We start from the raw sequence: 111,217 nt of genomic DNA on the forward strand, positions 1-111,217 counted from the left end.
CTCAAATAATTCTCTCCCAGTCCATAAAGGGTTAACTCCCTCAAGCGGTCTCGCGCTCTCGCACTCTCGCACTCTCACACTCGGCTCTCTCTCTCTCGTGCGCTCTCGTCAGCAGTCCACAGTCAACGGTCCACACTCCGTGCTACACGCTCATGTTGATGTGCTGCGCGCTCATGTTGATGTTTCCCCGTCTCTCCACGCCAATCACTGAAACAAGACACAGGTGTTTGTCATTTGCATTTAACCCACTTACGCCGCATCTGTCTCCCGATCCTCTCTCCTGTCACAGACCTCGCTAGACCAAGCCCCCCTTGCCACAGCGGGTTTTTTTCTAAAACCAGCTGATTTATGTTGTTCTGTCGGAGCATAGTGTCGGTTTCAGTGAATATGATTAAAAAAAAATTGGTCGACGGCAGCTTTAATTGCAAACAATAAGTTCAAGTGCAACCAAATCAAAGTACTGTAGCGCACTGACTCTTTATAATTGTTGTGAAATTGCTGTTTTATTTTGCACCGGCAGTTATAGGGTTAATGCGGCGAGGTCAGAAAAGGCAAGTAGAGAGAAACGAGCGAGTCAGTGAGTTAGGCTGGTGCGTTTGTGTACAGTTGTTCTTGCGTTCCGATTAAAAGTTCCATTGTCTGTCGTTCTTCAGACGTTGCAATACTCTCCCAATATTAAAAGTACAAACAGAGACCAAAACAGAGACAAGAGGCACAACTACACAATCCAGAGATAGGTTTGATAATGGGAGACAGACTATTTTATGTAGCCTAATTTTTGCGCATCAGGGAGCTCGCGTTTCACTTTCATTTCCAGATTCGCGATCGCACGTACTCTGTGTTTAGGGAGTGCTCAGTGGAGGTGGTGACGCGATGGACACTGTAATGTAATGTGAATGTAGCGGTGGCATGTTCTATGCTAATTTCACCCTCAGGCTCCGTCATGGTGATATCGCGAGACAGTCATGGTTTCAATCAACGACATTTTAGTCTCGCGAGATCTTGTCACACCAGATCTCATCACACCCCTACAGATGATAGAGCAAAACAAAACACCGGTCATGAATCAGAAGTCTAAACGGGAATTTTTAAAGAGAAATGTGGGAGGAGGTTGAGTTTGTTGGCCAGCCATATTTGTTTGAAACGTGAGAGGTGTGACGGCTGTATACTTTGTATTGTCGCCTTTGCCGTGTCTGGGTGTGTTTTGCTCCTCCTACAGGTGCGCTGCAGAGCTGAAGTAATCAGGTGGATTGGGTGCACCGGTGCACAGGTGTGCCTGTCAATAAGAGCTTCCTGTTTGGCGTCCTCATTGAGCGTTCCATTCTGTCACATCGATCCCTGGCCAGGACCGAGATGTTGATCGGCGTTGCGGCGTATTGCGAGAACTTGAGAGACAGTCTTTGTTATGAAGAATGTGAAAATAAAAAGAGTATTGTAACCGCCGTAAACGTTTTCCTCCTCCTTCATTGTTGCTCCCTTATAAGGGCGTAACAATTGGAGGCTCGTCGAACTAAATTTGTGTTTAGATTCGTGCGAATGATTTTGAAAAAACGTTGTATTTGAAGGAGGGTAAAAGGTAGGATATTTGAATTGAATATATTTGTATATTATCCGCCTATTTGTAAATTGAAAAGTTGGAATGCTCCATTAATTAGTTAGGCTCTATAACATAACTTGTTGGGAGTATTTAAAGAACAAACCTTCCGGGTAGGTTTAGTGCGTGTCTTTGGGCACGTAGTTTCTTATTTTAGTTTGTTATTTTTGGTTGGCTCGGGGCTTAGAGCAGTGGTCTCGGGGGCACATCCGAGGTTTGGGGGGCGACTCGGCAATTGGTCGTCTTCCCAAACTTGCGGGATTTAGTGCGTAAGTACCCGGTCTTGGGCCAACTGAAGACTAGGGTTTATTTAGTTTAAATGGATGGTTTAGTTTCTTTAAATAAACCCTGATTTGTTACTTAAAAAAAAAAAAAAAAATTTTTTTTTTTTTTTGTTTGTGCGAAATATTTGATGAGCGTATGTTTTATAAGCGCGATTATTGGTAATTATGGCGACCGATGTTATTGAGACATTTTCTCAGTCTCCGTCTGAGGAATTGTTAGAGGAAATGACCAAAGAGCAATTGTTAGAGCTAGCTGCGCATTATAAAATCGAGCTAACTTATAATCAGAAAAGGTCAAAAGACGGAATTAAGCTAGTCCTTGAAACTGCGCTGTGTGATCTTAAAATCTTGAGAGGAAAATCTAAATTGCCTGATTCAGCTGCGTTGCCTGCCGTAAGTACGCCTATTCCAACTACTCTTCCGTTGTCTGCTTTAAGCACTCTTTCATTTGAGCAGCAGAAAGAGTTGTTGCTGATACAACGTGATACTGAGTGTGAGAAGCGTCGCTTGGAATGTGAGATGGTCCAAATGGAGCTACAGTTGGAGAAAAGCCGGCAAGAGTTAGAGCAACAGCGTTTAAAGATTGAAAGGCGTCGACTAGAGTTACACGAAGAAGGTAAGCCGGTGGGTGCAGGTTTTGATACTGATTCGACGAAACTGAGTGTGGCTCATAATTTACGTTTGGTACCGCCGTTTAATGAGGCTGAGGTGGAGATTTTTTTTCTTCTGTTTGAGCGAGTCGCAGCAGCGTATAAATGGAGTAATGTTGAACGCGCTATGCTGCTTCAGTGCGTTTTAACAGGTAAAGCCCAACAAGCCTATTCTACGCTATCTGATGCTAACAGCCAGAATTATGAAGCCATTAAGGCGGCGGTGTTAAAGATTAATGAGCGTGTGCCAGAGAGTTATCGGCAAAAGTTCCGTACGTTACAGCGAAAGGTGAATGAAACAAATGTTGAGTTCGTAAGAGAATTGACTGTGCAGTTTGATCGTTGGTGTACAGCGGCAGATAGTACAACAATGGATAGGCTGAGAGAGTTAATTTTATTTGAACAATACAGAAATACACTTCCCGAGATGCTAGCTACTTATGTTGCGGAACGTCAGGTTAAAACTGCTTCAGAAGCTGCACTGCTGGTGGATGACTGGGAACTTATTCATAAGCCCCGTGCTGAAAAATTCAGTGAACGTCAGGTTCATACACGGGGGAATTCTTCCGTTGTTCCTATGGGTCCAGCCAGGTGTTTTGTGAAAAAAACACTGAATGACTATGATAACTGTAACTACTGTCTGGGTAAAGGACATTGGAAGTCAAATTGTCCAGTGCTTAAGTCAAAATTTGTTAGACACGCCCATTCAGCGAAGCCTGCTGTCCTGGCTGCTTCTGTTCCTGTATTACATCAGGCTGGTACTTTGAAAGGAATACCGGTGGTGGCACCCAAGAATGTAGAGAATCACCAGCAGTTATTTGAACCATTCATTTCTAATGGTTTTGTGTCGCTTCCAGGTGGTGTTGAGAAAGTAGCAGTGAAAATTCTCCGGGACACGGGGTCATCCGAGTCGTTTATTTTGGAGTCTGTGTTGCCCTTCTCAACTGAGTCGCACACTGGTAGCTTGCTTTTGATTCGTGGCATTGGGCTTAATACATTATCCGTACCTCTGCATAAAGTTGATTTGACCTGTGAACTAGTGCATGGGGTGGTGGATCTTGGTATACGACCTATTCTACCTGTTGATGGCGTTTCACTGATCCTCGGAAATAACTTAGCCGGCGGACGCGTTTGGGTTAATCAATCGCCCTCTCTGGTTGTGACTGATACACCGTCCTGTATTGATGGTCCGGATGACAGTGCGCAGCAGTATCCGAAAGTGTTCGTCGCGTGTGCAGTGACTCGTTCTGGTGTTCAACCTAGGGCTGAAGAGAAAATCAGTGACGCTGAATCGTGTTTCGTTTTGAGTGATTATCCCATTGTGGTTTCTCGGGAAGAGTTGTCTATTGAACAGCAAAATGATGAAACATTAAAACCACAATTTGAACAGGTTGTTGACAGCACTGAAATTCGTGACAGAGCGCAAGGCTTTTTTATTGAACAGAATGTGTTACTGAGAAAGTGGTCCCCGCATGCTGTTGATGGTATGGGAGAGTCTGTCATTCAGGTTGTGATACCAGTAAAGTTTCGTTTGATAGTTTTGAAAATGGCTCACGATCAGCTCGCCGGTCATGCTGGTGTTCAGAAAACGTATGACAGAATTCTTCGCTACTTTTACTGGCCTCGTATTAAAAAGGACGTTGCCTATTTTTATTAAGACCTGTCATACGTGCCAGCTTACCGGCAAACCGAACCAGTCGTTAAAACCGGCTCCTCTGCGTCCAATTCCGCCTGTATGTCAACCGTTCGAACATCTTATTATTGATTGCGCTGGTCCTCTTCCTCGTTCGAAAGCTGGAAGTGAGTACCTGTTGACAGTCATGTGTCAAGTTACGCGTTATCCAGCTGCGTACCCATTGCGCTCGATAAATACAAAATCTATTGTGAAAGTGCTCACTCAGTTCGTGTCTATTTTTGGGTTACCGAAAATCATTCAAGCGGACCAAGGAAGTAATTTTACTTCGATGTTGTTTGCGGAGGTACTTTTCGAGCTGGGTATTAAACACAATCTGTCAACAGCGTATCACGCCCAGAGCCAAGGGGCACTCGAACGTTTTCACTCTACGTTAAAATCACTATTGAGAGCCTACTGCCTGGAAATGCAGCGGGACTGGGAAGAGGGTCTTCCGTGGTTGATGTTGGCAGCCAGAGAGGTTACGCAGCAGAGCATTGGGTTTAGCCCAAACGAGCTGGTTTTTGCACACAAAGTCCGGGGGTTATTAGCTGTCTTGCGTGATCAATGGGTTGATTCAGAACCACCGAAAAAAATTTCAGAGTACGTGCTGGGTTTTCGTCGTCGGCTTTCATTAGCTGGGGAGTTAGCTGGGAAATGTTTAAATAAAACTCAGGGGAAAATTAAAAAGTTATTTGACCGTTACACTGAAAATCGGAAGTTTAGTGTAGGAGATCAGGTCATTGCGCTTCTGCCTGTAATAGATTCCCCGTTTCAAGCCAAATATACCGGGCCATATGAGATAATACATTGCGGGGCCATGGATAATTACACGATTCTGACGCCAGACCGAAGAAAGAGATCCCAAGTCTGTCATGTAAATCTCCTTAAGCCTTATTATCAGCGAAACCGACCGGTCTCAGTGCCAGTGGCGCTTGTGGTGCTAGTGGACAGCTCCCCTCAGTCAGGTGTTTCACAGGACATGATGAGTATGCCTGTGGACGAAATAGAATCTCCTGATGACTGTGTGTTACTGGGTCGTTTAAAGAATTCTGAAACGTTGAAGAATCTGTCTTCCAATCTTAAACATTTAGACGCGACGCAAAGTCAAGAATTGATTAGTTTGCTTTCTGAGTTCCCGGAGCTGTTTTCGGATGTTCCAACCCAAACGACACAGGTGCGTCCAGTGAGGGAGAAGGTGAGAGCAATAGATGAATATCCTGTTCCGGTCACTAAAAAGGAGTTAATGAGCTTTCTGGGTCTGGTGGGTTTCTACCGCTGTTTCTGTAGGAACTTCTCTACGGTCGTTGCCCCTTTAACGGACCTATTGAAAGCTAAAGCCTTGTTCATTTGGTCTGAGTCTTGTCAGAATGCCTTTGAGGCAGTGAAATCGTTACTAACTACGATACCTGTCCTAATGGCACCTCAGCTGGAGAAAACTTTTAAGATTCAGGTAGATGCCAGTAAAGAGGGAGCAGGGGCAGTGTTAATTCAAGAGGATGATGCAGGTATTGAGCGGCCGGTTTGTTTTTTCTCGCGGAAGTTTAATAGTCATCAAAGGAACTACTCCACAATTGAAAAGGAGGCGCTTGCGTTAATTTTAGCATTACAACATTTCGAAGTGTAGGTGGGAACAGCTCAGCGGTAATAGTTTATAGTGACCATAATCCGCTTACATTTTTACATTCTCTTAAAAATCCAAATCAACGGCTGATGCGTTGGTGCCTGTTTCTTCAGCCCTTTCATTTAGATGTTAGACATTTGAAGGGCTCAGAAAATATAGTGGCCGATGCACTGTCTAGGGCACCATTGTAGAACATTTTGTGTGACGGCTGTATACTTTGTATTGTCGCCTTTGCCGTGTCTGGGTGTGTTTTGCTCCTCCTACAGGTGCGCTGCAGAGCTGAAGTAATCAGGTGGATTGGGTGCACCGGTGCACAGGTGTGCCTGTCAATAAGAGCTTCCTGTTTGGCGTCCTCATTGAGCGTTCCATTCTGTCACATCGATCCCTGGCCAGGACCGAGATGTTGATCGGCATTGCGGCGTATTGCGAGAACTTGAGAGACAGTCTTTGTTATGAAGAATGTGAAAATAAAAAGAGTATTGTAACCGCCGTAAACGTTTTCCTCCTCCTTCATTGTTGCTCCCTTATAATGGCGTAACAGAGGCGTCAAAGCTTGCGATACTCCTACATCCTTCGTCATACATCGTCAAGTGTTACTCTTTTGGTGTAAGTCGTCTTGCGTAGGCTGTCTTCCAGAAGCTAGCCAGAAGGCCTTTATTGAGCCCATGGTAACCTGTATAATGAATGCGCTTTTTTGGCTTAAAAAAAAGCCCCAACCCCCACCCATTCACTGCCATTATAAAGCTTAGAAGATCTTTTTTAATATAACTGTGATTATATTCGTCTGAAAGAAGAAAGTCATTTACACCTCAAGGGTGAGTAAATCATGGGGTAATTTTCATTTTTGGGTGAACTATCCCTTTAACTACATTAATTATTTTGGTCAATTATACAGTCAGAGATCAATCTCACCGGAGATTTTCATATTCTCCATATTCTAATATTTCTATTCTATTGTCTCTCTTCTATTAAAGTGAATTCCATGTGAAGAGATCAAACTCACCGGAGTCCAGCTGTGTGTCCATGAAGAGTGACCAGTCTATGGACACATTAGTAACATTTAAGGAAAAACACACATCAACTGATCCGAGGTACAATATTTTAGTTTGGACAGATAATAATCATGAAAAATCAGTTTAACCATTTCCTTTATTTTGAAAAATAAAACAGCAACAATTCGCTCAAAAAGATCTTCGTCAGTTTTTTTTTTTTTTTAACTTTGCTGTTTTTTTGTGTGCAAATATCTTGTATTGATCCTGCACCTTTTGGAGGGAATTTGGATGTATCTTTTCTTCCTTTTTTTTAGACAGACAGTTATAAATCAACCCTCAAAACCAGAGTATTTGTTTACATCCATGCTTTGGACCACTTATTCCAACTCACTGTAGTCACACTAGCCAAATTAATAAATTACTTTTAAAATAATACAGTGTTTATTTATTTTCACATCTATAATTCATATTGTAATCTATTATTTTAATCTTTCAGTCGTGACTCTCAACTGGTCCAAACCAGATTCAAATCAAATCTGCTGAAGAAGTTTCAGTGTCTGTATGAAGGAACAGCAAAGCAAGGAAACCCAACACTCCTGAATGAGATCTACACAGAGCTCTACATCACAGAGAGTGAAAGTGGAGAGATCAATAATGAGCATGAGGTGAGACAGATTGAGACACAGTCCAGGAGAGCAGGAACAGAGGACACACCGATCAAATGCAATGACATCTTTCGACCTTTACCTGGACAAGACAAACCCATCAGAACTGTGCTGACAAAAGGAGTCGCTGGCATTGGAAAAACAGTCTCTGTGCAGAAGTTCATTGTGGACTGGGCTGAAGGGACAGAGAATCAGAACGTCCACCTCATATTTCCACTTGCTTTCAGAGAGCTCAACTTGATGAAGGACAAAACACTCAGTCTTTCAGATGTTCTTCATGTCTTCTTCCCTGAAGCATCAGGAATGGAAATATCCAGTGAAGAATATAAAGTGTTGTTCATCTTTGATGGTCTGGATGAGTGTTGTCTGTCTCTGAACTTTAAGAGCGAAGTGAAACTGTGTGATATATCTGAATCAGCCTCAGTGGACGAGCTGCTGATGAACCTCATTGAGGGGAATCTGCTTCCCTCTGCTCTCATCTGGATCACCTCCAGACCAGCAGCAGCGGATCTCGTCCCCTCTGAGTGTGTCCATCGAGTGACAGAGGTACGAGGCTTCAGTGACACACAGAAGGAGGAATACTTCAGGAAGAGAATCAATGATCAGAGTCTGGCCAATACAATCATCACACACCTGAAGTCCTCAAGGAGCCTCCACATCATGTGCCACATCCCAGTGTTCTGCTGGATCTCAGCCGCTGTTCTAGAGAAGATGTTGAGTGAAGCAGAGAGAGGAGAGATTCCCAAGACTCTGACTCAAATGTACACACACTTCCTGATCATTCAGACCAACATCAAACATGAGAAGGACTATGAGAAGAGAGTGAAAGATGAAGACATGATTGTCAAACTGGGAAAACTGGCTTTCCAGCAGCTTGTGAAAGGCAACCTGATCTTCTATGAGGAAGACCTGAGAGAGTGTGGCATTGATGTGACAGAAGCATCAGTGTACTCAGGATTGTGCACTCAGATCTTCAGAGAGGAGTTGGGCTTATGTCAGGGGAAAGTCTTCTGCTTTGTTCATCTGAGCATCCAGGAACATCTAGCAGCTCTATATGCACACGTGTACTTTACAAACAACTGTATAAATGCAAATTGGAAGAGATTTAATCCATTGCCTGGCCTGCATCAGGGAGCTGTGGATGAGGCTTTACAGAGTAAGAATGGACATCTGGACCTTTTCCTGCGTTTCCTTCTGGGTCTCTCATTGGAGTCCAATCAGACTCTCTTACGAGACCTACTGACACAGACTGGAAGATGCTCCTACAACAAAGAGGAAACAGTTCAGATCATCAAACAGAAGATCATTGAGAATCGCTCTCCAGAGAGATCCATCAATCTGTTCCACTGTCTGAATGAACTGGGTGATGATTCACTGATGCAGGAGATCCAACGTTATCTGACATCTGGAGAAATAAGAGAAACCAAACTCTCCTCTTCACAGTGGTCAGCTCTGGTTTATGTGTTGCTGACATCAGAGCAGAAGATGGATGATTTTAATCTAAAAGAGTTTATTGGAGCACAAAATACAGCAGATGAAGTTCTTCAGAAGATGCTGCCTGTGGTTAAAGAATTCAGATCAGTTCAGTAAGTCACTCTGACAACAATCACTACACTGATAAAACATGATCACATTTATGATTTTAGCAGGTGCTTTCTAACTAAAGCAACACAAGTGGTGCATTATCTGGTACATGTGAGACACACTTACTAAAGCAGCTGAGGAGGTGTGTGTGTGTGTGTGTGTGTGTGTGTGTGTGTGTGTGTGTGTGTGTGTGTGTGTGTGTGTGTGTGTGTGTGTGTGAGAGAGAGAGAGCTGATGACTGTAGAGGTCCGTGTGTGAGACGTGATGAAGGATTGAATGTGATGTAACGAGTTAGCTCAAAGGGGAAATATGAATAATAGCTCATAACTTTTTATGATTAATTATTAATATTTGGGTCAGTTAATTGTATTAACTTGATGTAGCTAAATTAATATTACAATCAATGAATCAGTTTCTTTGGGTCTCTTTTGATTATTAATTTATTCTAAGAAAAGCGTATCTTTCGTGGCCACCAAAAAATAATTATTTCTTAGCATGTACGGCGCTTAGAGCCTGTAACAAGATCAAGATCGTAAAATGGACTTTGTTGCAAGCAGAGAATCAGAACCAAATACATATTGTGCACAAGTTTTATTAACTAAATCACAAACATAACTAAATTAAACAAACACACATACATACATACATAGGTAAAATGATGAGTGATATGGAACCGGAAGCAGGAAATGGAACTATGGAAAAGATCTATTTAACAATGACATTAACCATCAGTTTATAATTTTCAGAGCACCTCATTAAATTGATACTTTCATGGTCTGTGCAGTGGACACAATTCTTGAAGTTGTTGAAAAGAACCAAAAAGTTTTTGGTTCCGTGAGTGTCAAATGTTAAAGTTGTGATCGTTTTCTTCTCCGTTGGATGAAAAAGATATGATGAACTTGCATGGTTAGTTCGACTCTGTTCTCATGGCTAGAGTGCAGATTGTGGCCTGTCGGCTCTGGGCCGGAGAGGACACGCAGCGCAAATGGTGGCAGTTGCGATGGACTTCTTCTGCATTGAATGAAGACGTTGAACTCCTGAGGTTGTCCTTGATTCTGTTGTGGTGGAGAGAGAGTCCTCTCTCTCCGGATGAGCACATGGCTGGTTGTGAGTCGAGGCCTGCTGCCCTGGGGCCTGCTGAGGCCACGCTGGACAGCACGGCACCCTGAACGTAACGAGAAGGCCAAGAGTTGATCGTTGCCCATTCATTGATGGTAAGGTTGTAGTTTTCTTCTGAGTTGGATTGAAGAAAATACAGTCTGACTTCTTTGGGAGAGTGAAAGCAAAGCAGACGGTGGTCACAGCCTGCTGGGGCCTTTGGGCCCCGGTGTGGGGGGGTCCCCACAGACATCAACCCAGAAGAAGCAGCAGTAGAGAGCCAGAAGAAGAAAGAGGAGGGTCACTGTGAATTTGTCTCTAATAAAGCCTGAGAAAGGCCCCACCTCTCCGGGTTTGCTTGACCAATGAGAAGGGTGGAATTTCCAAGCGGGAAAATTCCTCTGTGGTTGATTTATGAATCTTTATTTTAAGCATGCTCATTTGCATGTGCAGCTGGATTGGTTTCTGATGACGAAACTAAGAAAGATTCTTGTAATACTAATATGTTGAGCAGCTATCGGCATATCATGTACACAATCATTCCGATCTTCAAAGCACCAATTTATAGAGACCAAACATGTTATATATATAATTTGGTTCTATAATAAAATACATAGTATCAAAGAGATAATTGTATCAAAAGATAATAGTATTAAAGGACACAACACAAGACAGTAAATCATTCACAAAATGTTCTGGGATGCATGTTAATTTCATGTTAATCAGTTCATCGATAAATTAATGCAGGAAAGTCTGTTCTAATGTCTGTAGGTCTTGTGGCAGAGGCCCCTGTTCACATTGCTAACAGTCATAAAACCAACTTATCTGATTGTGGTCATGGTAACTAAGACCTTCTTGCCCTGTTTGGGGGGATGGGGCCACAGATCCCAGAGTGAGTTTTAAATATCATTTGTTAAACTATAACAAATACGTGTGTCTGACTTGTCTTAGTCGTTACAGTGACGTGGATCAAAACTGACAGCAAACAGCAACAGTGTCTTTAACAGTGTTTTTTTTTCTATATATTGATGCTATTTGTCATCTAATGATGTTTATGTGGATGTTTTACTGTCTCTAGAAATCACATTTGTAGTTTACACTTTTTATTCTATGTTTACAGCTGGTTTCAGTTCACCATGTATCTTTAATCTCTACAGGTTGAAGTATTGTGGTGTTACAGATGAAGGTTGTGCTGCTCTGGCTTCAGCTCTGAGATCAAACCCCTCACACCTGAGAAAACTGAATCTGTCTGAGAATAAACTAGGAGACAGAGGAGTGAAGCTGCTCTCTGATGGACTGAAGGATCTTCACAGTAAACTGGAGATATTGTGGTAAGATTGTATATAAATATGTCAACATTAGGGGTGTAACGGTACATAAACATGACAGTTTGGTGCATACCTCGGCATTGAAGTCACGGTTTGGTACAGCAGGGGGGGAGTAAAATAAACACAATATTGCTTTCTCTTATTTTTTAATAAATGTGTCACTGTAAACTGGAGAAACTGTGGTAAGATTGTATAAATGTGTCTACATCCTCCTCTATTTTCTTCATATGGTCAATAATGAACAAAATAAACAAAAACGAGACAAAAAAAAAAATGTCTGATAGATAATTTTGTTGTTTAACCCCCTGAGGTCAGCAATCACGCCGGCGTGATCTGCTCGCTTTTTTCCTTATCAGTGCAAAAGAGACTCAAAATACTCTGTTGATTTTGATCTTACATACTCTTGTTATACATCAATCGACCCTGTTAAGTGTGTATTTTTTTGTGTATACTCACAATAAAAACAAACCGTTGTGCTTTTCGCCAAATAAAGAAAAATAAACATGATGCGAGTTCTGCCTACTCTCTGTCAGTGAAGTCCATTCTGAAACGCGTCCGAAAATGAACTGTAACTCAGCGAATACTCCGTCAAACAGGCAAACAGACACACAGGCATGAAGCTTGAATTCTCTTCTTTTAAATGAATTTTAAATGTATTTTCTATAAAAAAACAAATATTCTCAGTTTACGTAATATGTATGAAAAGAGAGAGATGTCAGTCGTTCTCTTTCAGCTCATTATGTTTTAATGTGACCCCATTACACACACACACACACACATATATATATATATATATATATATATATATATATATATATATATATATATTATGTTTTGTCAAAAATAAAGTCATCAGCTAATATGTTATTATAGTGTTTGTTCCAATGTAGGCTATATTCAAACTAATGAAACCTTAACTTTGAAATATGTATGATAAAATGTATACTTCAGTTTTTACAAAGAAAGATTACACTGGAAATATTTTTAAAATTTAAATGGTTAAAATAGCAAAAAACATATATACAAGGATAGAACAAAATCTTAAAAGGTCAATATAAGCCTTCTCTTTAAATTATTTTTATTGTGCTTTATTAGTGACACATTTGGGTAGAGAATATATTACAAAACTTGAAAATACAGTATGAGAACAATTAACTGCACAATTACTAGAAAATGTTACCTTGGGTATTATACAATTTGCAAGCACAATTTGTGAAAAAAACAACAACTGTGTTTCCAACTGTGAACCAATTTTATATTTTATATATCCATCCATCCATCCATCCATCCATCTTCTTCCGCTTATCCGGGGCCGGGTCGTGGGGGCAGCAGTCTAAGCAGAGATGCCCAGACTTCCCTCTCCCTAGACACTTCCTCCAGCTCTTCCAGGGGGACACTGAGGCGTTCCCAGGCCAGCCGGGAGACATAGTCTCTCCAGCGTGTCCTAGGTCTTCCCCGGGGTCTCCTCCCAGTGGGACGCGCCCGGAACACCTTCCCGGGAAGGCGTCCAGGAGGTATCCGGAACAGATGCCCGAGCCACCTCAGCTGACCCTCTCGATGTGGAGGAGCAGCGGCTCTACTCTGAGCTCCTCCCGAGTGACTGAGCTTCTCACCCTATCTCTAAGGGATCGCCCAGCCACCTTGCGGAGAAAGCTCATTTCGGCTGCCTGTATCCAGGATCTTGTCCTTTCGGTCATGACCCACAGCTCATGACCATAGGTGAGAGTAGGAACGTAGATTGACCGGTAAATCGAGAGCTTCACCTTGCGGCTCAGCTCTTTCTTCACCACGACAGACCGGTACATCGACCGCATTACTGCAGAAGCTGCACCGATCCGTCTGTCAATCTCCCGTTCCATCCTTCCCTCACTCGTGAACAAAACCCCAAGATACTTAAACTCCTCCACTTGAGGCAGGAACTCTCCACCAACCTGAAGTGGGCAAGCCACCCTTTTCCGACTGAGGACCATGGCCTCGGATTTGGAGGTGCTGATTCTCATCCCAGCCGCTTCACACTCTGCAAACCGTCCCAGTGCATGCTGAAGGTCCTGGTTTGATGAGGCCAACACGACAACATCATCCGCAAAGAGCAGAGACGAAATCGTGTTGTCACCAAACCTGACACCCTCCGGCCCCTGGCTGCGCCTAGAAATTCTGTCCATAAAAATTATGAACAGAACCGGCGACAAAGGGCAGGCCTGCCGGAGTCCAACATGCACCGGGAACAAGTCTGACTTACTTACCGGCAATGCGAACCAAGCTCCTGCTTCGGTCGTACAGGGACCGGACAGTCCTTAGCAAAGGACCCCGGACCCCATACTCCCGGAGCACCCTCCACAGGCCGCCGCGAGGGACACAGTCGAATGCCTTCTCCAAATCCACAAAGCACATGTGGACTGGTTTGGCAAACTCCCATGAACCCTCCAGCACCCTGTAGAGGGTATAGAGCTGGTCCAGTGTTCCACGGCCTGGACGAAAACCACACGGTTCCTCCTGAATCCGAGGTTCTACTATCGGCCGTATTCTCCTCTCCAGTACCCTGGCATAGACTCTCCCAGGGAGGCTGAGAAGTGTGATCCCCCTGTAGTTGGAACACACCCTCCAGTCCCCCTTCTTAAAAAGAGGGACCACCACCCCGGTCTGCCATCCCAGAGGCACTGTCCCCGACCGCCATGCGATGCTGCAGAGGCGTGTCAGCCAAGACAGCCCCACAACATCCAGAGACTTGAGGTACTCAGGGCAGATCTCATCCACCCCCGGTGCCTTGCCACTGAGGAGTTTCTTGACTACCTCTGTGACTTCAGCTTGGGTGATGGACGAGTCCACCTCTGAGCCCTCAGCCTCTGCTTCCTCAATGGAAGACGTGACGGCGGGATTGAGGAGATCCTCGAAGTATTCCTTCCACCGTCCAACGACATCCCCAGTTGAGGTCAACAGCTCCCCACCTCTACTGTAGACAGCGTTGGTAGGGCACTGCTTCCCTCTCCTGAGGCGCCGGACGGTTTACCAGAATCTCTTCGAGGCCAGCCGATAGTCCTTCTCCATGGCCTCACCGAACTCCTCCCAGGCCCGAGTTTTTGCCTCCACAACCACCTGGGCTGCAGTTCGCTTTGCCTGCCGGTACCCATCAGCTGCCTCAGGAGTCCCACAAGCCAACCAGGCCTGATAGGACTCCTTCTTCAGCTTGACGCCATCCTTTATTTCCGTAGTCCACCACCGGGTTCGGGGATTGACGCCTCGACAGGCACCGGAGACCTTACGGCCACAGCTCCGAGCGGCCGCTTCGACAATGGAGGTGGAGAACATGGTCCACTCGGACTCCATATCTCCAGCCTCCCTCGGGATCTGGTCGAAGCTCCGCCGGAGGTGGGAGTTGAGGAGACTCTGCCAAACGTTCCCAGCAGACCCTTACAGTACGCTTGGGTCTGCCGAGTCTGTCCAGCTTCCTCCCCCGCCATTGGATCCAACTCACCACCAGGTGGTGATCAGTTGACAGCTCCGCCCCTCTCTTTACCCGAGTGTCCAAGACATACGGCCGCAGGTCAGATGAAACGACCACAAAGTCGATCATCGACCTACGACCTAGGGTGTCCTGGTGCCACGTGCATTGATGGACACCCTTATGCTTGAACATGGTGTTCGTTATGGACAAACTGTAACTAGCACAGAAGTCCAATAACTGAACACCGCTCGGGTTCTGATCGTGGGGCCGTTCCTCCCAATCACGCCCCTCCAGGTGTCACTGTCGTTGCCCACATGGGCATTGAAGTCCCCCAGTAGAACGACGGAGTCCCCAGTCGGAGCACTTTCCAGCACCCCTCCCAGAGGGCCCGTAGGCACACATGACAGTGAGAGACCTATCCCTGACCTGTAGGCGCAGGGAAACGACCCTCTCGTTCACCGGGGTAAACTCCAACACATGGCGGCTGAGCTGGGGGGCTATAAGCAAACCCACACCAGCCCGCCGCCTCTCACCATGGGCAACTCCAGAGTGGTGAAGAGTCCATCCTCTCTCAAGGAGTGTGGTTCCAGAGCCCAAGCTGTGCGTAGAGGTGATCCCGACTATCTCTAGTCAGAACCTCTCAACCTCACGCACAATCTCAGGCTCCTTCCCCGCCAGCGAGGTGACATCGGGTTGTCGAGGCCTCCGCCTTCGACTGCCACCCGATCCTCTCAGCACCGGCCCCTTACGGTCCCTCCTTCAGGTGGTGAGCCCACGGGAAGGCGGCCCCACGTCGCTTCTTCGGGCTGAGCCCGGCCGGACCCCGTGGGGAGAGGCCCGGCCACCAGGTGCTCGCATACGAGCCCCAACCCCGGGCCTGGCTCCAGGGTGGGGCCCCGGCTGCGCAATACCTGGCGACGTCACGGTCCTCGATTTAATGTCACTCATAAGGGTTTTTTGAACCACTCTTAGTCTGACTCGTCGCCTAGGACCTGTTTGCCTTGGGAGACCCTACCAGGGGCATATAGCCCCGGACAACATAGCTCTTAGGGTCATTCGGGTACTCAAACCCCTCCACCACGTTAAGGTGGCAGTTCAAGGAGGGGTATTATATATATATATATATATATATAATACCCCTCCTTGAACTGCCACTCAGTGACACACCTGAATGAAAGGCTAATTATGCGGTCGTTGTCTTCTCAGGTGTGAACCACTCAATATTCATGATCATTTACGCCCACTCGCATATTGCCTTTCCAAACAAAAAGTGTCTTACAAAATTTAAATCAATGTATTGTTTTATGTGAATGATTAGGCAGGATGATTTTCACATCATTTTGAAGAAAAAACCCTAGGCAACACAATGCATTATTCAAAAGTCTTGTTGACACATATTTAGTATGTGTTTTGTGGCCTTATTTCAGGCCTTTGTTTTTTCAATAACCATCAGGGACGTCGTTAGGCCTATTTTAGGGGGGGCTGAAGCTACCCCAAAATGTTCCTAAGCCCCCCTAAATGATAATAAGAACAACAATAACAATTCGATTTATCAATAACCGTATCCTCATTCATATTTAGACGCAACAAATGATATATATCCAGCTACAAAAAAATAGCCGAAAAGTCGGAAGTTGGACAGAAGTACAAAGAGTCGAGCTGCCAACTCTCACGCGTTCACCACACTTTTCACACGCTCTCACGCCACACATCCATTTTCTCACGCACAGAAAAATCGCGAAGCAAAGAGGACACGGAGACCGACAGACTACACAGAGCAGGTTACTTTATGATATAAAAGAATCTCAGCTCTCAGATTCTGTCAATTTTATTACGAAATTCAAACAATAAATACCGTTTTGGCATTTGTAAATGTTACGTGACAGATCCCTAGCGCACGTGAACCGATCATCTCTACTAGTAAAAAAAAAAAACACGAACACTGTTGAAAGATACAGTAGTAGGCTACAACTTACCGAAATGTATATTCCTCATACATAATATCGATCAATCAGTGTGTTTTTTTAATCAGCGTGAAGAGGTCAATAACATAGCTGGAGAACAATTAGGCCTATATGTCACATTTACCTTAGGAAAGCCATTTAATGAACATAATATAGGCTATAGCACGTAGTTGGCAAGAAAAAAAAGAGCTATAGAGAGTATTTTGATAAATATGTGTTCTATATTACATATTTATTATAGTTTTACTTATATCATTAAATAAAGTTGTTATAATAATAGAAAAACGCTTTATATTTAATTTGAGTTATTTTTAACCTTAAATAATACTACCAGCTGATAGGGCTCTCTGTATGTTTACAGCATTAGGTGAGTTGTTTTTTTTTCTTGAGAAAAATTAACGAGTACCTAATATTTATCCAAATGAGTCAGTATTAAATCAAATCACAATAATCGAATTGAATTGAATTTACATATAATTTTACACTTATGCTATACTAAAGCCTGAAATGGGCACTTTTTGTGACAGCAACCCTATCATTTTTGTTCAAAGATGTGGCTTAACTTCAGTATTCTTACAATTGCTCTAAAAATTTCTGACTAAGTTCAACAAACATTAAATTACTTATTCATAAACTTATTCATGTAGGTGTGACGGGGTTGAGACTAGGGTAACAGGGTTGAAGATGGTAATGGGGTTGAAGAGACAAATACAGCTAAACATATACATTTGTTTTTTACTCAAAATTCACTGTAATATTTTCTATAAACGCAAGTTACAAATACCCGGGGCTAAGCCCCCCCCTGTCTTCAAATCCTAGTGACGTCCCTGATAACCATGCATAAACAATATTCTCTCAAAAATACAAACATGTACATACATGTTGCTCACATATTATGGTAGCCCTGTTTGTGCTAAATAGAGTGTAATTATACCTTTGCCATTAATATGTTTATAAGCAACTGAAAAAAGCACAAATGTCAGGGCATGTCAAAACATCTCAAGGACCCCAAAAACACCTTAGACCCCAGAGGGTTAACCTTCATCAGATTGTTTCAAAAGTTTTAAGAGTTTTTATTACTAATACTTATATTAATGGATAAACCGTGGCTAGCTGTGCATTCAGGGCGATACAAGCGTGATTTCATGTTAATTGTGATTAATCGTGCAGCCCTAATCTTACATGTGTATTATAATCCATTACAGCAGAAGTGTTCAATCCTGCTCCTGGAGGGCGACATCCTGCTGAGTTTAGCTCCAACTAATACACTTCACTTTTAGACACACACTCGCAAACTTCCCTAAGCTCTTTCCCTTGGGGGAATCCCTGCTGCCATTTTGCATTGTGTTAAACTTTGTGAAGTGGACAAGAAAAGTTTATATGGACAGACCCTTGACCCCTTTTGACAGAGGGAGTGAGTCTTCTGTAAACAACACGATTGCTTTTAATTTACCTCCACCCCAAACAACTAATATTAATTATCTTTAAAATATTTAAAACTGCCCAAGAATACCTATATACATACAGAATGCTACATCAAACAAATTTGACATATACCTGAGTCAATGAGATGGAGGGAAGTTAGTGAGGAAAGGGCATACAAATATGAAATTTAACACAGCCCAACTCCAACACATTTGGCTGGAAGTTTCTAGTCCGCCTGAAGAGCTTGATTAGTTTGTTCAGGTGTGTTTAATTAGGGTTGTAACTAAACTCTTCAGGACAGTGACCCTCCAGGAACAGGTTTGGACACCCCTGCATTACAGTGTACAAAACAAACCTTCTGGCAAAAACACGAACACAACAACATAACAGTATATGACAAACTTTCTTCCCGGTCTGGGAATGAGGGAGGCAGGGTCTGAGAGCGCTGTACAACAGATTTTGTCTCTTTATTAACACGCTTCTTTATAAACATAAACAAAAAGTAAGTATGAAGGCTTTGCAATCACAAAAAGAACCAACAATTTTTTCTTCTGGGCACAGCAGGACACAGCACAGCACACTCCCCAGATGGCTCTCTTCATTCTCTCAAAGCCCTGTTTTTATCCTGTCTCTTCACTTACTGCAAAATGAGAACACCTGTTAGATTACATTAAAGGTGAACTAAGTAACTTTTTTACCTTAACCGAACAGCTTTGGAGTCATTGGAATAGTTATATGACTTTTTTGGGGTTGAATGGTGGTCATCTCGCACCCCCCGAGCGCTTGTGAGCGGAAAAACCACACTTGCAACTTTGGGCCGGCGAACCTCAGCGTCAGGAAGTATCGAGTGATATCAGGTCTCGCGATGTAACGAATTGCTTTACGGCACTGCACACATACACTATCTAAACATTTATATGCTAGCCTTCTGTGTATCATGCATACCTCAGTGGACATGTCTCTGTGCGTTTGCCGGGGTCTTTGAAAACAAATGCACATGACGAGCGGGAGAAGATGGGAGGGGGGAGAGTCGCCAACGAGTTTTGACGACAGTGTTGTCAAATATCTATTCCGAAGCTGTAGGGGGAGATCTATAGAGAAACCCGCAAGCAAAAAGCGAGAAAACAGCGAAGAAATCGGCAAAGCTGCATAGTTCTGCTTTAACAAGAGACGTGTCCCTTAACCATCCACTCTCCCATACTCATTCTCCGTCAGCAGCCTCTAAACCACACCAGCTTTCCACACAGTATATTAATTTCAATAATTTCAAATTTACCATTTATCTCTAAGGTAGTGGAAAAGTGTATTGCAATTCAAATTCATGAACATCTTTGCAATAATAACTTCTATGAACAATTTCAATCTGGCTTTCGTCCCCACCATAGCACTGAGATTGCACTTGTCAGAATAACCAATGATCTACTGTTGGCAGCTGACTCTGGGCTTTTAACCATACTTGTCCTTCTAACCATACCTGAAGTGCTGCCTTTGATACTGTCTCACATAAGATACTTCTTGACAGGTTAGCTTCTGTTGGTATTACTGGCTCTGCTCTGTCTTGGTTTAGGTCATATCTGGAAGCAGTCAGCATATTCAATTAAAAGGTTTTCGATCAAGAACATCTACAATCACCACTGGTGTTCCCCAGGGTTCTGTCTTGGGCCCGCTTCTTTTCATTATTTATATGCTCCCTCTTGGTTATATTTTAAGGAAATATGGTAATAATTTCAACTGTTATGCGGATGACACCCAACTTTACCTGTCTGCCAAACCCACTGGTTCTTTTCCAACACCATCTACATTTGCATTTACATTTATGCATTTGGCAGACGCTTTTATCCAAAGCGACTTACATTGCATTTCAAGGTTCACACGTTTACATTCTTAACAATTCTTGCTTTCCCTGGGAATTGAACCCATGACCTTGGCGTTGCAAGCGCCAATGCTCTACTGTTTGAGCTACAGGAAAGGGTATTGTTTAGCTGAAATTTAAATTAAAAATTGGCTTTCAGCTAACTTCTTGAAGCTAAATGGCAACAAAACTGTGGCTTTGCTTGTTGGCACTAGATCTGTTTTGTCTAAATCTAATTGTCTTTCTTTGTACATTGACAATACTGCAATCTGTCCTTCTTCACAGGTTAAAAGTTTGGGTGTCATCATGGATAGCACACTATCCTTTGAAGCTCAAATTAATAATATCACGCGGATTGCATGCTTCCACTTGCGTAATATTAACCGCCTCCGTCCCTTTCTTTCAAATAATAATACTGCAGTTCTCATTCACGCACTAGTCACTTCACATATAGACTACTGTAATGCTCTTCTCACAGGTGTTCCCTCCAAATTGCTACATAAGCTTCAGTTGGTTCAGAATTCTGCAGCACGTGTTCTATCTAGAACACCGTCTACTGAGCACATTTCTCCAGTTCTTCAGCAAATGCACTGGCTTCCAGTAAAGTATAGAGTTGAAGTCAAGATCTTGCTACTTATTTATAAGGCACTTCATAATCTTGCACCCCAATACCTTACACAACTTCTCCATGTTTACACTCCTTCACATGCTCTCAGATCTTCATCTTCAATTTCTCTTGTGGTACCTCTGATTCGACTAACTTCCATGGGTGCCAGATCTTTTAGTTATTCTGCAGCCCACCTATGGAACTCTCTTCCCCTTGATGTTCGCAATAGCGATTGCTTGTTGACTTAAGAAATATCTTTTTATACAAGCTTTTTTATAACATGTTGTATTGAGTCTTTAACCCCCTGAGGTCGGATGACGCGGGGGCGCGTCAACTCGATGTTTACTAAATGTTTCTATTAATATCTCCGCGATTGTGCAGCACACATAAATGGTTCTGATTTTGCCGTAATCGATAGATTCTCTGCTTCAACGTCCTTATTCTCACGAGATCGTATGTGACTCACACAGAGAGCAAGAGGGAAGACAAGATAACCGTTCACCTTGCGTGATTGGCGGGCTAGCTTGCCTGTCTGCATTTTGTGTGAAACCAACCAATAGATGCAGTTGAAATCCCTAAGTACCCTCCCATCTCCTCACAGTGAGGAAAATACCAAGCTGACATGGAGAGAGTGTTGTGTTTCTATACCGCTGTAACATCTGAGTCCATCTACAACATTCTCCATAACCTATTACAATCAAAGATTGCCCTTACCTGCCGGTTAAAGTTGCTAGAAATGGCTTCAGGGTCCTCGGCGGTGTCCGATCCAGTTCAGTCCGGGATCCGTTTCACTGGGCTTTTGCTTAGTATTAATATCTAAACTATAACAAAGTAAAGATATCTCTAGGGAAAAAATCACTCTGAGACTTATTTTAAAAGTTTTTCGAATCACCAAAAATTGGTTTCGTTTTATTTAAAAAGTTTCAGAACAATACAAAGACAATAAATTAAAAAAAAAAAAGGAAATGATAACAGAAATGCGTATAAGTCTTCACCTCAAAGTGCGGCCCCGAACAACAGGAAACAAAACCTTTTATATGGTTTGATAGGGGCCGTCTTTGGCTTTTAGGGCTGTCCCTTACATTAAAGCAATTCTTAAAATGGTAAAATATCTGGTCTGGAATTTTCCATGACCCTAAAGCTATTATGCAATAAGCATGCATGTATTGGTTATCTCATCTGCACTACCTACGCTAAAAAGCTTAATATACATTTTGACCGTTTCTTGGCCTGCAGGTGTTAAAACCACAACTCGCTTCTCGCCTCATCTCTAACTGTGAGGAGGCCTCTTTCCATCTTCTTAAACCGGGGGTCGGCAACCCGCGGCTCTAGAGCCGCATGCGGCTCTTAAGCGCCGCCCTAGTGGCTCCCTGGAGTTTTTTCAAAAATATGAAAATGGAAAAAAATATTTTTTGTTTTAATATAATTTCTGTAGGAGGAAAAACATGACAAACACTTCGCACGTATGATCACATCGGTGTGATTAGAACGGTCAGTGCATGACGTGATCAACTGCTCAATTCAAATGTGCTCTCGCGCATTGGCTGGTGCTGAGCCAGAGACAGGCGCGCTCAGCTGTCTTTTTAGTTTGCTCAACAACTTTTCAGTGTTTTCAACCACATAATGTTTATTTTAGGTTTCAGACATATAAGTACTAAAAATACATTTAGAGTTTGTAAAATACACACTGATGTTAAAGGAAGAGGCAATAATAATCCTTTCCATTATAATTAGACACGTTTTATTCATATCAGATACACATTGTGTAAGTAACTTTAAAGTTTACTCTATTCTTCTCCCAGTTCACCTGCCACTTACTTTTATGTATTTCGGGAGAAGTGGATGAATTCACGTGTTGTAAATCCAACAGATCTGATTCTCTGAACTGCGTCTGCTGCACAAACTAAGATGGCGGCGCCCATCGCGCATACAGCTCAAATAACGCGATCGTTATAAAGGTGTTTAAACAACAAAACACTTCCACTTGCATATATTTGGCAATCGGAATATCAGATATGTCATGTCATATCTAGCAAATTTGTGAATATTTTGAATAAAAAAGGAAAAATGACATAAAAGCAGATCATCATTCATTCAGCTCTGTTGTTGCTGCGGTGTGTCACGTGACACGCAATGACGCGTCACCATGGAAACCATAAAGTGACACATTCTAAATAACGGTCGCCTTGAAAAACTCACGCTGGGGGGTCAGTCAGAATAATTTAAACTTACGTGTGAAAGGGTTAAAGTTTTTCAACGTTGTAAAAATAATACACGAATAAATAAAACGAAACATAATACATTAAAATTATAATGAAAGTTAAACTTAAAGCACGATCGTACAGCAGAGTAGTCACGTGGTGCGTCATTCTCTCCAGGATGCGCTTGCAGGGAAAATAAACATTTAATCATGAATGCTTATTATGTATTTGTAGCCTACTTATCATTTTGATACTAGTGGGCTAATAAAGCTAATATAGACACTTACAGCGTGTGTTGCCTTCATTATAAGGCTTATATAAGGCTTTTAATTTTTTGCGGCTCCAGACAGATTTGTTTTGGTTTTTTTTGGTCCAATATGGCTCTTTCAACATTTTGGGTTGCCGACCCCTGTCTTAAACCGTGCTAAAAGGTCAAGTAAGCAGGCATAGCCTTAACACCTGTTGTTCCCCTGAACTCACTCAGAGAGATCAAAGGTAACCACAAACACTGTGGTTGCAAAGCAAGCTTGCAACATGCTTCAAGCGTTGCAAGCTTCTTTTGCAAGCAAAGACATTTAAACTATAAAACATTAAAGGGGGGGGTGAAATGCTCATTTTCACTCAATCTCCTGTTAAACTTGAGTACCTATAGAGTAGTATTGCATCCTTCATATCTCCAAAAAGTCTTTAGTTTTATTATATTTATAAAAGAAAGATAGGCTGTACCGAGTCTTTCCGGAAAAAAACGAGCGGCTGGAGGCGGGCCGTGTGGGCGAAGCTAAAGCTGTGTGGTAACGCGCCGAGCTAACAACACACAGAGACAATAGAAGCAGTTTTACTCACCGTCCGGTTCCAACGCACGACCGCGAACCTTTATCATTGTGACTGCTCGATCCTTAAGCATTAGACGATCTGCAAATCCGTCGATCTGGGCTTTGTTTATAAAACAATCATCGTCGAAATGCAGGGAACAAACAGTCTTGCACAACCTCCGTTGATGCTCTGAAAAAACAAACTCCATCCACTGCTCCCTTAACGCTGGGTTCTTTGGGAATCTGTGCAGGGTTGTCTTGCCCTGGCAACCAAAAACCCACTTCTTTGGTGACATTGACTTCCCTAAAGCCGAGCATAGCGCTTTGATGGGCGTACTGCTTTCGCTCTCTTGCTCTGGTCTACGAGTGCGCGCGCGCCCGCGGTTCTTCCGGCAGAAGTGCCCTTAGGACCCGTATAAGGAAATTCCGTTACATCTGACGTCACACATGCCCATGCTCGAAAAAAACTTTCCGAAACTTGTGACAAACCGGAAGGAGCATTTTTGGAACTGAAATACTCCTTCAAACGTACAATTTAATTTTTGAAACTTTGTCCATGTTTAGCATGGGAATCCAACTCTTTAACAGTGTAAAAAACTCAGTATGCATGAAATAGCATTTCACCCCCCCTTTAACACAGGGCAAGTTTGTATCAAGTGATTCAAACTTCTCCTGTAAACAGGATATTTCACAATTTGGACATTTAAACTGATTCTCTAACATAACTCCCCTTACAATACTAAGTAATCTTTTATGCAATTTCTCCATCTGCCTTAAAATCCTCACAACCTGTTGGCTTTGATATGTCAGCTTGTTCTGTGGATGTTGGGTCCTTCTTCTTCCTCTTCTCCGTTTTCTTAGCTTTATGAAGTTCTCTGGCGTGGTCTTTCTGGAGTCGTGCAACTAAAAGATCGTCCATAGATATTTCAATTTTGTCAGTTACTTTTGAGATATGTAAATCATTTAGGAGAGGTTCCAATTTAAGGGATTTATCAGAAGATTTCATATTAGAATCTAGCAACACAACAAGAGAAAGAGTAAAAAAGTCTGCGAAAGAAAAAGTCAGTGAAAAAAACATGACAAAAAACAAACAAAAGTAAGAAGAAGACAAGGAGAGATAATGGCAAAGACATTGATATTGAAAGACGTACTTGCGGCGGTTTTGGAGAGCAGCATGAGGATGAAAGGCGAGTTTCTGAACCTGATGGATTTTCTTCTGATGAAGATGAGGATTATGATCACAGAAGAGATCCAGTTGAAGACGGGAAAGCGTATTTATTTTATAAAAACCTTGTTCGCATGGTGCACTTTGTGCTAGGCTAACTGTGACCATCTTGGCTAAAATAAGCTGTGCTGTGCTGCTTTGTGTATCTGAACTTTGGCTATTTGACTCCGCCTTTAGCAAAGTGTTTACTTTATGTAAAAGTTATTTTCTTGTGTAAACTGGGGTACACTTACAAATAGTAATGTTGTAGGCATGTAGGCTGTAACCCTTCCTTTTACAGTCCCCTAATTACTAGGTATTTACCTGGTAAATATATGGTAAGTTATAGTTGGTTATTGGTAATTACCACAGGTAACAAGTATGTAAATGCAGAGAAACTACAAACTAATTACTAGGTATTTACCAGGTAAATATATGGTAAGTTATAGTTGGTTATTGGTAATTACCACAGGTAACAAGTATGTAAATGCAGAGAAACTACAAACTAATTACTAAGTATTTACCTGGTAAGCATATGGTAAATTATAGTATTTTAGTGTGTAATTACTTAAGGTGATTAGTATGCAATTACAGAGAAACTACCAGGGAAAAAAAAAAAACCACTGTTAATTATCAACTCAACAAAGTACTGTGTACTTGTTACCTGTTTAGGTTGGTAATAACTCAGATTTAATTGTGTACTTCCTCAGAATGTAGGCAGCCAATTTTTAGAAACACCTCCAGTATTACCCATCAATTCAAGTTAGGTTTGTAGTTATCCTAGGGTTATGTTGGTAACAGTCCATGTTTATTTATTACTATCTTGAAATTAAGACGGTAGTTTCCAATAAATTACCTTGTCGTAGTTGTTGTTCATTACACCCATTTATAGAGGGTTTATCAAATCATTTACCTTACACTTACCTGGTAACTACCCCGCAGGAACAGTTTTCCCTAATGTCATGGCACATCTTAAATACTGGGTATGTTCTTGCAGATGTTTTTACAATTTACTCAGTAAGTAAAGTGCAACTATACTGTAAAATGAAGCCTTGTTTATTTCCATGGTATTACCGGAATTGTACCATATAGATCATTCCCTTTTCCATATAGTCACAATTTTTTACCTCGTATGTCCTGCAACGTTACCAAGGAAAACATGACAATTTAAAATGCAACTGTACTGTAAAAGGAAGCCTTGTTTATTTCCATTGTATTACCAGACTCTTACCACATCCTTTGCTACTGCTTAAACATTTTTGAAATCACAAACTTTTACCATGTGTGTTCTGCAACTTAACTAAAACATTCCAGCCTGGTCTCATTGTTAATACGTAGTATTAATACGTAATTTTCAAAGATAGAAAATGTTCGTTTTGTACGTTTTTTGGATAGATGCTGAAACGTATGATATGGACGTATCTGCAACAATTAAACGTAACATTATTACGTTTTTACAACTACAAAACGTTAAATATTTACGAATCTTTCATATCATTAAGATATCTGTATAATTTACCTTTTAGCATTTTATAGATAAATGGAAGATCCCTTAACCATACTCCCAACCTAAACATAACGTTACCCATTTTATACTGAATATAAAAAGGATAAAACGTACAGAGTGTAGGGAAATGGCAATTTTATTAACAATATAGATTTTTTTTAGCAGCTAATCCTACTCCTACCCCTAAATCTACCCATAACAATTTCTTAAAACTACATAGGCTACAATTATGAAGAAAAACAACATACGTGTAGCAGCTAATCACAATAATTTATTATGACCGCCGCTAGCGTAGCTAGCGAAAGCGGTCATATAGGGATTGTCAAAGTTTTTTTTTTTTTTTTTTTTTCGTCACCTTACTGAATTTTTCGTCAACGATACCAGGGACACCGAAGCACCGGGGAACATGAAATTTGGTGGGCATGTAGCCCCACTAGACTTCTAAGGAAAAATTTCGTTTGGTCCCCGGGGGCCACTCCCCCCCCGCGCTGGGCCCCCCCAAACCCCAAAAAATGCAGTTTTTCCTAAATAACTACCTGAACCGTGGCACCGAGGATGAAGAAATTTTTATGGTATGTTGGTCTACTAGACTTTTACGGAAAAATTTCGTTTGGTCCCCGGGGGCCACTTCCCCCCCCGCGCTGGGGCCCCCGTAAATTTTTCGTCAACGATACCAGGGACACCGAAACACCGGGGAACATGAAATTTGGTGGGCATGTAGCCCCACTAGACTTCTACGGAAAAATTTCGTTTGGTCCCCGGGGGCCACTCCCCCCCCGCGCTGGGCCCCCCCAAACCCAAAAAAATGCAGTTTTTCCTAAATAACTACCTGAACCGTGGCACCGAGGATGAAGAAATTTTTATGGTATGTTGGTCTACTAGACTTTTACGGAAAAATTTCGTTTGGTCCCCGGGGGCCACTCCCCCCCCCCCCCCCCCCGCACTGGGGCCCCCGTAAATTTTTCGTCAACGATACCAGGGACACCGAAGCACCGGGGAACATGAAATTTGGTGGGCATGTAGCCCCACTAGACTTCTAAGGAAAAATTTCGTTTGGTCCCTGGGGGCCACTCCCCCCCCCGCGCTGGGCCCCCCCAAACCCCAAAAAATGCAGTTTTTCCTAAATAACTACCTGAACCGTGGCACCGAGGATGAAGACATTTTTATGGTATGTTGGTCTACTAGACTTTTACGGAAAAATTTCATTTGGTCCCCGGGGGCCACTCCCCCAGCTGCTCTGGGGCCCCCGTAAATTTTTCGTCAACGATACCAGGGACACCGAAGCACCGGGGAACATGAAATTTGGTGGGCATGTAGCCCCACTAGACTTCTAAGGAAAAATTTCGTTTGGTCCCCGGGGGCCACTCCCCCCCCGCGCTGGGCCCCCCCAAACCCAAAAAAATGCAGTTTTTCCTAAATAACTACCTGAACCGTGGCACCGAGGATGAAGAAATTTTTATGGTATGTTGGTCTACTAGACTTTTACGGAAAAATTTCGTTTGGTCCCCGGGGGCCACTCCCCCCCCCCGCGCTGGGGCCCCCGTAAATTTTTCGTCAACGATACCAGGGACACCGAAACACCGGGGAACATGAAATTTGGTGGGCATGTAGCCCCACTAGACTTCTACGGAAAAATTTCGTTTGGTCCCCGGGGGCCACTCCCCCCCCGCGCTGGGCCCCCCCAAACCCAAAAAAATGCAGTTTTTCCTAAATAACTACCTGAACCGTGGCACCGAGGATGAAGAAATTTTTATGGTATGTTGCTCTTATGGGCCCACATCAACCTAGCCCATAATCACTCATTTGTGATTTGCGCCCCTCCCATAAAAAATGAAAATGCAATATTATTCTGCTTTAATCGCCCCTATCTTCAGTGGAGATGTTCAGAACTGCACCATATTTCATGTGTATGATTAACTTGACATCCTCTGGGGGTATCCTCTGCTAAGTTTCGTAGAATTTCATCCATGGGGGGGTATAAAATAAATTCATTTATGTGCACATTTAGTGACTGTACACTCATCGGCCTGTAGATGGTGCTGTTGAGCGAAGGGTTGCTGGTTTAGGATGATACTGTCACACACACACATGCAGGAATACAAACAAACGCAAGCATGCACACACACTGACATCCACACGCACAGACACACACCCATACACACACATACAAATCCACATGCACAGACACACACACACAAACACACACGCGCACACATGTACGCACACATACATACACGCACAGACACACACACACACACACACACACAGACACACACATACACAAACACACACACATACACACACACACACACACACACACACACACACAGACAGACATGCACATACTACTACTTTTTTTAGGTATATACATAAACACGCAATACAGCCAAATTACTCCACGTCATTTATTTTTGTGGAAAGCCAGTGCAGGCCTGAGCGGCGGTCATATTTTGTACCGCGATGCGGTACATCTAGTTTATTGCAAAAATGTCAAAATCGGTACCAAAAGTCGTTCACATGACGATGTGTTGCAGTCACAGTCCTCTCTTTCAGTATATAATAGTTTTGAATGAGGTACAGAGCAGAATTTAAGTTATTAATCCATGAAAATGTTAATCCGACTTCGCTCTGTGTGAAGGCGCGCGCGCTTCTCCATTTCAAATGTAGTTTACCGACTGAAATACGGCATGTCGCAATCTGTGACGAACATAGACGAACAGGCGAGAGCCAATGAGCGTTTGATATCACTGCCGTAAAACATGTCGTAACGCTTCTTGAGGGCGCAATTTTTGAATTTGAATTCATCACAAGCGCGGGATTTGACAGTTACGGACTGCGCTGCTGTGATAGCCTGTGAAATGGAGATGAAGATCACTCACTGGATAAAGGGCTGAATTTGGATCTCTTTCTTGCAGACGTATGGATTCTAAAGATTTGCATTATATCAAGTATAATAAAATTGATGTCGTTTGTGAATTTATGTTGGGTTTTGGTGTATTATTGTTCTATTGGAGAAAACACATTTTGTGTCTCACTGTAAATAAACTAAATATTAAAATGGTTAAACGATTAAATAAGGTACTTTTAAGGTTTTAAAGTGTATTCTTGTTTAACTGCATGTAGGCTAATCCTCCGAAACAAGTTTGCAGCAGAAGGCACGAACAGAGCGAAATGTTATTAGTCTATTTCTTGAGTAAACTGCATAAATGCGACTGAAAACGTAATTGATAAGACATTTGAATGCAATAGCCAAAACATTAATGCCACGATTTTAATATGCATAAATAAGAATACGTACAAATATGTACGTCGGTAGAGTTGTTCATGCGTAAATAATTTACGTTTTTGTGCTGTTAATACGTAAACATTTTACATTTTATTGCTATAAATACGTCAGTATTATACGTTTCTGTGTGTATAAAACGTAAGTAAATGTACGTATGGTAGAATTACACTTTACGTAAAAATACACACGTATTCTCATGAGATCACGTTGAACATTCTCAGTAAGTAAAGTGAAACTGTACTGTAAAAGGAAGCCTTTTTATTTCCATGGAATTACTGGGATCTTACCCTATAATCTGTAATAGCTAGCAGGCTCCCAGTTAGATTTAGGATTGATTTTAAAGTATTATTACTGGTATATAAATCATTCAATGGCCTAGGACCTCCATATATTGCAGATATGCTCACTGAATATAAACCCAACAGATCACTCAGATCATTAGGATCATATCAGCTAGAAATACCATGGTGAATCCGTTTTTAGCTATTATGCCAGCCGCAGATGGAACCAGCTTCCAGAAGAGATCAGATGCGCTCCTACATTAGTCACATTCAAATCCAGACTCAAAACACTTCTGTTTAGCTGTGCATTTAATGAATGAGCACTGTGCCGCTGTTCGTCCGACTGTTTGTACTGTACTGTATTTTATTTTATTTTTTTCTAAACTGTTTTAATTATTCTTATTTCTTTTTATTCTTTTAATTTATTCTATGTAAAGTACTTGAATTGCCATTGTGTATGAAATGTGCTATATAAATAAACTTGCCTTGCAACCATCAATAACAGCTTTAAACAGATCAAAACAAACAGTAAATTTGAAATCCGGAAATCAACACCAATAGAGTTAATTTCAACACTTAAAAGTGTATATATGGGAACCACCCACAAAGTGTTAGATCAACACTTTCAAAAGTGTTGCCTCTCGCAACACCGACACAGTGTTACAATATGAACACTAAGAGAGTAAAATATTAACACCAATGCAGAGAACAACAACACCGTTACAGAGCTGGGTGCAGTTAAAATTCTACACTGTTCTGGTGTTGACCTAACACTTTTTAAAAAATGGAAATCACAATCTTCTCAACCTTATAGGAGTCAAATATTACACCATCCTGGTGTTGATAAAACACATTTTTACAAATAAAAACACTAAGAGTTACCAGTTTTTCTTATTAGTGTTCTGCATCTGCCACTTTAAAGAACTGTAAAATAAACTCTTTGAAATAAACATCACTCTATATTACTCTTTCAAACCTTTATTTCAAAACAATCCAGAAAGTTCAATTGTAACCTCAGTCTGGGATCATAGTAGAATTCTGTTCTCATAGTAGAATTCTGTTCATTGTAAAGTTAAAAATAAAGGCTAAATGCAAACAGTTGTTTTAACAAACTAGTTTTTTATTAACTAACAAGCCCCTTTACATCATAGGTTAACTTTTAAAATAAATGATGAAGGCACAATATAGGCAATTCTGTCACCAGAATTATATGAAAGCTGCTTATGCAAATGGTCTGTAATACCTCAAGTCCTGTACATGTCAGTGAGGTTGATTCAGTACCTTCGACTTTGCAACAGTACAGCAGTGCATGAGTCAACAACATTCAGCAGATGATAAACAGTTGCAGAATATGAGTGGATCAGTTGTGTCCAGTTGCTAACAGTAAAGTTCAGTGCATAGTTGTTTCACAGAGAAGGAAAGGCTGTGCAGATCCAACTTTCTCGAAAATTCCTGGAGTGCTGGTTCCCTAGACAACACAAAACCAGACCAATTACAATCAATACAATTTGTGTTTTATAAATACCGCAAGTTTATGGTGGAAAAAGTTCAATATCTTAGACTCAAACAAGAAACTATTTTGGTAAGATTAAGACTTAAATTTACTGATTTCCAAGTAAATTAAAGACTTTATTCATCCAAAAATTTGTATTCTGTCATTAATTATTCACCCTTATGTTGTTCCAAACCAGTAAGAGGTTTGCTCATCTTCGGAACACTTAATGAAGTTATTTTTAATGAAATCTAAGAGATTTCTGTCCCTTGATCGACAGCCTATTTAACTACCACTTCCAAAGCCACGGAAAGGTATAAAGGAAATCACAAGTAATCCATGTGACTCCAGTTGTAACGGTCACCAGCTGAAGTGCCCTTGAGAACCACCAGAGGGCACTCCACACCAGACTATCATGTTTCACTCACAACTACATTTCCCAGAACTCACTGCCCGGACTCATCATCACTGATTGCATTCACCTGTGTCTCATCACCCTGTTAGTCTCAGCCTATTTATACCATGTTCACTCATTCACTCACTGTGAAGTTTTGTATGTTGTTTCACTGCATTTCCGAGCGTTTTCCCTGGTTTCATGTCTCTTGGTTTTTGGATTTCTTGCCTGTTCCCTGGATTACTCTTTTGCCTCTGACCCCTGCCTGTTTTGATTGTTTGTTTATTTATTTGTTTGTTTGTTTGGACTGCCTCTGCCTTCCTGTGTTTGACCCCTGCTTGTGCTGATTATGATTATGGATTACGCTTCAAATAAAGCGGCATTTGGATCTCAACCTTCGGGTCTCGGAGCAGTTTGTGACACCAGTGGTTTGACCTCAATTTTACGACTTTTTTTACAACAATTTGAACTCAACTTTATTTACAAAATATTAATCTTCAATGCACAATCACACAACAACATCTGCTCTCGCATTGACAACATGCACAAGTTGTAATGATCTCATGAACGCATGTTGGAAATTAATATTTTATAAATTAAGTGGTAAATGTTTTTTTGCTGAAAACACAGCACTTGCATAGTTTAAAATGTATGTTAAACCACTGGAGTCGCATGGAGTACTTTAATGATGTACCTTTCTGGGGCTTGAAAGTGGTAGTTGCGTGGACTGTCAATGGAGGGACAGGAACCTCTCAGATTTCATTACAGTTTTTTTCGATTGCTAAACAACAGTGAGCACAACTGGAGCTACATGTGCAAAACTCTAACTCCAGTCTGCACTACCAACAGTCACCTGAGCTAAACAGTTCACATCACTTGCAAAACTCATTCCAAGCAACACAACTCTTAACACACGGCTCAAAACAGGCTCAGTGCAGCCAAACTCTATGCACAACCCTCACTGAGATAACACACACTGTCACTCAGAACACACTGAGAGTAAAAACACTAGCATCAAACACCAATACAGAAAATACAAACCTTTCATCTTTACAGTTTGAACAATTTCAGTGACTTCATACAAAGTAATATTTTCTTCAAAGAAAAGAGCGACATTCTTTCACATGATTTAATTTTTTTAGAACATAATTCTTTAAGGTAAATGAAAATTAGCAGTTTGCGTCAATAGTCTGTAGTAATTTACGGAATTACAGTAATGAGAAAAAAATGGGGTACTTTCCATAAGATCATCTCTCAATGCAAATCAAACTAGCTTTTAGGCTAACTGAAATAAAACCATGCCAATCTCTAGGTATGGTGAAGGCTATGTGATGATGTGGGGCTATTTTAATTCCAAAGGCCAAGGGAATTTTATCAGGATGCATAGTATCCTAAAAAATTTTTTAAAAAAATACTTAAAAATAAAAATCTGCCTGCCTCTATGGGAATTTAACATAGGGGTGAACTAACTTATGCACCATGTATTTTAAGGAAGAACATTTATTTATTTACGATACATTATTCATTCACAAAGAAAATTGGTGTCCTTAAAGGTTGGATTTTTCCTAATTTTTTTAATTAAGGCATTACGTTCAATTTCCAAAATATGATTTTTTATTCCTCTTTTTAGTCAACTTTAGCATGGGTGTATTCACTTATGCATAGCACTGTATATATGTGTGTGTGTGTGTGTGTGTGTGTGTGTGTGTGTGTGTGTGTGTTCACTAACAAGTCTAAAACAAGACACCTGCTTAGCCTTTCAGCTGAAATTGCAATCAGCAGTGTTTGAAAGGCACAAGGCTGAAATCTATTCTGTTTTGAATGTGTGGTTCACAGTTTTGACAGCAGTGTGTTAGTATTTGAACAAAGTGCTGTAAATCCACAGTGTTGTGCAGGTTGTGGTTAAAGTCATGGGATAAGTGTGTAGAGTTTTGAAAACTGTGTTCAAGCAATGAAAAACGAACTAGAGTTTGGTCCACATGAACTGCTGCTGTGCAGACTGTAGTTAGAGTTTTGCACATGTGACTCCAGTTGTGCCCACTGTCGTTTAGCAATCGAAAAAAAACTGTAAAAATATCTTCATTTGTGTTGTGAAGATGAAAGAAAGTCTTACATGTTTGGAACAACATGAGAGTGAGTAATTAATGGCAGAATTTCCATTTGTGGGTGAACTAACCCTTTAAAGGGATAGTTCACTCTGAAATGAAATTTTGGTATGTTTTAGCTTACCTCAAGGGCATCCAAGATGTAGGTGTCTTTGTTTCCGCAGTAGTTTCAATTTTGATATTTTTAGGTCAAACCGTTCTTATCTGTCAGTCATATAATACAGGTCTATGGTCACCACCTCAAATAGCATGCACAGAGTCCAAATTAAACAATTCCCCATTGTAAGTACACATTGATGGCCTAAGACATGAAACGAGCGGTTTGTGTGAGAAAACGAACAAAAAGCGCCAGAAGTGATCTCTTGTGCGTATACGTCACTCATTGTTTACACAGAACAGAGATTGTAGGTAAGACTGCTAATAGAAATGGTACTAATTTGCGCTTATCCGGGATGTTTAAACCGACGTAAAAGAAAACAATTACGTATGCTCGCGCGAACTCATCCTGGAGTGGTAAACAATGAGTGACGTACACACCAGGAAGCGTGCGCGCCCTCAGATCACTTGGACGTGGTTGTGTACAAGAGGTAAAAACTATATAAATACTGTTCGTTTTCTCACACAAACCGCTCGTTTCATGTCTTAGGCCATCAATGTGTACTTACGATGGGGAATTGTTTAATTTGGACTTCTCTGTGTATGCTCTTTGAGGTGGTGACCATAGACCTGCATTATATGACTGACAGACAAGAACAGTTTGACCTAAAAATATCAAAATTGAAACTACTGCGGATACAAAGACACCTACATCTTGGATGCCCTTGAGGTAAGCTAAAACATAACAAAATTTAATTTCAAAGTGAACTATCCCTTTAAGAATAAATTAAGACATGCACCTTAAGAAATCTCACTAAATAGTCAGCTGCCAGAAGAATCTTTGCTCTGTTGTTGTGGCTTTGTGATGTTGGGGGCAGGTGATGGGCAGATTTTTCTTCAGATCAGTTGAGTCTAAAATTAAACAGCAAGAAAACATACCTGTCAAATCATGAAATGGTTTGAAAACACATTTTAAGTAAAAAAAAAAAATAAAAAAAAAAAAGATTTACTTTTGTAAAATAATTTGACTGGACAAATTCACAATGAGTGTTATGAAACACAGGAAATCTCCCAAATAGCAACAAAGCTATGATTATTTTTTTTTATGTTTGTGCCCATGATTCTCTCATACATGTATGTTATCTGTTAAATCTTACCATCACCAGGTTCTAGTCTGTACAGTCTTTAAACACCCAGCCTGCTACCCTTAGCCACTTGGTGCATCATAGAAATGCTCCTAGCAAACACAAATAGCAAAATCAATACATTAAACATGAAAGCATATCCAAACATCAACCAAAAGTAAATCTGATAAATACATTTTGCATACATATTTAATCTGAAAGAATTACTTACCAATTTTAAGAAAATTGGTCCTCCAAATAAGGAAATGAAGTGACAATTTCACGTGCATTGTCGGTCCGCAGTTTGTGGAGTTGTTCTTCTGTTTTTCAGTTAACGTTATATGCTAGGTGTGCTGGCAAACGAGAGTAAAAGATAGTTTGAGGATAAATACATAGGCTACTTTATGATATTTGCACATCACAAATATTATCATAAAACAATATAACATTATAAAACACGTATTGTAAATAAGTTAAAACACTTACTCAGTGTTTTCACTGTTAAAAGCAAACTCCGTGTCTGCACTGCGTCACGAGTTAAGAAGATGGAGGGCCTGAGAAAGGTTTAAGCGTGCACATCACATAAATATTGTTACAAAACAATATAATGCCATTAAATACATGTTGTAAATTAGGTAAAAACAATTACTTTCGGCGTTTTCCCTGTTAACGTTACAAGCAAATCTCCTCGGCGTCAGCTCCGTATTGAGTCAAAGAAGATGTCGCCTTTGAAAAAAGTTTCGGCTCGTTTAAGCGCGCAGAGCATTAAATCAATATGTTATAAAATACATATTGTAAATTAGTTAAAACAGTTACTTTCGTCGTTTCCCTGTTAAAAAGCAACACCATCCTGGGCTGGGTTTCCCGATAATGATGGATATTAGCACTTACGAGGATTTTCTGCGAGCGACTTTACGAACGTTCGTGTTCGTTTCACGTGCGTTTCACAATAATGCACTTAGCACGATCGTTCGCAGCTGTGCTTTAAGTGCTACTTAAGAGTCGCTGTCCGTTTGTCAAGTGCTGAAATGTCACCTTGTACAATGGCTTGTAATTGCAGCATGTAACGATCACCAGCTGGAGCTGCCCTTGTGAGCCACCAGAGGGCAGTCCACATCAGACTATCATATTCACTCACTAACTACATTTCCCATAACTCACTGCCCGGACTCATCATCACTTATCACTGATCACATTCACCTGTACCTCATTCACTGATTGCATTCACCTGTCTCATCATCCTGTTAGTCTGTCTATATATACCTTGTTCATTCATTCACTCACCGCGAAGTCTTGTTAAGTGTTACACTGCCATTCTGAGCGTTTCCCTGGTTGTCTTGTTTCTTGTTTTTGGATATCTTGCCCTGTTTCCTGGATTACTCTCTTGCCTCTGGTCCCTGGATTACTCTCTTGCCTCTGGTCCCTGGATTACTCTCTTGCCTCTGGTCCCTGCCTGTTTTGTTTGTTTGTTTGTTTCTTTGTTTTGGACTGCTTTCCTGTGTATGACCCTAGCCTGTATGTTGGATTACGCCTCTGGATTGCCCCACAAAATAAAGCTGCGTTTGGATCTCCTACTTCGTGTCTCTGAGCAGTACGTGACAGAACAGTCTCTGGATCGGCAGAAGTGACGTGAACAGTCTCTGGATCGGCAGAAGTGACGTGAACAGTCTCTGGATCAGCAGAAGCGCACTCTGAGCTTGACGGGACCAGCGGCGGCGAGGGCTTTGAGCTGGGTAGGACCAGCGGCGAAGAGGACTCTGAGCTGGTTAGGACCAGCGATGAAGGCTTTGAGCTGGACAGAACCAGCGGCGAAGAGGGCTCTGTGCTGGACGGGACCAGCGGTGAAGAGGGCTCTGTGATGGACGGGACCAGCGGTGAAGAGGGCTCTGTGCTGGACGGGACCAGCGGTGAAGAGGGCTCTGTGCTGGACGGGACCAGCGGTGAAGAGGGCTCTGTGCTGGACGGGACCAGCGGTGAAGACTCTAGCTTGGCGGGCATGTCGCTTGCGGTCTTGGCTTCGGCAGATCTGGCGTGAAGTGCAGGCTCGGCTGGACTGGCGTGAAGTGCAGGCTCGGCTGGACTGGCGTGAAGTGCAGGCTCGGCTGGACTGGGGTGCCACGGAAGGAAGCTCTCCAGACATCTGGAGAGTGCCTCTCTCCAATCCAGACCAGAGAGATCGGGGAGCTCCCTCGGGTCGACCTCCTTAGCCCCCAGCCGGTAACATAACTTAATAGCCTCGTCACCCAGAGAGCAAGAGGCAGCGAGAGGAAAAAACCCCCAGGTGTACTGGAACAGATCGAGGCTATCCAGGGCTAAGGCCGCGATCTGTCCAGCGAACTCCCGGCTCATGCTGGGAAGATCAGGTGAGATCCGTACTGCTGTATTACAGGAGGTCATAGCTGCTGGATCTGAAGTGTGGCGAAGTCTTCTGTCACGTACTGCTCAGAGACACGAAGTAGGAGATCCAAACGCAGCTTTATTTTGTGGGGCAATCCAGAGGCGTAATCCAACATACAGGCTAGGGTCATACACAGGAAAGCAGTCCAAAACAAAGAAACAAACAAACAAACAAAACAGGCAGGGACCAGAGGCAAGAGAGTAATCCAGGGACCAGAGGCAAGAGAGTAATCCAGGGACCAGAGGCAAGAGAGTAATCCAGGAAACAGGGCAAGATATCCAAAAACAAGAAACAAGACAACCAGGGAAACGCTCAGAATGGCAGTGTAACACTTAACAAGACTTCGCGGTGAGTGAATGAATGAACAAGGTATATATAGACAGACTAACAGGATGATGAGACAGGTGAATGCAATCAGTGAATGAGGTACAGGTGAATGTGATCAGTGATAAGTGATGATGAGTCCGGGCAGTGAGTTATGGGAAATGTAGTTAGTGAGTGAATATGATAGTCTGATGTGGACTGCCCTCTGGTGGCTCACAAGGGCAGCTCCAGCTGGTGATCGTTACACAGCACACATTTGCAATTTTAAATGTTTAACCTGTTTTCACCTGATGTGCATTTTCCACGAGACCAATAATCTACAAAAGCACAAAGCTACGAGTGGAGACACCAGCAAAATGGCTGAACCAAAAAAAACCCAAAGAAAATACCTTTTTTTTTAAAAAGAGGAGATTAAGGTAATTTTAGAAGAGGTGGAGCTATACAAACATATTATTTTCAGCAGGTTTAAGGGAAGTCATACAAATAAACAAAAAAAAAATCTGGAAGGATTTTGCTAGAAAACTGACTGCAACTATAGGGGCATTAAAAGATCAGGGAAGGAGGTCAGGAAGAAGTGGCAGGACTTTGCCAGCCTTGCTAAAAGGAAAAGGGCTCTGCAGAGGAAAACATTTAATAAAACAGGTGGTGGGACCAATGATGGCCAACCAAGAAATGCCCAATACATGGCTGGTTTTCGTGCATGTCAGCAAGTCATTTACAGAATTTTTTTTTTTTTGTTCATCCCTATTTTTCCCAGTCTTTGAAGCATATTAAAATTACTAGATTAAATTATTTATATTTTTTTGTTGCTTTTTTTCTGACCTTTTCAATTATTTAATTTATACATTAATTTAACAAAAAAACAACAACAACAAAAAAAGAGTAGGCCTAATAAAGTGTACAATAAAGTACAATCAAAACCTTATTATATATTATATTATAATCACATTGCATTTGAATAAAGTTAAAGGTGTAATCTGCCGGTTGTCCTGCAGGTGACCTCATAACTTTGTCTTCTTACGATGCACTTGGGGATTTACGATTACTCCAGAGCACTCGTAGATCTACGATGATTTTTAAGTGCTACTTAAGTTACGATGCTTTTGGGAAACAGACCGTAATATTAAGATCAGTCGTACGATCGTTTTTACGATCTACTTAGGCTTACGATGCTTTTGGGAAACGCAGCCCTGCTCTGCTCCACATCAAGCGTCATGGAAAATGCCCCTCTGAGAGCGGTTTAGCAGTGCACAGCACATATTGTTATACAACAGTATGATGTTATAAAATGCATGTATAAATACAAACTTAATTGATGCGTTTTCCCTCCTCGTATGCCTTGCATCGCGAGTAAAAAAAAATGGCGTCTTTGAAAAAAGTTTCAGCTCGTCTGGTCGCGCCCAAGGCGTAAATGTCCCGGATGTAACTAATTACACTCTCTCTGTGTTATTAATTTAACTCCACATATTTTCACCAGCTAGAGGGTGCGGTTTACACTAGCAGTGTTAATCCCTTGAAATTCAACACCAGAAAATTAACTCTTTACTCTAAAAGTCCTTAACACTAGGATTTCAACACTGGAGATTTTACTGTGAACATGTGAAAAAGAAGCAGAAACAAGCAATATCATATGTAATATGCACATGTAAAATAACACGATCACCAACATTAATCAGCATATAAATCAAACTGCCTAAAGTTCCTGAATGAAATGTTGACCCAGGATGAGCTTCAGGACTGTGAAGGTTTGAGGTGTTGATGGACTCGATCTACTCTATCTGTGTTTTGATCATCGTTCTGAATCCCATCTGGATGTAGTCTAGGGGTGTCAAAATTAATCGTTTCTATGATGCATCGCGATGCAGACGGTTAAAATGTGTGCATCTTTAATGGTAACATAATACACTGATTAATGAGCGCTGCTTTTAAATGAACATTTCTTTAAAACAAAATTTATTTGACAGATTTTCCTTTTCTTAATGGCATAAACAAGCTTTACTCCCTTGAAACTTAAACTGGAATGTCACTGTTTCTGTCACTGTGACTTCCCGAACAGGCGAGCACACGCACACACATGTGCGCACACATCAATTTTGAAGTAAAATTTAAAATTCAGGATGCGGTGCATCGTGATGCATCGTGATATCGAATTGAACTGAATCGATGACATTGTAACCGTAATCGAACCGAACCGTGACACCAATGTCGGTTCACACCCCTAATGTAGTCTTTGACAAAAGCTTGATTTTCTCAAGTGTATGCTCAAAGCGTTGCTTTTTTATGAAACTTGCCCACATTCAAGTGTTGATAAAAAAAATGCATGAAGCTAGAATAAAATATTGTGGGGGAAAGAGTTAATATAGAGCAGTGATTAAACTACCTGTGCATTAAACGGTATGAACACACACTTTCCAACCAATCAGAATCAAGTATTCAGACAGACCATGGCCTAATCCTAACCACTTACTCTGCCATAGATTAAGTGTCTGTTTCTGAAGTTTCTGCTTATCTGAGCTGTAGATCCTGAACTGAGACTGAAGAGTGTCATTGAATCAAACATTAAAACTAATATTACATATTTGTATTTAACATACAAAATTATTACTTAAAGGAAGGTTTTTATTTTTTTTATTTTGGTGCATACATTATCTGAATAGTATCTTTATTTCAGTATTTTCTGTGTATTTAAATGCATGAAATACACAATTGTTTTATTAATCATCCTCAGTATAAGTTTTCAACATCCTTACAAAACAATTGTAATTTTTTTTAAATGTTTGTCATATAAATGAAAACTGCATGATTCTGCCAAGCTACTTTGTCTCACCGCTACTTTCTGTTGGGTTATTGGATATTGTTTAGTGATGTTAGCCGTGACACAGAGGAATGTGTCAAAATAATAAAATGATTTTCAGTGAAGCGTTGTATCGATGTTTGATTCGTTCTTTCAAAATCACGAGAACAATGACGTCTGAAGCTTCGTTTCACACACATCCACGTGACCGCTTCGTAATCTTGTTCAAAAATGTGCGACACAGGGCTTGACCTCATGGTGTGTTAAGGTGTATTGCGTTGCATTGAAATGCTTGTTGTAATGCGAGAGTTTATTGTTGCAGTATCAAATATTCCCATTCCAATGTGTCTGCATTTCATAGAGCAATGTCACTGTCATTTACATACACACTCCCACTGTTTTAAAACACTGCACTGGTCCCAGTTCAAAACACTTCAAGCACTCTCCTCTCCCCAAGCACCAGTACTTCTAAAGAACACTTCTTACAAAGATCATTAAGCACAACCGACAGTTGCTGTACAGTGTTGGAGAAATTATGAAGACTTCATGCTTTAGATTGGAACTGTCAATCATGTCATGGATTAAGTCTCTGTTTCTGATTGTGAAGTTCCTGATTATCTGAGCTGTAGATCCTGAACTGAGAGACTGAAGAGTGTCATTGTTCTCTACAGGTTGAGGGATTGTGGTGTTACAGATGAAGGTTGTGCTGATCTGGCTTCAGCTCTGAGATCAAACCCCTCACACCTGAGAAAACTGGGTCTGTCAATGAATAAACTAGGAGACACAGGAGTGAAGCTGCTCTCTGATGGACTGAAGGATCCTCACTGTAAACTGGAGATATTGTGGTAAGATTGTATAAATATGTCAACATTAGGGGTGTAACGGTACATGAACATGACAGTTCGCTATGTACCTCGGTATTGAAGTCATGGTTTGGAACAGCAGGGAGGAGTAAAATAAACACAATATTGCTTTCTCTTTTTTTAAAATTAAACTGTGTTTACATACTACAATGATGGACCGAACATGATTTTAGATGAATTCGCACCTGTGAAAACTCGAACTGTTTCATTTGTACATTCAGCTCCTTGGTTTACACCTGAACTGCGTGAACTTAAAAATAAAGGCCGTAGGTTAGAGCGGTTGTACGTCAGGTCTGGCCTTACTGTTCATAAAGTAATGTATGCTGAACATATTCAAAATTATAAAAATGCACTGTGCAAGGCTAAATCTGATTACTACTCCAACATAATTGGAGTTAGCAATGGGAACTCCAGGTCACTTTTCTTGGTGGTAAACAATATTCTGCATTCACCTGATTCTTTGCCATCTGATATGTATTCCACTGACTTATGTGATCGCTTTTTGACTTTTATTGCATCTGAGGTTGAAAATGTACATCAGCAATTATTTACTGATACTCTTCACAATGACTCCTGTCAGTCTATCACTCACACACCTCCCCACTCTGTTTTCTCTAACTTTACACTACCAACTACTTCAGAGATAGTGGGTCTGATAGGTAAATCTAAATCTTTGACTTGTCAGTTCGACCCTCTACCAACTCCTTTAGTGAAAGCTTGTTTACCAGTCCTGTCGCCATTGATTACTAAAATTGTTCATGCTTCACTTGTTTCTGGTTCTGTATCTCCATATCTTAAATCTGTTATTATTACTCCCATACTTAAGAAACCAGGGGGTGATCCATTTAATTTTGATAAATTTCATCCAATTTCAAATTTACCATTTATCTCTAAGGTAGTGGAAAAGTGTATTGCAATTCAAATTCATGAACATCTTTCCAATAATTACTTTTAAACAATTGAGCAATGTATGACGTAATGCTTTAGACTGGACCTGTCAATCATGTCATGGATTAAGTCTCTGTTTCTGATTTTGAAGTTCCTGATTATCTGAGCTGTAGATCCTAAACTGAGAGACTAAAGAGTGTCATTGTTCTCTACAGGTTGAGGGATTGTGGTGTTACAGATGAAGGTTGCGCTGATCTGGCTTCAGCTCTGAGATCAAACCCCTCACACCTGAGAGAACTGGGTCTGTCATTGAATAAACTAGGAGACAGAGGAGTGAAGCTACTCTCTGATGGACTGAAGGATCCTCACTGTAAACTGGAGATATTGTGGTAAGATTGTATAAATATGTCAACATTAGGGGTGTAACGGTACATGAACATGACAGTTCGCTATGTACCTCGGTATTGAAGTCATGGTTTGGAACAGCAGGGAGGAGTAAAATAAACACAATATTGCTTTCTCTTTTTTTAAATTAAACTGTGTTTACCAAGCGGCAACATTCTGATCTGAAAAATGAAGCCTACCCGGAAGTGCGAAAAACTGCAATACATCGAAAATCCGCTAGGGGAAGGTCCCAAAAGGGAGCAAATGTCCATAGCCCCCATGTTAAAATGTCCGTTTTCACAGCATAAATTCATGTCTTTACAGGTTGGTCCCATGGACTTTTATTGTATTTTTCGATAGGTTCCGAGTGCCTGACAACGGCGAGGGTAGTGAATTTTTTTCTAACTCGTTAGTTTAGATCGTTTTTAGATATAAAATGTATGACAATAAGGGCGTGGTTAACTTTGATTGACAGCTTGATTGACAGCTGACAAGGCAGCGCCACGGAGAATGACAACATAAGAAGCGCCATTTTTTAATACAGTTGACATATAATACTACTGTTTCTGTATCATGAAATGTAGTTTTAAGAGTTTTTCAGGCGAGAATGTAGTTGTTTAAAGCTCAAATCTGTGGTTTATTTAAAGATTTATGAAAATTTTATCCAGTTGATCCAGCGATGACCGGGCGCTCGGCGCGATGTACCCCGCCTGGAGCAGTCTTTCATCGGCTTGACGTTCTAAGGTTTGCCGCCAATGCCGCGGACTCTGGCGTCTCTGTAGTGGTTAAACATGAGATATAATTCATCTTGTGTATATCTAATGGGCGATTTTTGGTCTCGTGAATCTATATTTTTTTCCCTGGGCAATCGTTTTGGCTGAGGGGAAGTTTCATAACTTTATAAGCTATTTAACTTTACCGATGTATGGTTAAACTCGCGCTGACTTTGTATGTTTGATTGAATTGTTTGCTTTATTTGTATAGCTTCTTATACCTTTTACTTATACTTTTATAATGGCTAACATTGATAAAACTGAAATTTAACAAAAAGAGACTGGGTTGAGTTTTGTCATTTTAATACAACGAAGATGATATGTAATGTTGTTTACTGCAAAATCTGTTGTTTAGTACAAATGCACATATTGCCTGGACCATAAAATGTTTAATATTTTTATATTATATTTAAAATGAAAAGAGGCAGATTTGTGTTATATTTTGTTTTGTTTTTCATAAATAGGCAAACGTTATGTGCAGTTGAATATAATCAATATGCATTGCCTGAACCACATTTGTGTGGCTATAATGTTTAAGATTTCTTTAAATGAAAACGAAAAGAGTTAGTACTGTATGGTGTTTTATAACATATTTCGTTGCCATAGACTGTAAAAAAATAGTTCATTGCCTGAAATATAACCGGAGTAGCAGAGCGAGCTGAGTGACACGCGCTGCGTTAGAAGGTGGGCGGGGTTAGCATTTCCCAAGATTTTCCAAGATGGCGCCGCCCATACCCCCCATAAACGGCTTCAAACCCGTTCTTCAGAAAGTCTATGGGTGACGTCACAGACGCTTTGTCCATATTTTTTACAGTCTATGGTGTTTACATACTACAATGATGGACCGAACATGATTTTAGATGAATTCGCACCTGTGAAAACTCGAACTGTTTCATTTGTACATTCAGCTCCTTGGTTTACACCTGAACTGCGTGAACTTAAAAATAAAGGCCGTAGGTTAGAGCGGTTGTACGTCAGGTCTGGCCTTACTGTTCATAAAGTAATGTATGCTGAACATATTCAAAATTATAAAAATGCACTGTGCAAGGCTAAATCTGATTACTACTCCAACATAATTGGAGTTAGCAATGGGAACTCCAGGTCACTTTTCTTGGTGGTAAACAATATTCTGCATTCACCTGATTCTTTGCCATCTGATATGTATTCCACTGACTTATGTGATCGCTTTTTGACTTTTATTGCATCTGAGGTTGAAAATGTACATCAGCAATTATTTACTGGTACTCTTCACAATGACTCCTGTCAGTCTATCACTCACACACCTCCCCTCTCTGTTTTCTCTTACTTTACACTACCAACTACTTCAGAGATAGTGGGTCTGATAGGTAAATCTAAATCTTTGACTTGTCAGTTCGACCCTCTACCAACTCCTTTAGTGAAAGCTTGTTTACCAGTCCTGTCGCCATTGATTACTAAAATTGTTCATGCTTCACTTGTTTCTGGTTCTGTATCTCCATATCTTAAATCTGTTATTATTACTCCCATACTTAAGAAACCAGGGGGTGATCCATTTAATTTTGATAATTCAAATTCATGAACATCTTTCCAATAATTACTTTTAAACAATTGAGCAATGTATGACTTAATGCTTTAGACTGGACCTGTCAATCATGTCATGGATTAAGTCTCTGTTTCTGATTTTGAAGTTCCTGATTATCTGAGCTGTAGATCCTAAACTGAGAGACTAAAGAGTGTCATTGTTCTCTACAGGTTGAGGGATTGTGGTGTTACAGATGAAGGTTGCGCTGATCTGGCTTCAGCTCTGAGATCAAACCCCTCACACCTGAGAGAACTGGGTCTGTCATTGAATAAACTAGGAGACAGAGGAGTGAAGCTACTCTCTGATGGACTGAAGGATCCTCACTGTAAACTGGAGATACTGTGGTAAGATTGTATAAATATGTCAACATTAGGGGTGTAACGGTACATGAACATGACAGTTCAGTACATACCTCGGTATTGAAGTCACGGTTCGGTACAGCAGGGGGGAGTAAAATAAACACAGTATTGCTTTCTCTTGTTTTTTAAATTAAACTGTTTTTTTAAACAAATGTGTATAACCCTCTGAGGTCGGCAATCACGCCGGCGTGATCTGCTCGCTTTTTTCCTTATCAGTGCAAAGGAGACTCTAAATATTCTGTTAACTTTGATGTTACAAACCAGTTTCATACATCAATCGATCCTGTTAAGTGTGTATTATTTTTGTGTATACTAACAATAAAAACAAAGTGTTGTGCTTTTTGCCAAATAAAGAAAAATAAACATGATGCGATTTCTGCTTTCTCTCTGTCAGTGAAGTCAATTCTGAAACGCGTCCGAAAATGAACCATAACTCAGCGAATACTCAGTCAAACAGGCATACAGACACACAGGCATGAAACTTGAATTCTCTTCTTTTAAATGAAGTAATTTATATAAAAAACAAATATTCTCAGTTTATGTAATATGTTTGAAAAGAGAGAGATATGTCAGTCGTTCTCATCTCAGCTCATTATTTTTAATGTGACCCCGCCCACGGAGAGCGCGTGCTATTCAAACGCAAATGATCGAGGCAATCCACGCAAACTGTGAAACGCCCCCATATCAGCTAGAGAAAACACATTGTACTTGTTTACACCGTCTCGCAGCGCTGTGAGGAATAATACTATCGTAATAATAAAAATGGAAAATGTACCTCAGAAGTGCGGGTATTTCGAGGAGCAACGGATGCCGCTGAGCTGAGGAATACTGTAGTAAGTTTTTTTCATTCTCAAGTGAATCGCGTTTCTGTGTGTGAATGAATGAACGGCAGAGATGCGCGCTATTTACCACAACTCGCAAAAAGACGGTTTAAATTGGAATCGCGTTTCTGTGTGTGAATGAATGATCCGCTTTTATATTCCTTATAATAAAAATGAAAGCCGACCTAAAAACGACCTATGTTACAGACATATGAAAGACAACATTTCATTGACTAGTTTTGGATAGATTATACATTTTTACTGTAAAATATCTGCCACCTCAAATAAGCTTTTGTTTGCCAATTTTTGCTCATATGTTAAATAAAGTATGTTTTGTCAAAAATAAAGTCATCAAATAATATGTTATTAGTGTTTTTTCCAATGTAGCCTAGGCTATATTCAAAGTAATGAATCCTTAACTTTGAAATATGTATGTTAAAATGTATACTTTAGTTTTTACAAAGAAAGATTACATTTGAATTGTTGTAATTGTAACCTTTTTAATAAAAAATATATTTACAAGGTATATGTAAACAAACTATTAAAAGGTAAATAAGCCTTTTCTTTAAATAATTTTTATTGTGTTTTATTAGTGACAAATTTGGGGAGAGGATACATATTCTAAAACTGAAAATACAGTATGAGAATTAACTGCACAATTACTAGACATGTTTTCCTTGGATATTTTGCAAGCACAATTTGTGGGAAAATAAAAAAAATCGAGATGCTTCTAACTGTGAACCAATTTGGTAGAATGTATCATTCTGATATGATTTTTTCTTTTAAATCCGTTCTGCTGCTTAATATATTTTTATAACCAATGATACGTTTTTTTTTCAGGATTCTTTGAATACAATTTTGATTGCAATCAACAATTTTGATTATTTATTTTGCTCACATTTGATTTGCTTAGAGCCCGCATCAACGGGGCATAAGCATTTACTATGAGATAGCCTACCTGTCTTTACTTTTGTTTATTTATCGCTCACAATTGCTTTGTTTATAGCCGACTGATTATTTTATTTTTTTTGCTCACATTTGATTTGCTTAGAGCAAATTTAGAACATTTAGTTCCTCCACATAGAGGAATTACAATAAAACAGATTGAAAAACAAAACCTTTGAATCTCCATTCTTTGTTCTTTGTTCAGGCTGCCTCACTTGATGGCCCATTAGCCATTGGGGGAGTGTCTATGTCACACCCCTGGTCTGAATCTCATTAATATTGATAGGCCATTACCACTCCCACGCATAAACCTCTTCTGACAAAAAAAAACTGACTTACAGAGTTTAAATCAATGTATTGTTTTTATGTGAACGATTAGGCAGGATGATTTTCAGATCATTTTGAAGAAAAAACTCTAGGCGACATCATCCATTAGTCAAAAGTCTTATTGACACATATTTAGTATGTGTTTTGTGGCCTTATTTCAGAAACTTTAGTTTTTAGTTTTTTCAGTAACCATGCATAAACATTATTCTCTCAAAAATACAAACATGAACATATATGTTGCTCACATATTATGGTAGCCCTGTTTGTGCTAAATAGAGTGTAATTACACCTTTGCCATTAATATGTTTATAAGCAACTGAAAAAAGCACAAATGTCAGGGCATGTCAGAACATCTCAAGGACCCCAAAAAGACCTCAGACCCCAGACGGTTAAATATATTCTGTTATAATTAATTTTTTTAAGGATAAAAAAATCTCTTAGCTAATGCTGTAAACTATATAAGGAGCTAGGGGTGGGAATCAAAGGGTAGCTCACAATAACGATAATAACACGATACAGCAAGTCTGCGATAATCAGTATATTGCTAGACAATCCTATAATGATACATCACAATATCTGTCTAACTATGAAAACAAAATGCCTGTGTAAAGGTTAAGTGCAGGTTTTCTCACTTTATTAAAGCCCAAACTGTTAGAAAACAGCACAAAAACGTTTTTCAGTCTGTAAATTAAATTAAACATATGTCCTGAATTATGCCAGTTTGAAATGGCACAGCTTACATAAAACATTTCTGTTTTATTTCTACTTCAAAATACTCCCGTGCCTCGTTTGTCTTTTGACCGATCATTTCTGTGCTCTCCGTGACTGACACGAAGAAAACACATCTGAGGTAAAATAAAAAGATTAGACCCTACCTCTTAAAGTATTATATTTCCAAGTGTTTTATTTTAATGTGATATTTAAAATGCTTTTAGATATAAATATAACAAAGTTCAAGGCGCAGGGAAGAAAGGGGAACCGGTGAACGGTAAACGGAAGTTTTAAAATAAGTAAAACGAAAGTAAACGGCAGGTGCTTCATAGTCGACTGCGTAAACACAACGTAAATGTCCAGGCCTGGTCTTCCTTCATCTTCCACTGTCGTCACTCCTCCTCTTATCCTTCACAGCTCCTGGGACTCCAGACGGTGAAGCGCTCAGTGACGTTCATTAAAGGGATAGTTCACCCAAAAATGACAATTAAATGAAATTTTAATTTAATGAAAATTAAAAGTGAAGTCTCTGTTTCTGATTGTGAAGTTCCTGATTATCTGAGCTGTAGATCCTGAGCTGAGACTGAAGAGTGTCATTGTTATCTACAGGTTGAGGGATTGTGGTGTTACAGATGAAGGTTGTGCTGATCTGGCTTCAGCTCTGAGATCAAACCCCTCACACCTGAGAGAACTGGGTCTGACACTGAATAAACTAGGAGACTCAGGAGTGAATCTGCTCTCTGATCTGAAGGATGATCCACATTATAAACTGGAGATGCTTCGGTGAGTAGTGATGACTAAATATATTTGAATTTTATTTGTAAATTAATATAGTTTCTTCTTCTGAGGTTATTTTCTTGTTAATATTTATGCACTGTAAACATGTTTAATACGAGTTTGATTCCATTTATAGTTGAAATATATTAATGTTTCTTTTTATGTCAAAACAATACAATGTATCACTTGTATCATTAGCTGCATTTACATGGACCCTAATAATCTGATTGTAATCGGACCAGTAGCACAATCAGAATAAAAAAGTAACATGTATCACATCAATCGGAATGAATTGGCCAGATCTGATAAAAAATGTATTCGGATTGTAAGGGGTGGTTTATTCCTTTTGTAATCTGATCGAGAGGACATGTAAACACTCGATCGGATTAAGAACAGAAAGTGGAGAGTCCTTGGCATCAGTCCTTGGCAATGCTGTAGAAATAGCGTAATGACGTATGACGCGCGGATCGAGCTGTTCTTCCTGTTGATTAAAGTGTCATAAATGAGTGTCCTGTCATTCTGAAATTCTCTTAGCATTCATCGTCTGTGAAGTGGAGCAGGACAGTCCTCGTCTCAGACTCTCATCCATAGAACACACAGTTTTGGGCACGGGAAGGGGCTTTACTGCTGGATAAATACAAGCAGCACGGCTCAACGGTTCATGTGCTCGTCGTCGCATAATTAGGACCCGAAAAATATAAATATTAAGTCTGCTTTTTAAAACAAAGAAAAGGAGGATGGTTAGTATACAACACCAGCGGGAAACTCTGTATATTCGTGCAGTGTGCGCATGTCAAAAGATTAAATCCGATCAGGAGCTTGTGACATATAAACACACACATCAACCCGATCACTTTTTTAGCGTTCATGTAAACACCATTGACTACATTTACATGAACTCTCATAACGTGATTGTAATGAGATTTAGTCGTGTAAACACAATACTTCAATCAAATTGATTCAATTAAGCTCATAATTGAAGTAACCATAATCTTGAAAAAAATGAAAGTTAAGTCATCATTTACTGACCCTTGTGTTGTTCTAATGCCATTTACCTGTAGCAAATTAGCTGTATGAAATATTAATAATCAATAATAACTGGTTATAATTGATTATGAATATTTGGATCAGTTAATATAATTAACTTAATGTCGTAAATTAATATTACAATCAATTAACCTGTTTGGCCCGTGAACTAGGGGTGGGCGATATCTCGATATTTACGATATATCGAGATATTTTTTAAACTCGATATGGATTTTGACATATCGTATATATCGATATATTGTTTATATTTAATTCTGATTTCGCCACTTTGCTTGTTTGCCTTCTCTGTGCTGTGCTCGCCCCCGCCCTCCTCCGCCTCCTTGCTTTTGTTCCCCCTCTCCTCGCGTGTTGTCTCATTCAACCAAGTCCGCCGACCGAGTCCGGTCAGGCACATCAATCTTTCCCCGCCCAGCGAGTGCTTGAAGTGCGTCAGAAACTGCGCTCGCGCGCGATCAGTTGTTGTTGGTAATTTTTTGTGTAGCGTCGCCTCTCGCCGCATTGCTTTTGTTTGAGGGCGCTTTTAACACACTCACACTTAACATGCTCCCCTGTAGAAACGGGCTTGGCAGCTCGCGCCAGGTCTAGACACGGTGAAAGTTTCCTGATTGTGACGGATGGCCGAATTTACATGACACATTATAAATTAGCATTAGCCTACCTATTCTGCTATAGATACAGTGCCAAAAAGAAGAGAAGAGGATAAAAGGGGATAAAGACAGAGGTAAAGTGATGTAATGAATGAACAGTTTATCTAATTGCATAGTAGTAAGATACTGTAATTTTAATGGCAGTTATTTTTACCTTAAACTTTATGCTAGCAGTTGTTCTGAGTTCTCCAGAGGCCACAGACAGTGTGATTTTGTAACAATCATGTCAATTTTTAGATGTATTTGTATCACTTTTTTTTTTTATTCATGTTTTACTCTACAGTTGTGCAGTTTTTGGGGGATATATGGCATTTTTTTTATTTATTTGCCAAAATTAGTAATGATATTTCTATACAGGTTTATTTAAAATAGTGCAATATGTATTATTTCTTCCTTTATTTTACAGTTAAATTATTATTTTTGTATACAGGGATTTTTTTTTTTTTTTTAAATGTCGCAGAAACACTTTGTTCCTACATGAACTGCCTACCTATTTGCACTTCAATAAAAAAAGACTTTGTGGTATTTGGCATATTTGTTTTTGCAGTAGTTTTTGGGGGGTTATTTTTCCTGTAAAGATATCGAGATATATATCGTATATCGAGATATAGCAAAATATATCGAGATATATTTTTTGCTCCATATCGCCCAGCCCTACCGTGAACACTCAGGATTAATTGTTTATTAACTCTAAGAAATGTACATTTCCGGGGCATGGGAAATGTCTTTCTTAATTTAAAGTACTACTAAGAGCAGTAGCCAAAATCTATATGATTAGTGACTCCAGTTATGAGCTTGAGACACGGACAACTTTACATGTGACAAGAACAAGATTTTATTAACTAGTCTAAACACTTAAACTACTCTAACATACACACACATACATGCATACAGTTTACCAAGGGAAAGAGAGCTGAAGCAGAATACAGGAAAGCAAGAAATTATAGCATTGTTTGAAATTCAGCAGATCAACAGCCTTGAGCAAACCATCAGTTTAGTTATAACACGCCCTTCTTTAAAGGGGTAAGGATACTTAATGTATCAAATAATGAGACTAAGTTTGATACTTGCATGTCTCGCCCATTTTAATTAAACTGTCCTGATGCAATTTGTTGAGGCTCCAGTTGATCTTTGCTGATGTGGTCTTGATGAGAGAGAACCAGTGGTAGTCAGAGTATCTTTGGTGAATGGAAAGACAAGGCCGCAGCCTGGCACGAGCTTGGTGGTCCTTAGAAACTTCTAGTTCAGCATCATCTTCACATCAGCATCTCAGGAAGGGACTAAGAGAGAGCTCAGAGAGAGCTAAGAGAGCTAAGAGGAGTTGATATTGTATTTTTAAAGTGTGAAGAAGTCAAGTGTAGGTGTAAGAGCGAATGAGAAGATTTTCCTTTGGAGGGAAATTATTTTACGACCTATTGTTCAAGCAGACCTTTGAACATGTAGTTTGATTGGATGTTTAACACAAGAATCTTTAAGATGCTTATAATACTAATGCGTCACAAAGTTAGCAAAATTTAATCGAAATTAACAAATGGGAAACGAAGATTGGAGTTTATAGAGACCAAACATGTCACACATATGATTTTGGTTAACCATAATATGCAAAGTCTGAAACATTAACCCAATAGAGTTTATAAGAATACAAAAGCCAAACCACATAAAAGGAAAATCATGAGGTGGGAAAATTAGATACATGTTTACACATTTCTCAAGTGGTTATATATAGAATATACAGGATTAACAGGGTTTGTTTCGCCTCCTCTGCAAGAATCTAAGTGAGAGTCGCAGCTTTCTGGAAATTCCTTTGGGTCGTAAAACTCTTATCAGTCTCAGTGTGTCCTGTAACAAGACACAGCGTTCTGCCAGTGTGTTAGCTTCATTTGGGATGTTAGTTTTTGGGGGAAGTTTCACAGGCCTTTGTTGGGAGAGTGAGTTTGCTGGATTATTCATTAAATAAATGAATAATTTGTGTGTGTCTGATTGGTCTAGACCAGTGGTTCCCAAACCTGTCCTGAAGGCACCCCAACACTGCACATTTTCTTTGTCTCCCTAATCAAACACACCTGATTCAACTCATCAGCTCATTAACCCATGTGAGTTGATGAGTGATGAGTTGAATCAGGTGTGTTTGATTAGGGAGACAAAGAAAACGTGCAGTGTTGGGGTGCCTTCAGGACAGGTTTGGGAACCACTGGTCTAGATGCTACATACCCTTCTTTCTTTTCCAGACCACAAAAGCAGGAATTTAAAGAAATGTCCAGATTGCCCTCGTCCATATAACATTTCTTTAAAATACTTTTTTATATTTTATACTTTTTTCATTTTTGGATGATTTTTCCCTTTAAACTGTTCCGCTCTGACCAAAGTGCACATGTGCTGGTACGTACACGGATATGACGCATGTTGTTCACACAACTCCATGAATGAAGTCTGACATTATTCTGAAGTTTTCCCTCCACTCTGAATCGCTGAACTCGCTGCCACCAGTGTCTGCTGCTTATCTTCATCCAGAGACAGTGTGAAGAACACAATGGCAGTGTAGGAAACCCCGTCTGAAGCGGCATTGCTATCACAGTTTGATGTTCATCACAGCGCAGAATAACCATCCAATACATCCATAGAAATGTGTTTAGCGTTTGACTTAAGTAGATTAAAACAGTGGCCAGTAACACTCCTACTCTATGTGAGTTCATCATTTGTGCTGTGCATTTGGGTATGAGAATAATGGTGGTAAAAATAACCATTATCACATGGGTTAATGAGCTGATGAGTTGAATCAGGTGTGTTTGATTAGGGAGACAAAGAAAACGTGCAGTGTTGGGACAGGTTTGGGAACCACTGCAATAGATGATAATGTTATATACACTGCTCAAAAAAATAAAGGGAACACTTTTAAATCAGAGAATAGCATCAAGTCAGTTAAACTCCTGGGATATTGATCTGGTCAGTTAAGTAACAGAGGGGGTTGGTAATCAGTTTCAGCTGCTTTAGTGTTAATGGCATTAACAGCAGGTGCACTAGATGGGCAACAGTGAGACAACCCCCAAAACAGGAATGGTTTTACAGGTGGAGGCCACTGACATTTTTTCCCTACTCATCTTTTCGGACTGTTTTTCACCAGTTTTGCATTTGGCTAGGGTCAGTGTCACTACTGGTAGCATGAGGCGATACCTGGACCCTACAGAGGTTGTGCAGGCAGTCCAGCTCCTTCAGGATGGCTCATCAATACGTGCCATTGCCAGAAGGTTTGCTGTGTCTCCCAGCACAGTCTCAAGAGCATGGAGGAGATTCCAGGAAGACAGACAGCTACTCTAGGAGAGCTGGACAGGGCCGTAGAAGGTCCTTAACCCATCAGCAGGACCGGTATCTGCTCCTTTGTGCGAGGAGGAACATGATGAGCACTGCCAGAGCCCTACAAATGACCTCCAGCAGGCCACTGGTGTGAATGTCTCTGACCAAACAATCAGAAACAGACTTCATGAGGGTGGCCTGAGGGCCCGACGTCCTCTAGTGGGCCCTGTGCTCACTGCCCAGCACCAGGGAGCTCGATTGGCATTTCCCATTGAACACCAGAATTGGCAGGTCCGCCACTGGTGCCCTGTGGTTTTCACAAATGAGAGCAGGTTCACCCTGAGGACATGACAGACAGGAAAGGGTCTGGAGAAGCCGTGGAGAATGTTATGCTGCCTTTAACATCGTTCAGCATGTCCGGTTTGGTGGTGGGTCAGTGATGGTCTGGGGAGGCATATCCATGGAGGGACGCACAGACCTCTGCAGGCTAGACAATGGCACCCTGACTGCCATTAGGTATCGGGATGAAATCCTTGGATCCATTGTCAGACCCTATGCTGGTGCAGTGGGTCCTGGGTTCCTCCTGGTGCACAACAATGCCCGGCCTCATGTGGCAAGAGCATGCAGGCAGTTCCTGGAGGATGAAGGAATGATACCATTGAAGGGTCACCACGCTCACCTGACCTACATCCAATAGAACACCTCTGGGACATTGTGTTTCGGTCCATCTGACATCACCTGGTTGCACCTCAGACTGTCCAGGAGCTCAGTGATGCGCTGGTCCAGATCTGGGAGGAAATACCCCAGGACACCATCCGTCGTCTCATTAGGAGCATGCCCCGACGTTGTCAGGCATGCATACAAGCACGTGGGGGCCATACAAACTACTGAGTACCATTTTGAGTTGCTGCAATGAAATTTCAGCAAAATTGACAAGCCTGCTGCATCATTTTTTCACTTAGATTTCCGGGGTGTCTTTGAATTCAATCCTCTGTAGGTTGATAATTTTAATTTCCATCAAACGATGTGGCATCCTTTCGCTCATAACACATTGCTCAGTCCATATTAGTATAGATAACCAGCATGATATTTTTCCCCATTGAGATCTGATGTGTTTTCAAAGTGTTCCTTTAATTTTTTTGAGCAGTGTATTTATTAATACTTTTGTTGTCATTTATAAAACTGACCCAGTGACAGAAAGAGGACAGTCATACAGGATTATGGATAAGGGTCAAGGGTCATCATTCATGGTGGTTTAGATGCAAAATCAAAACCTGAATCGTTAAAAGATATTTAAAAAATTGTACATCACAGGGTTATTTTATTATCTCTGACTAATAGTGCAAATAGTTTGTTTTAGTTGTTCTACAGTGGATAATTTGACTGTCTGTGTTTTACTGACAGGTTTTCATGGTGAATGATTCTGACCTTCTCTGGATCAGCTGATGGAGAATAAAGAGCCGCTACAGACACATCACATTCAACAGAATCAACACATACAAACCCATAGTGATCATCACACACACATGTGTTTGTGTAACTTTTCAGGATGATCCAATCCTTCATCCAGAGTCAAACATGGAAACCTTTCGTTTCTTCTTCAGAACTGACATGTGTACTTTGCACTTTTCTGTCTATTATGTTTTTCTTTATAACTTTACATACTTTTAAGAAATGGTTATTGACAGGTTCAGAGGTTTGAGTGGGATTAGTGGGGGGTATTAAATAATGGTAAAAGGGAAATTATACAGATGTCTTTACGATATAAAAGATTTGTAAATATTTTACGTCTTTTTAGCTGTAAATACTTAATAATGTTTACATTTAAATTAGGGCTGTCACGATGTTAGATTTTTAACACCACGGTCATTTTGGCCAAAATAATTCACGATATCGATATATCGCGATATCTATAGTAATTATCAAATTAATTTTTTACTTTGTTTATTTAGTTTTTCTTTTTACCCAACAAACATAAGGAATACTGATAGACAAGGCACATGCATTTTCACTTGTGTTCTCAGTCTATGGCAATTTTTTTGTGAAGGAAGACATGCATGTAGAGTTTATCTGGTTTCAAACTGGAGAGAAACATTGTCTGAATGTTTCCTGAAGAACTGAAAAGTCTTTCTGATGCAAACATCTTTCTGATGAAAAGCAACACTGGTGGCGGGAATGCAAAGGATCTTCTGTGCCAGTTTTGCCAAACTTGGAAACTCCTCCTCATTATCTTTCCACCACTGCAGTGGGTCTTTATCCACAGAAATAGTGGGCAAGGCTGTGTATACAGAAACGTCTTGAAATGCTAGTGTAGATTTCACCATTTCTGCTGATTGTTTTTTCAACAGTTTTTTCATTGTTATTATTTTGAGAATATTCAACTATAAATGGCCTCAGGGACAGAGACACTGGTTCCCTCATCTTCACATTCTCCTCTGGCAGAAGACTCCTGTGAGAGAGTACAAGTTCTACCTACATTGGCAGAAGACTCCTGCGTGAACTGTTGCTTTAGCTGTCTTTTGATTGAATCTGCCTCTTCCACAAAGTTCAACATGAAGCGGGGGTCAAGTACACAGGCCATGTTAACCCTCTGGGGTCTAAGGTGTTTTTGGGGTCCCTGAGATGTTTTGACATGCCCTGACATTTGTGCTTTTTTCAGTTGCTTATAAACATATTAATGGCAAAGGTGTCATTACACTCTATTTAGCACAAACAGGGCTACCATAATATGTGAGCAACATGTATGTACATGTTTGTATTTTTGAGAGAATAATGTTTATGCATGGTTATTAAAAAAACAAAAAATGAAAGTTTCTGAAATAAGGCCACAAAACACATACTGAATATGTGTCCACAAGACTTCTGAATAATGCATTTTTTCGCCTAGAGTTTTTTCTTCAAAATGATGTGAAAATCATCCTGCCTAATCATTCACATAAAACAATACATTGATTTAAATTTTGTAAGACACTTTTTGTTTGGAAAGGCAATATGCGTAGGGGCGTGATTCACACCTGAGAAGACAACGACTCGCATAATGAGCCGCAAAATAAGCCTTTCATTCAGGTGTGTCACTGAGCCACAAGAAAGAATGCAAGGACAAGAAAGAATGCAAGGACAATATATATATATATATATATATATATATATATATATATAATACAAAATTGGTTCACAGTTGGAAACACAGTTGTTGTTTTTGTTGTTTTTCACAAATTGTGCTTGCAAATTGTATAATATCCAATGTAAACATTTCTAGTAATTGTGCAGTTAATTGTTCTCATATTGTATTTTCAGAAAGTTTTGGAATATATTCTCTACCCAAATGTGTCACTAATAAAACACAATAAAAATAATTTAAAGAGAAGGCTTATATTGACCTTTTGTTTACATCTATCCTTGTATATATTTTTTATATTATTTTATATTATTTTTTATATATATTTTATTAAAAAGGTTGTCTAATATCTCTTTACGCCATGCAGTAACAATTACTTTAAAACTTTATAAAACAATTACAACAACAATTAAAATTTTAACAATATTTCCAGTGTAATCTTTCTTTGTAAAAACTAAAGTATACATTTGATCATACGTATTTCAAAGTTAAGGATTCATTAGTTTGAATATAGCCTAGATTGGAACAAACACTATAATAACATCTTAGTTGATGACTTTATTTTTGACAAAACATAATATATATATGAGCAGAAATTGGCAACATTATAAGCTTATTTGATGTGGCTGTATTTTACAGTAAAAACTTTATAATCTATCCGATTTTTCTAGTCAATTTTTACTCATCTCAGTATAGCAATAGAGTTTGGTAAAAGCTGTTCATTCATTCACACACAAAAACGCGATTCATATTTAAACAGTATTTTTGCCAGCTGTAGTAGCTACACAACAGCGCACATCTGTGCGTTCATTCATTCACACAGAAACGTGATTCATATTTAAACAGTCATTTTGCTTACACACACTATTGCGATTAAAACAAAGCAAATATAGAACTGACCTATTCCTCAGCTGGATCCGTTGCTCCTCGAAATGAAACTTCCAGCACTTCTGAGGTAAATTTTCCAGGATTATTATTAAGATAGTATTATTCCTTACAGCGTCGTAAAGTACATGACTCTGGTTAATCGCGGTGTGTGTTATCCAGCTGATGTGGGCATTCACAGGTTTGCATGGATGCCTCAGATCATTTGCGTTTGAATAGCGCGCGCTCCGTGGGCGGGGTCACATTAAAACTTAATGAGCTGAGATGAGAACGACTGACATCTCTCTCTTTTCATACATATTACATAAACTGAGAATATTTGTTTTTTATATAAATTACTTCATTTAAAAGAAGAGAATTCAAGCTTCATACCTGTGTGCCTGTGAGACTGTTTGACTGAGTATTCACTGAGTTATAGTTCATTTTCGGATGCGTTTCAGAATGGACTTCACTGACAGAGAGAAGGCAGAACTCGCATCATGTTTATTTTTCTTTATTTGGCAAAAAGCACAACACTTTGTTTTTATTGTGAGTATACTGTACATCCATACATAAGATCAATAACTGTTCTTTGTTCTATTTCATCAGCAGAGAAGCCTGCCCTGTTCACATGCAGTCCTTGTAATTATAAATAAAAAATAATAAATATTAATTTGCTTGTTCCTGTCATCAGCACTCAAAGCACCGTTTTTAAAATGATAATCCGTTATAAATATGTATCTTGAAGATTGTATTGCATTTTCTAGTATAAATATAAAGATTGACATTTTGTTTAAAAATAAGCACTTTAATAAAATAAACATTTTGTAACAGTTTTACGGTTACATTTTGTCCCATTAGCTTTCAGGGAGTGTGTTATTTAATCCTGCCACTAGGGGCGCTCTAGCCAGTGAGATGCCTAGTAGCATAAAAGGGTAAGAGAAGAAGTATGGAGTAGGAAGTATGTGTTAACCACATGGAGAAGCTTGCTCACTAATGCGGTCTTGCTTTTTTCCCTCGTTTGAGGAACCTAAGACTAAACCTTGAGTAGCCAAAGACACTGCTACAGAAGTCTGAACTGAACTGTTTGATTATTCCCATGCAACTGTGTAACTATATGTACATTGTGAGTTACTGACTGTATGTTGATTTGTGGTGCAATACACGTGGCTCATTGAAATGAGAAAGTCTCTGGTCCCTTAATTATGTAGCATCAACAACATTATTTTAAAATCAGGTGTTACAATTTTATGTTCCATTAGATGTGTTTTGACTATTTTTTTGTTTGTTGTATTATGTCTTTTGGTAACAAAGATATATTAACAAAACTTTTAGAAGGGCCTCATTAATTAATGTTGCCTAGGGCCCACACTCAATGTAGCTTCGCCTCTGGCAAGGGTGCAATATCCACTATAATACAGGGCTGGATAACCTTGTCTCTTAGCGCGCTACAAAGACTCTAAAGGTATAACTTAACTAAAGGTGTACCATTTCTAGGCGTGTTTCCTGAACTATACCTTAGGAGATTGCTTAAGATAAACCTTCTTACGTGTGACGTTACCCAGTGCTGTCCGTGGCGATGCTGCTGAATCTGCTGATATCGACGGCTCGAGAATCAATTATTCACTCATGCAGGGACAGCTTCACTGCATTATGTGAGATAGCGGTGTTCTTTATAAAAGAAGCACTTCAGAAATAGTGGAAATTGCATTTATCAGGCTCATGATTTTATAAAAAATAATCCAAATTTCAAAATAAAATCCAACCCTGGATATTTGATATAATTTTGAAACGAGTGCACGAACCCACGGCCTCATGCCCAAACGTATCATGCCTCAACCCGCTACAGTAACTGGCAGTGTACCTTCACACGCCTTTGTAAGGGTAATTTACATTATCATATATTTTTGCCATAGTGTCTTCATTTACTCCACAACCAGATTGCCCAGCAGCCGCGTCACATTATTGGTGTAAATCTGTCATTTCTGTTATTGGATGACCTACTCAACAAATACATATAACATCTACAACATATAATCAACAGTGACTATGGCGGAGAATAAAGACAGAGAGAGGAGAACCGCCAGCAGCTGAATTCAGGACTGAGAGATCCGTCTGTCATGATCATGTCCCTGGGCTGATCTGTCCGTCCTTTCCCGGTCTCGGTCGTGTGTTTGTGTTTGTTTGGAGCATGTGGGTTAGTTTTTGTATTTCAAGAGACATCAAATAAAGAGAAAAGGAATGACTGATACTGGCGTTTTTATTCCACGTGGAACACTCACCCCGGATTTCCACCAACTGCAGAACGGCTGCGGATCGGCTCCGCTGCGTGTCGGCTCCGTGCTCCATCATCCTTCAATACCCACCAGGTCCGGATTGGTTGTGGAACGGCTGCGGCCATGACTGACAGCTGAGGTCACAAGGACCCACGAGATCTCGCAAATTCACATATGATTGCGCGATATAAGTGCTGAATTGCTGCGGAGCTCTCCGGCATCCGGCAAAAATAGAAGCTCTGCGTATCTGCTCCGGAGGGCTGCGGATCGTCGGAGTCGGAACGCAGCTGTTCCGCAGTCAGTGAAAATACACACATTGACTTTAATGGAAACCTATTGACTCCGCCGCCGTTCCGGAGCGGATCCGCAGCCGTTCCGCAGTTGGTGGAAATTGGGGGTCAGCATATATACATTACAACCACTCTCTTCCTTAGCAAATGCACTTCATCTTATACAACACATTACTGCCACCTGCTGGAGTAACGCAGTACTCATCACATAATGAAGTTTTATGCAACAAAGTTCGGGAGGAGCATGTTCAGGTAATCATCCAATCAGCACAAGAAAAAGAGACTGCTATTTCATCCCAAAAATATGTTTTATTTTTCTTATGAGCATAAACAGAATGTCACAGTAGGAAGAACATCAATGTATGGAATAAATTAACACTCTAGTCTGTACTGAACAACACTAAGTAATACAACCTCTTCAACTATCACTTATATGAAATACAAAATGTAAACAAACACACTTCAAAATATTCAAGTGGATCCCAATTCCAAACCTTGATAACTGGTATATGAAGTGATCAATGTGAAAGAAAAAGTGCACTTTTACCTTTAACAAACATAAATTAGCTTGTGCTTTGAATAAAAAAAAGCAGAGCAAAATAATATAATAAAAAAATACTGCATTCAGGATACAAAGTGCAATGTTATTTACTCATCCACTATTGAGAGATTCTTGTGCAAAAAGATGAGTCTATCAACACTGTCTGGTGCAAGGCGTGACCGGTTGGCACTAACGATGTCCCCAGCAGTGGAGAAAATTCTCAACTTTTCAGAATGCCGCAAGCGCACCATAGGTCACGTGACAAGAACCAACCGGAGCGCAGCTGATGGTTGCTTTAGCAACGACAGACGCCTCCGGAGCGCAACCGCCCTAGCACTTTGGAAAAAGGAGAATGAGGCGCGCCTAGCGTTTTCTACGCGTTTTTAGGCGCGATATGTGAACGGCGCCTAAAGCAAAAACTAAAAGGATCAGCGCGAACACAATGGCAAAACCGAAGTCCCGCGGGACACAAGGGTAGATTGTCCCATGCAGGGCTGACCGAACGGTCCGGGATTTTACCGTGTACCGTTGCATCCCTAGTCTATACATTCATAGGGGGTAGTACTCTGGTGTCGGGCTGAATTCCGAGCTCGGAGCCCTCCCCCCGGACAGCAAGCCAAATACGCATTATAATTTTACATCAGATTTCATTAACATGCGAATTCGTGAAATAGATCTACTCATTACAGTTTTGACAGTTCACCATGGGCTTCACTGTCATTGCGGTGTCTCATCCCGTCCCCTTGTTATCCCATTCATTACCTCGTTATTGTTTCACTCACCTCACCTGATCCAGTATCAATTAATTCCTTCTATCTCCTATTTAGTCCCCTCGTGTGTGTTGTCTTGTGCCAGATCGTTGTTTGAGTTATGTGTGAGCGATAGTTCCAGTCGCTTTGTCTTGTGTTCTACCATGTCTTGTTGGATCTTTGCTGTCAGTTTTTGTTTTAATTTTTTTGTTTTATTTTCTCTACCTCCTTATTTTCCCAGGCAGTTCCGCTGCATTCAGCCCTGATCTCGCTCTCAGTCTCCGATCGTGGATCGCCTCTTTCTCTGCCTGAGAGCCTCCAGCCCCCCCGCCTCTTCAGCCCTTCCCTCTGTGCTACACAGCCTTGTTCTGGCTCTTCAGACATTGTCAATCTACAGAGGATGCTACCCTGGGAGTTCCTCAGAATTTGTTCATATTGTATTGAGTTCTTGTCTGGATTATTGATCGGCTTTTGTGTTTCCTATTTTGAAGAAAAATAAAACTGCAGTTTGAGTCCGTGTCCTGACCTGACACTGTTGTGTTTGTCTCAACAAAGTCAGACCAACAAGATCTAGAAGCTGCTGAATTTGCTGAAGTGCACATACACTAAATGGCTCCGTGGACAGCACCGTCTTTTAGCACAACTATTCGGTGTATCGCTGCCATAGTTTGACTAAACTCCCCACCACAATCATTCCCTTTAAATAGACTCCTAAGCCTAACTGCCGGGTTTGCCAGCTGATGTACCTTTGGGTTATATCATTAAAAAGCTAACAACCATCAGTGTAATGATAATTTTATTCTTTGCATGAAAACACGTCAATTAGCCTAATTGAACGCTGGGTGTATTACAACTTCAGAATTATATTCATGTAGACATTCAACAGTGATAAGGTATATCTAGGGCCTCGTTTACACTGCAGGTCTTGATGCCCAATTCTGATTTGTTACCTTTATCCGATTTTTTTGACCGTCCGTTTACACGTTCTTTCAACTGTGACCCATATCCGATTCATGTGTTTACACTTGCCATACTATCTGAAACATCGCACATGCTTAAAGGGTTAAATTCTCTTGCACAGATGGGCGGACACAAAATATGCTTGATGCTACCTCTGCGATATATGCAAATTTCACCAAGCATCACCATGATTTTGAGGCGGAGGAGGATGAAAAGTGCCATCATTGCACATATGCTTCAGTTATTGTGTGTGAGAGAGATCTCAGGACTGGTGGGAGCATATTGTGTTTAAATATTGGCTTTAACGAGGAGCAGTGGGTCCGACATTTTGTTGTGTACAACAATATGTTGTGTCAACGTTTTTTCACATTCCTCTCCTACGACGACACAACATTTCGTCAGGCCATCCGTCCCTTTGCAGATGCACGTCGGGGTTTCTCTCGTCATTAAACCGCGGAGACGTTGCCTAATGCCTCAGAAAATCTGATCTGCCTGTTTACATGACAGTCGCATTGGCACATATCTGATTTATTTCCACATATGAATGAGGCCTGAAACCGATCTCGAAATATCCAAATGCATGCGTTTTTTTTCCTGTTTACACAGTCATAGAACACATCCGATCTGTGTCACATATGAGCAAAAAATTAGCCTGGCTAACGTCAGACCACTTTCTCTTTGAGACGTGGTCTGGGAACCACATGTGCATTTTCTCGTATTTGAGGCGTGGTTTACGAATGCCCAGAGCCGTTTATTGGGCGCTACAAATGTCTATCAAATGCGCCTGTACGTAGCTCATAGCCAATCGTTTCAATTATACCAGATGACGTATGTAGAGCGACAGATATTCAACAAAGAAGAAGATGATGGGTCAGAGATTTATGTGTACACCAGAGTCCTGCACGGGTCCGATTTTGTAAATCCGCACCCGCCTGTACCCGCACTGCTTAAAACCGCACCCAACCCGTTTTCCGTCAACAGCACTAATTAAAATCTGCACCCGACCCGCTTAAAATAGTACCGACACCCGACCCGCACCCGAAATAAAATCAGTTTAGACTAACTTATCACATTATAGACACACTTACAAAAATGTTTATTGCCAGGTCATACAGAAGTTATTACACGACAATTAACACAAGGACAACTTCAGCCGAAGCTGTCAAAAGGCCGATACATGAAGAACATGGCTAACGTTACCACAAAACTGAGTAGCTTTATCACATTTTACCAATCGAACAGACGCGGCTACAACACTATAAGTTATGCCACGCAATTTTGTCTAGCCTACATCTGACCATTTTGGGTTCAAACACGCCCTGCACACCACACATACTGTACTTAACAGTGTTAAATATGAAAAATACCGTTCGATAGAACTGCTTTCTTACCACAGTTTCTGCGTGCTTCCTCGGGGATGAAGTTCCACATTTGCGGCTATCCAACACGAAAATGTTTGCAGCAAAGCCTTTCACAATACTTTCTTCAGATAACTCCAAATTTCTCCCACACACTGGACTTTATTTTTGATAACGTATTGTCGACAACTTTACAATCTCCACTAGCTATTCTTTTCTTCAACTCCTCAGCATCTATCTCGACGACTGCAAGCAGATCGCGCGCGCGGTTGTGAAGAATTTTTAAAAAATGAAAGTAGCCTAGGTAACGTTATAGATCCTGGGAGGGCGTGGCGCGTGGGCACAAATAAACTGATGTTGATTTTAAATTATTTTATCAACTTGAAATACAGGCATATTTTTGTAGATGTGTTCCTAAAAATATGCATATATTTTTATGTCTCATGTTAGATCCATAGATATAAACAAACTGCTTCGGTGTGTCGCATATATGTCATCATCGTCTTGCTGCTCCCTCCCCGTTCTGTGATTGGTTCCCTAACTGAGGCGAAAATCTGGTCCATGGTAGCCAGACTGCCTAGCAGCGTGAATAAAATCGCGCTGTGCACAAGGCAGCATGGGGAAACCCAGGCTAGCAAAAAATCGGAATTGGGTCACATTTCACTGACAGTGTAAATGAGGCCTAAGAGTGATCCAGACCAACCTCACGAACATATCCTCCTGAGACCCAGAAAAAAAAGTTTTTTGAATTTAGTTTTTTTCCATGTCATCACATTGTTTAGAGCACAATAAACAAATGGTAAAAAAACATTTTTGAAAAATAATATTTTATTCATATGTTATGCTATATCCTCTTTAGTGGACGCCAGGACTAAGTTGTTTAAAAAATAAAATGACATGAAATTATATGTGTAGGCAAAAACAATGGGATTTTTTTTCAATCACCAATAAATTTGGGGGTTTCAGGATTTTTTTTTAACCAAAATTTGTATAAAGATGATTCTCAACTATGTTATGAAAGAAATAACGGAATGAATTGATACACCATTTTACTTTATGCAATGTGGGTAAAATGGCCATAAATTAATATCCCCATTCAATGCAATGTATCTATACACTGTATCTAATTTGCACATTAATGTGTTCTTGGAGCAACATTTAATGAAAAAAGAAGTGTAATAATTGGAGTAATAATTGGCAACATTTTAATAATAATAGCTAATATTTCATAGGAATATTGATGTATAATTTATTTCCATATTCACTTGTTGTGTCTCACAAAATGCCTGATAAACATGATTTAAGTCCTGATGTCCTCTACAGTGGACACGTTTGAAATCAACACCCTGTTCTGTAACAGAAAGTATTTTTTTTATTTGAAACCCCTTAACATTTTCCTGAGATGTTGTTTTATGAAATACAATTAGAAAATTAGTCCAATTTAAATTATAATTACAATATATTATCATATTTCCATAAGAATGCTACATTTGATCACTAAATTAAAGTCAGACATTTTTTAAGACCAAGGAGAACCATGACCATGTTTTCATGGTGAAACCTCCAAACATTTGGTATCTCTGAAAAGTCCTGAATGTGCTCTTTACAGGACACCCAGGTTGTGTCATGTGACATGTATGATGTCAGAGAAATTCACTAAAATATAATGTCCACTACAGTGGACAAAAGTCTATTCTTGGGTCCCAGGAGGATATGACTACAGAAGTTATACTAAGCCAAGAACGTTTCAAGAAACATGTATTAAGGTATACAGCTTAAGGTATACCTTAAGAATACTTAGCGTTAAGAAGCTTTCGGGAAATCCAGCCCAGATCATAATTATAAGATAAAAAGAGTGACTTCAGAAAACATCACAATCACAGGTGATCTCGTCTCTTTAGACTGGGCAGCTTGTAGTTGTTTATTCTCCACATGAGGCAATGCATGCATGATTTTGTGTCTGTTCTGTTTGTTTCAGCTTGACAGTCCCGTCTGCTCAAAGGTCTTCAGTTCTGATGAAACAGATGTTCATTTGCTTGTGTGTTTCTCCAAACCACGACTCCATTATAACGGTAGAACAACCTTCACTATCACACACTGATCTCAGGTCACTCTCTTTCTGTCCAGTTAGATCAATCGCCTGTTCCTGCAATCTTGAGCTCTCAAGCAGAGTTGAAGATGCTGAAAATTATATGAAAACAAGAAACTCTGGATGTAATATTTCATTTATTTCATGCTGGACCAGCTAACAGCTCCACTGACAAACTAGTTTCTGTCTATTTTAAAGCTCATGTGTTTTGCTGTAGAACAGCGCCCCCATGTGACCTCAGCTGACTACTGCTGCTCTGAGCTTCTTGTTGTGAGTTTGATCTTTCTGTAGATGATGTTTTGTCCTGGGACTCTGGTGAGTGCTCTATATGTCTGGATGACGTTGTTCAGGGTACACCATCGCTCGACAGCCCTGTCCCAAAAACCTGCCAAGTCTATATGAAAGCATGCATATACTTTGCACAGTTCTGATCACAGACCTGAAGGCTGTTTAACAGTAATCTAGGTGCCATCTTTACCCATGAAGCTCTTTAGAGATCAGATGGTGGTCTACAGTATTACTGCTTCATGTCCAGAAACAAGTCAAGTCAAGTCAAGTCAAGTTTATTTATATAGCGCTTTTCACAACATAGGTTGTATCAAAGCAGCTTCACAGTATTAAATTAAAACAATACATCAATGTTTGTTTCTAGTGGAACGTCCACGTTTGGTAATGCTGATCAATAGTATCGTTGATTGATTAATTAAATTAAATATCCCCAAATATCCCCAACTGAGCAAGCCAAAGGCAACAGTGGCAAGGAACCGAAAAACTCCATCAGGTGACCTAATGGAGAAAAAAAAACCTTGGGAGAACCCAGGCTCAGTCGGGGGCCAGTTCTCCTCTGGCGTCTATGAACTAGAGACCGGATTTAACTGTAAGATTAAAAGTATTATATGAATGCCTGGCTGAAGAGATGCGTCTTTAATCTAGTTTTAAACTGGGAGAGCGAGTCTGAGCAACGAACAGTATCAGGAAGGCTATTCCAGAGTTTTGGAGCTAAATGTGAAAATGCTCTTCCTCCTTTGGTGGATCTGGATATCCTAGGTATGACCAAAAGCCTCGAATTTAGTGATCTTAAAGAGCGCGATGGATTATAGGGCGATAGAAGATCGGTTAAATAGACTGGAGCTAAGCCGTTTAGGGCTTTATAAGTCAGTAGCAATACCTTGTAATTAATACGGGACTTTATAGGTAACCAATGTAGTGATGATAAAATTGGTGTTATATGATCATATTTTCTTGATCTAGTTAGAACTCTAGCGGCGGCATTTTGGACTAACTGTATCTTATTTATTGAGGTTGCAGGACAACCAGCTAAATAAAGCATTACAGTAATCTAGTCTCGAGGTCATGAATGCATGAACTAACTTTTCTGCGTCAGAAACTGATAGCATGTTACGTAGCTTAGCAATGTTTCTAAGGTGGAAAAAGGCTGAGAAAAAGAGTGACTTCATGAATTACATACATTTTAAAAAACAGGACTTGCGGTGAAACGTCACTTGCTGGCGTGGCAGTTTCTTCAATTTTCTGAGATAGCTTTAGAAGTATCAATAGTGTAATATACAGTTTAAATTAGAATATAGTCAGTTAAATAGTCAGACCTAGCATTAATTTAGTTGTTCAAATGTAAAACGAGATGAAAAAGATGTTAAAATGTCAGTGTCATCAGGGGACAACAGCTGAGCACTGTTGCGTTCCTCAGTGTTCCTCCTCAGCAAAATTCAATGCGACCATCAGTTTACACACTTTTCCCTCAGATGACCAACAACGAAAGAAATGGATCATAAATTTAAGAAGAGACAACCTAATAACATATCTCACCATACCCGTGTGTGTAGTGGACATTGTCAGAAGATGTGACCGAGCCGACTGAAGTAGGAGGTAGCTGGATGTTGAAGCCTGGTGCTGTACCTGTGTTTTCCCCTGGAACAATTACTCTCTTGGAGTGAGAAGGCTTGAGGTGTGGGAACGGAGAGCGAGGCCAGAGAGTCTAGAGACTCAGGAAGATGTTAGTCCTATATGTGCCAACAACCACGACTACTGAACAACGCCGAACACCGCGCTTGTTGACTCGGTTCTCAGAGAAAACTAAAGTCTCCACAATGAAATTGCCCAGCTGAGGCAGAAGCTTTAACAGCTGTCACTCAAACAGCATTTTGGGCTTCAGAGATTTGCAGGCTCTGGCAGGGACATCCGTTTCTACACAAGGTATGTTGGTCTTTCTGTTTAAAAGTTGTGATGCCACACTCATACTTGTATTGTTATTTGACTGACGTTGGTTCACTTATAAAATGCGATTGCCTATCTTCCCAGTATCTCTTGTTCTTTTCTTATTGCTAGTTACTTTGCCCAACTTGGCGCAGAAGTAAAGTTCAGCCTTTTTTAAAATTTGTTCTAAATCCAGTGAATGTTTTGTAAAACTTAAAATAAGCATAAAATAAGCACATTGCAAAAGTGAAAAGCCTTTAAGATCATGAACAGTGTGTCATACAAATGTGAATTACTTCATCTTCATCTCATGACCACCTAATGTGGTTTCGGCAGCTCCTTGAAACATCTCTGCAATTCATGGTGTGAGTGACCAAATCAAGAGCTTCAAACAGTGATTATCTCACATAACCATACATAATTTATTTCACAGATCTATTTTATATTTTGTTGTAGAAATGTAGTTAATGTAAGATCATTTTATAATATATGTCATACATAATTTACAGCCAATAGATGATCTGTTCCTGAACTTTTTTGTTCTGCATTCCTGACTCACAATGAATTTGGATGTCCCAAAACAAAATGAATGAGTCCTTGCCAGCAGAGTTCAAGACTACCCAGACACCGCCATAATCCTGGACTGCACATGAGCTCTGGTGTTAAACACCTTCCTCTCCTTTACTCCAGAGCGAGGTGTGTTCAAACTACAAGTTCCACTGTACCCTGAAGTGAATGATTGGTGCTGTAATACTGCTAGTGACAAGCAGATCCTTGTAGAGTCAGGAATACTTACTCTGCTTAGGCCAGACATGGCAATCATGGTGGACAGAGGCTTTCTGGTGGATGACTGTGTGTCCTGTAAAGAGTATAGACCTGCATTATTAGCCGGGAGACCTCAGATGCCAGCAGACGAGGTCAGGGAGACCCAGTCTATCTTAGAGTACATGTTGAGCGCCTAATTCTCAGATTAAAAGAACACAAACTATTCAACTGTGTCATCCATCTAAATATGTCTGGGAACATTAACCAGCTCTATGTAGTTGTGTGTCTCCTGCTGAATTATCAGAGTGGGCCACTAGTGAAAGCTTGGCCAAAATGAATAAACCCATGTTATTTTTTATTGCTAAAGTCAAATAATAATTTGCCTTTTGCTTCCAAAAACATTGTGTATTTCATTGCGTTCATGACAAACTGCAGTTTTACAATGCAATCTTTAGGAAAATATATAATTAATTACAGATCAATTCAGGTTTTGTATAGATTTGTAAACAGAGAAGAGTAACACCTCTACATTTGTGGAGATTGTGTAGAAGTGAACAATGAATATTAGTTTGAGTTTTATATGGATTTGTTAAAAAATAACAATATAACACCTCTACATTTGTAGGACTGATTGAGAGCCATTAAAGGGATATTCACCCAAAAATGAAAGTTCACTCACCCTTATGTTGTTCCAAACCTGTATGAGTTTCTTTCTTCTGTTGAACACAAAAGAAGATATTTTAAAGAATGTTGAGAACCAGACAGTTGATGGGACCCATTGACTTCCATAATATTTTTTTCCTATTATCAAGTCAATGGCTACCGTAAACTGTTTGATTATTACTGACATTTTTCAAAACATCTTCTTTTGTGAACAACCGTAGAAAGAAACTCATACAAGTTTGGAACAACTTGAAGGTGAGTAAATAAATTTTAATTTTTGGGTGAACTATCCCTTTAATAACAATACACATGTTTAAGCCAAAAGCATGGGTCGGTAAAAGTAAAGGTAGTCAACCTTTTATTTGATTATTTTTATGACTCCCCCATCTCTAGATATTCTTTGAATAAACATGTCATCTTCAGCATAGACAACAAAATCACGCCATTCTAAACCAGTGATGAGTAGTTGGCCCAGTATCTGCCAATAGTGTGTGTGTGTGTGTGTGTGTGTGTGTGTGTGTGTGTGTGTGTGTGTGTGTGTGTGTGAGCTGTAACACTAAGGTAGGCACAGTCTACATAGCTTCTTACATTTGGGCACTTGACTTCTATAAATATTTTAATATGCATACAAACTTAGATATTGAAATGGCATGAAAAAAAAGAGCTGACTGTCCCGTCACAGAATATACAGTTCCCTGAATCTAGAGGAACTCACACGCGGTCTTCTGAATAGATGCCATTCCTTCAGTGTGTGTTGTTGTCTTGTTCTTCAGTTTGGAGCGTCATGACCTCAGATGTTGAAAGTGAATTCATGTGCAGCAGTTGATGGTAGTGAAGCACAAAACCGCACTCTGAGGGATCCAGACTGTAGTCATCAAGGGGTCAGGATGGTCATGGTGGTGCAGTAATATGTGGACAGGTGTTTGGTGTCCTCCATGCTGGTAGGTGATATGAAAGAACACTCCACGCTTGGGCTTTTCCAAAGGCACTGTCCACCAATGGTTCATTCCCATGGTGTAATTCCCTGTAATTCCCATGGTGGTTATAAGTGGAGCTCTTTCCCTTGGCATGCCTTGGTAAATAACATTCACCCAAAGAACTGTCATGTCTGGAAGTTCACAGCTCCGGTTACAGGTTACAAGTTACTTCTGAAATAACACATGAATAAACAGTCCTGCAGGTATTCATGCATTGTTATCATTGTTTTCTGTGTCAAATTACTTAAGTGTAATGTTGAACCCATGAAGAGGAAGCGACTGTGAAGATGTATGGGTGTTGATGGATTCGATCTACTCTATCTGAGTTTTGATCGTCGTTCTGATCATCGTTCAAAAATGGGATTTTCTCAAATTTTGCTTGAAACTTTGCTTTTTTAAATGAAACTTACACACATTCAAGTTTTGAGAAAAACAGAATGCATGAAGCTAGAATAAAAAGTTTTTAAAATGGAAAGAGTTAAAGTATCATTAAAGGTATATTTCAAGTATAGAAAAATCCTAAATAGAAACATAGATGTATACTTAGCATGCAAACATAATATAAATTATGAGTATGATCTTAAGTTCACTTAAAGAAAACTGTATAAAACTACTAAACTATAGTTTACTGAGAATATACTTCAAAGCGTACTTTCATAAACTAAACAATGTGCTACAAGTATTATAGTAAACTATCAGTATATCTATGAGTTCACTTGTAGTATAGTGGCAGTACAAATGAAAAACTTAGTTGTAAACTAGTTGTGTACTCAAAGTTTACTACTTACACTTAAAGTATACTTTTATACACTAAAAAGTGGGCCAATTTAGTCCCACGTCATTTTGAAACAGTACACTTACAAGTATACTTCTAGTATGTTGATTATTAGTATACATACTACATCAAAATAAAAAATAAAAATATACTGAAACTTAATGAAAATATACTTAATGCTTAATAAAATTAACTTGAAGTATACTTATTTTTCATAGGGGATTTACTGACCCATAGTGACAATTTTGTTTAAAAAAGCTATAAAAAGTTAAATGTTACATTTAACATTTATATTAAAGTTATATTAGTAAAGGTTGTTTGATTACTTTAAATGCTGAACAGGATCTACAGTGTATGAGCTGTATGATATGAGCTGGATTTTTCTCTCCAAATCTCCAGGATTTGGCAACCTTGCTGCCAAGATGAAAGTGAAAGTAGATTGTGTTTTACATGCGCCATTTTAAACCTGAGCGTAACGTCCTGTAAATCAGCAAAACTGAGCAAGAATTTGTCTAATAGTATTTCTTTTTCCATTTCTTATGCAGGAATTTACATGTAGTTTATGGGAAACCATGAACATTTTGAGAATCTGAGTCTAGAAGACTAACATTTCAATCAAAGTCTTCAGGTGAGCTGCTGAAAGTGACTTCCTTATTACCTTTAGAAACCATGAACTAGGCCTATTTAACCTCAAATATACAGCATTTAAAGTAATATGTATTTATTGATCTTATTATCATATCTTAAAGGTAGGGTAGGTAGGAATTGTCTAAAAAACTTATTTTCCAAATTTGTTTAAACTTTATTTATATATCAATACATAATTAAAATGTAAGTACTCTGAAAAAGAAAGTATAAAAATCGAGTGTCTGTAGACCTCTCACGACTGTTTTAAAGACAGCTCATTATTTCCATTCACTCCACCCCCTCCCTTCTGGGCTCCTTCCAAAGCCACGCCCCCAAAACACATGAACGCGCGACTCCGACCGCTGAGCTGGAAGACGCATTATTTACCTGAGACGAGCTGAGAGGAAGGAGCACAGTGCATGTAGTGACATCATGTCAGAATCACATGTAATAAAAAAAAATCTAACTTTATCATTATGAATATAAACAAATAAGATGTATTTTAGTACTCACTATCAAGCTAGCATATTGATATTGGTAAAGTTTAAAATATTTTTTTTTTGATTCGCTAACGAGCTAGTTATATCTATACGGCAAAGCTAAAAACAGGTTGCATTGATACACGTTTTTCCATTACCATCAGTTACACTGTGATGAAGATGAATTTCGTGTAAGATTCATAACATATATGGTGTTCTGCATGTAAGAGTTTCCATGATGAAAGCATTGTTGACTCTGATGAGGACTACACTCCAGAGACAAGTACCGCATCGTCAGCTCGAGGACAGGTCCGGGGTCGAGGGCGAAGCAGAGGAGGTCGTGCAAGAGGCCGTGCAACTACGGTCCGAGGATATTGACACGCGTTTTATTTCTTTGTTTATCCAAAGACTTTTTGTTAATTACCTTTTCTAGTACTGTCTTCCTTTTTTGCCTTGTTTGCCTTCGCGAACTGCATATGCCGGTAATGTGAATTTTGATTGCTCTTTCTCTGCCATTGTTTTGCTATTCCTAGGTTCCGTGCCTGTTGAATTCCTCAAATCAAACGGTGCGCGCAAGTGGGCAGATCCTGTGTGGCAAAAGGGTGGTTGCCATGGTTGCGAGAGAGTGACAGTCGCCTAAGCCAATCCTTTGTTTCGTCCCGAATGGAAATAATGAGCTGTGTTTAATGCAGATTAAACTGTCTAGAGTCACTCGATTTTTATACTCTTTTTTTCAGAGTACTTACATTTTAATTATGTATTGATATATATAGAAAGTTTAAACAAATTTGGAAAAAAGTTTTTTATAAAATTCCTACGTACCCTACCTTTAATTGTCTTTCGGACATATTAGCCAAATTTTGTTAGAGATTGGGGAACATTGCTACATTAAATGCTACAACGTTCTAGAAACCGCAGCTGAAATCAAATTAATTTAACCAAAAACAATATAATTTTGTTTATTCTAATGTAAAGTACAAATTGTACAGAGTTAGGGTAACAGTAGGTGGGGTGGTTGTAATAGAAAAAGTAAATCAGTTTAAATTGTGTTTGAATTTATACTGTTAATCATTTTAATAGGTTTTATTGAACTTTTAAATAAAATGCAAACAAATAGGAAACATTCAATTTTAAGAAAGTAAACAAGTTGGGAGAAATGAACAAATATTTGTGCATGTTTATTCACTTTCACAGTCTCCTCAGCCATGATATTTCTGTTCTTTAAACAGAGGAAAATATTCTAAATGTTATACAGTTAAAAATCAGTATTAGCTAATCAAAATCCATAAATCTGACCCCAACTTATTTGGGTAAAGCTGTGACAAATTAATTAAATTTGGGCAGCAATAATCAGAAAGATTAAATTCTGCTATAATCCTGTAAAATTATTGTGAGACTGGTTATACATCAAATAAAACTAGAGAAATTCTTTTCATTTTCACACAAGGTTGTGAGTTTGTTTTATGCTAATATAAAAAAAAAATTAAAAAAAACATAACTCTATTTTCACAGTGTTGCAGAAATGTTATTACATTGTTGAACATGCCATTGTGAACTTTTAACATTACCTCATCCGACTGGTTTGTTACATATTTTTGGAGCATTTATCTTAATTTAAGTAATAAGATGTACAGATAAAATAATTAATCGGCAGAATTATTAATATATTGCAAATATGAGACTTTAGTGTTATTGTTAATTTACAAAATCAAGATACAAAGTTGGAGTTTGATATAATTATTTTTGTGAACTCCAATACATAAACTGTTTATGAAATTTTGGATACATTATTTTAAAATTTTAGGTGTGGTTTTTAAATGTTTTTAAAATGTCATACTTGTCACATGCCTGTCCTGTCTTGTGCTGCACATGGGTGTTTTGTTATTTTGGGCCATGTGCTCGTGTCTATTGTCTAGCCCCTCCCATCTTGTTATCTGATAATTGGTTAATTTGTCCCACCTGTCTGTCTCGTTACCCTCCTTTGTTTGTTCCCCTATTTAGCCTCCTTGTGTTTGTAGTCTTGTGCTGGTACTATTAATAAAAATTAAATGTATGGGAATTGGAGGAAAGATGTATAATTGGATTATGGATTTTCTTCTTGAAAGAACAATTCAAGTTAGGATAGGAGTAGAGTATTCAGAGACATACAAGATAGAGAACGGAACTCCTCAAGGAAGTGTATGCAGCCCAGTTTTATTTAATATTATGATAAATGATGTTTTTTGTAATTTAAAAGGTGATGTAGGAAGAGCATTATTTGCGGATGACGGGGCAATTTGGAAAAGAGGACGTAATATTGCACGTGTAACACAAAGTATTCAAAAAGCAGTAGATGAAGTGGAGGGGTGGGCAAATAATTGGAGCTTTAGATTATCTGTGGCTAAAACTCAGGTTATATGTTTTACTAAAAGGAAAAAAATACCAGAGGTTAAGTTAAAGTTATATAAGCAGGAATTGGAGCAAGTGCCAGTAGTCAAATATCTCGGTGTATGGATGGATTCCAGGATGACTTTTGCTATACATGCTAAAAATCTGATTAAGAAATGTAAAAAAGGAGTAAATATATTAAGATGTTTAACAGGGGTTGAATGGGGAGCTTGTAGATTATCGTTGAAAAGAATATATAATACTTTAATTAGATCAAGTTTAGATTATGGAAGTATAATTTACGGTTTTGCAAACGAGACTACACTCAAAAAGATTGAAGCAATACAAAATCAAGCCCTAAGAATATGTTGTGGTGCAGTCAGAACATCCCCCATAGCAGCTCTACAGGTAGAAGTTGGGGTTGCTCCGGTAAAACTTCGAAGACTTAAAATAAGACTGAATTATTGGGTTAATATAAAAGGTCATAAAAAGAATCATCCAGTGAAGGGAGTACTAGAAGAATGCTGGGAACATGGGAATAAAAACATTAAAAGCTTGGGATGGAGTGTTCAAAGAGAAGTACAAGAAGCAGGTATTGAAGATTGTGATGTTAGCCCTACTGTGATATTATCCAGTATACCACCATGGATTTTTCCAATGCCAATAATTGATCTACAAATTCAAATGAAAATTAAGAATGAGAAAGACATCCTAAAGAATATTATAGCACAGCAGTATTTAGATCAGACTTACTCATCATGGGTGCAAATATTTACTGATGGGTCTAAGGATCCTATCTCTGGAAGAACAGCAGCTGCTGTATTTATTCCTAAGTTTCAAATTAGTATCAAGAAAAGAATAACTGATCATATCTCAGTATTTGCAGCAGAATTAGTTGCCATGATGGTTGCACTTCATTGGGTAGAGGATGTAAAACCGAGATTAGTAGCTATATGTTCTGATTCGTTTGCAGCAATCACAAGCCTCGTAAGTGGAAATAAAGTATCAAGGCAAGACATTATATATGAAATACTTGCAAGTTTGTTAAGAATAAGTAGTGTAAGCTTAATAGTGTTTGTGTGGGTTCCTGCTCATGTGGGATTGGAGGCCAATGAAGTGGTAGATAGACTAGCAAAGCAAGCAGTAAAACATAATGAGATAAATGTGCAAGTGACGTTAAGCAAAAATGACGTTAAAAGTAAAATAAAAGAATTCATAAACAATAAATGGCAAGAACTATGGAATAATGAGGTCAAGGGAAGACAGTTGTATAGTATTCAGAAGCAAGTAGGAAACGGAAGAAGTGTTTTTGGGAATAGGAAAGAGGATACGATTGTTTCTCGTATTAGAATAGGGCACACACGATTAAATCATTCCTTGTTTAAGATAGGAAAACATGATACGGGAAAATGTAATTATTGTGATCAGGCAGAAACAATAGAACATGTTTTAATAAAATGTTTAAAATATGGAAAAGAAAGGTTAGTACTTAAGAGGAAAGTAAGAAAATTGGGTGTGGTAGTATTCAGTATGGAAAGTCTATTGGGAAAGCAAGTAGAACAAGTAAAAATATAGTGAGATAATGAAGTATCTTAAAGCAATAGGAGTAGGTTGGAGAATTTGAAGTATTGAAGTTTTTTTTTTTTTTTTTTTTTTTGTTATTAGTGCTTCACACTCCAGTCCAGTTGGTGGCGGTAATGCACCGGAAGTTGGTTTGCCAACCGCCATAAAACACCAAATGAAGAAGAAGAAGAAGAAGTCTTGTGCTGGTTCGTTGTCCGTGTTTCTTGTTTCCTGGAGTTCCTGAGTTTTTGTGTTTGTACCGTACCTGCATGTCACTAATAAACTAACTCTGCATTTGTATCCTCGACTCTCGTTTACCATTCTGTGACAGAACGAACCAGCCAAGTATGTGGATACAGCGGAGTGAGATCTTTCCTCAGGGAGAGGGAGAAGGAGCCTCTATTTCCTTGCTGGAGTACTTTTCCAGATGCGCTCAAAGGACTTTGGAGGAGGAGAGTATCACGGCAGATGGCAGTCAGTGGAAGGGAAAGCCTTCGTCGGTGGTCCCGAAACGGAGGAGAGGTAGGAAGACTTCCTCCGTGCCTGTTCCGGTGGTCCCGAGTCCGGTGGTCCCGAGTCCGGTGGTCCCGAGTCCGGTGGTCCCGAAACGGAGGAGGAGAAGGAAGACTTCCTCCATGCCTATTCCGGTGGTTCCTGTTCCGGTGGTTCCTGTTCCGGTGGTCCCGAGTCCGGTGGTCCCGAGTCCGGTGGTCCCAGTTCCGGTGGTCCCGAGTCCGGTGGTCCCAGTTCCGGTGGTCCCAGAATTCCCTATCATCAGTCCTGCCATGGCCAGGAGGGCCGTGCATCTCTTCTATGCAGTAACGGTATTGCATGCGTGGAGGAGACACAGTGGGTCTGCCGAGCCTGTGTCTTCAGACAAGATGGCCGCCGCCGAACCTGTTCAGATCACGTCTGCCCAGCCAGAGACTGTTCACGTCACGTCTGCCCAGCCAGAGACTGTTCACGAGCCTATGTCTTCGGACAAGATGGCCGCCAAACCTGTTCACGTCACGCCTGCCGAGCCTGGGTCTTCGGACAAGATGGCCGCCGCCGAGCCTGTTCACGTCACGCCTGCCGAGCCTGTGTCTTCGGACAAGATGGCCGCCGCCGAGCCTGTTCACGTCACGCCTGCTGAGCCTGTGTCTTCGGACAAGAAGGCCGCCGCCGAGCCTGTTCACGTCACGCCTGCCGAGCCTGTGTCCCCTGACAAGATGGCCGCCGTCGAGCCTGTGTCTGTTCCTGAGCCTGAGCCGGTGGTGTCTGTTCCTGAGCCTGAGCCGGTGGCATCTGTTTCTGAGCCTGAGCCGGTGGCGTCTGTTTCTGAGCCTGAGCCGGTGGCGTCTGTTCCTGAGCCTGAGCCGGTGGTGCCAGTTCCAGTGCCAGTTCCAGTGGTGCCAGTTCCAGTCCCTGAGCCGGTGGTGCCAGTTCCAGTCCCTGAGCCGTTGGTGCCAGTTCCAGTGCCAGTTCCGGTGGTGCCAGTTCCTGTTCCTGAGTCGGTGGTGCCAGTTCCTGTTCCTGAGTCGGTGGTGCCAGTTCCTGTTCCTGAGTCGGTGGTGCCAGTTCCTGTTCCTGTTCCTGTTCCTGAGTCGGTGGTGCCAGTTCCTGTTCCAGTTCCTGAGCCGGTGGTGCCAGTTCCAGTTCCTGAGCCGGTGGTGCCAGTTCCAGTTCCTGAGCCGGTGGTATCTGTTCCTGAGCCGGTGGTGTCTGAGCCGGTGGTGTCTGTTCCTGGGCCGGTGGTATCTGTTCCTGAGCCGGTGGTGTCTGTTCCTGAGCCGGTGGTGTCTGTTCCTGAGCCGGTGCCTGTTCCCGAGCCGGTGGTGTCTGAGCCGGTGGTGTCTGTTCCCGAACCGGTGGTGTCTGAACCGGTGGTGTCTGTTCCTGAGCCGGTGGTATCTGTTCCTGAGCCGGTGGTGTCTGAGCCGGTGCCTGTTCCCTGGCCGCCTGAGGGGTCGTCTCCGCCCCGGCCGCCCGAGGGGTCGTCTCCGCCCTGGCCGCCCGAGGGGTCGTCTCCGCCCTGGCCGCCAGATGGACTGTCGTCTCCGCCCTGGCCGCCAGATGGACTGTCGTCTCCGCCCTGGCCGCCAGATGGACTGTCGTCTCCGCCCTGGCCGCCAGATGGACTGTCGTCTCCGCCCTGGACTCCCGAACTTTGTGTGCCTCCCTGGCCTTCTGAACTGTCCATTCCCCTTGTCCCGCCCTGGTCTGTCCCTCCCGTCCCGCCCTGCCCTGGTCTGTCCCTCCCGTCCCGTCCTGGTCTTATGGAGCGTCTGGTAGCCGCTCCGTAGGGAGTGGGTAATGTCACATGCCTGTCCTGTCTTGTGCTGCACATGGGTGTTTTGTTATTTTGGGCCATGTGCTCGTGTCTATTGTCTAGCCCCTCCCATCTTGTTATCTGATAATTGGTTAATTTGTCCCACCTGTCTGTCTCGTTACCCTCTTTTGTTTGTTCCCCTATTTAGCTTCCTTGTGTTTGTAGTCTTGTGCTGGTTCGTTGTCCGTGTTTCTTGTTTCCTGGAGTTCCTGAGTTTTTGTGTTTGTACCGTACCTGCATGTCACTAATAAACTAACTCTGCATTTGTATCCTCGACTCTCGTTTACCATTCCGTGACAATACTGTGATGTACAGTAACCTAAATTCAAGCAAAATTCAACGGTTTCAACAATACTGGGCAGATTGATCAAAAACAGTTTCCTATAAAGTGCCTTGACAGGTCAACTATCTCATAAACCAGATTCTTTTGTCCCCATAAACGCATTCAAGAAAATCACAAATGATATGAAATGCTTTTTTATGTCAGTGTGTCTGAATCAGTGTTTTTTGCTCATTAGATTAGACATGAAGACTGAATGAATCATGGAGGACACACAAACATCGATTGGAGATCTTTCTCCAGAATGCAGGTACATCAGAGTCTTAAAGAAAATACATTATATGCCACATAACAATGTTTTCTGGGAATTTGCAATAGTTATTGTGTTCTGAGTGATCATATTCTGGTGCAGAGAATGGATATATGTGAGTGAAATTATCTTGTGGAATATCATTAATCTTCAACATTTCTAAAATTACTCTTGGATCGATAAGATTCTCTATGTGAGTTTTATCTACATGTTGTCACACTTATTCAGTTATCTTGTCTCATTTTCATGGACTTTTAGTTTGTTCTGCATTGCTTCTTCTGTTCATGTTCTCCTGCTATTATTATTTATCATGGATATTCATTCGATTATTACACCTGTAGTCTTTTAGCTCATTATCTGTGTGGAACAAGTTCCTCTGTGTTAACACTTGTGCTGAGACACACTGTCTCATGGACTTGGATTATCTGAGGTTATTTTATTATTAAATTAATTTGTTTTGGAATCTTTTGACTCATCTTCATCTTTGGGTCTTTAAAATCATGACACATGTAATATCAGTTATATAAATATTTTCTCTATTCTATTTAAGTCGATTCCATGAAAAATTAAACCCATCAGAGTCCAGCTGTGTGTCCATGAAGAGTGACCGGTCTATGGACAAACATCTAAAATTTAAGGGAAAACACAAATCAACTGATCTGAGGTACAACATGGATGAATGGATGATATTATCATGGTGCAATGTAAAAATTGTCAAGTTAACTAAATTAATTCTTCTTGTCACTATTTCTTTTAAAGTCAATCACACAGTCAGAGATCAAACTCAGAGCCAGACCGGAGTCCAATCAAACCGGAGTCCAGCTGTGTGTCCATGAAGAGTGACTGGTCTATGAGAACACCACCAGCATTTAAGGGAGAACACACACCAACTGATCTGAGGTACAACCTTTTGTCTAGACCAGTGCTTCTCAAATGGGGGTACGTTGCGGTACTGTAGGGGCTATTAATTAATTTAAATTAATTTAAAAGATATACAAAATCATCCATGATTACTAAAAATATCATACGAAAATAAGTTTAATAAAATGTTTTTGTAAAGCACATTTTTATATAAAATGTTTCTATTTTAAATGTGATTGTAAACTACCTAAATCAGAGAAGAAGAATTTGCAATTGTTTCATTTGAGCGGGAAGCCAGTTGCTTTATTGGAAACAAACAGACATTTAAATGAAATCCTGGTTAAAACGTAGCAATACTACAGCGGAGAACGGGGAGGATGAAGAAAAAAAGAAAGCCAAAGTGGAGCTAACAAAATACCGTCAATATCAGGAGGGGAATGTTTTGATGGGATTCACGGCAACCCTCCCCAGGCATTGTGTTTTTTCTGTGGGGAGAAACTAGCTAACAGCTCGATGAAACCGGCGCACCTCCAGAGACATCTCAGCACCAAACATCAGTGTCATGTTGGAAAGCCACCAGAACTTTTCAAGAGAAAACTTGCTGAGTTTAGATCATCGCAGGAAACAATGCGAAAAGTCTCCACAACATCAGCCAAAGCACTACAGGCATCATATGCGGGGTCACTGCTCGTGGCTAAAGCAAAAAAGCCGTTCACGATCACTGAGGACCTGTTACTCCCAGCCGCTGTTGTATTAACTGAGACAATGCTGGACAAAAATGCTGCGGATAAATTAAAAACGGTGCCTTTGTCTAATGACACCGTTTCCCGAAGAATAGAAAGAATGGGAGTGGATATTGTTGAACAAGTTGTGGGAAAACTTGGCGAAGCATTTGATGAGTCGACCGATGTCAGTGGCAAGGCACAGCTCATTGCGTTTGTGAGGTATGTGGATATTGACGACATTTATGAAAATGTACTTTTCTGCAAGAGCTTAGAGGGGAAAACAACAGTAGAGAGGACCTTTTTAATGTTGTGGATAATTTCTTCATTGAAAATGAGCTGGACTGGAGAAACTGGGCTCATGACGCGTATTAGAAGTAAACATCCAGGAGTGCAGTGGAATGACTGTGTCATACACAGGGAAGCACTGGCATCCAAAAATATAAGTCTGTGTTGCATGACGTTTTGAATGACAGCATTAAAGTGATTAACTTTATTAAGTCAAGGCCACTCAATGCACGACTGTTTCACCGCCTTTGTGAGGACATGGGAGCTGAACACACAACTGCTGCTACACACAGAAGGGCGCTGGCCATCTCGAGGGAGGATACTGAACAGGCTGTTGGAACTATGGGCGGAGGTCCACACCTTTATGTCAGAGCAAAGATCTCCATATGCCACCCTGTTTGAAGATAAAGATTGGCTTGTAAAGCTATGCTATCTGGCAGATATATTCAGCAAATTGAATGAGCTGAATGTGTGTGTGCAGGGCAAGGACACCCACGTTCTGAACCTGTATGACAAGGTGGGTGGTTTTCTGAAGAAAGCAGAGTTGTGGAAACGGGCATGTGTACAGGGGGATCTCACCTGCTTTTCTCAGGTGGATGCTTTCCTCTCCAGGGAAGATGTGGAGAGAGCACCAGTGAAGTCCATCATAGAAGAACATTTGGCCAACCTGATTGTGAGTTTTAACTCATACTTTCCTGACATGGAGGAGAAATCTGCACAGCTCATTTGGGTGAGAAACACATTTCTTTTGTCAGAAGAAAGCAGAAACAAGCTCCCTCTCTGTCACCAGGAAAAACTCTTGGATGTGTCATCTGACTATGGCCTACGGATGAAATATGAAAGCTCCACTGTAACGCAGTTTTGGGTGTGTGTAAAAAAGGAGTACCCTGAGCTGGGAGAAAAAGCTTTGCAGCAGCTACTGCCCTTTGGATTCACATATTTGTGTGAGGCCTCATTTTCTGCAATGACTGTGATCAAAACAAAGCAGAGAAACAGACTGGGCCTGGAAAAAAGTCTGATCACTGCTGTGTCCTCCCTGTCACCGAGAATGACCAAGATCCTCAGTGAAGCACAAGCACATGTTTCGCACTAAATTATAAGTGCAACTTAGTTTGTTGTTTATTATTATAAGTGTTTTTGAGCTAAAATGTTATACACATCACATATATATATATATATATATATATATATATATATATATATATATATAAAAGGACTGATTTTCCTGCTAAAACAAAACGCACCCTGCAATAAAGCCATAAAATGCACCCTGGACAGAAGATAGCAAAGACAGAGCACAGGACCTTGCCCTGCCCAAACTTATCTCCTTGTCTCCTTGTTTGACTTCAACTCATCCCCCCTCTCCCTCCTCAAGTCACTGAAAGTTCATTAAGAATGTCTACATATCACATATGATGTATCTTGTGAATATGTTTTTTTTTTTCCTTTTCATGTTTGGTATCATTTTAAGTGTCTCAGTGCGATTGGTAAAATGGTCTTAATTTCATTGCAGTCATTGGTTTAATGAGAAAGATTGAGAACTTAGGAGAATCCTGTTTCTCCTCTCTGAGTGATATCTCTTTAAGATATCTCCTGAAACCAGGTGCTACCCCCTGGGGTACATGGATTGACCCAAACAACTCTAAACAATATTTGTATAACCCTTTTGTTCTGGTCTGGGTATTTAAGGCTAAGTGACAGGGCAGTCTTTGGGACCCTTTACCAGGATCATCCCCCATACAGTGATGTTTCAGTGTTTTCCTGTTGGAGAGCCCTGACACACCACTGTGTGTCTCTGTCAGGAAAGCATTACTTACTTTTAGAGTCATCTTTGAGTAAATGATGTCATGTATTTTTCTGAATTTGGCTGGTGTAATTGGAATGATACATTTTTACCTGACAAATAAATGTTACATCTTGATTTATTCTGAAGTTTTCTGAAATCATTATTTCAGTAGACTATGAGGAGGCTGGTGCTACCGCAGCTCTGTGTCCAGGATAGGTCAAACTAAAGGCGCATATGAACGGAGCAGTAGGCACGTCATCTGAAGACCTTTTGATTACTGTCTATCACTGACTTGGCAAGTTGTACGGAAGTGGCTAAATAAACTACACTTTTTTGTATCAGTGAGCAGTAGGCAACCGACTTAAGAGGTATTAGCAAACCCTGCACCCTCTGACCAAGATCAGACTGGCGAGGCTGTGTCCGTGAGATCCACGTAAACCCGGGGCGTGTGACTCTGTGCGGCATCGGGTCCCTAGTAGGGCTGGGATAAACGATTATTTTTTAAACGATTAATCTAGCGATTATTTTTCAGATGAATCGATTAATCTAACGATTAATTTTTCAGTCCGATTCGATTTCGATTCAATTCGATTATCGATTATCTCCCCATTAATTGACTAATAGCAATTTATACATGTTGATTTACATATCTGTATATATAATATATACAATACATTAATTTTCCACACTATTCTTCTTATCCCTGAAAACATAAAGTACACACACACACACATTAAAATAAATATAATAAACCAACAACAAAGAAACACAATATATGATTTTTCTATGTATCCACCTCAGCCTACAGGCTATGCCCATTGATTAAATATCAACAAGTAGGCTAATCAAATCCTATGTGTGTAACATAAACATCACTTGCGCAGTCACGGCATGACAGTGAGCACAGTTACATGTAGGGACTATTACGGGCACCAATATTCCGTTTAAAACTTGAATAGTCCTGGCATGTAACTGTGCTCACTGAACCATCGACGACAATCGCTAAAGACATAATGTTACAACCGTTTGTTGACTTAGGTTGCTTAAGCGTGTCATTTCACACCTTGAATACACGACTATATTACATATAGTAATTAATTACACAGAAAACATACACTGTAGCCTAAAACTTTAGGTGTTGACAACGTATTATAGCCTACTCCAACATCGAGTGCAAAGTGGGGAGTTGAAAAAAAACTTACGGTGCTCTGTCATCTGCAGCTGCTCCCGGGTGGCGCTTCTTCAGGTGCTGGTGCATTGCCGTGGTGCTAGAATGGAAGGCCATCTCCATTTTGCAAAGACGACATATCATGGAATTGTTTCCTTTTAAATTAAAGAATTCCCATACTTTAGAGGAACGAGTGCGTGCCGCCTTGCACTTCTGAAAGTCTGAGGACCCACTCGTGTTGCTACTACTCTCCGGCGTCGCCAACTTTGTTTTGGGTCTGACGAATCGACGCGCATATTTTGCGTCGACGTGTTGTCCCAGCCCTAGTCCCTAGTGAATTAATAATTGAAAGTATGGGATACTCAGAATAATCAAAGATCTAAATTAATTCATAATAAATATGTATGACTATTTTCTAATCAGAAACACGATCTAAATTTCATTATCATTTGAAATTGGAGTCAGATTATGCATAGAGCTAAAGTAATACTAAAACTAAATTCCAATAAATTAAGTGAACTTCGCTGGAGCGCTGAAAAGACATACACGCATTATACATTCGCCAGGCCGTTGGATTCCATCATTGGGTTAATGGGTGGTCCTTATACACACACACACACACACACACACACACACACACATATATATACTGTATATATATTATTTATATAGGTTTCGGTCCCACTTTATATTAAGTGGTGTTAAGTACTATGTACTTACATCAAAAAATAAGTACAATGTACTTATTGTGTTCATGTTGTATTGTAAAACACTTTGCTATTGAGGTGTGATACGGGTAAGGTTAGGGACAGGTGTGGTGGATTGGGTAGGTTTAAGGTGTAAGGGAAGGGTCAATGTGTAATTACATAAATTAATTACAGCTGTAATTACATGCAGGAATTTTTAAAATGTAAGTACAATGTAAAAACATGTAGTTACACAATAAGTACATTGTATCAAATTATTAATTTCAATGTAAGTACATAGTACTTAAAGGAGCATTTCACCCGTGGGAACATTGATCTTTATTGAAAGTGGGTAGTCGAAATGTATTAAAATTTTCGAATTTGTTGCCTTTTTGACCGAGTTATTACAGAAAGTAACTTTAGGGCGCATTTGTATGGAAAACCACAACTCCCACAATGCAACACATTTGCACAGCTCCACAAGCCACTCCCACTAATCCAGAACACCACCTATGAGAAATCCGCCTATCAGAGAAAGCACTAGGCTAGCTACCGCTTGAGTTTGAAATTCATTTCACATAAAAAAATTTGTTGTTTGGTGAACTCATTATTTAATTATTCCTTGTTACTATTTATTTTGAAATGGTGAACAATTGCATGGTACCGGGATGTTCAGTCAAATCAAGGAAAGGGCAAAAAGTTATCATTCCCTACTGAGAGATGTGGAGCGATGCAAACAGTGGCTAAGGGCGATGTCTTTACAAGACCCGTGTCCGACCCGACCCGACCCGCACCCGTATCCGACACAGTTGGATATTTTTCACCCGTTTGAGCAAAATTTGCGGATCACCCGTCCCGTGCAGGACTCTAAGCCCAGGCTCCTCGATCGCGACAGGCAGGTCTCCTGCCTCGGCTGCAGCCGCCGCCTCCTGTTCCTCCATCAGTCTCAGCTGCTCTTCACTATATTGCGGCTCATACAGATAGCCACGAACATCTGTTTCGAGCAACAGACTTTCAAAATCCTCTTCTTCCATATCATGTGTAGTTCCTTTGGCCATTCTCGTAAATTCCCATCTGACTCCATAAGCGTTTATAAGTTTAGTCCCACCCAGTGATCTGTAATAGGCCTGTAGGGTGAGTGGGTCCCACCCCCTGGAATAATGAGGAGCTAGTGTTTGTAGTCTCATAGACTATTCAATGAAATGTGACTTCCTGCTTATAATGATGCAAAATGACGATTTTTACGTCATTATAAGCAGGAAGTGAAACACTTAAATCCTTATTTCTCCCATCTCAGGGAAAAATAAAGGAAAAATCCACGACCATTATAATATATGACTGGTTTTCTAACAATACAAAGCTTAATGCAAATGGGTGAAGTGTCCCTTTAAAGCCACTTAATATAAAGTGGGACCTAGGTTTCTTTTATCAAACATGGGCGAGTCAAGAGGTACTTAAACTGCATGATCGGTTATCGGTAATGATACATTGTTTATTATTGCAAATGTTTATTATTGCAAATATTATTGCAAATGTTTATTATTGCAAATCTTAGGGGGTACGTTATTGAAAAAAGATTGAGAAGCACTGGTCTAGACGGATAGACAGATAAATACCCTTGTGTAATGTTAACATTTCTGAAGCTTCTCTTGGGAAGACCAGATTCTCTGTGACGTTTATCTCCCATTAAGAACAAAAACATCTCAAGATTTCAGTTAAAGATCACTTCATCTGGAAAGCATGTGTATAAACATCTGATAAACACCTTTATAAAAGTGGTTTAAAATATAAATCCTAAGCATCTTAAAGGCATTTTCTAAATGTCTATTTAACATCTGACAGCAAACATTTAAGAGATGTATTGCAGATGAGCAAATGCTCTAAAACAACTAAATCTTCCAGATGAAAAAGCACTTCTGTCAGGACCACTACCGTCAAATATGATTGACAATTTGCATACAGTTTGGATTGGTGGTATGGTTCCGTTCTGGGCGAGAACTCCCTGCGCATCCATGCAGCCTAGCATGGATAAGAGCAGGGAGAGCAGCAATAATCCCCCTTGGGGTAAACAGAACAGAACCAACATGAAAATTTGCAAATACATTTAATTCAAGATTTTAAAAGTACAACATATTCGATAATTGTTCTGATTCAAGGGGAATCAGAATGTCAAATCCTGACTGGGCGAGAGGAGGAGCTGGGGATGGAGGAGGGTAATTAGCTCCTGAGAACGCGATAGCTGCTGATAACACTGAAGGAGCTTATATATGTATACAGTGATAGGTGTCGTATTCCTATAGGTAGATGTGGATCAGCTGATGCGAGCTTGACTAACGTGACCTGCCAGAACTAACGCTACGCTTGATATATCGAATACACATCTCTGCAAAGTGTTTGTGCTATTTTGGCTACATGTAAAATCAACTGCATAAATTACTGTCCATATTCTAATATCTCTACTCTATTGTCTCTCTTCTGTTAAAGTCAATTACATGTGAAGAGATCAAACTCACCGGAGTCCAGATGTGTGTCCATGAAGAGTGATCGGTCTATGGACACATTAGTAACATTTAAGGGAAAACACACATCAACTGATCTGAGGTACAATATTTTAGTTAGACAGACAGATAATAATCATGAAAAATCTGTTTAACCATATCCTTTATTTTGAAAAATAAAACTGCAACATTTCAATCAAAAAGATCTTCGTCAGTCAGTTTCTTTTTATCAAAACGTTGCGTTTTTTTTTTTTTTTTTTTTTTTTTTGTGCAAATATTTAGTATTGATCCTGCACCAGTTGGAGGGAATATGGATGTGTCTTTTCTTCCTCTTTTTTTAGACAGACAGTTATAAATGCCATTTCATTTAATCCTTCAAACCCAGAGTATTTGTTTACATCCATGCTTTGGACCACTTATACCAACTCACTGTTGTCACACTAGCCAAATGAATAAATTACTATAAATTGAACACCGTGTTTATTTTACTATCAGTTTCACATCTTTAATTCATGTTGTAATCTATTATTTTAATCTTTCAGTCATGACTCTCAACTGGTCCAAAACAGATTCAAATCAAATCTGCTGAAGAAGTTTCAGTGTCTGTATGAAGGAACAGTAAAGCAGGGAAACCCAACACTCCTGAATGAGATCTACACAGAGCTCTACATCACAGACAGTGCAAGTGGAGAGATCAATAATGAGCATGAGGTGAGACAGATTGAGACACAATCCAGGAGAGCAGAAACAGAGGGCACACCGATCAAATGCAATGACATCTTTAGACCTTTACCTGGACAAGACAAACCCATCAGAACTGTGCTGACAAAGGGAGTCGCTGGCATTGGAAAAACAGTCTCTGTGCAGAAGTTCATTGTGGACTGGGCTGAAGGGACAGAGAATCAGGACGTCCAGCTCATATTTCCACTTGCTTTCAGAGAGCTCAACTTGATGAAGGACAAAACACTCAGTCTTTCAGATCTTCTTCATGTCTTCTTCCCTGAAACAACAGAAATGGAAATATCCAGTGAAGAATATAAAGTGTTGTTCATCTTTGATGGTCTGGATGAGTGTCGTCTGTCTCTGAACTTTAAGAGCAAAGTGAAACTGTGTGATATATCTGAATCAGCCTCAGTGAACGAGCTGCTGATGAACCTCATTGTGGGGAATCTGCTTCCCTCTGCTCTCATCTGGATCACCTCCAGATCAGCAGCAGCGGATCTCGTCCTCTCTGAGTGTGTCCATCGAGTGACAGAGGTACGAGGCTTCAGTGACACACAGAAGGAGGAATACTTCAGGAAGAGAATCAGTGATCAGAGTCTGGCCAATACAATCATCACACACCTGAAGTCCTCAAGGAGCCTCCACATCATGTGCCACATCCCAGTGTTCTGCTGGATCTCAGCCACTGTTCTAGAGAAGATGTTGAGTGAAGCAGAGAGAGGAGAGATTCCCAAGACTCTCACTCAAATGTACACACACTTCCTGATCATCCAGACCAACATCAAACATGAGAAGGACTATGAGAAGAGAGTGAAAGATGAAGCCATGATTCTCAAACTGGGGAAACTGGCTTTCCAGCAGCTTGTGAAAGGCAACCTTATCTTCTATGAGGAAGACCTGAGAGAGTGTGGCATTGATGTGACAGAAGCATCAATGTACTCAGGATTGTGCACTCAGATCTTCAGAGAGGAGTTGGGCTTGTATCAGGGGAAAGTCTTCTGCTTTGTTCATCTGAGCATCCAGGAACATCTAGCAGCTCTATATGCTCACATTTACTTAACAAACAAGAACAGGAATGTGTTTGAACAAACCAAACAAAGTCTGTTGTCTAAGGTTTTTAACTGGTTTAAATATCATTCATTGCCTGGCCTGCATCAGAGAGCTGTGGATGAGGCTTTACAGAGTAAGAATGGACATCTGGACCTTTTCCTGCGTTTCCTTCTGGGTCTCTCATTGTTGTCCAATCAGACTCTCTTACGAGATCTACTGACACAGACTGGAAGATGCTCCTACAAGAAAGGGAAAACAGTTCAGTACATCAAACAGAAGATCAGGAAGAATCGCTCTCCAGAGAGATCCATCAATCTGTTCCACTGTCTCAATGAACTGGGTGATGATTCACTGATGAAGGAGATCCAACATTATCTGACATCTGGAAAAATAAGAGGAACCAAACTCTCCTCTTCACAGTGGTCAGCTCTAGTTTATGTGTTGCTGACATCAGAGCAGAAGATGGATTTTTTTGATGTAAAACAGTTTATTGGAGCACAAAATACAGCAGATGAAGTTCTTCAGAAGATGCTGCCTGTGATTAAAGAATTCAGATCAATTAAGTAAGTCACTCTGACAACAGTCATTACACTGATAAAACATGATCACATTTATGATTCTAGCAGGTGCTTTCTAACTAAAGCAACAAAAGTGGTTCATTTTCTGGTACATGTGAGACACTTACTAAAGCAGATAAGGAGGTGTGTGTGTGTGTGTGTGTGTGTGTGTGTGTGTGTGTGTGTGTGTGTGTGAGAGAGAGAGAGAGAGAGAGAGAGAGAGAGGGGGCTGGATGATTGTAGAGGTCAGTGTGTGAGACGTGATGAAGGATTGAATGTGACGGGGATCAAAACTGACAGCAAACAGCAACAGTGTATTTAACAGTGTCTTTTTCTATACATTGATGCTGTTTGTCCTCTAATGATGTTTATGTGAATGTTTTACTGCCTCTAGAAATCATATTTGTAGTTTACACTTTTTATTCTATGTTTGCAGCTGGTATCAGTTCACCATGTATCTTTAATCTCTACAGTTTGAGGAATTGTGGTGTTACAGATGAAGGTTGTGCTGCTCTGGCTTCAGCACTGAGATCAAACCCCTCACACTTGAGAAAACTGGATCTGTCTGAGAATAAACTAGGAGACAGAGGAGTGAAGCTGCTCTCTGATGGACTGAAGGATCCATGTAAACTGGAGATACTGTGGTAAGATTGTATAAATGTGTCTACATCCTCCTCCATTTTCCTCATAAGGTCAATAATGAACAAAATAAACAGAAACAAGACTAAAAATCTGATTGTGTAATCTTTATTAGATTCTTTCCAAAAATGTTCAAAGAGTTTTTGTTACTAAGGTAATGGATAAACCGTGGCTAGCTGTGCATTCAGGGTGATACAAGACCCTTCTGTTTCAGTCCTGATCACCCTGTCAGGTTTATTCTGTGATGAGAACCATCTGATTGTATATTATCCTGCTTATTATAACACTACTTGCCACATAAGTAAATAATTGGACACAAAATATGAATTTGAGTTTAAATATTATATTACTAGGAAACTCAATGCTTCCGCAAAGTAAAAATTTACCTAGGAAGCAGATTTGAACCCAGATGAACAAACAAGCTCAAACAAGACGACCATTTAAGGGATAATATACAGTCATAACACTTAATACACGGCTTTGCACTAATTGAATAATTTGTGGATATGAAATATTAATTTGAGTTGAAGCTGTTTTAAAATCTTAAATGTGCATTATAATCTATTACAGCAGAAGTGTTCAGCCCTGCTCCTGGAGGGTGACGTCCTGCAGAGTTTAGCTCTAACCAGGGCTGCGATACACTTTTAGACACACACACGTGAACTTCCCTAAGCACTTTCCCTCGGGGGAATCCCTGCTGCCATTTTGAAGTGTGTTACACTTCATAAAGTGGACAAGTGACGTCTATATGGACAGACCCTTGACCCCTTGATTTTGACTGAGGGAGCGAGTCTACTTCATATGTAGACTTCAGGCAGCTCCTTATACCACAGTGCAACACGATTGCTTTTAATTTACCCCTACCCACAACAACTAATGTTAATTATTTTATAAATATTTAAAACAGCCCCAACCATACTTAAAGGGTAACTAAACCCCTGGTCAGAGCCTGACTCCACCCACTGGCAATATTTGAAAAATGCTGGAAAAGTAGGCAGAGCCCAGTGGAGAGGGGGCGTGCATCTGAGGCGTATCTCTCTGTAGGCAAGGGCGTGGTTAGCTGGTACCCTCTGACGTCACCGGCCACCACAACTTCCAATAGGAAAATTCAACTGCAGTAGCCACTGTTCAACCTGAAGAGGGCAGCACTCAGATGTTTTTACACCATATTTTGTAAAATTAAAACACTTTAAACACAAATGTCAAAAAATTACTTGAATACTAATAAAGCACTAATAAAGCCCCATTCTTACAGATCATTGACTAAAAAAAGTTGGTTTAGGGTTTAGTTACCCTTTAAATACATATTGAATGCTATGTCAAACAAATTTGTATGGGTTCCAGTTCAGCCCATTGCAAAGTTTACTCCAGTAGTGGGCACTTGTGCAACGTAATCAATTACATATACCTGAGTCAATGAGATGGAGGGAAGTTAGTGAGGGAAGGGCATAAAAATATGAAGTGGATACCAACTCCAACACATTTGCCTGGAAGTTTCTAGTCCATCTGAAGAGCTTGATTAATTTGTTCAGGTGTGTTTAATTAGGGTTGAAACTAAACTCTTCAGGACAGTGATCCTCCAGGAACAGGTTTGGACACCCCTGCATTACATTGTAAAAAACAAAACTTCTGGCAAAAAGACAAACAGGACAACATTACAGTATGTGACAAACTTTTGTCTTCCCGGTCTGGGAATGAGGGATGCAGAGTCTGAGAGTGGCTGTGCTACAGAGTTTGTCTCTTTAACACACTAATTTATAAACAGAAAGAGCAAGGATGATTTGTTATGATGTTGGAAGGGTGATGAAGGGAATGAACCCAATCGCAGCCAGTAGTCACAGCACACGGTTTATTATATACAAATAATAGGGAAAACACAGCCCACGAGGGGGCAAAACAAGACAGGACAATGGTGACTAACTAAACTATGACTTTGACAAATAACTAGAAGAAAACAAACAACTGATACAAGAAATAGCTCAACAAGACGACAACTCTTGACAGGATACTCACAAATGTGCTAGACAAAGTTTGACAATGAACCGACACCGGACAGTAAACACGAGGGGATTAAATAGAGAGAAACTAATGAAGGAAACAGGTGATAATGGGGAAGCAATAATGACTAAACGAGGATAACAAGGAGGGCGGGGCTAGATGACGAGACAACACAAGCACATTGCCCAACAAAAGGCCATGTGTTTTCACATAAAACATGGGTCTGTCATGATCCTGCCTCAAGACTAATAAAAACACAAGGACTATATGGCAGGATCATGACATGATTGTTTTTCAGCAATAAAAAAAAAAAGTTTCAAACCAACAATTGTTTCTTCTGGGCACAGCACTCCCCATGCCGCTCTCCTCACTACTTCTTCTTCTTCTTCGTTATATGGTGGGTGGCACCAACACGCTCTCCTCACTCTCTCAAAGCCCTGTTTTTATCCTGTCTCCCATAGTGAAAAATAAATATACTAAAATGTATGTGAAATACATTTATTTTATGCTAAGTATACTACAAATACATTACATATTTATGTACTTAATATAAATACCCTGCAATTTAGTTATCTGGAAATAGAGCTGAGGTTCAACTAAAGATAAACTTAAGTATATTTGATTGTGCTAAAATGGAACTATTGCTAGTATACTTGAGGTACACTTTAAATATATTGCATTAAAATTATGCAGTTATCCTTACTAATAAACACATAGGCTTAATATTATTATTATTTTAGGAGAAGGCTGTCCGGTCGACTCATAAGCAAGTGAGATGGCCTCAACCACCCACTTGCTCATTCTCTGCTTGGATGCTGGGGACCCTTTATTAGGGGGTCCAAAACATAGAAATAGTTGTTCGATTTTACACCACAGGGCAGTTCTGTGGACATAAGCATCAAGTGCCCTAGCTCGCCATAGCAGATTGTTCTTTTCCTGGTCCAGATTTCGAAAAGGAGGAGGACAGAAGGCCTGCAGTACTATGGATCTGGCCACGTTAGTGGGGACCTTAGGAACATAACCTGGTCTGGGATGGAGGAACGCTTTCACCATGCCAGGAGCAAATTCCAAGCACGAGGGTGCCACCGACAAAGCCTGAAGATCTCCTATTCTTTTAAGAGATGAGATAGCGAGGAGGAACAGAGCTTTCAAAGTAAGAAACCTGGCTGGAACCTTCTCCAAAGGCTCGAAGGGAGCCTGGGAAAGGCCTTGGAGGACAATAACCAGGTCCCATGTCGGAACCCTGGTGCGAGTAGCAGGCCTCAGCCTCAAAGTGCCATGGAGGAAATGAGATACCAAGGGGTCTTTACCCAAAGACATTCCACCCAAAGGAATGTCGTAAGCACCAATGGCCGCCACATAAACCTTTAAAGTGGATGGGGATAGATCTGCAGTGAACCGCTCTGATTCCTGGCTGATTCCTGAAACCTCTCGACGACCAAGTTCACGGAATCACCGAAGAGGTCAGTGGGAGAAATAGGCGTCCATCAAAAAATTCTTATCTTTCTCTTTAATGTTGCTCAAATTCAATCAGAGATGTCTCTCAGTGGCTACCAGAGACCGGCCGATAGTTTTAGCCGTCTCCTTGGCGGCCATGAGAGACAAATCTGTGGCCCGACGCAGTTCGCAAACCACGTCTGGGCCAATACCCCCGCCCTCATCCAGGTCTCCTAACAGTTCTGCTTGGTAAGCCTGCAGCAGCGACACAGTGTGAAGGCATGCTGCAGCCTGACCAGCCGACGCATAAGCCTTACCCACCAAAGCTGACGTAACTCTAACGGGCTTGGTAGGTAATACCGGGGCCTTAAGGGAAGATGCTGATTCAGGGGAGAGATAGCTCGCAAGCGTCTCTTCCACCTTTGGCATCTCCCCATAACTGTGCTCTTTATAATTCGATATAGAGGAATAGTGAGATGTTTGTGCACTGTAGACTCTATATGAAAATGGTTTCTCCCACGATCTCGACACCTCGGTCTGGAGATCGGGGGAAAACGGAAGGGCCCGGCATTTAGGTTGTGAACGAGAGGGCAGGAAACGTTCGTCCAGTTTGCTTCTAGAGCGAACGTCCTGCTTATCTGCCGACTAGTCGATGTGTAATCTTTCGACTGCTCTCGTTACAACCTCAACAAGCTCCTCAAATGCATGAGACTGAGGTGGCGAATCCTCAGTATCTCGTGCATCGACACTAACAACATCTAATTCCTCGGAACTAGATAGCTGTAGTGTCTGTGCCTCAATTGGGGCGGAAGAAACTGCAACGCGTGCTTCCGAACCCCGAGAGAAGGCACTAGATCTGTCAGGTGAAGGCAGAGAAAAGGCTGGGCCCGTCTCTAAGCCCGCTGACAGATCCATTTGCAAACCCCAAGTCTGAAGCCTTCACTGTGCCTCGGCAGCAGTGGGACCTGAGCCTTGGGGGCCGCGAGCCTGAGCGTCCTCGCTAAAGAACGCCAGGCGGATCGGAGTGTCCGCAATGGAAGCACTTCGCATGCTCCTCTCCCAAACAAACAATGCACAAAACATGCGTGTCCCCACCCATTAAATAACGCGGGCAGGGGTGCACACACATTCTGAACTGTTGCTTTCTCGCCATGATGTATTGTAACAGACAACATTAAATAGACAGATACATTATACACAGGCTCTGTGGGGAACGGCGGTGTGGGAGAATCAACATCATTGCTGTTCTTTGTTCCAGGCACTCTCTGAGGAGATGAAGAGGGTGTTTGATCGGGCGGTTGCGGGTTGAGAGGCAGCTCGACAACTCGCGTATCTTCGCCAAGGTAACAGACCTGTCTCCGATTACTCAATTGAGTTTCGTACTCTTGCTGCTGAGTGCCATTGGAACGAGGAAGCGCAGTGGGTCATGTTCCTGCATGGGTTGGCTGACCATATCCAGAGGGAGATATACACCCTGGATCTTCCCAAGAACCTGGATGGATTTATTGAGCTGGCTCTACGGGTGGACTCTTGTCTACATCGCCTGGAGCAGCAAACACGTACGACCTTGGTTCCCGGGAGTTTCGAAAGTCCTCAAGCCTTACTGGACTCTGGAGCCGAAGGTAATTTTATGGACAACCTTTGCTCGTAAACTCCAGATTCCCATCACATCACTCATGAACAGGATTTCTGTTAATGCACTTAATGGTCAAGAACTTCCCACCATATCTCTCACTACCGGCCAGATGACACTCATCACATCAGATGATCATACTGAGGGGCTCTCATTTCTTCTTCTGGACTCTCCTCTGGTTCCCATAGTCCTCGGTCATCCCTGGCTCGTGCAGCACAGTCCTAGGGTTGCACCACCACTAGGATGGTCCCTTCCCATACCTCCCAGGGTGTCGCCTGCGCCCCTGCCTTCGTCTTCAGGCAGGAAATGCAGAATTCGTTACCCTCAGATTGCGAGTTATGGACATGGCCTACGGAGGGCGCATGCTCGGCCATAATCAATGTAGTGTGTGCACAACGCGCATGCACTTTCCTTATCTCATCTACACACAGACCCAGCAGTTCTCATTTTAGAAAACCATACATTATTACAAGGAAAAATATTAAGACACGAGGGAAATAATTGTTGTGTCCATGAAGATGTGAAAAAATAGGCAGAAATCTAGCTTACACATTTACCCCAAATTTTTATACGGCTGTTTAACCGAAGCTAATTTGGGTGGGTTTCTCCCATCCCCATACAATGTCACTTCTGTGTTTTACGGCCCTGACGAGAACGTCGGTCTCCTCGGCTGTGAACTGTTCCTGAGTCCTGGCGTGTGCCTGGCAAATCCGCCGTTATAATAGTAATCCGCCATGGAACAAGCGAGCCTGCTCTTAAAGGGAATGTGAGATGTCGCTCTGATTGGTTTATTTCACGTTACGCCCAAACCACACTTATGAATAATGAAGCTACTTCAGACCAACCCATTTTGGATTTGCGTCGGGCGCAAGAGTCATTTATCCCACCGGTATAATAGCAACAGCACCCAAGATCAGCCCACAAAGTTACTTGTGTTTCGCGCTTGATACTTGCATTTCAGATCGTTAAAATAGGGCCCTATATCACAATACTTGCTGGGCCGTTAATAGATTTATGCTTTGTTACGTCATTTTGCTCCCTAGTCTTTCTGGTAGAACCTGTTTGATGTTTTAATCGGAACGGAAGAGCTGTGTTTTGTACCACGACAATAGCGTCTCACGGTCACCCAGTTGCCCTGCTGCACGGGCTCTAAAGCTGGTACCGAACAATGTACAGTGTTCACTAAGGCTGTGTTTACACTGGCACAACAAATCCGATCTTTTACTCACATCTGACACAGATCGGAATTAGTTGCCCACGTGTAAACACAAAAATCCACATGAAATCCGATTTTTTTCGTATCCAATTTGAGCCACTTTCAAATGTGGTTTTAAATCAGATACATATCCGATATCTGGACAGCCGACCTACGTCTAAACACGCATATCCGATTCCCCTTTGAATTCCAAGCCACTACCTAAGGCGAGGACAACACGTTTATTCACAAAGATAGCTTTTTAATGTTGTATTATGAGGCAGACAAGCCTGTATGTGCTCGCTCACAGCTTTTTATTGAGGTGGGAACTTTATATTTATCTTCGTAAAGAAAAGAAATTGTGCCAGTAGGACTGTGATTTCCGCCCGCAAGACATGAGCATCGACAGCTTTCACTGAAGTGAACTGGACACCTCTGAACTGAACGCCGGGCGAAGTGAATCGCATAGCCGAGCCTGATGGTCCGAAGGAGTCAGCGAGACAGGCTGGGGAGTGCTAACCAGGCTCTGAGAGGCCGTGTATTCAGGACCAAAGGGACCGCAGGCGTACCCGCAGTGGGGCAGCGAGGTGGAACGCAGAGACCCAGCCGTGGGGGCTATCTCTTCAAGGCGGCACTTACCTGGTGTTGCCACTATAAGCCTTGTCCATCTGGGCTACAGTACATTGTTGGTCTGTAGTAGGCTACAGATTTACTATAATTGTGTGAAAGTGAGTGTGTGTGTGTCGTTGTGTGTATGCACCTGTATTTATTTACTTCCTCTATTCATGAGTTTTATTTGTTTACCATCACTAATATTTTTGTCATGTTTAGGTTGTAGGAAGCATAGGAAGATGAAGATCATGTTTAAAAAAAGGCTTTAAAAATCCATACAAGCAAACAATCCAAAAGGGAGGCGATTTTAACAGAGCATAACTGACAATTTACCCCAAACCGTACCATTTCAAAAAATAGTATGCTGAAAAGCGGGTGAACAATAAACATCTCTATGTGTGTGCAAGTCAGAAGACAGTAGCGGTACAATGCTTGGAGAAATTATAAAGACTTAAAAAAAGATCATGCTTTAAACTTGACCTGTCATTCATGCTGTGGATTAAGTATATCTTTCTGATTGTGAAGTTCCTGCTTATCTGAGCTGTAGATCCTGAACTAAGAGACTGAAGAGTGTCATTGTTCTCTACAAGTTGCATGATTGTGGTGTTACAGATGAAGGTTGTGCTGCTCTGGCTTCAGCGCTGAGATCAAACTCCTCACACCTGAGAGAACTAAGTCTGTCTGACAATAAACTAGGAGACAGAGGAGTGAAGCTGCTCTCTGCTGGACTCTGCTCACCTCACTGTAAACTGGAGATACTGTGGTAAGATTGTATAAATGTGTCAACATTAGGGATGCAACGGTACACAAACATGATGGTTCGGTACGTACCTCGGTATTGAAGTCACGATTCGGTAGAGCAGGGGGGAGAAAAGTATTTTATTTTAATTTGCTATATAAAATGCTTTTTAATATAAATATAACAAAGTTCAAGGCAAAGGGAAGAAGGGGGAAACAGTGAACTGTAAACGGAAATTTTAAAATAAATAAAACGAAAGAAAACGGCATGTGCTTCATAGCCGACTGCTGCCCATACATAGACAAAACACAGCTTTAATGTCCAGATCTGGGGCCTGTACAATGAAGCCGGTTTAGGTGGCTAGCCAGATAAGTTTAAGATTAGTTTGTGCCAACCCTGGGTTTTAGGTACTATGAAAATAGCTCGCTTTAATTGCAATGGCTTCACCTTTTTTTCCAAATCTTGTGGACATCTCAGCGCAAATTGTTAGACACGCACTTCGTAGAGAAAGAGTTTTTAGGGACAGACAAAATGCCCTTACTAGTATGATACTTGTATGAAAGAAACAGATTTTCCGCGGAAGGAATATCTTATCTTTGCGAACTTGAGCCGCACATAATAAATGTGACACTTCAAAGCCATGCACTTACTGTATCTCAAATGGTATGTATTGCGTTGCGTTTTTTTGCAAGTGGTACATACTTGTATACTGTCGGTGGTGCGGAGAACCTAGGGAAAAACATGGTTTGACGAACCATTCACAAGGTACATTAATAGCTTCATTGTGTTCCCCAGACATTTATCAACCATGTCCATAAAAGAGAGCTTTTATAAAATCGCTGATAAGAAATATTGATAGGGTGACATCACACGAACAATTTTTTTTCTTTCAAAAAACAGATTTCACTTAGAGCACTTAAATGTACTATACAATACAGTACAGTACATGTTAAAAATTTATTTTATCCATCCATCCATCTTCTTCTTCTTATCCGGGGCCGGGTCGCAGGGGAAGCAGTCTAAGCAGTCTAAGCAGAGATACCCAGACTACCCTCTCCCTAGACACTTCCTCCAGCTCTTCCGGGGGGACACCGAGGCGTTCCCAGGCCAGTCGGGAGACATAGTCCCTCCAGCTTGTCCTAGGTCTTCCCCGGGGTCTCCTTCCGGTGGGACGCGCCCGGAACACCTTCCCGGGAAGGCGTCCAGAAGGCATCCAGAACAGATGCTCAGCTGGCCCCTCTGTGGAGGAGCAACGGCTCTACTCTGAGCTCCTCCCTAGTGACCGAGCTTCTCACCCTATCTCTAAGGGATCGCCCAGCCACCCTGCGGAGAAAGCTAATTTCGGCAGCCTGTATCCATCCAGGATCTTGTTCTTTCGGTCATGACCCACAGCTCATGACCATACGTGAGAGTAGGAACGTAGATTGACCGGTAAATCGAGAGCTTCGCCTTGCGGCTCAGCTCTTTCTTCTCCATGACAGACCGGTACATTGACCGCATTACTGCAGAAGCTGCACCAATCCATCTGTCAATCTCCCGTTCCATCCTTCCCTCACTCGTGAACAAAACCCCAAGATACTTGAACTCCTCCACTTGAGGCAGGAACTCTCCACCAAACTGAAGTGGGCAAACCACCCTTTTCCGACTGAGAACCATGGCCTCGGATTTGGAGGTTCTGATTCTCATCCCAGCCGCTTCACACTCGAATGAAAAACCGTCCCAGTGCATGCTGAATGTCCTGGTCTGATGGGGCCAGCACGACAACATCATCCGCAAAAAGCAGAGATGAAATCGTGTGGTCCCCAAACCTGACACCCTCCGGCCCCTGGCTGCGCCTAGAAATTCTGTCCATAAAATTATGAACAGAACCGGCGACAAAGGGCAGCCCTGCCGGAGTCCAACATGCACTGGGAACAAGTCTGACTTACTGCGGACAATGCGAACCAAGCTCCTGCTCTGGTCGTACAGGGACCGGACAGCCCTTAGCAAAGGGCCCCGGACCCCATAGTCCCACAGCACCCTCTGCAGGACTCCGCGAGGGACACAGTGGAATGCCTTCTCCAAATCCACAAAGCACATGTGGATTGGTTGGGCAAACTCCCATGAACCCTCCAGCACCCTGGAGAGGGTATAGAACTGGTCCAGTGTTCCACGACCGGGACGGAAACCGCACTGTTCTTCCTGAATCTGAGGTTCTACTATCAGCCGTATTGTCCTCTCCAGTACCCTGGCATAGACTTTCCCGGGGAGGCTGAGAAGTGTGATCCCCCAGTAGTTGGAACACACCCTCCGGTCCCCCTCCTTAAAAAGAGGGACCACCACCCCGGTCTGCCAGCCCAGAGGTATTGTCCCCGACTGCCACGCGATGTTGCAGAGGCGTGTCAGCCAAGAAAGCCCCACAACATCCAGAGACTTCAGGTACTCAGGGCGGATCTCATCCACCCCCGGTGCCTTGCTACCGAGGAGCTTCTTGACTACCTCAGTGACTTCAGCTTTGGTGATGGACGAGTCCACCTCCGAACCCTCAGCCTCTGCTTCCTCAATGGAAGACGTGTCGGTGGGATTGAGGAGATCCTCGAAGTATTCCTTCCACCGTCCGACGACATCCCCAGTTGAGGTCAACAGGTCAACACCTCATCCATGAGGACAAACCCGGGCCAAGTTTCAGCAGTGGGTTTCCCACTCACACCCTCACCTCTCCCAGGACACTTGCAATCCTAAGGCAGAGCAAATTAACCATGGCTTGTTAACAACAACAGCACAATACATTTCAGCAAAGATTTGATCTCAACTCTCTTACTTAGTATTTTTTAAATCATATTCGTATTCAGAAATCATATTTATGAATACTCAAATTTGGTTAAAACCTTTGTAGACATAGCTTGCATGACAGCACTACAAAAACATATAAAAGTGAATCCCCATTGCCTCATCTACTGCTTTTCTTATTGTTGTGGGCATTATAGGGTGAGTGATATTTCTTATTTACACTAGTTAGACAGACTAGTGCAAATATTACAATAAAATTTAATTTATTTAGTTTATTTATTTTTTTAATTGCAATTTAATAAATTGAGCTGTCTGCTCCTTGCTCCCTGAAACAATTATTAAACTAATATTAGCACAAGTTTTGCCTCAGGCCACCTGACAAATGAAGCCACGCAATGGTGACGAAGGAGTTAAGATGAAGTTTATAAGAAAGAAAAACTTGTGGCTTTTAACTCAGGTTTCACTAGCTAATTGAGTAAATGAAAACAAAATACTTACATTTAAATGTGAATTTCCCGTCCACCACCGAACTGTCGGACGTCTTTTTTTTTTTTAAATAAAAATGCTGTCGTCACCGGCGCGCAAGGACTTATGGGGTAGGATCAGGCCGCAAGAATCCTTTTATGTATCCTTCCTTTCACAGGGAAACAAAGGGTGCATTTGGCGTCGCTTTAGCCTTCGTCGCGCCGCAATGACGCAACCGGCCTTCGAATACGGCCTTCGGAGGATGCAGAATTAAATTGGGACAGACTTCATCGCGCCATGGTGACGCAATCGGCCTTCAAATGCGACCTTCGAAGTGTGCAGCCTTTGAATTGGGACATCCTTCGTTGCGCTGCTGTGACGCAATCGGCCTTCAAATACGACCAATCGGCCTTCAAATATGGCCTTCGGAGGATGCAGCCTTCACATTGGGACACAGCTTGTGTCACATTGCAGGTTGAAGCAGGGAAGGATTAGGGCTCAGACTAGGGAACAGGACTCGGGAACAGAACAACCAAACATAACACAACAACGACAGACAATGAACAGACTGAAACACAGGGCTTAAATACACAGAACAGCTCAGGGAAATGAGACACAGCTGGGACAAATTAACTCATAATGACTAATTAATAAGACAACAGGTGACAGGGATAGCATCAATGAAACACATGGACAAACTGGGTGTGCTACAGGCAAACACAACATGATCACAGACATTAAACGTGACAGAATGCCCCCCTCCCGGAAGGTGTGTCCTCACGCCGCAAGGACTTCACACTTCACAGTTCAGGGTGCCAGGGAGGCGGCGACAGTTAAGGGAGCCAGGGAGGCGGCGACAGTTAAGGGAGCCAGGGAGGCGCTGACAATTCAGGGGGCCAGGGAAGCGCCGACAGTTCAGGGGACCAGAGCGGATTCCACCGTTCAGGGGGCCAGAGCGGATTCCACCGTTCAGGGGGCCAGGGTGGATTCCCCCGTTCAGGGGGCCAGGGTGAATTCCACCGTTCAGGGGGCCAGGGTGGATTCCCCCGTTCAGGGGGCCAGAGCGGATTCCCCCATTCAGAGGGCCAGGGTGGATTCCACCGTTCAGGGGGCCAGGGTGGATTCCCCCGTTCAGGGGGCCAGAGCGGATTCCACCGTTCAGGGGACCAGGGTGGATTCCCCCATTCAGGGGGCCAGAGCGGATTCCACCATTCAGGGGGCCAGAGCGGATTCCACCATTCAGGGGGCCAGGGTGGATTCCCCCATTCAGGGGGCCAGAGCGGATTCCACCGTTCAGGGGGCCAGGGTGGATTCCCCCATTCAGGGGGCCAGGGTGGATTCCCCCGTTCAGGGGGCCAGGGTGGATTCCATCGTTCAGGGGGCCAGGGTGGCACCAACAGTTCAGGGGTCCCGGGGAGATCGGCCTTAGTGGCCTTCGCATCAGGGCCAGGCTTGGCCACTACGGCCGGGGACCCATAGCCCCTCTCCCCCAAAAGTTATTGGGTGGTGCTATGGGTTTAAGGACAGGAGAAGACTCAGGAACAGGTTACGGCTTAGACTCAGGAACAGGTTTCGGCTCAGACTCAGGCTCAACAGGACTGACGTGAAGCTCAGGCTCGGCAGGACTAACGTGAACAGTCTCTGGCTCAGCGGCAGGCATGTTGTCAGATGGTTCTGGTGGCGTGGCGGTGGGCATTTTGTCCGAGGGCTCTGGCGGCGTGGCGGCGGCCATCTTGATCGGAGACGAACTATCATGCGTAGCAGTGGCCATCTTGGCCAGATACCAACTCTCAGGCGTGGCGGTGGTCATCTTTGCCGGAGACGAACTCTCAGGCGTGGCGGCGGCCATCTTGGCTGGAGACAAACTCTCAAGCGTGGGGGCAGCCATCTTGACCGGAGACAAACTATCATGCGTAGCAGTGGCCATCTTGGCCAGAGACGAACACTCAGGCTTGGCGGCGGCCATCTTGGCCGGAGACGAACTCTCAAGCGTGGGGACGGCCATCTTTGCTGGAGACGATCTCTTGTCTGTCATTCTGTCACATTGCCACAGGCAAACACAACATGAACACAGACACTAAACGTGACAGACTGAATGTAATCGTTGTTCGACTGCATGCACTGAACCGTAACGTCCGTACCATACGGTTCCGGATGAATACATGTACCGTTACACAACTATCAACATCCTCCATATTCCTCCCAATGTGAATATTGAAAATTACAAAACAGTAAAACAAAATTAACACAAAAGCGTAAAAGACTGACAATGTGTGCTGTAAGAAAACTTCATTAAATTCTTTCAAAAGTGACATATTTTAACTTCAAACATGAGTTAAATGGGTGGTTGATTATGATTTCACTTTTCTAAACATCTGCAAATTTGCAAAGTTGAACAAAGTTCATAGCAAAGCGAGATATTTTCTTTTAAAGGAATCGCTTTATTAAGGACTACAACAAAAGCCTGACTACTCGAGCTTCCTCCCCGGGTTAGTGACATCACAAACCCTAAAAGTTACACAAACCCCACCCCCGGGAACACGCAATGCCATTAGAAGAGTAAGAGTTGTTGAAGTAGAGCACATTTGGAAGTCTGCTCAAGCTGTTGGATCCGTCTTTTCACATTTATTGCAATACAGTACGTAACACAAAGCAATAGCATGCCACTCTGTAGGCATCTTAGAACAGTTCCCACACGAGTGATTTATAGATTATCATCACAGAATATGCTAATCAATGACTAGAAGACAGTTAACTCCACATCAGCTACATAAATTCACCAACTAATCATTCAGAAATGTCCTGTTGCATTCTACATTTTCTCAATTCTTCTTGAGTCTTTCCATCTCTGTCCGACTCCGGTTTGAACATAAAAGGCTGTAAGTTTTTGAAATTTTCAGTGTGTTTCTGTGTGAGGTAATCAGAGCTGCTTATACACAAGCTATTGAAGCCTCGCCCTGTGTGCTGGAAGTAACTTTTCAGACTTTGATTAAAGATTACGATGGCAAACAATTTTTTTCTGTGTATTAACTTGCACGGATTAATTTTTCAACACAAGACTAGTAATATGCGCTAACAAAGTAAATAGGGTCAATTTTGATTTCAGTTGGACTTTAATATTCCTTTTTATGTCAGAACAATACAATATATCAGTGGTTCTCAACTCCAGTCCTCGGGACCCGTTGCTCTGCACATTTTGTATGTCTCTCTTATCTGACACACTCATTTCAGTTCATGGAGTCTCTCTTAACGAGCTGATGATCTGGTTCAGGTGTGTTAAATAAGGGAGACATACAAAATGTGCAGAGCAGCGGGTCCCGAGGACTGGAGTTGAGAACCACTGGAATATATCACTTGTATTGACTACGTTTACATGAACTCTCATAATGCGATTGTAATGAGATTTAGTCATGTAAACATAATACTTCAATCAAATTGATTCAATTAAGCTCATAATTGAAGTAACCATAATCTTAGAAAAATATGTGCCGTGTGTTGATTTTAAGTGCAAAAAACAGGCATGTAAACACCTTAAGGGATAGTTCACCCAAAAATTTTAATTAAGTCATCATTTACTGACTTCATTATTCTTAATTTTCATTTTTGGATGAACTCTCCCTTTAAACTATTCCGCTCTGACCAAAATCCACATGCTGGTACGTACACGGATATGACGTGTGTTGTTCACACAACTCCATGAATGAGGTCCGTGACATTATTCTGAAGTTTTCGCTCCACTCTGAATCGCTGAACTCGCTGCCACCAGTGTCTGCTGCTTATCTTCATCCAGAGACAGTGTGAAGAACACAATGGCAGTGTAGGAAACCCCGTCTGAAGCGGCATTGCTATCACAGTTTGATGTTCATCACAGCGCAGAATAACCATCCAATACATCCATAGAAATGTGTTTAGCGTTTGACTTAAGTAGATTAAAACAGTGGCCAGTAACACTCCTACTCTATGTGAGTTCATCATTTGTGCTGTGCATTGGGGTATGAGAATAATGGTGGTAAAAATAACCACACTTCTTATAGCGGATAATCAGAATGATGAAAATTGCATTATTTTGAATATCATTTGCAATAGAAGATACTAGCAAATATTTATTACTATTTATTTGTTGGCATAAATAAAACTGACCCAATGACAGAAAGAGGACAGTCATACAGGATTATGGATAAGACACAAGGGTCATCATTCATGGTGGTTTAGATGCAAAATCAAAATCTGAATGGTTAAAGGGGGGGTGAATTGCTGTTTCATGCATACTGAGTTTTTTACACTGTTAAAGAGTTGGATTCCCATGCTAAACATGGACAAAGTTTCAAAAGTTAAGTTGTACGTTTGAAGGAGTATTTTTGTTCCAAAAATACTCCTTCCGGTTTGTCACAAGTTTCGGAAAGTTTTTTTCGAGTATGGCTCTGTCTTACGTAAGATAGAGCGGAATTTCCTTATATGGGTCCTAAGGGCACTTCTCCGCGGCCGCGCGCGCACTCGCAGACCAGAGAGAGAAGAGAGCGAAAGCAGTACGTTACCTCAAAGCACTATGCTCGGCTTTAGGGAAGTCAATGTCACCAAAGAAGTGGGTTTTTGGTTGGCAGGGCAAGACAACCCTGCACAGATTCCCAAAGAACCCAGCGTTAAGGGAATAGTGGATGGAGTTTGTTTTTCCAGAGCATCAACGGAGGTTGTGCACGACTGTTTGATCCCTGCATTTCGACGATGATTGTTTTATAAACAAAGCCCAGATCGACTTATTTGCAGATCGTCTAATGCTTAAGGATCGAGCAGTCACGGTGAGTAAACTACTTCAAATGTCTCTCTGTGTTGTTGTTAGATCAGTTAGCACAGCTATAGCACACCGCCCACACGGCCCGCCCCCAGCCGCTCGGTTTTTTCCGGAAAGACTCGGTACAGCCAATCTTTCACCTCTAAATATAATAAAACTAAAGACGTTTTGGAGATATGAAGGATGCAATACTACTCTATAGGTACTCAAGATTAACAGGAGATTGAGTGAAAATTAGCATTTCACCCCCCCTTTAAAAGATATTTAAAAAATTGTACATCACAGGGTTATTTTATTATCTCTGACTAATAGTGAAAATACTTTGTTTTAGTTGTTCTACAGTGGATAATTTGACTGTCTGTGTTTTACTGACAGGGTTGCTTGGTGAATGATTCTGACCTTCTCTGGATCAGCTGATGGAGAATAAAGAGCCGCTACAGACACATCACATTCAACAGACTCAACACACACAAACCCATAGTGATCATCACACACACGTGTTTGTGTAACTTTCCAGAATGATCCAATCCTTCATCCAGAGTCAAACATGGAAAACTTTTGTTTCTTCTTCAAAACTGACATTTATACTGGTGCCCCATTTTACTGGATAATATTTCTAGTTGTTTGTGAGAATCTGCGTATCTTCTGTTTACATTAAAATAGATTTCATCCCAACATAACACCCCTGCCGCTTCTGCTTGAATTCTGCTTTGAATTCCCTTCGGACCGCAGGACGAGGAGGTGGTGTTGCCAATGTTTTCCGAGACACTTTTAAATGCAGATTACTATCCACAGAAACCTATCCGAGCTTCGAGGTACAGTTACTAAAGATTGATACTCTTGATTCTTTTTTCTGTGCTTTTGGTATATAGACCCCCTAAACTGAATAAGGATTTCATCCAGGATTTTTCTGATTTTCTCTCTACATTGGTGTCTCGCTGTGATAAACTTTGGTCCAGGGGGATTTTAATGTTCATTTATGCTCCCATCAAAGCCATTGGTTAATGAATTTCTTTCTATTATTGAGTCTTTTAATTTCACACAACATTGTTACTGGTTCTACTCATAAGAAAGGTCATACACTAGATCTTGTGTTATCATTTGGTATCTCTGTATCTAATTTGGTGGTTTCAGACGTAGGTATTTCCGACCATTATTTAGTGGTACTCGATGCTGTTTGTTCTTATATCCATCCAACTTCTTCTCAGCCTTTACATTATGCTAGGTCCATTAATTCTTCAACTGCAAACCTTTTTTCTGAATTATATTTATCACATGTTACAGTCTTAAGTAGAGAGGACACTGAATTGCTGGTTGAGGCTTTTACTAAGTTATGTACTCTTGCCTTAGATTGTGTTGCCCCCCTTAAATTAAAGAAACATAAGGGAACATCTCAACCTTGGCTTAGCAATGTTACCCGCTCTCTTAGACAAGAGTGCAGAAAGGCTGAACGGAAGTGGAAGAGAGATAAACTTCAGATTTCGTCTGAGATGTTAAAGAGTCCCTGGCTAACTATCAGAAGGTAGTAAAGGAGGAAAAAAGGAAATTTTTCTCTAAGGTAATCTCAGATAATGCAAATCGGCCAAAAGTAATGTTTGACATAATTTATTCTATTTTAAACCCCTCAAGGAATGCTATGAGAGATGCCACACAAGAGACTTGTGAAGAGTTTTTATTTTTTTTTACTCAAAAAAATTGAGAAGATCAGAAGTGAAATTGTACCTTTACATTCCCGTTCATCAATTAATGCTGTGCCGTCTAACTTTTTCACTGACTTTGAACCAGTTTCATCAGCACAGGTGGCAGATATTGTCTAAAATGAATGGAGGTAGCTGCAGACTGGATATTCTCCCTATTCATCTTTTTAAAGATGTTTTTCATACTGTGAGTTCTAGCCTAACAGCTATAATTAACAGCTCCTTGATGAATGGAGTAGTACCAAATAGTTTCAAACATGCAATTCTTCATCCCTTGTTAAAAAAAACTAATTTGGATCAGTATATAACAACTATAGACCTATTTCTAAACTGCCTTTCATCTCCAAGATTCTAGAGCAATTGGTCTATTCACAGCTATATTCTCATCTGATTACTTTTGATATTCTAGACACATTCCAGGTGGGCTTTAGGCCCTGTCATAGCACAGAATCTGCATTGCTCAAGGTCACTAATGATATATTATTATCGTTGGACTCAGGATCACATGTTGTTCTAGTTTTATTAGATCTAAGCGCTGCCTTCGACACGATTGACCATGAGATTCTTCTCAACCGTCTGGAGTGTTGGATTGGTGTCCAGGGTACAGCCCTTCAGTGGTTTGCCTCATATTTAAAAGACAGGACAGTTGCTGTGAATCTGGGAGACTTCTCTTCCACATTGGCCCTTTTAGTTTGTGGTGTTCCTCAGGGGTCCATTTTGGGACCGTTGCTGTTCTCTCTATATGCTTCCTCTAAGCTCTATTTTTCGGAAGTATGGTATTGCATACCACTGTTATGCCGACGATCTCCAGTTTTAGATAAAACCTGCTCGCTAGACAGAGTACAGGAATGTAACAGTGACATTAAACTTTGGCTTTCTATCAACTTTCTCCAATTAAATGAGAGTAAAACTGAGGTTTTGATTGTAGGTTCTCCCATCTCACCTACCTTTCCTGATCATTTAGGTCCCTTGTCCATAAAGATTGAAGATCATGTAAATAGTTTAGGGGTAATTATGGACTCATCACTACATTTTAAGAAACAGATTGGTGCCGTTGTTAAAGGTAGCTTTTTTAACCTGAGATCAATTGCTAAAGTAAAGCATTTTCTATCCAGTAAGGATTTGGAAATTGTGGTTCACTCTTTTATCTCATCAAAGGTTGATTATTGTAATTCTCTATATATTGGTCTCCCCCAGACTATGCTTGTCACAGTGTCTGGTGTGTGTACCCTGGGTGTCCACTAGAGGTCTCTTCCCCATACCGTCACCACCACATCATGAACTGCATTTCCCATAATCCTTTGTCTGAACTCATCACTGATCATTGCACACAGCTGTTCCCACTCACATTGTTTGTATCTGTCTATTTATACTCTGTCTGTTTCAGTTATTGTCATGGATTCCTTGTTTGATGTCAGTTTGCACTCCTGAGTTCTAGTCTTGTTTTTGGACTGTCTTTGTATGGATTTTGACCCGTTGCCTGGCTTGTTTATGATTACGGATTACCCCATTAGGGCCTGTTCACATATCGCGTCTTTTGCGCGCGCAAGTTCGTTATTTCAAATGTAGGCGCGCGGTATGCGCGCTCATAATGGAAGCGACGCGGTCGCGGTGCGACGCGCTCGTTTTTTCCAAGCGCGTCCGTGCCGCATCGAGATAAAAACATCTCAACTTTTCAGAATGCCGCAAGCGCACCTCAGGTCACGTGACAAGAACCAAGCTTAGCAACGACAGACGCCTCCGGAGCGCAACCACCCGAGCGCTTTGGAAAAAGGAGAACGTGGCGCGCCTAGCATTTTCTATGCGTTTTTAGGCGCGATATGTGAACGCCGCCTTAAACTGCACATGGATCTTACCTTTTTTGTGTGCATCTCGTGACAATGCTAGTCCGCTTACAATTAGTGCAAAATGCAGCAGCAAGGCCCTTAATGGGGGTGAGAAAGAGAGACCATGTTACCCCTGTACTGCAATCCTTACATTGGCTTCTTGTTAAATTCAGGATTGATTTTAAAGTTCTCTTGTTTGTCTACAAGGCCCTATCAGGCCTTGCCCTCCAGTACATCAGTGATCTTATTATTCCCTACTCTCCTGGTCCTCTGACCAACGGTTATTATGTATTATGTTGTATATTAAGCGTACGTTAGGTATTATTAAGTGTATGTGGAGTAACACAGCGCTGTTTTAACATTTACATTTGTCTGTTAAAAATGGTTTTATAACATTACTCTGTGCGTTCGCTCAGCGGCTGCTATGAGACACTTGTTGCGCATATAAGTGATATTAGAATATCATTTTAATAAATGCTGGATGGCTTGTGTTGCTAAATGGCATGCAAATAATTATAAAACATTGTATGATGGTAAAAATAAAGCTGCATCTGAATAAAGCTTATACCATGTTAGTCACTTGACAAAATAGTGTTTTTCTGAGAGGCATGGTAAAAACATGGTACTCACAGAAAATCAAGAAAACTTAAGTTATTTGAACAATAATACTAACAGTGTTGAGATATATAATAATTATTCATTTTCTGTCTATAAATCACTAATAATCCAAACAGTTGTTCCCTTGTCTAATAAAACATATTTAAAGCGTCTTTGGTGTATCCATGGTTTCTACTAAATAAAAAGAAAGCGAGGGTAACGCATGTATGACTGGATTTAAACATTCTTGGAAACATCTGGGCAAGTAAGTACACAAGTCAACAAAATATATAACAATGTTCTAGTGGTTTTTGGATATTTTAATCCAAAATTTTACATATTGTGCCTTTAAAGTCCGGGTCTTTATTTATGATGAATTGGCTTGATAATATTTTTAAAAGAACAGGTTATTTCCTGCAGGCCATTTCTCGATGTCTGTAATCTGTTACTCTCTGTTACAGAACTTGAACTCCTTTAGTTTGCGAGCAAATTTGATGAATATAAAGCTTAATATGGTTCAGATAAGTAATACATTTGCAGACTTGATGTCTGAATGTATAGCTACTGTATATAAGCAATTATTCTTGTAGTAAACAAATTTTTTTTTTTAAATCACTATTTATTACACAAGCTTAAAGTGTCAGACCTGGGCCTATATAGCATAATAAAGAAGTAACTGTTACATGTAATCCGGATCATGTAATCTGATTCCAGCG

The 111,217-nt window shown here is 40.9% G+C and overlaps 2 protein-coding genes and 1 long non-coding RNA gene across 3 annotated transcripts; 2 read left to right on the forward strand and 1 right to left on the reverse strand.

The window, feature by feature from the left end:
* Positions 1–2,397: 2,397 nt before the first annotated feature.
* LOC307174523 (NACHT, LRR and PYD domains-containing protein 3-like) lies at positions 2,398–56,984 on the forward strand (the record flags this gene model as incomplete). Its single annotated transcript, XM_079898386.1, has 12 exons — positions 2,398–2,494; positions 3,386–3,487; positions 5,124–5,708; positions 6,142–6,244; positions 6,799–6,915; positions 7,313–9,067; positions 11,321–11,494; positions 41,471–41,644; positions 42,766–42,939; positions 45,439–45,612; positions 49,041–49,214; positions 55,598–56,984. 12 exons carry the CDS (start codon positions 2,398–2,400, stop codon positions 55,608–55,610), a joined length of 3,642 nt encoding a protein of 1,213 aa, XP_079754512.1. The 3' UTR covers positions 55,611–56,984.
* On the reverse strand, positions 35,061–35,606 carry LOC307144412. Its single transcript, XR_013818737.1, has 3 exons — positions 35,516–35,606; positions 35,317–35,396; positions 35,061–35,071 (listed from the first exon to the last, which is right to left on the reverse strand). It is a non-coding gene; the product is annotated as an uncharacterized lncRNA (long non-coding RNA).
* Positions 56,985–86,740: 29,756 nt separating the features above from the next.
* On the forward strand, positions 86,741–90,753 carry LOC307174524 (protein NLRC3-like; the record flags this gene model as incomplete). The annotated part of the gene is made up of 5 exons (XM_079898387.1): positions 86,741–86,754; positions 87,762–87,878; positions 88,318–90,111; positions 90,500–90,510; positions 90,629–90,753. 5 exons carry the CDS (start codon positions 86,741–86,743, stop codon positions 90,751–90,753), a joined length of 2,061 nt encoding a protein of 686 aa, XP_079754513.1.
* Positions 90,754–111,217: the final 20,464 nt, after the last annotated feature.

This window comes from Squalius cephalus (assembly GCF_949319135.1).
Source record: "Squalius cephalus genome assembly, chromosome: 17".
Taxonomy (NCBI): domain Eukaryota; kingdom Metazoa; phylum Chordata; class Actinopteri; order Cypriniformes; family Leuciscidae; genus Squalius; species Squalius cephalus.